The 144,179-nt window shown below is 37.5% G+C and overlaps 5 protein-coding genes across 6 annotated transcripts; 3 read left to right on the top strand and 2 right to left on the bottom strand.

Annotated features, from left to right (window-relative positions):
• Positions 1-23,568: 23,568 nt before the first annotated feature.
• On the top strand, positions 23,569-42,414 carry RPF1 (ribosome production factor 1 homolog). Its single transcript, XM_033431707.2, has 9 exons — positions 23,569-23,859; positions 24,676-24,732; positions 26,832-26,912; positions 34,825-34,920; positions 35,507-35,660; positions 40,504-40,586; positions 40,971-41,152; positions 41,326-41,452; positions 42,182-42,414. The coding sequence occupies exons 1-9, from the start codon at positions 23,632-23,634 to the stop codon at positions 42,221-42,223; spliced, it is 1,050 nt and encodes a 349-aa protein (XP_033287598.1). The 5' UTR covers positions 23,569-23,631; the 3' UTR covers positions 42,224-42,414.
• A 783-nt stretch (positions 42,415-43,197) lies between these two features.
• On the bottom strand, positions 43,198-50,845 carry GNG5 (G protein subunit gamma 5). Its single transcript, XM_033431733.2, has 3 exons — positions 50,624-50,845; positions 46,908-47,052; positions 43,198-43,436 (listed from the first exon to the last, which is right to left on the bottom strand). The coding sequence occupies exons 1-2, from the start codon at positions 50,702-50,704 to the stop codon at positions 46,927-46,929; spliced, it is 207 nt and encodes a 68-aa protein (XP_033287624.1). The 5' UTR covers positions 50,705-50,845; the 3' UTR covers positions 43,198-43,436; positions 46,908-46,926.
• On the top strand, positions 50,703-99,414 carry SPATA1 (spermatogenesis associated 1). Its single transcript, XM_033437016.2, is given in 14 exon segments — positions 50,703-50,752; positions 69,411-69,674; positions 72,044-72,128; positions 72,220-72,451; positions 74,410-74,524; positions 75,275-75,335; positions 80,239-80,354; positions 81,043-81,115; positions 81,117-81,165; positions 84,511-84,680; positions 84,682-84,690; positions 86,612-86,707; positions 94,707-94,765; positions 94,767-99,414. Coding segments are annotated over 14 exon segments (1,416 nt in total). The 3' UTR covers positions 94,804-99,414.
• On the top strand, positions 86,610-142,220 carry LOC117202101 (transmembrane protein 258-like). 2 transcript variants are annotated; one of them, XM_049708862.1, is made up of 4 exons: positions 86,610-86,707; positions 94,707-94,794; positions 139,219-139,317; positions 141,366-142,220. In XM_049708862.1, the coding sequence occupies exon 4, from the start codon at positions 141,489-141,491 to the stop codon at positions 141,726-141,728; it is 240 nt and encodes a 79-aa protein (XP_049564819.1). In that variant the 5' UTR covers positions 86,610-86,707; positions 94,707-94,794; positions 139,219-139,317; positions 141,366-141,488; the 3' UTR covers positions 141,729-142,220. The 2 variants fall into 2 exon arrangements, with proteins under 2 accessions (XP_049564819.1, XP_033287614.1); XM_033431723.2 differs by lacking the exon at positions 139,219-139,317.
• CTBS (chitobiase) lies at positions 96,418-112,075 on the bottom strand. The gene is made up of 7 exons (XM_049716033.1): positions 111,895-112,075; positions 108,784-108,886; positions 108,640-108,751; positions 102,419-102,590; positions 100,408-100,505; positions 99,870-100,016; positions 96,418-96,609 (listed from the first exon to the last, which is right to left on the bottom strand). Exons 1-7 carry the CDS (start codon positions 112,073-112,075, stop codon positions 96,418-96,420), a joined length of 1,005 nt encoding a protein of 334 aa, XP_049571990.1.
• Positions 142,221-144,179: the final 1,959 nt, after the last annotated feature.

Below are 144,179 nucleotides of genomic sequence, written 5' to 3'. Positions count from 1 at the left end.
GAGATCCTTGCTGGGTAGAGTAATCTTGGTTGTAGGTTCTTCCCTTTCATCAGTTTAAGTATATCATGCCACTCCCTTTTGGCTTGTAGAGATTCTGCTGAGAAATCAGCTGTTAACTTTATGGGAGTTCCCTTGTATGTTATTTGCCGATTTTCCCTTGCTGCTTTCAATATTTTTTCTTTGTCTTTAATTTTGGCTATTTTCATTACTATGTGTCTTGGCGTGTTTCTCCTTGGGTTTATCCTGTATGGGACTCTCTGCGCTTCCTGGACTTGGGTGGCTATTTCCTTTCTCATGTTAGGAAAGTTTTTGACTATAATCTCTTCAAATATTTTCTCGGGTCCTTGCTCTCTCTCTTCTCCTTCTGGGACCCCTATAATGCGAATATTTTTGCATTTAATGTTGTCCCAGAGATCTCTTAGGCTGTCTTCATTTCTTTTCATTCTTTTTTCTTTATTCTGTTCCATGACAGTGAATTCCACCATTCTGTCTCCCAGTCACTTATCCGTTCTTCTGCCTCAGCTATTCTGCTATTGATTCCTTCTAGTGTATTTTTCATTTCAGTTATTGTATTGTTCATCTCTGTTTGTTTGTTCTTTAATTCTTCTAGGTCTTTGTTGAACATTTCTTGCATCTTCATTTCTTGCCTCCATTCTTTTTCCGAGGTCCTGGTCATCTTCACTATCATTATTCTGAATTCTTTTTCTGGAAGGTTGCCTCTCTCCACTTTATTTAGTTGTTTTTCTGGAGTTTTATCTTGTTCCTTCAACTGGTACATAGCCCTCTGCCTTTTCATCTTGTCTGTCTTTCTGTGAATGTGGTTTTTGTTCCACAGGCTGCCGGACTGTAATTCTTCTTGCTTCTGCTGTCTGCCCTCTGGTGGATGAGGCTATCTATGAGGCTTGTGCAAGTTTCCTGATGGGAGGGACTGGTGGTGGGTAGAGCTGGCTGTTGCTCTGGTGGGCAGAGCTCAGTAAAACTTTAATCCACTTGACTGCTGATGGGTGGGGCTGCGTTCCCTCCCTGTTGGTTGTTTGGCCTGAGGCGACCCAACACTGGAGCCTACCTGGGTTCTTTGGTGGGGCTAATGGCTGACTCTGGGAGGGCTCACGCCAGGAGTACTTCCCAAAACTTCTGCTGCCAGTGTCCTTGTCCTCATGGTGAGCGAGAGCCACCCCCTGCATCTGCCAGAGACCTTCCAACACTAGCAGGTAAGTCTGGTTCAGTCTCCTATGGGGTCACCGCTCCTTCCCCTGGGTCCCGACGTGCACACTACTTTGTGTGTGCCCTCCAAGAGTAGAGTCTCTGTTTCCCCCAGTCCTGTCAATACCCTGCAATCAAATCCTGCTAGCCTTCAAAGTCTGATTCTCTTGGAATTCCTCCTCCCGTTGCCTGACCCCCAGGTTGGGAAGCCTGACATGTGGTTCAGAACCTTCACTCCAGTGGGTGAACTTCTGTGGTATAAGTGTTCTCCAGTTTGTGAGTCACCCACCCAACAGTTATGGGATTTGATTTTATTGTGATTGTGCCCCTCTTACCTTCTCATTGTGGTTTCTCCTTTGTCTTTGGATGTGGGGTATCTTTTTTGGTGAGTTCCAGTGTCTTCCTGTCGATGACTGTTCAGCAGTTAGTTGTGATTCTGGTGTTCTTGCAGGAGGGAGTGAGAGCACGTCTTTCTACTCCACTATCTTGAACCAATCTACAGTCGCGTACTCCTTGTTTTTCTTCTACTATTATTTCTCAGTCTCTTTTGCTAAACTTTCTTTTTTTTTTTTTTTGTCCTCCTCTATTCACCCTTTACTGTTGGTGTTCCTCAAAATCAATCTTAGACCTACCATTCTTCTTATGCTATAACCTCCCTACTTGTTTACATGCACATAATTGCTTTCAGTTATTATGTTTACACAAATGACTCCCAAATTTATACCTCCAGCTCAGACTTCTGAGGTCCAGGCCATATGTCTAACTGCCTACTTGAAAACTCCAGTTAGATGTTCAAAAGGCACCTCACACTTGAAATGTGCAAAATCAAACTCAGGGCCTGCCCTCTACCCTGACTACTTGGTCTTTTTTTTGCTTTAACCTTTCCCTGTCTTGCCATCCATCCATTTTGTAGGTCAGAAATGGGGAATCATCCTTGACTCTTTTCCCTCTCACTTCCCATATCCAATATTTCAGGCTGGTAAATTGTTCTCTCCCTGTGTTCTCAGAATTGCCACCAAAGCTCTAAAGCTAACAACAACAGGCTCCAAGGAACCCCTATCATCTAAACAGTGGGTTAATGAGAAGCAGAAGAACTAGCTTTGCAAATGCAAGCATCAGTCTCCCCCACCCTCCCTTTGCATTTTATACACACACACACACACACACACACACACACTAGAGTAACATAAAGAGAGTCCCTGGGGATAAATGATGTGTCTCTTTCCCTCCCCATATGCTGAGGTAATAAAATCAATCAAATTTCTTGTAAAGACAAGAAACGTGTGGAAGAAGGAAATACAAGCATCTCCTTGCTGGGTTGGACATCTACTTAGGCAGTGGACTTGTTAATTTGCTCTCAGCACCACCCTGAGCAGCAGAAAAACAGAACTTGAGAATAAAGGAAAGTGACATCAGTTCAAGTGGCACAGTGGTTGGATTTCCCAGAAGACACTGAGGAAGAAAGCCACACTTGAAGGGAATTGCTGGTAGGTGTCCAAGAGGGCCAGAGCCCAAGTGAGGGTGCCACAACACCAAGAGGCTGTGGTGTACATTGCTAAAGTAGGGTGTCAAAAGAGGTGGCCCCTCCCACATCAGAGAACTATGCAGAGGAACTTGCATGACCCTATGAAGAATGCCTCATCAGACAGAGGCAGCATTTGATGCCTACCAAACAGAGTATATCATCAGCAGTATATCATCACCAATTAAGTGGGAGACATTTGTAACCTTTCCCCAGCTCTACACTCAGGCCCCATAGGCCACGGAACAGAGAAAAAGGTAAGAAAACAGACCACATGGCAACCCAACTTCCAGAGACATCTTTCAGTCCTTGGGTTATAACTGGACTGAGTGGGGGTGGGTGGAGAAAGGTTTAAATTTGGTATAAGATTGGACTAGGCCAGACAGGACTTTTTAATAACAGTAAATGATCTGCAAACTATGATAATCTGCTAGAGATGTCATTAAGGAATTTGAAAGGAAATGGGATCAGCACATGTGAAGACAGTGGTTAGCAACAAAAGTAGAATCTTTTCATGTTTATAGCCCACTGAATTAAGTCCCTTCAACCACCTGGTACACAATCGATCATAGAGACTCCTCTCTGCTTCCAGCACTCTTGACCCTCTCCACACAGCAGCCACAGTGCTCTCATAAAACACAGATCTGGTCACATAACACTCCTGGTTAAACTCTTTAGTGGCTTATCATTAACACACCTGGGATAAAGATCTAACTCCTTAACACTGCCCACAAAGCCCTGATTCCAGTCTCACCTGCCCCGCCTCCCTGCTCTGTACTCCACCCACTCTGGTCTGTCCAGGCCTCAGGCACACCAAGATCAGCCTTCACATATGCTGTTCCTCTGGCCAAAACACCCTTCCCCACCCCTCCTTTCCCACTTCCCACTTGTCTAGAGTTCCATTCATACATCACTTCCTCAGGAAACTATTCCTTAAACTAGGCAAGTATTCCCTTGTTACACACTCTCAGAGCACAGTATACATCTTCATAACACTTATTATAATAATTACATATATTTATGTATTTGTTCAATGAAAAAAGAGCCTGAGTAGTTTTATTTACCTTTGTACTCCTGACACTTAGCACAGTAGCTAGCAATGAGAAGGCACACAAGAAATATTTGATGAATAAATGAATGAATGAGTGAATGAATGAATGAATTTCCATGGATTTACCAATGTCATTGAGTACATCTCCAACTAGGCATCACTGAACATATTTTATCCTCAGTAACAGCAACAAATGAGATACGGTTTACCCTCAACACAAACATTGAGCAAGTCCACCTTATCTCTTGTCCTTTCTGGGAAATCTTCTCTGATTACAATAATAGACTACTAGTAGTAATATGAGGTACTTAGTGAGAGCACACTGAGTGCCAGACAGATTGTGCTAAAGTTTCTTTATCAATCTTATCTAATCATCACAACAATACCACGGGCTAGGTGCTTTTATTATCCACTTTTTTGAAAAAAGAGAAGGTAACAGAGGCTTAGAGAAGTTAAGGGACTTGCCCAAAACCACACAGCAAATGTGCATTAAGATGGGACTGGAACCCAGATATGGCTGACTCTAAGACCTATGTTCCTCAATAGTCAAGATATGGAAACAATCCAAATGCCCACCAATAGATGAATGGATAAAAAAAAGATGCAGGAGGAGGTTCAAGATGGCAGAACAGCAAGGCTTGGAGATCACCTTCCACCCAACAAATATATCAGAAACACAACTACATGTGGAACAACTCCTACAGAACACCTACTGAACACTGGCAGAACACCTCACACCTCCCAAAAGGCAAGAAACTCCCCATGTACCTGGGTAGGGCAAAAGAAAAAGAAAAAACAGGGGCTTCCCTGGTGGCGCAGTGGTTGAGAGTCCTCCTGCCGATTCAGGGGACACAGGTTCGTGCCCCGGTCCGGGAGGATCCCACATGCCGTGGAGCGGCTGGGCCCGTGAGCCGTGGCCACTGAGCCTGCGAAGCAAAAACAGCGACAAAAGAATAGGGATGAGACCTGCACCAGTGGGAGGGAGCTGTGAAGGAGAAAAGTTGTCCACACACTAGGAAGCCCCTTCGCAGGCGGAGACTGCGGATGGTGGAGGGGGGAAGCTTTGGAGCCATGGAGGAGAGCGCAGCCACAGGGGTGCGGAGGGCAAAGCGGAGAGATTCCCGCACAGAGGATTGGTGCCGACCGGCACTCACTAACCCGAGGGGCTTGTCTGCTCACCCGCCGGGGCAGGCGGGGGCTAGGAGCTGAGGCTCCGGCTTCGGCTTTGGTAGGATTCCAGGGAGAGGACTGGGGTTGGCTGCGTGAACACAGCCTGAAGGGGGCTAGTGCGCCACAGCTAGCCGGGAGGGAGTCCGGGAGAAAGTCTGGAGGTGCCGAAGATGCAAGAGACTTTTTCTTGCCCCTTTGTTTTGCGGTGCGCGAGGAGGGGTGATTAAGAGCGCCACTTAAAGGAGCTCCAGAGACGGGCACGAGCCGCGGCTAACAGCGTGGACGCCAGAGACGGGCTTGAGACACTAAGGCTGCTGCTGCAGCCACCAAGAAGCCTGTGTGCAAGCACAGGTCACTCTCCACACCTCCCCTCCCGGGAGCCTGTGCAGCCCGGCACTGCCAGGGTCCCAGGATCCAGGGACAACTTCCCCGGGAGAACGCACGGCGCGCCTCAGGCTGCTGCAACGTCACACCGGCCTCTGACGCCGTAGGCTCGCCCCGCATTCCGTACCCCTCCCTCCCCCAGGCCTGAGTGAGCCAGAGCCCCTGAATCAGCTGCTCCTTTAACCCTGTCCTGTCTGAGCAAAGAACTGACACCCTCAGGCGACCTACATGCAGAGGCGGGGCCAAATCCAAAGCTGAACCCCAGGAGCTGTGCGAACAAAGAAGAGACAGGGAAATCTCTCCCAGCAGCCTCAGCAGCAGCGGATTAAATCTCCACAATCAACTTGATGTACCCTGCATCTGTGGAATACATGAATACAGAACAAATCATCCCAAATTGAGGAGGTGGACTTTGAGAGCAACGATATATATTTTTTCCCCTTTTTCTTTTTTTGTGATTGTGTATGTGTATGTTCCTGTGTGTGATTTTGTCTGTATAGCTTTGCTTTTGCCATTTGTCCTAGGGTTCGATCTGTCCATTTTTCTCTTTTTCTTTTTCTTTAGTATAGTTTCTAGCACTTGTTATCATTGGTGGATTTGTTTTTTGGTTTGGTTGCTCTCTTCCCTTCTCTTTTTTTATTACTTAAAAATTGTTTTAATAATTATTATTTATTTTAAATTATTTAATTTAATTTTATTTTCTTGTATCTCTTTCTTTCTTTCTTTTTCTCTCCCTTTTATTCTGAGCTGTGTGGATGACAGGCTCTTGGTGCTCTGGCCAGGCATCAGGGCAGTGCCTCTGAGGTGGGAGAGCCAAGTTCAGGAAATTGGTCCAACAGAGACCTCCCAGCTCCACGTAATATCAAACAGCAAAAATCTCCCAAAGATATCCATCTCAATGCCAAGACCCAGCTCCACTCAGTGACCAGCAAGCTACACCCTATGCCAAACAACTGGCAAGACAGGAACACAACCCCACCCATTAGCAGAGAGGCTGCCTAAAAGCATAATAAGGTCACAGACACCCCAAAACACACCACCAGACGTGGACCTGCCCACCAGAAAGACAAGATGCAGCCTCATCCACCAGAACACAGGCACAAGTCCCCTCCACCAGGAAGCCTACGCAAGCCACTGAATGAACCTTAGCCACTGGGGAGAGACACCACAAACAACGGGAACTACGAACCGGCAGCCTGCAAAAAGGAAACCCCAAACACAGTAAGTTAAGTAAAATGAGAAGACAGAGAAACACACAGCAGATAAAGGAGCAAGGTAAAAACCCACCAGACCTAACAAATGAAGAGGAAATAGGCAGTCTACCTGAAAAAGAATTCAAAATAATGATAGTAAAGATGATCCAAAATCTTGGAAATAGAATGGAGAACATACAAGTAATGTTTAACAAGGACTTAAAAGAACTAAAGAGCAAACAAACAATGATGAACAACACAATAAATGAAATTACAAATTCTCTAGAAGGGATCAATAGCAGAATAACTCAGGCAGAAAAATGGATAAGTGACCTGGAAGATAAAATAGTGGAAATAACTACTGCAGAGTAGAATAAAGAAAAAACAATGAAAAGAATTGAGGACAGTCTTGGAGACCTCTGGGACAACATTACACGGACCAACATTCGAATTATAGGGGTCCCAGAAGAAGAAGAGAAAAAAAACAAGGGACTGAGAAAATATTTGAAGAGATTATATTTGAAAACTTCCCTAATATGGGAAAGGAAACAGTTAATCAAGTCCAGGAAGCAAAGAGAGTCCCATACAGGATAAATCCAAGGAGAAACACGCCAAGACACATATTAAACAAACTATCAAAAATTAAATACAAAGAAAAAATATTAAAAGCAGCAAGGGAAAAACAACACATAACATACAAGGGAATCCCCATAAGGTTAACAACTGACCTTTCAGCAGAAACTCTGCAAGCCAGAAGGGAGTGGCAGGACATATTTAAAGTGATGAAAGGGAAAAACCTACAACCAAGATTACTCTACCCAGCAAGGATCTCATTCAGATTTGACAGAGAAATTAAAACCTTTACAGACAAGCAAACTCTAAGAGAATTCAGCACCACCAAACCACCTTTACAACAAATTCTAAAGGCACTTCTCTAGGCAGGAAACACAAGAGAAGGAAAAGACCTCTGATAACAAACCCAAAACAAGAAAATGGGAATAGGAACATACATATCGATAATTACCTTAAATGTAAATGCATTAAAGGCTCCAAACAAAAGACATAGACTGGCTGAATGGATACAAAAACAAGACCCATATATATGCTATCTACAAGAGACTCATTTCAGACGTAGGGACACATACAGACTGAAAGTGAGGGGATGGAAAAAGATATTCCGTGCAAACGGAAATCAAAAGAAAGCTGGGGTAGCAATTCTCATATCAGACAAAATAGACTTTAAAATAAAGAATGTTACAAAGGGACAAAGAAGGACACTACATAATGATCAAGGGATCAATCCAAGAAGAAGATATAACAATGGTAAATATTTATGCACCCAACATAGGAGCACCTACTGCGTAAGGCAAATACTAACAGGCATAAAAGGGGAAATCAACAGTAACACAATCATAGTAGGGGACTTTAACACCCCACTTTACCCAACGGACAGATCATCCAAGATGAAAATAATAAGGAAACACAAGCTTTAAATGATACATTAAACAGGATGGACTTAATTGATATTTATAGGACATTCCATCCAAAAACTACAGAATACACTTTCTTCTCAAGTGCTCATGGAACATTCTCCGGGATAGATCATATCTTGGGTCACAAATCAAGCCTTGGAAAATTTAAGAAAATTGAAATCGTTATCAAGTATCTTTTCTGGCCACAACGCTATGAGACTAGATATCAATTACAGGAAAAAATCTGTAAAAAATGCAAACACATGGATGCTAAACAATACAATACTTAATAACCAAGAGATCACTGAAAAATTCAAAGAGGAAATGAAAAAATACCTAGGAACAAATGATAATGAAAATACGATGACTCAAAACCTATGGGATGCAGCAAAAGCAGTTCTAAGATGGAAGTTTATAGCAATACAATCCTACCTTAAGAAACAAGAAACATCTCAAATAAACAACCTAACCTTACAGCTAAAGCAATTAGAGAAAGAAGAATAAAAAACGCCCAAAGTTAGCAGAAGGAAAGAAATCATAAAGATCAGATCAGAAATAAATGAAAAAGAAATGAAGGAAATGATAGCAAAGATCACTAAACTAAAAGCTGGTTCTTTGAGAAGATAAACAAAATTGATAAACCATTAGCCAGGCTCATCAAGAAAAAAGGGAGAAGACTCAAATCAATAGATTTAGAACTGAAAAACGAGAAGTAACAACTGACGCTGCAGAAATACAAAGGATCATGAGAGATTACTACAAGCAACTCTATGCCAATAAAATGGACAACCTGGAAGAGATGGACAAATTCTTAGAAATGCACAACCTTCTGAAACTGAACCAGGAAGAAATAGAAAATATGAACAGACCAATCACAAGCACTGAAATTGAAACTGTGATTAAAATCTTCCAACAGGGCTTCCCTGGTGGTGCAGTGGTTGAGAGTCTGCCTGCCGATGCAGGGGACACGGGTTCATGCCCTGGTCCGGGAGGATCCCACATGCTGCGGAGCGGCTGGGCCCGTGAGCCATGGCCACTGAGCCTGCGTGTCTGGAGCCTGTGCTCCACAACGGGAGAGCCCAGAACAGTGAGAGGCCTGCGTACCGCAAAAAAAAAAAATCTTCCAACAAACAAAAGCCCAGGACCAGATGGCTTCACAGGCGACTTCTATCAAACATTTAGAGAAGAGCTAACACCTACCCTTCTCAAACTCTTCCAAAATATAGCAGAGGGAGGAACACTCCCAAACTCATTCTATAAGGCCACCATCACCCTGGCTACCAAACAGACAAAAATGTCACAAAGAAAGAAAGCTACAGGACTACATCACTGATGAACATAGATGCAAAAATCCTCAACAAAATACTAGCAAGCAGAATCCAACAGCACATTAAAAGAATCATGCACCATGATCAAGTGGGGTTTATCCCAGGATTCCAAGGATTCTTCAATATACACAAATCAATCAACGTGATACACCATATTAACAAATTGAAGGAGATACACCATATGATCATCTCAACAGATGCAGAGAAAGCTTTTGACAAAATTCAACACCTATTTATGATAAAAACCCTCCAGAAAGTAGGCATAGAGGGAACTTACCTCAACATAATAAAGGCCATATATGACAAACCCACAGCTATCATTGTCCTCAGTGGTAAAAAACTGAAACAATTTCCACTAAGACCAGGAACAAGACAAGGTTGTCCACTCTCACCACTATTATTCAACATAGTTCTGGAAGTTTTAGCTACAGCAATCAGAGAAGAAAAAGAAATAAAAGGAATCCAAATCGGAAAAGAAGAAGTAAAGCTGTCACTGTTTGCAGATGACATGATACTATACATAGAGAACCCTAACGATGCTACTAGAAAACTAGTAGAGCTAATCAATGAATTTGGTAAAGTAGCAGGATACAAAATTAATGCACAGAAATCTCTTGCATTCCTACACACCAATGATGAAAAATCTGAAAGTGAAATTAAGGAAACACTACCATTTACCATTGCAAAAAAAAGAATAAAATACCTAGGAATAAACCTACCTAAGGAGACAAAATACCTGTATGCAGAAAATTATGAGACACTGATGAAAGAAATGATACAAATAGATGCAGAGATATACCATGTTCTTGGTTTGGAAGAATCGACATTGGGAAAATGACTCTACTACCCAAAGCAATCTACAGATTCAATGCAATCCCTATCAAACTACCACTGGCATTTTTCACAGAACTAGAACAAAAAATTTCACAATTTGTATGGAAACACAAATGACCCTGAATAGCCAAAGCAATCTTGAGAAAGAAAAAATGGAGCCGGAGGAATCAGGTTCCCTAACTTCAGACTATACTACAAAGCTACGGTAATCAAGACAGTATTGTACTGGCACAAAATCAGAAATATAGATCAATGGAACAGGATAGAAAGCGCAGAGATAAACCCACGCATATATGGTCACCTTATCTTTGATAAAGGAGGCAAGAATATACAGTGGACAAAAGACAGCCTCTTCAATAAGTGGTGCTGGGAAAACCAGAAGCTACATGTTAAAGAATGAAATTAGAACACTCCCTAACACCATACACAAAAATAAACTCAAATTGGATTAAAGACCTAAACGTAAGGCCAGACACTATCAAACTTTTAGAGGTAAATATAGGCAGAGCATTCTATGACATACATCACAGCAAGATCCTTTTTGACCCACCTCCTAGAGAAATGGAAATAAAAACAAAAATAAACAAATGGGATGTAATGAAACTTAAAAGCTTTTGCACAGCAAAGGAAACCACAAACAAGATGAAAAGACGACCCTCAGAATGGGAGAAAATATTTGTAAATGAAACAACTGACAAAAGATTAATCTCCAAAATTTATAAGCAGCTCATACAGCTCAATATCAGAAAAACAAACAACCCAATCCAAAATGGGCAGAGGAATAAATAGACATTTCTCCAAAGAAGATATACAGATTGCCAACAAACACATGAAAGAATGCTCAACATCATGAATCATTAGAGAAATGCAAATCAAAACTACAATGAGATATCATCTCACACCAGTCAGAATGGCCATCATCAAAAAATCTATAAACAATAAGTGCTGGAGAGGGTGTGGAGAAAAGGGAACCCTCTTGCACTGTTGGTGGGAATGTAAATTGATTCAGCCACTATGGAGAAGAGTATGGAGATTCATTAAAAAACTAAAAATAGAACTACCATACAACCCAGCAATCCCACTACTGGGCATAAACCCTGAGAAAACCATAATTCAAAAAGAGTCATGTACCACAATGTTCATTGCAGCTGTATTTATAATAGCCAGGACATGGAAGCAACTTAAGTGTCCATCAACAGGTGAATGGATAAAGAAGATGTGGTACATATATACAATGGAATATTACTCAGCCATAAAAAGAAACGAAATTGAGTTATGTGTAGTGAGGTGGATGGACCTAGAGTCTGTCATACAGAGTGAAGTAAGTCAGAAAGAGAAAAACAAATACCGTATGCTAACACATATATATGGAATCTAAAAAAGAAAAAAAAAGAAAAAATGGTCATGAAGAACCTAGGGGCAAGACGGGAATAAAGACACAGACATACTAGAGAATGAACTTGAGGATATGGGAAGGGGGAAGAGTAAGCTGGGAGAAAGTGAGAGAGTAGCATGTACATATATACATTGCCAAACATAAAATAGATAACTAGTGGAAAGCAGCCGCATAGCACAGGGAGATCAGCTCAGTGCTTTGTGACCACCTAGAGGGGTGGGATATGGAGGGTGGGAGGGAGGGAGATACAAGAGGGAAGAGATATGGGGATATATGTATATGTATAGCTGATTCACTTTGTTATAAAGCAGAAACTAACACACCATTGTAAAGCAATTATACTCCAATAAAGATGTTAAAAAAATGTGGTACATATACAGAATGGAATATTTTTCAGCCAGGAGAAAGGAGGATATCCTCCCATTTATGACAACATGGATAGACCTTGAGCACATTATGCTAAGGGAGATAAGTCAGAAAGAAAGACAAGTACTGTACGGTACCACTTGTTTGTGGAATCTAAAAAAGTTACACCTATTAAAAACAGAGAGTAAAATGGTGGTTACCAGGGCATGGGGGGATGAGGTGCTGTTAAGAGAGATGGTGTTCAAGGGTACAAACTTACAATGAGTAGTAAATAAGTCTCAGAGATATAAGCACAGTAGAATGATTTTAGGTAATAATGTTGTCCAAAAAAATTTTTTTAGAAACCTATGTTCCTAACCATTATAATACATTGTTTCCAAAACACAGGGCTTTCCCCTCATTTAATTTTTAAGATTGTATCTGGAGATATAATCTTCTAATCCTTACAGTACTGTTCTTTTCCAGTGCTATTTAACACCTGGATTAAGATATAAGACTTCATGTTTGTATGTTTTGATTTTTCATTAAATTTTAAGTTACTGGCAGAGAGGGGCCTTTTATTGTGTTTTGCTTCTCTGGCTTCCTCACATGGCCCATGCTTGGTTGTGAGGGCTGAGAAATATTTATATAGAATGAATGAATAAATGAGCACTGGAAGTACCTTACTTAATAGTTTATGTGGACTAAATGTGCTATGTTCATTAAACACAATTCCAAGTTTAGGGAGACATATTTTTAATAAAGATGCCTATTTATCAATGCCATGACTCCTATTTAAGTGTTTGATATGACAATATAATGTTCCTCTGGAAAAGTTAACACACCGTATTTTCTTATCTAGAACATCAAAACCTGACCACTTTGTTAGATGTTAGTTTCAAAACAATTGCCGAAATGTTTATGTTCATTTGAGATAAAATATTAAATAGAAAATACCTTTTATCAGCTATGTAAAGTATATTAGGTTCATCTTCATTTTGTATAAGGCTAGAAGGCACCATTCAGATAGTAAACCTCCATTTACCTGCTCAAATATTAAATCTCCCCATGAATGGTGTGAATGTAAAATCTTATTCAGGTATTTGAAAACTATTTTGTTACTGAGAAAGAAACCTGGAAGAGAAATCAATAATTCTCCTGGCTTCTGACCAACAGTTTTGTAATTGTGTCAACCAAATAATTTTCAATTTATTACCTCACGTCAGGAAATCATAAAAATAATTCTTTCCCACTTACTACAACTGGGAACCCCTGAGGTAAATCTCCCTAGTTAGTCATAGATATAGGAAACAATACATCAAATATATACATTTTTGCTTAAATTCATTTTGCCAAAATTGTATGAAGCTTTGTCATCTCCACAATAGAAAACATGGGTTGAAATAATTAAATGAAAAACAAATACTGCTCTCACATTCACTGCTTCCAACTTCATGCATCTGCCTCTTTAAAGGATCCACAGCTTACTTCATCAAGTGCTTTGCTCCTGAACATTCACTGCAGAGTCAAGAAAAGAAAATGAGTTATATGCAGCTATATGAGGTTGTGTTCACTTAATCATTTACTCTAAGTAATATGGACCTAAGGACATGACACATTGTAAGTTAAAACAGCAATGGCCTAAGAACTACAATTTGTAGTTTAATCTGGATGCTGTTTTAAATCTCTTTGAATTTCCGTTTTCCCACTGGAAAAATGGTGAAATTCCTGACTTGCATCTACTTATAGGAATTTTAGGAGGACCGAGATGATATATCAGAAACACTTTGAGAATATCTAAGGTTAGCTGTATCATAATTCTTGGTATTTTTAAGTAGCTTTGGCTTTATTTTACATAGATACTACTGAGGAAGACTGGAGAGATAAATGGTTCCTTCTATTACAAGCCTTTTTCAGAATTTCTCAACTCATATCAACAACCAGAGCAAAATAATATTTGTGTCCTTGATTACTTTAAAATACAATTTTTAAAAAGCACGAAAGAAGTAAGACTGGTAACTTTCTATTCAGCTCAAATTTATTTTAGAAATGTTAACTTCACCATGAACTATTCACCTTCAGTCTTAACTGTATTTCATAGGGATGATTTAAATTTCTGATATTCTGGTTTCCACTGATGAATTCTGCATTTTGACAAGTTTTGATGAAGTCTATTCACTCTAGACAATTAATACAAACCTAACTTGAATAGTTGATTTTGACTTTATCCCCTTGAGTTCCTAGAACTGCCTTGATTAAATTTTAAAATATAATTACAGGTAGCACATTGAGTCAGTCAGTTAGTCAGAGAAATCTGAGCTCTGAATGCCGACTTCCTGCAGCACACTGCATTAAGTGCTCTGGAGGAGGGTGGCGGTAGATGGGAACAGTCATCATGAAATGATTTAAGGATTATTATTAACACAACATATCACCAAGTACAAAGTATTCAAGTGGAAACTGTATACACAAAAGTTCAAGAAATGGAGAATAAAGGAAGCACCTTTCCTGCTTTAACTGCCTGTCCTATACATTTAGTAAATGTGTTTTGTGACTGCTAGTAGCTTTGCTGGCATCCCAAGAAAACAAATTAAACAATGTTGGTCGACTTACAAATGGGCAGCCTGGGTTGGTGCAGAGCAGTTCTTTAATTTGTTTTACCTGGTAATACTGCAACAGTTTTGTTAAGTGAAGGGTCAGGGAGAGATTTTTTTAAGAAACTTTTTGTTTTGGAATAATTTTAGATTTACAGAAATGTTGCAAAAATAATACAGGGTTCCTATATACCCTTACCCAGTTTCCCCTAATGTTAATATTTTGCATTGCCATAGTACATTTTTCAAAACTTAGAACCAACATTGGTATATTACTATTGATTAAACTTTGGAATTTATTCTAATTTCATTCATTTTCCACTAATGTCTTTTTCTGTTTCAGGATTCAATCCATATATCACATTGCATTTAGCAGGAGTGGCTAACGTCTTGCTGCTATTTAAAAAATCAGTCGTTTCTGGACAATGAGGCTAATCAGTCAAAATATTAATGTGAGCAGTAATAAAAATGAATTGAGTGTCCAAGGGCCACCTGGGCACACCATAGTATCGGATTCTTAACTAACTTTGGAAAAAGTTAAATACGGTTTTGTAGGCAGTCATTAATCTTTTATTTTTTTATTTTATTTTATTTTTTTGCGGTACACGGGCCTCTCACTGTTGTGGCCTCTCCCGTTGCGGAGCAACAGGCCCCGGATGCGCAGGCTCAGTGGCCATGGCTCACGGGTGCAGCCCCTCCGCTGCATGTGGGATCTTCCCGGACCGGGGCACAAACCTGTGTTCCCTGATCGGCAGGCGGACTCTCAACCACTGCGCCACCAGGGAAGCCCAATCTCTTTTATTTACCTAAAGGTGACGATTGTATCAATACAAGCTCTATCATCATTTCTAGAGGGGTTTTTTTGTTTGTTTTTTGATCTGGGGACTTTTTTTTTTTTTTTTTTAGTATATCCATGAGAACATTTTGATGTGATCATTCTTTTGGTATCACCTAGTGTAGGCACCTAGATTTTCCAAACGAAGACATGGGAAGAGGCTGATTTGGTTCCCAGTTAAGGAAGCTTACCTTAGACACTAGAGAAAAAAAAAAACCTTAGATGGTCGGCTTATATGTATCAGAAGATAATTATGGATCAAGACCAGTGGGTCTCCAGTTTGGGCATGCACCAGGATCACCTAGAGGGCTTATTAAAATACAGATTTCTGAGTTCCATCCCCAGAGCCTGACTCAGAGGGTCTTGGCTAGCCCAGGCATTTGCACTTCTAACAAGTTCCCAGGTGATGTGATGCTGCTGCTCCTGGTACTAAACTTTGGGAATCACTTTTGTTGATAGTTGCATGAAAGAAAAATAAAGCTATTTTGTTCTGACAAGGTATAATCATAGGTCCCTGGATTTATCTGTTGCCTACCAGTCAGATAAGGGGTCTGTTAAATCTCATTTCATGTCTGTGCAATGACTAAGTTAGAAAAATAAAACAAATATATTAGCTTTCTGCAGTAGTTCCACCAGTCTATCTTCCCTTCAAGCAATGTAATGATTTAAAAAATAATATTGTTTTTAACAATAATATTATAAACCAACAATAAATTTTTGGCCTGAAACAAGGCCTCTGACTGATCAGTGGAAATTAATATGGGTGGGGGATGTAACGCACATCTTCAGCAGTGTTTCTCAGACTTTAATGTGTTTACGGATCACCTGGGGATCTCTCGGTTGGCCTGGGTATGGACCCCGAGATTCTGCATTTCTGTCAAGCTTCCAGATGATGCCACTGCTGCTGGGCCATGGATCATACTTCAAGTTAGCTCTATTATGCCTTCTGAAGGTTTTAGCAAATACAAGATGTTCTAGCATCTAGTGCTCCCTGGAGAACCCTGGAACTTCCTAGCATGTCTCTGTCATAGGAATAGTGCCTTGGACTAAGGCAAATTTTGGAATATACTAATCTGCCTCTGAACTCTAGACTTTAGAATAAAGAAGGGATAATTGTAGGGAAACTAAATCAACAAAATCTTCCTGGAGGGTACTGGTACATGGTGGAAACTTTTGGAACCTGGTCACTTACTGAGGGGTCCTTTATCTCTAATCTCCACTTTTTTACCCTAGTTAATCTAGTAAGTAGGAGTGACCTAGAGAAAAAATAGAGAAGAGTATAATCCAGTTCTGCAGTTTCTGTCCACATCACTGCTGTGAATGCTGATCTCATGAACACGTCGTCTTCAGTTCCTCAGACTGTTCTTCCATCTCCTTACCTCTCTGTCCCAGAGGTCCTACTGGCTCGTATGATGGAAATTCCAGGAAAGCTACCGACTTTTGTTATTTCCCCTAAATGAAGCTTAGCTTTCTTTCAATTTTTGTGGAGCCAAAGGCCAACATTATGTAAGACTTTATCATCCCTATTAGAGTGTAAAGGGATAAAGGATAAGGAGTCTTTTATCTCTATTTTGACTGGTTGCTATAAGAAAAAAAAAGGAAACTTCAGAAAAATTGAAAAGGTTTGTTGATTGCCTCAAGAAGAAGAGTGGCTATGAGAATGCATTCTTTTCCATCGTGGGTTGGAAAAGAAGAAAAACCTTAGTCAGAAACAGCTAATAGTATAAACTTTGGCTCTCCCAAGATGCTGCCTAATGATCCATCATAGGGTGGGATGGTGATGTGTATCTTGCACAAATGAACAGGGTAGAAGGACCCCCACAAAGCACCCCTCAGACTATCTCTATCGGTAGACTCCCAAAATATTTTCAAGTTAATGATAAGGTGGCTCTAGCTAACTAATGGTGGCAATGGAAAAGTCAGGCAATTTTCAGGGGTCCATAGATGAAAAAGGTAACAGTGAGATGGCCTAGCCTGAGAAATAGCCATTGGAAGTATATATCAACAAGAGGCCGTCACCACTCACAAATCTCCTAATTCCCTGCTTCCATCCCCTGCATTGCATTATAGGTACTACCATCAGTGACCTGGAGCCAAAGGAAGCCCCTATTCAAGAAAATCAGAATTTCAGAAAACCTCTATCCCCCATTGTAAGCTTGGCAGCCTACTAGTACCTGAAGACTTTTCTGATGAGACTAGTAGTGATTTTAACAAACGTGATTTTTTGATATTGTAAAATATAGTGTGTCAACTTTTAGAAGAAATGCATAACTCAGTGAACCAATATTTTCCAGATGACCAGTGAATGCATGATATTACAAAATCATGCATGGGTAAAAGATCCATTAAAAATGAAAAATGGACTATTAGATTTTAATGTAACAGAGCATAAAGAGCTGATTAATATGATTTCAGATTGTACATTGCAACTAATCTTTAAAAAACTTACAACTAGTCAAATTTTAATGTAATATCAAAGACGAACCTCCATGGCTATCTGAAGAAGTTCTTAAATACTCCTCTTTTCCAACCACATACCTGTTTGAGGCCAGGTTTTTCTTTATATACTTCAACCAAAATGGTATGTCACAACAGGTTAAACACAGAAGTAGATATAAATCCAGCTACCTCCTATTAAGCCAGACATAAAAGAGATTTGCAAAGCATGTAAAATAATGGCACTCTACTCATTAGCTTTTTTGTTTGGAAAAATACAGTCATTTTCATAACGTGTGTATGTTATCACATAATGGGTTTATTGTTATTATTTTTAAGTAAAATATATTTTTTCTCAGTTTTAATTTCTACATGGTAAATATTGATAGATAGAAACCACATAAATGAAAGTTCTTTGGGGTCCCCAATAATTTTTAAGGACAAAAAGTTCTAAAACAAAAAGTTTGAAAACTGCTAGCCTAAGCTAAGGACTATGCTTCATTAGCTTTCATTTTTAATATTATGTCTCTGATAATTGTATAGAATGTTTGCTATATTTTATGTTCATGAAATGATACGGTAGAGAATATTTTATTTCACATAGTAATTCTTTCTATGATTATGGAAAATTAAGACAAATATGGGGAAAATAAACAGCATCGGTTGAAAACAAATAAATGAATGAGTATCTGTGTCTCTGGTCTGAGTGATCTAATCACTACATGCAGGTTAATATCGATGGGAAATACATCCTGAGCTACCAACAAGGGACTTACAAACACACCTAATCTGGCTCTTTGAAGAAGACATGAGAAGAAACTTGGCCTTCATTATAAAACAAGGTAGTGGTTATAGAACCTCTCATACTTTTGGGATTTGCTTTCTTACTTGGGCTCTCCCCACTGGAGTTCTTTGAAGGCAGGGAGATAGGTTTGTTTGTTTTATAATTCTATAGCCAGAGGATCCGGCATAAAGTATGACTTAATAAATATTTGTTTAATGAATGAATCAAAACAACACTAGATACTTAGATATACAAAAGCCATTCCAGGCTGATATTTAAATTATATTTATGGTTGCTCCATAGTCAGAAACACCACTCAGAGGCACAGTATACCTTACAAAGAAATAAATAAAAGTTTCTTTGATGAACTCAAACAGTAAGAAATCACTTTAAGAGATGATATTTTAGTGAAACTGCATTTTTTAAAAAATGTATTATTTATTTTTATTTGGTTGCACTGGGTCTTAGTTGCAGCAGGCGGGCTCCTTAGTTGTGGCCTGCAAACTCTTAGCTGTGGCATGCATGTGGGATCTAGTTACCTGACCAGGGATCGACCCTGGGACCCCTGCATTGGGAGCACAGAGTCTTATCCACTGCGCCACCACGCAAGTCCCTGAAACTGTATTTTAATTGTGGTGCTGCTTTCCCTGGTCAGGTAAGGATCAGAAATATGTATCACCATTTCTGATATGGTGGACCTCTACGTGCTCTGGAAATATTAACAGGCAGAAAAAAACCCTGTTTATTCAAACATCTCACCTTATTGCTAAGGATCAAGCTACTTGGAAAATAAAGAGCACTGTCCTTGCATCCTACACCATCATGGCCAAGTTTAGAGTCTACCGAAAAAAAGTTAAAGGTCTCAAGGAAATGATCCGAAATTGTTCCAAAGATACAATCTAAAGACTTATTTCTGGAGGAAAACTTTTGGTTTCCTAATATATTTTTGGTTTCTGGAAAGGCCAGGAAATGCATTGTCTATTTCACAGTGTGGAGTATATAGGGATGATAGTATTCACCACACAATTACTCTCCAGGTTTTCAGTATCTGAGAAGTCCCTGTATTTGAGTCATTCTAATTCAGTTTTAGATAGGAGAGGGTGTGGTTCTAATATCTCCTCACAAAATTGTATGCATTCTACTCGTGTGGACTTTAATTTCTTTCAAAGGAGAGCTGACATTGTGAGAGTCCTATCGACACTTGGAATCCTTGTAATAACTTCTCAACCAACTTCCTGTGTCAGTACAGTCTGGGAAACAAACCTCATTAGTCACTAAGGTAACTTAAGGTATAGAACACTGTAAACGAAAAAGAGAACTCTCAAACTTCCATTAGATAAGTAGTTTAAGTGCCCAAAACAGGTCTTGGGTACCAAGGAAACATTCACAGATGAGACGCTAGCTTTGTAATAGTTCTATTGTTCTGTCAAAAGAAAATTTGGAGAGCTTTACTTGATATAAACATTTTATCAAGCAAGAAACACTACTCACAAACAGGGCGATTTGAGCTGAAAGGTGGATAGAAGCTCAGCATTCAGCAGTTACAGCTGAATTTATAAAGCATGGATGAGGGAGTACATTTTCTTTTTTTTTGTGATTGGTTACTAGAAACTTAACGTCTTTTTATGGGAGTAGCACTGTGTACACTGACCAGAAGAAAGCTTTTGTGTTTTAGGTCAGAGGCAGTACTTTGGGGAAATCAGGATTGTTTTAGGTCAGAGTCAGTACTTTGGGGAAGTCAGGATAGTTTAAGTTTTGGTTATTTAACTATGAGTGTTTGGTCAAAAAGTATATTCAAAATGTGGCCTCTGTTTTGGTTTTTCTTTTAACAATTCTGAGCAACAAACTGAATGGCATAATTCAAGCTCAGAAAGCGTTAATTTATTTCTTTGTGTTTGTCCAAGGGTTATACCACATTGCAAATAAAAAATCTTCCATCCCTAAAACTGATATTCCTTTTTCGCATGCAATGGATTAATATTTTGAACTTTTGGAATGGTTTCTGTGATATAAAGAGCTTAAGTCATATGGTAAAATACAGATCAAATTTTCTCAACAGAATCTTAGGTCATATATTTATTTAGATCACTGAACTCATCTGGTGTCCAAGTGTTGTATTCCATGGTCTCCCAAATGTCAGAACTAAAACAAGTAAAAGATATTTATTAAATATCAAAAATAAGTGTTTTATTTTAAAATAATGTATACTCTATTAGAAGTGGGCCCTGAAAATAATGAACAATGAAGCGGTTACTGAGAAAAAACAAATGGAAGAAATGGACCTCATATTAAGCAGCACTCTACACTGACCACTACTGAATACTTACACTAGAATTGTGTTTTATCTTCTTCTGAACTGTAAGGTACTTGAGGGCAAACATGATGTCTTTCTTTCTCAACAATGTTTAGCTTAGTCTCTAGATCTAGACATAATAAAAATAGCTAGTTAGCATTTATTGGGTGTGTGTATTTCTTTAATGTACATTATCTCAACAACCTATGTGGTAATATAATTAGCTCAGTTTACAGATGAAGAAAATGAGGCTCACAGAGATTATGTGATTTAACTGAGATTTTATAGCATCTGAGTCAAAATCTGAACACAGATCTGAATATAGAGCCCACTGTTTCCATCATACTTACTCACCCTATTCATTTATTGAGTAGCATTAAATACACATTTGCTGAATTGATCAATGCTTTTATGATTTCTTCCGGATAAGAATTTTATTCTGATCATAGAAATCGTCTTATTCAATCCACACAACTATTATTATCAGTAAGTCATGAAGGCAGTCTCTATAAGCAGCCTTTTTTTTTTTTTTTTTCTTGCTGTACGCGGGCCTCTAACCGTTGTGGCCTCTCCTGTTGCCGAGCACAGGCTCCGGACGCGCAGGCTCAGCGGCCATGGCTCACGGGCCCAGCCGCTCCGCGGCACGTGTGATCTGACCGGGGCACGAACCCATGTCCTCTGCATTGGCAGGCAGACTCTCAACCACTGCACCACCAGGGAAGCCCATAAACAGCTTTTGGTCTCATTTGTAGGGCACCACTGAATAAATTAAAGACAGTTATCTAGTTCAGGATTATTTTGTATTCTTATAAGGAAAGAATGTATTATATGTAGGGAGATAAAATATTAAGGCTAGAAGAGACTTCCAAAATATTTTTTTCAGTCTATGTTTTTTATATAAAGGTTGGTTTGTCTCCTCCTGCTGCCCCTTCTCCTCCTCCTCCTCCTCCAACTCCTTGCTTTTGATCTGATTTTTCCTCTTTAAATAAACTGCATAATATTTTATAAATTATTGCAGCCAAACCTGTATGTCAGTGATTTTTTAGCTCAACACTATTTGTTCCTTTCTATTGTATTGTACAATTCAAATCCAGTTTTGGATCTAAACATGATAGGTTTGTCTTCTAATCACAATTTTGCAGTTGTGGCTTGGTAGTAAGTTTTGGTGGGACTCTTATTCTAAAAGACAGTTTTGATGTTTTTAATGTCCTGTTTAAAAGAACTTAAAAAGGTGAAAAACGCAGTATAGACACCAAAATGTTGGATTATCAAAACACCCAATGTCAATATTGAAATATATAACTTTAAATTAAGACAATTTCTGGAAAATCAAGTGCTGACTCTAAACCAAAAGGAATTCTGTTTGGAGGGCATTTTCATAAAAAATTAAAATGAGAAATACAGCAAAATTTAACCACTGGGGAAACACTTTCTTCACTTGGCTTTCATGACACTCTACTCTCTTGTTTTTCCCTTCTCATTCTCCTTTACTAGGTCCTCCTTTTCTCTACAGCTCTTCATATGGGACTGCTCCAGGATTCAGTCCTTCATCCTCTTCTGTTTTTCAGTTCTTTATCTACACTCATTATAATGGTTTGAAATGCTATCCGTTTGCTGATGACTCCCTAGTTCTGCTCTCTAGCCCACAGCTCTCTCTCCTGCTGCAGAATCACACATCCCAACTGACTACCTGACAACATGATGACGAGTAAGCATCTCAAGCTTAACATTCCGTTACTGAAGTCTTGATCTTACCCTTCAAACTTGCTCCACATGAAGTCTCTCCCATGTCAATTGATGGTAACTCCATCCTTCCAGTCACTCGGTTAAAAAATCTTGGAGTCATCCAAGATTCTTCTCTTTCTCTCATGCCTTTTATTCAATCGTAGGAAGAATCTGATCACTTCTTACCACCTCCACTAGAACCACCCTGGTTCATGACATTCATTTCGCCCCTCCTGTCACTTTCCCTCCCCTACAGTCCTTTCTCAAGAGAAGAGTCTGAGTGATGCTTTTAAAATGTGTCAGGTCACGCCATTCCTTTTCTCAAAATCCTCCAAGAAATCTTCACGTCACATAAAAGCCAAAGTCCTTACAAAACCCTACACAATCTGGCACCCTAACCCCCACCCCACTCCCGCCAGCACTTACTCTCCTCCTTTCTCATTTGACTCCTGGCTTCCACAGTGTTTCCTGAACAAGCTTGGCTTGCTACTGACTAGGAGCCTTGGAGCTGTAAGTTTCCTTTGCCTGGACAGCTTTTCTCAGATTATCAGATCTTCCCCCAGTTAACTGCATAGTATGCCCCATTACCTCCTTCAAATCTCTGCTCAATAATGAAGCCCACTCTGAGAATCCTATTTAAGAGTTGTAATCTGCCCCTCTATCCCCTCATCTTCTTTTATACTGTTCTATTCTTTCCACACCGTGCACTACTTAATATTAATAGCTTACCACACTAATTATTTGGGAGCTCATTTTTGTCTCTAGTAGAAATGTAAACTCTCTATACTTCAAAGATTGTTTTGTTCTTAGGTTTTAGGGGGTCGGCACACGGAAAACGCTCAATAACGGATTCCACCAACTCATCATTTCATTGTTCACACGGCTGGGCAAGCTCCCTAAACTCTCCTTAAGCCTAAATTTCAGCACCTTCTTAAACCGCTAGATCTCACAAAACTATACATTTTCCTTTAAGAACTTTCCGACCCCGGAAGTAATAGCTTAAAGACGGGGGTCTGAGGAGAAAGCTACTTCCGTTTCCGTACAGACCACAGGGAGCAAAAATACCATGGCGAAGGCCGGGGAAAAGAGCGGCGGCAGCGGAAACAAAGGCTTGAAACGCAAAGCTGCTACTGAAGAACCTCAGGAGGCTGCAGTCGCTGAGGATGGGACGACGGAAAGTGGGGTCCAACCCTCGAAGGCGGCTGCCTTTCCTCCAGGCTTCAGCGTTTCGGAGATTAAGAACAAACAGCGGCGACACTTAATGTTCACGCGGTGGAAACAGCAGCAGCGGAAGGTATGAGGCGCGGAGGCGCCAGAGCGCGTGCGCGATGTCCCTTTCGCTCCCCTGGGGTGGAAGTTGGGGAATGGAGGGGATGTAGAAGGGGCATCTAACCCATTCTGGTGTGCACGTATGGGGGAAGGGTGTCCTAGAAGACTTATTGGGACTGTAATTTCTAATCCGAGATCTGATGGATTGAGGGTCAACAGGCGCTGGGGGAAAAAAAAAAACCCTATTTTATATTGTGTGTCAGGCATTCTGTTCAGAAGTCGACAGAAGTTACAGATTTACGGTACATCTTGCCGGTTTTTGATCATTTTAAAAGCATGTTTTGTTTATAAAATATTTGAGTAACTAGTGATGGTTTTATTGGAAACAACCTGAAAACTCCTCTCTCATTACCGTTTATTTTTAGTACTTTTCAAGACAAGCAACCAGCATAGCCACGGTTTTCTTTAGGATGCAACTTGCAAAGGAATGCAAAACAAAACAACAAAAACTATTTAACTTGTTTAGATGTACATTTTGCACTTTCACTTAATTTGAGGTTTTATAGTAAAAGATAAAGCTAGTGAAATTTTAAACATTTAAACTTGTCAATTTAGATTAGTGTTTTGAAGGAGCAGAATCTTTGAGAAATCTTATTGATTGGCTAGCTCATTTGGTTTACAATACAGCTACGAAAATCTAAGTCAGGATGTTTCTTTTAATACAGTTATAAGATTGCTCAGTTTAAATATTCATAGCATTAGTAATTTGTAACTTCAGTATGTGTTTGTGATATAACTGGTGGTTTCTCAATATTGTTCTTTTCTTTTTCAAATCCTTTAGGAAAAGTTGGCAGCTAAGAAAAAACTTAAAAAAGAGAGAGAGGCTCTTGGTGATAAGGTAAATGAAACTTTTAGTCCTCTGCTTTCTGTCTGGTATTAAGGAGTGCTCCCTGATACTTACATTGAATCATTTTCTTTTAAAATTTATTATGAAATATTTTGGATATATAAAATGATATAAAAATAAGGCAGCATACCCCTTTCTATCCTTTACTCAGCATAAGAAATTATGCATTAGTAGATAGTGTTCAAGTTCTTGTGTACTTTTTTCTGATTGCTTTCCCCTCCAAAGAAACACTCATTGGGACTTCCCTGGTGGTCCAGTGGTTAAGAGGGTTAAGACACCGCGCTTCCACTGCAGGGGGCACCGGTTTCAAACTTAGATCCCTCTTGACATGTAGCATGGCCAAAAAAAAAAAAAAAGATAAGCGCTCATGAAATTGCTCTTTATTGTTCCCATGCACTTCCTTTATTACCTTTACTATGTTTGTGTCCCTAAACAGTAAACCCAGGAGTGGTGTTTTGCATGTTTTCAAAATTTCAAAATGGTGTGTCTACTTCAACTTGCTTACTTTACTTAACTTTATGTGTTTGAGAGGCAGAGACACATCTCCCTGACTGGGAATGGGGAAGATCCCCGTTTTAGGCCTGTAACTGGAGCTCTTCTGACTTGATGCACTTTGTTATGCAAGGCTGGGGAATGGCTGGGCACAGCCTCTTCTGTTGTAGGGTTGGGGCGTGTAAGAATGAGAGCTGACTCTGAGGTTAGGAACCTGTGAAGAGTGAGAATGGGGAGTGGGAGGAAGGTGAGATACCTGAGTGGATTATGGCAAAGAAGAGAGAAGAGATAATGCATCAAGAAAGGATTTGGCTATTTTTGTGATATTAACAAAAAGTGAAATCTTTCTATTGAAAAATTTTAAAAGAACTACTAAATACTTCTGCATTATTGCACAGCTATTTTCATTTTAGTTTCATTTTATTTATAGTTAGTTCAAGGTTACAATTTATACTTGCAAAATTTAAAAAATGTTCGACTTTTCCCCCCTCCCATCTCTTAAGATGAGGGACCAAGAAATGATAAGCATTTTTGAGAAAGTGAAAAATAATAGACTATATATATGTATATATATATACACACAAACTAAACGCTTCTTCTTCATGAATTCTATTTATAGTATTAGGTTAAATCACAGGAAGTTGCCAATGTTAGACTGTTTTGACCTGCGAAATCCTATCAAGCAATGTTAGTCTTTTTAAACTCTCAATAATCAGTCAGTTATAGCAAATTAATATGCTGATCACCATTTGAAAATATCACCTTTCTTGTTTTGGGATTGAAAGATGACTTCCTAGACCTGCCTCTTTTAAAAAAATTGCTTCAAATTTAATATTCATTTCATAGAATAATAAAAAAATCCTAGTTTGTCAGTTCATATTCATCTCTGTTAGTGTACATATATTTTGGATTAGTTTTAGTCAGTATATGGTTACAGTTCTGTGTTCTTGCTCCTTAAAATTTCATTTACACAATATTTTGGTCTAAGCAAACAATATTGTGCATGATTACTGATTCTCATGGTATTCCATTATGCTGGAAATGCTGTAGTCATTATCCTGTTGTTGGACATCTGCCCTATTTACTGTTCATTTCCACTAACCATAGTGATAATACATATTTCTTTGTATAAATTGCTCCCCCTTTTCATTCCTTACCATAAATCCCCCAAACTAGAATTACTAGTTCAGTAGATGGAAACAGATTTATAGCTTTTCTTATATATTTCTGAATAGCTTTCTGAAAGTATTGAAACAAAGCTATATATATATGTACCTTTGTAATTTTTTCCCATTTGATATTTTTCTTCTTCATGAATAATTATTTTGATTCCAGTTTCTTCTCTCTGCTACTTCTGCCTGGTTTTAAGCCATTTTATTTAGTGTCAGCAGTTCTTCCAGTATGTGCATGTGTCTGCTCAGAGAATTAAAAAGCCTCTTACTCAATATTGTTATTAGGATTGATGTAGCAGTGGGTTGAAATGAGGAACAGATTGAGTTTTTGTATTATTTGCAGATTTCTGTTATTCTTCCCCAATCATAATGCAAAATTATTAATGTAAAATGCTCCTAAGACTTAACCCTTTTTCTTTTATTTAGGCTCCACCAAAGCCTATACCGAAGACCATTGACAACCAGCGAGTGTATGATGAAACCACAGTAGACCCTAATGATGAAGAGGTAATGTTAGAAGTCTTAAATGAATTTGGATGACCACACTTGATAAATTGTCTGTTCGTATGTCAATGTTTAAATTAAAGTACTAACTGGTGAAGATGTGTAATGGACTGATTCAACTGTAATGTTGGCATATTATCATTATTTATTGTAGATTATTTCATAATTGAGTTTCCCAACAATGCTGTAGAAAAAGGGAGTAATTATTTTCTAGAAAGATATTGTATTTTATGCCTAGGTAAACTTATTTGTCATTTAATCTCTATAATAGTTCCAGTGTTTTTTAATGTCATTTGAAAAGCATTCCTCATACTATAGATTTTTGTAGTATTTGTTATACATTTTGACACCTAAGGATAACATTTGATGGTATTTTTGTGTCCTCATAAAACTCTTGGTTTCAAGATAACCTTCCACTTTTCACATTTTCCCTTTAAATAGTTTGCAACAGTACAGTGAGAGAATCAAGGTTTTAAAACTTTGTATATATATGTATTCTTTGATTTGTGTACGGGAAACTTGTTTTTGTTATATTTATTTGCTTTCAAACAATGCTGTTACCAACATTCTTTCACATATTTCCTGGTATAGCCATTCATTCATTCAGTTTGTCAGTCAGTTTTCCAGCAAATGCTTCTTGATTGCCTGCTATGTATGGAGATCTGTTTTAGGGACATGGGATTCATCAGTGCACAAAATACACATATACACACAAAATTTCTGCCCACCCAGAGCTTACTTTCTAGGAAGAGAGACAAACAATGAACATAATAAAATAAATTACCATAGGTTAGCAGATGGTAGGTTACTAAAATTAAATAGGGTAAAGGAGATTCAGGACAACTTGGTGTAGAGCGAGTTTGCAATTTTACAAAAAGGGGGGGTGCATGAGAGAGAGTATCTGTGTGTGTGTGTGTGCCTGCATTTTATTTATTGCGACATAATTTCAGACTTAATAGAAAAGTAAGAATTCATGTATACACTTCACCTGGATTTCCTAAATGTTAAATTGTATCACACTTCATTTTCATTTATGTTCTCTCTGAAATGCTTGAGAGTAAGTGGCAGATATAAGCCCCTTTACTCATACATGCTTAGTGTGTTTTACCTATAAACTTTTTTTAATAAGCACAGTGTACAGTTTCCATAATTAGATAATTAACATTGATATACATTATTATCTGATCTGTACAGCTTACTCAGATGTCACAATGATGTCATTTTTCATAAAAGAAAAATCCCAGTTCTTGCATTTCATCCCATTACAATGACTCTAACCTCCTTTAATTTGGAACAGTTCCGCAGAATTTGCTTTTAATGACATTGACATTTTTGAAGAGTACAGACCAGGTATACTTGTAGAATGCCACTTAATATGAGTTTGGTGTTTGCTCATGATTATATTCAGCTTATGTACTTTTGACAGGAGTACCACAGTTGTGACGTTATGTTCTTTTCAGTGCTCTTAGCAGGAGTCACATATTGTTGATTTTCCCATTACTGGTTATATCAACTTTCATCACATGATTAAAGTGGTGTCTGTCAGGTTTCTCCACTATAAGTACTATTTTCCCCTTTGAATTTAATAAATATTTTGGGAGGGAGATACTTTGAGATTATATAAATAAATATATGTTACTCTTTAAACTCTCACTCAAGATTTTGCAATTACGAATAATTTTTTCCAGTCTGATAGGTGAGAAATTGTATTTCCATGTAGTTTTAATTTGCTGTTCTTTTGTTATGAATGAGGTTGGACATCGTTTCACGTTTTCTTCCTTTCTTTCTAATCAATTGTTTGTTCATGTCTCTTGCCCATTTTTCTGTTGGTTAGGGTTGCAATTTTTATACAATGGTTAGGGTAGGCTTCATTGAGGAGATGACCTTTTAGCAAAGACTTGAAGGATGTGAAGAAATCAGCCATCTTTGGGCAGAAGATAATCCAGGATAAGGGGACATGGCCAGCGCAAAAGCTCTAAGGCAGGAACATGCTTAGTTTATTTTTGAGAATCAGTAAGGAAGCCAGTATGCTGAAATTAAGTGAGCAAGAGGGAGGGTGGTAGAAGAGGTGCCAGGAAAATACGGGGAAGGGAAGAGGCCAGATCAGTGACTTTGCTGGCCATTGTGAGGACTTTGGCTTTTATACTTAGTGAAATGAGGAGCCATTGGATGATTTTGAACAGGGGAATGATGTGATTGTATTTAATTTTTTTAAGTAATTGGTTGCTTTACTGAGATAGCAGTCAGAGAGGTAAACAGACTAGTTCGGAAGCTATTCCAGGAAAGAGATGATGATAATGATGGTGGTGGTGGTGATGATGATGATGATTGGGACCACAGTGGTTACAGTGAATGTTGAGAATCAGTCTGATTCTGAGGTTTGAGTTTTTGGCCTTGGTGTATTTTGATATTAGAGCCACTAAGAATTTCTTGATATGAGGTGTTAGAGAAAGAGGATTCAAAGATGGCATTGAGGTTTTTAGCCTGAGCAATTAGAAGGATAGAATGATGGAATTATCATTGACAAGGTATGGAACAGGCCTTGGCTGGAGATAAATTGGGGATCAAAAACATGTAATGTAAAAGTTTCCCTAAATATTTACATAGGGGAGAATTTGTTAGGTCATGGGGTGTATAAATGTTCAACTTTACATGAAAGTGCCAAAATGTTTTCCAAAGTAGTGGTTGTATCATTTTGCACTCCCATGGTGTAAGAGCAATATTCCTGGTCATCCACGTTCTGACCATTGCTTGGTATATTCAGGTTAGTGATAAAGGGCTATCTCATTGTGGCTTGAGTTTGCTCTTCCCTGATTCCTAACGTGGTTGAGCATCTTTTTGTGCATGTACTGTGGTTTTGGTAGAGATATGCCAGCTCATGTCTTTTGCCCTATTTTCTATCCTGTAGTGTATTTTACTGATTTGTAGAATTTCTCTAATTTCTACTAATCCTTTACATGTATTACAAGTATCTTCCAATTTGTGGATTCTCTTTTTACTTTCTTCTTTGGTGTCTTCTGATGAACAAAAGTCCTTAATATAGTTGGGTTTAATTTTTTTTGTTTTTGTGGTGAATGCTGTTTTGTCATGTTTAAGAAATCTGTCTCTATCCTGTAATCATATGATATCATATTTTTTTCCCTAAAAGAACTGGAGAGCTACTTTTCATATTTATGTACTTAATTATCAGGAATGAATTTCTCTGTTTGGTGTGAGAAAGGAAACCAGCTTCTCTCTTCCACTGCTCCCTCCTTCCCCCTCATATGTAACCAGTTTCCCCAGCACAATTTTTGGAGCAGTACAACCTTTTCCCATAGTAAATTGTAATGCTGTGTCATATATTAGGTATCCGTATATGCTTAGTCTTTTTCTGGGCTGTTTTTTTGGTAGTTTGTTGCTGGATCAGTTCTTTACTTTCTTAATTATTTAGCTTCATGATAAGTTTTGATACCTGTTAGGGCAAGATGCCCCTCCCCATTACCATCCTCAAATCCCTCTGTTCAGGAGTGTTCTCTTCCTGGACCTTTGGTCTTCCATATAAAATTATAAATTGTACTAAATCAGATCAGTTTGAGGATATATATATATATATTGCTTAATTAGGTCTTATTTAAATACTGAAAATGTATTTCAGTGAATTTCATTGTTTTCTTAATACAGGTTGTACACGTGAATCTTGTTAGAGCTATTCCTGGGTATCTTACATTTTTTCTTATTAGTGTAAAGCACATCTCTTTGAAAACTGTTTAAATTGCTGATTTACAAAAATGCAGTTGATTTTTTTAATACATTTTTTAAAACATCTATCTATCTATATTTGGCTCCGTTGGGTCTTCGTTGCTGCGTATGGGCTTTCTCTAGTTGCTGCGCATGGGCTTTCTCTAGTTGCTGCAAGCAGAGGCTACTCTTCGTTGTGGTGCACAGGCTTCTCATCGCGGTGGCTTCTCTTTCTGCGGAGCACAGGTTCTAGGCCTGCAGGCTTCAGTAGTTGTGGCACGCAGGCTCAGTAGTTGTGGCTTGCAGGCTCCAGAGTGCAGGCTCAGTAGTTGTGGTGCACGAGTTTAGTTGCTCCACGGCATGCGGGATCTTCCTGGACCAGGGATCGAACCTATGTCCCCTGCATTGGCAGGCGGATTCTTAACCACTGCGCCCAGGGAAGTCCCTGCAATTGATTTTTGGATCATGATCTTCTAACAAGTAGTTTACCTAAATTCATTTCTAATAATTTGTCTGAATGTTGTTTTCATTTCATGTTTAATCCTTTCTGCAAATAAGTTTTTGTTAATTACTTTCAATCCATTAACAGTTTCTTTCGTTCTTACTTAGAACCTCCAGCATGTCAAATAAATAGAAAAAGCAATATTAGCATCTGTGCCATGTTACTGATTTTAAAGAGAATACTTCGTGTATCATTATTAATGTTTGTGTCATTAATGGTAGATTCTCCTTATGAGTTATGGAAATTCCATTCTTTTTTTGCTGGATTTTTTTTTAATGAAGGAATGTAGAAAGTTAGATGCTTTTCCTGCAAATATTAAGACAATTTATGCACTTTTTCTGCAGATATTGAGATGAATGTGCAGTTTTCTCCTTTATTGCACTAATGTAGTAAACGAAATAGATTTTCTAATCTTAAACCTCTTGTATTCATGGGATAAATACAATTTAGTTAAGATGACACAGGCCTACTAGAGAATGGACTTGAGGATACGGGGAGGGGGAAGGGTAAGCTGGGACAAAGTGAGAGAGTGGCATGGACATGTATACACAACCAAACATAAAATAGATAGCTAGTGGGAAGCAGCCGCATAGCACAGGGAGATCAGCTCGGTGCTTTGTGACCACCTAGAGGAGTGGGATAGGGAGGGTGGGAGGGAGGGAGATGCAAGAGGGGAGAGATATGGGGACATATGTATATGTATAACTGATTCACTTTGTTATAAAGCAGAAACTAACACACCATTGTGAAGCAATTATACTCCAATAAAGATGTTTAAAAAAAAAAGATGTTTTATCTTAACCTATTGTTTTGGTTTTTTAATACTTTGTTTAGAACATGTACATGTGTGTTCATGAGTGAGACTACAGTAATGTCCTATTTTCATTCCTAATTTTATGTATTTGGGCTTTTCACCAGAGGTGTATCTGTTTTGTTTTTCTTTTCAAACTACTGTTTTCTTTAATCTTCTCTATTGAATCTTTGTTTTCTAATTCATTTATATCCCCTCATACCTTTATTTCTTTTACACTATGAGTTTATTGTTTTTATTTTTTTGATTAGCGTATTTTCATCTTTTTTATTATGAGCAACTAAGGTGATAAAATTCACTTTTGCTATAGCCCCCAAGTTTTAAGATGCATTTCTTTCATTATTGTTTAAATCTGAGTACCTCTTTTAATGAAAGATGATTTCTTCTTGTTTGCTATATTTTTTTATTTCATTAGTTTTCCCCGATCCTTGTTCTTTCTTTCCTTCTGCTTACCTGGAAGAGCAAATGAAAGCTCTTACATTTGCTCTTCTCTTTCTAGCTTCCTAAGATGGAAGCTTAGATTATTGATTTTATACTTTTTTCCTAGTATAAGCATATAAAGCTCTGGTTTTCCCCTAAGCACTGCTTTAGCCACATCCCATACATTTTGGTATGCTTGTTGTGTTTTCATTTTCATTCTGTTCAAGATATTTTCTAATTTCTCTTGTGATTTCTTCTTTGGCTTATGATTTTCAAAAAGTGTCCTGTTTAATTTCCAAATATTTGAGGATTTCCCAGATTCCTTTCTGCTGTTGATTTCTAATTCAATTTTATTGTGGTTTGGGACATATTTTGTTTGATTTCAGTCCTTTGCAATTAAAGAAATGTCCTAGCATTTATGTCCTAGCATAAATAAGATCTATTCTGAAGAATGATTTATCACAATCTACTTCAAATAAATACTGACACGATTCTGGTAAAATACAGCAAGTTTGCACCAGTATAGCTTCATGACCCTCCACTCTTACTCATGCTATTATTGTCAGCACACGTTGTTATATATTACATCTGTCTATGTTATAAACCCAGTGTTGTAATTACTGCTTTAAACATCCTGTTTTTTTTAAAGAAATTAAGAGCATACACACACAACACACCCACAGAGTCTTTTATGTTTACCTTCATCATTACCTATTTACAGTGCTCTTCTTTCCTGCTTGTGGATCAGAGTTACCATCTGGTATCATTCTCTTTCAGCTTCTAGGACTTTCTTAAGCCTTTGTTTTTATAGCAGGTCTGATAGCTAATTATCTCAGCTTTTGTTTATCTGAAAGTGTGCTTATTTTGCCTTCATTTTTGAAAGAATTTTGTGGGATATAGAATCCTTGGTTGACTTTTTTTTTCTTCTGGTACTTTGAACTTGTTCCATTGCATTTTGACCTTCATTATTTCTCTTGAGAAAGCAGCCATTAATAATCATTGTTCCCATGTATGTGATTTATTTTTTTCTTCTTTCAAAATTTTCATTTTTTGGCTTTTACCAGTTTGACACTGATGTGTTTAGGTGTTGTTCTTTCTTTTTATTCTACTTAAGGTTTTCTGAGTTTGGACCTTAAGTTAGAGTTTTTCATCCTTTATTTCTTTGAAAATTTTTTTCTGCCCTCATCTCTCCTTCGGGGACTTCCTTTTCACACACACTGTTGAAATGGTTATGAGTGTTCTAAAAGTTTCTGCAGCTTTGCTCCTTTTGCTATGATTGTGTTCTCCATTCTTCGGATTGGATACTTATTAATCTATTTTCAAGTTTATTGATTATTCTGTATCTTAGATCTGCTATTAAGCCTGTATTTTTCCTTAATTCCTTGAATATATCTGTTATAGCTGCTTTGAAATTTTCACTAAATTCAACATCTGGGCCCACTCAGTCAGTTTTTATTGACTTCTCTTTTCCTGATTATAAGTCATACTTTTCTGTTTCTTTGTATATCTGATATTTTGGTTGAAAATTGGACATTTTAGAAAACATTGCAATAACTGGATTGTTTTTGTTTTTTTAAGGGTTATTGATTCTTTTTGTTTTAGTAACTTGTCTGGACTTAAACTGGAATCTGTCTGACAGTAGCATTATGTTACTACTCAGTTTGTTATTTTTAACATGCCTCCCTAGGGACTGTCCCAGTGTTTGCGTGGATTAATGGTCAGCCAGTGATTTGGGTAGAGGTTGTGGTGCGACACCATGAACCCCTAAGATACATACCCTCTGCCAGCTGAGCTGTGTGTGGATTGAGGAATGCATTCAGAGTTGCAGCCATTTTTCAAGTCTCCCTTGCCTTTTAGGTGCACTGGATTCTCAGGTCTCTCTCATGTGTAGTTTAGCTGTCAGTCAGGGATTTTGGGAGAGATTATGCCAGTCCCTCTATGATTTTTACTTCCAGAGCTCTCATTAAATTTTTGGCTGGCCCACATCTACCCTGAACTGGGCCTGTAACCTTGGATTGGCAAAGCTAGCATCTTCACACCTGCCCCTCCTTGAATCTGGTCCACCACCTCTGGATTCAGGATTGCTGGTTGTCGCCTGCTATCAGTCCTGAAGTTGGTAAAGTTACTGTTTTCACCAACAAGGTTGATAGAGGAAATGGAATAGCTCTAGGCAAGATTCTTGATGTTCTTGCCCACAGATATATCCATTTTTCAAGAATAAACGCATCTCAGTGTGTGTCTTGAAATTGTTTTTGACAGTTTTTTTTCCAGTTTTATATTAGTATTCTTCAGATAGAAAATTACCCAACCTCTTCACGTTGCCATTAACCTAAGTCCCTCCTGGGCCCTCTTTAAATCACCAGTCAGCTAGGTAGTCAGTGTTATAGAATCCCTACTGTAACTACTTTTAAAATGCTGGCCCAGTAGAATGTTTGATGTAAAATTATCTCTCTTTCTGTTTTCAGGTTGCTTATGATGAAGCTACGGATGAATTTGCTTCTTACTTCAACAGACAAACTTCTCCCAAGATTCTCATCACTACATCAGATAGACCTCATGGGGTAAACATATCAATTAGTATAGCTCTTGAATTCTTAATTTTCTTGCATTACTTAGATTATTTAAGAGAACTCTGTTCAGAAGAGTTAAATTATTAGTAATTGCCTTAAATTATGCCTGTAAATAAGCTAAATAAAATGTAATGCTGATGTGATATAGGCTCACTAAGCATGATTCTTCAGGATAGGCTTTCTCAGCCTCAGCACTGTTAGTATTTTAGGCTGGATAATTTTTTTATTGTGCAGATTGTCCTGTTCATTATAGGATGTTTAGCAGCATCTCTGGCCTCTATGCACTAGATATCCGTAGCAGCCAAACCCCATACTACCACCAGTCATAACCACCAGAAATGCTTCCAGATGTTGCCAAACATCTCTTGATGGCAAAATTGTCCCTAGTTGAGAACCACTGCTTTAGGCTGATCAGCCTTTGATGGATGAAACATTGTTTAGGTTTCACTCTTTCCCTAGCCTTGCTCTCTTTTAATAACACTATCTTATAATAATTACTTCTTTGCTTATATATATGTGCTACACAGATTTGTATTCTTTTTTCACTTTTGAGGATTTTTGTTATTTTGTTTTATAGAGAACAGTACGACTCTGTGAACAGCTCTCCACAGTTATACCAAACTCACATGTTTATTACAGAAGAGGACTGGCTCTGAAAAAAATTATTCCACAGTGCATCTCAAGAGATTTCACAGACCTGATTGTTATTAATGAAGATCGTAAAATACCAAGTATCCTTTGTTTTTTTACGGAAGTTTTCCTGTCTAAACAAGAGACAGCTTCAGGGAATTCATAATCTAGTAGGAGAAAAGAAACATGTAAACAAACAAAAATATAGTGTGGATAGTACAGTTAAGAGAGAAATACAGGATACAGTGCAAACTCTGGTAAAAATCTGCCCTGGGGATATCAGGGAGGAAGTACTTGATAGAAAAAAGTGCTTAAACCCCATCTAGGTGGATATGGGTGAATGAGGTAAGGAAGAGGAAGAGTACCCACTGCAGAAATAACCATTTGGAAAGATAGAGGCGTGAAGGTGCTGACGCAGTTGGGGATCTGCAACTGTCATTTGATATGACTAGATTTTATGGTGCCAGAGGTGGTTTCACAGGATTGCATTTTTAAAGTAGGTATTTGGGCCCATATTATGTATTAACTAGTATATCAGATGCCAAGAATAATCTATCCTTTTACCATGAATCACAGATCTGAGGTGAATGTGTTCCCTAAACCCTAGGTGTTTCTTCCTGTTGTGAGGTAAGAGATCATATAAAGGATGCCTAGATTTTTTGTCATTGCTGCTGTTTTACTTACTCATCTCCTGGCGGCCTGTGAACTCAGTAACTTTAAAGATGGCCAGTTGAATGAGTCAAAATTAAGGAGTTAAACAATAGGGACAGTACTTCTCTGCTGCCAGGTTAATATTTTTTTTCTTAAATCAATGAACACTTTAAAAAATAATGGTTTACAAGCTGTTTTTTTTAATCTAAATAATTTTTATGGCTTTTATTGTTTTCAATGTAAGTTAAAGACTTTACCCACTTGTACAGGTTGCTTTTCAGAGACTTGTAAGACTAAAACTAGCTTTGTATTGTGGTATATTGTTGGTCATTTTATAATTTGGCCGGATCGGGAGTTACTGTAACAAAGTAACAAAAATCTCTTGAATACTTAACTATTCCAGAAGAGATTTGTTTTAAGGTAGTTGTTGCCTTTTTAAAACTACCCTCCCAACATAAGGTGGCAAGGTCTGTGTTCCTCTATTTTTGGCAGTTAAAAACCCATCATCATTTCATTACTAGCAAGCCTGCTAGTAACTCTTTGCTAAGAAGCAAGCATTTATCAATTCAATAAACATTCTATCCATCTCTTGCCTTTAGAAAGCTTATATTCTCTTTACTTTATAATACTGTGTTGTCTTTTTACCCAAAATGTATTAATATTTTCTGTTTACCATATTGGACACCCTAGAGGGTAAGTTAACCGTCAGGTAATAAAGGTACCATCAGTACACAGACCTGATTTAAGGAAATAATTAGGCTACTTAAGTAATCCAAATGTGAAACTGCTTACTCCTATTCATATAAACATATATATATATATATATATATATATATACACAGTCTGCCCTCCCTGTCCACGGGTTCTGCATCTGCGGATTCAACCAACTGTATTGAAAGTTGGAGGGCTTACTCTACTATGCCAATTTATATAAGGGACTTGAGCATCTTTGGATCTGCCCTCCATGGTGGGTCCCAGAACCAGTCCCCCACAGATACTGAGGGAAAATTACCCAAGACTTAATTTTTGGATACAGAATCATGCAGCAGTTTCTAAAAGTCCTCATGATTGGAAGTTTTATAAGTATAATCCTGCCTGGATGTTAATTTTTATAATTTCAAAGATGTTTCATTTTCTTTTCTGATTAACATCTAGTAATGCAGCTGATGTCAGAGTATCAGTGAAAGACACTAGGAAAACAAATCTCTTGATTTGCTTGATCACATAGAATGATCTTCAGACTAATGCACGTTGGTAAGCCGGACTGGAAGTCCATCTTGGATAAGAGATTGTAAGATAAGGCAAAGAATATCTGCAGAAACTTGTAAATGAGACTGTTGCTCTAAGGAAGATATGAGACAGGTAAATGGAGGAAGGACAGTGGCTAATCTTTGCCATGATCCCCCCCCCAAAATGTAGAATTAAAGGGAGAATAATTTGTAAGCACCTAATAGAAATGGTGATTCCTAGAGACTTGATGTGGGCTGACAAATAACAAATCATGACTCCTAATGATGGCACTTGGAGAAAAGTTGAAAGAATTGAAGATATCTAGCCTGGAAATAAGAAAGTGGGAACATGACAGCTGTCTAAAGATATATTGACAGTAGGAAGGGCTACTGTGTGCCATATGGTGGAAATTTATAGTGGTATACATTTTTGACTTATTCTAGAAAAGAACTTTGTTATCCTACCAGTAGCCTTGTGGCTTTGGGTCAGGCAGATGTGATATCAAATTCAGAGTTCACTACTTGCTATTTTTGTGAATTTAGTCAAGTTTCTTAGTTTCCTCATATTTTAAATGTAGGAAATAATACCTATCTTTGGGGTTCCCACAAGGATCACATTAAATGTATTATGTTTCAGAGGCATAGTGCCTGGCCTGTACTAGGCATTTTATTAATTGTGGTGCAGTGGGAAGCATGAAGGCTTTTTCTGGAGAGAGACAGACTTCCTCTATTCATTATTTCTAAATGGAAATTTGAGGTAGGATAAGTCTTTCTGCTTTTGGCAGCTTATAGGGTGTTTTACAATCCTAGCCTTTGTATCAATCGTAACAAAATGCCTCTATACATTTCTAAATGGAAATTACCAGTCAAGAGTTTGGGCTCAGGTGTAACCCCACCCCAGTTGTGATCTACTGCCATGTAGCACTGAAACTTGGGTCAAATCTACCTGACCCTTCTCAGACTCTTCCTCATTGCTAAAATCAGTATGACTCCTATTTTACATGGTTTGGGTTAGAGATTAGCAATAACATAAAGCCTTTTGTACAATGCAGGTACTTAGGAATTGATACGTCTGGATTCTGTAGTTTCTTTTGACACAAACCACAATTTAGTGGGAATGTTCTGGAAAGGATTCAAGCCTTGATTTAGGTTGAAACTAATGACTTCTACCTCTCTTTACCCCCTCAAGATTTTATGATTTTTTCAATGTGCAAATGATACAGAAATACTTTTGCCTGTACCTCATGAGGTTGAACTTTTGGTGAGTCCTTGAAGGGAAGGAAAGAATTCAAACATTTACTGATAATCTGCTATGTAGTAGGCACTAGTATCTGTCAGGAATTAGTTAATAGATTTGTTGGGAAGAAAGGCATTTTACATGACTGTAACTCAAATGACAAGTGCTGTAGTAAGTAACAGTGAGATCGAGACTATTTAGAGCTTAATTTTGACTGTAAAGAGGTGGCATTTGAAGTGGGTCTTAATGGATGAGTAAAATATTGTAGATATTTGAAATACAATGAGCAAAAATCACATGATAGGATTAATGTGTGTGGTGTGTGAGAGACTGTGTCAGTGTCTACCAGCTTGGAAGCAATATGGGGAGACAACAGGTTAGAAAGGTAGTTTGGAGCCACAGTATGACTGCTATGACGATGTCTTAAATCTATAGATGAGTCTGTGGTGAGAGTAGTTTGAAATTAGCTACAGCTGTCAAACTCTCACAGTATCCAGTTTTTCACATAGCACACGAGGAGCTATGGTACAGATACAGTGACAAAGCCGAGTCCCATAGCTTTAGTAACTGTAGAACCAAGGCCTGAATCCAACTTGATTTAGTCTATATTAGAAGATGTACTTGAAATGGTGAGAGAGGTCAAACCAAGCAAAATACTGTTTTCCTAATCTGGGTGGAAAATCTCAAGGACCTCAATTAAGACAGTAACAATTGGGGTAAAGAGGAAGCTATAGAAGTGAGGAATTTAGGAAGGTAAAAGCAGTAGATAGGATTTGATGGGAGGAGGAGGGTGATGATAATAACCACCATAGTTTTTCAGTAGATGAATGGGAGAATGTCGATGGCTTTTTTTTTTAATCTTGAATTTTTATTTTTTTATACAGCAGGTTCTTATTAGTCATCCATTTTATACACATCAGTGTATACATGTCAGTCCCAGTCTCCCAATTCATCATGTTGATGGCTTTTAAATACGGCAACATCTGTTTTATAAAACTCATATTGTGTGCAGAAAAACAGTTGAATTCTGACCTCCTTTTAAGGTTTAAGTATTTGAAAGAATCAAGTTGTGCTACAAAGACTTGGGGTATGTTGTGTAGTTTAGCCGCATTCCAAACTTTTAAAGCCCTTGGGCTGCTAATCCTGCTGATTGTAGGTAGTTGTCTTATACTTCATGTGTAGTTTAGAGTGTCTAGCCTAATTCTGTTTGTGGTAGGGTAAGTGTTTAATTAATAGGTTGATTTTAAATTGTGGTACAGTAATCCCAAGAATTAAGACCATGTCTCTTGAGAACACTAATAACCTTGATTTCCAGAAGAGAGTTTGTCTCTGGTCTTGTAGGATGATATTCAAAACTGCATATCCTGACCTTAACAAATGTGTAAGACATACATATATATGTATGAGAGTGTGCCTTTTAAGGGTTATAAAGCCTCTGAACATAGAGGTAAACTTATATTCCATTTGCAATGCTACAATTATGCTAGAATCTCATCCTTTTAGAGTATTATAGTAGTGGATTTTAGCTCTTTTCACCTACTTCAGTTGAATGCTGAACATACCCTATAGCTATTTACCATACTGTGAAGAGAAAAAGTAGGACTGCTATAGGTTAGTTTATTTTTCTGAAAGATTTAGGTTGACTTCTCTGTCTTGAGTTTTGGGTATGGTAAGAAAATCTGTTAAGCCAGAGGAATACATGCACCCACCTATTTACCTAGCTACAGATTTTAGGAGGCTTTGGGCATACAAAGGACTAGTTATTTAAACAATTTAAAACTTAGATTACAGAATGTAATCTAAATGTGTTCTTAGCTTTGTGAACAGATGGATTAATTCTGAGTCACTTGCCAAATGGCCCAACTGCTCATTTTAAAATGAGCAGTGTTCGTCTGCGTAAAGAAATTAAGGTAAGTTTTATGCATTCCTTGATTGGCATTGGTCTTCTCACAGTATTTGATCAGTAAATACTATAACCTATATAGATCTAACTGATTTTAATAATGGTATTTGCTCTTCTGGTTAAAGGGATACTTTTGTGTACTGACCGTTTTCTTGTGAGATTATAATTGAGTTATGGCAGACAAGCAATAGCCTTCGTTACTATGAAACATGTCACTTTTTAGTAGAACTTTCTTTTGGTGCATTCACTGCATATTAAATAATTTTAGATAAATCTTATTTCATGGGTTTGATTAAGCCATTAAGATAACTAAAATGTTTCAATGTCATGTAAATTCGAAAACCTGAAATTGCAGTGAGATCGTTATTGTGACTTTTCATCATTTTTCTAGAGAAGAGGCAAGGACCCCACAGAACACATACCTGAAATAATTTTAAACAATTTTACAACACGGCTGGGTCATTCTGTTGGACGTATGTTTGCATCTCTCTTTCCCCATAATCCTCAGTTCATTGGAAGGCAGGTTGCCACATTCCACAATCAACGGGATTATATCTTCTTCAGATTTCACAGGTGAGAAACTCCTTGGACTTCAATGATGAAATACATTTTACACACAAACCTGTTTTCTAATGTATTCTGACAAGTATTGTAGATGAGAGATTATCTTTCAAACTGTCATATTAAAGAAATAACAGTTTGGGTTCATTCACACTAATTTCCTTAACTCTATTTTATCTTTGAAGATACATATTCAAGAGTGAAAAGAAAGTGGGAATTCAGGAACTTGGACCACGTTTTACCTTAAAATTAAGATCTCTTCAGAAAGGAACCTTTGATTCTAAATATGGAGAATATGAATGGGTACATAAGGTATGTGCTTACTCTATGAAAAGCCATTTAGATAATTTTAAAAGGATGGAATGAGAATAAAACGACGTACTTTAAGCTTTGGGTGTTTATACCTTAAGTTAGGCTTCTGAATTTCTTCCCAGGAGCTAGCAATAATCAATCTCTGATACAGTGTTCTGGTCTAGAGATTAACTCTGGTTCATCTGAAATATCCCTAAAGATCAGTGGTTCCCAAAGTGGGACCAGTAGCATCACCTAAGAACCTGGTACGAAGGCAGACTGTTGGGCTACAGACCTGCTGAATCCGTAACTTAGGGAGTGGGCCAGCAGTCTGTTTATGAGCCTGTGTTATAATGATTCTGCAGCATGCTTGAAAATTATTTTATAAAAGTTATATAGAAGTTACATTAAAGTTAAAATTATTTTATAGAAGGTTTTATAGAGGTTACATTAAAGTTAAAATTATTTTATAGAAGGTTTTATAGAGGTTTGGAGATCATTTTAAATTATAAATGAAAACTTTAATACTTTAAAACACATAATTTTTCAACCTAATAAGAAATATTTCACCTAAGTATGACTAAAATTTTATATCTATTATACACACACATATTGGAGCAATAATTTCCAATACTTTTTATATTAGAGCTAAAGACTTAAACTGTCTCAGAGACAAACCTAGAGGTCCTTTTTTTATAGCACTGTTACAGATTGTTTACTTTTGTTGTTGTTGTTTTTTCTAATTTTCAGCCCCGGGAAATGGATACAAGTAGAAGAAAATTCCATTTATAAAGTACTGAGGGGATAGTATTGGATTGTGCTGAACAGGCCTATCTTGAATTTATGAAAGAAGAACCTTTTCAAAATGGCATTTACCGATTTCATAAGCCTTCTGTCATGTCTGGATAAAGTACCAAGTGCCATGAATTGCCACTCACTATTTATGTAGCAAATAAAAGGTCATTTTGGTAAGAGTTTATAAATTTAAGTTTCCTAAAGCTTAATTCTCTTATTTTTAGGTAATTGTTAATAGTTGAAATTGGGATCAGTAGTCAAACTAACATTCCTGTTTGTACTTTCATGGAACATGTGGGCTGGAGAGAAATACAGTGCTTGGTAAATACTGTGTAGCCCACTGTTTTCTATCAGACTGATCTTCATAGTTTTAATTCTGTTTCCCGAAAATACATATATTTGGGGGTGAGGTTTCTAGGCTGTTTTAACATTTCCTTAAGCCTTTCAAGAAGGGTAGAAATTTTTAAAGCAAAGTGTTTTGCCAAGGACTAAAAGCAAAAGTTGCAAATTATTGATGCTAATCTTTGGTTCCCTTTTCCTTGGTACTTCTTTACCTCATTACATTGTACTGTAGTGTACCTCGGGCTCTGAAATTTTTCTCTTCCATCTTGTAATGGAATTCTTATATATCTAGTCTTTACTATCCTTACTAGGAGAGCCATGTGTTATGAAGTAAATAACTTCTAGGTGTAATGGTAATACCCCACAAAGTAGTTCATTAGAAAACAAAGTTAACCCTGTAAATAACTCATCAATAGAAACTAGTATTATTAGCAGCCTCCTCCTGACCTTAAAAGAACAAATTTGCAACTTACCTTTAATTCTCTAACAGTCTTGCAAATGTATGGCATAAAGTTATGTGAGATGAGCTGCTGGAACAAACACTAAAAATTTTAACCCCTTAAGGTTGATGGGGAAATTGTCATTTTGTTCTTAGGTGTTCAAAACAAATTAATATTATACATAGTATATTTAATACCAGTAATTAATCCAAAAACTTTTATACTAAGTATTTTATTGTATGCTGCCACCAGTGTATATAAAATAATTACCCTTGTGAAACAGAAATTCATGAATATTCAGAGAGGTAGACTGACAAAAGTAGAAGTTTGTATAGTATGGCACATGTTATAGAGACAGGCTTTTGTACAGGCTTCAGATTTAGCTTTCCTTTGAATATTCACCGGTTTATGAAAAGTGGTTTAAAAACCTGAAATGAAAAAACAAAAAAACCCAGTGAATTAGGGTAAAGTATCATAAGAACAATAGCTTTTTTTCTGAATAGCAGTACATCTTACATTACATTTAAGGTATTCATCTGAATGTCAGCTTATAAAATGCTTTCAATTAAACTAAGCCTGTTTAAAAAAGAAAAAAAAAAACAAACAGACATCACAGGGTTTCTAGGGAAAAAAATGAGAAACAGGATAGAAAATGCCTGTGGTGTAAAATGTAACTTTCTCTTAACCACTCTCAAGTATATATATATAACTTATGACTTATAACCACTCTCAAGTATATGTAACTTAGGGTTTAGAAATAAACAGACTTAAAGTTTGACTTGCCAATATCATTGCCAAAATACACTCTGGATCCAAATTTTTAAAGAGGTTAATATAAAAATCTCTGAAGTTGAGAAATATCTGAACACCTCTAGGAAATGAGCAATAGTATCGAGGAGAGCAAGATGCAATCCCTTCTATTTACCCACATAAACCTGTATACAAAGAGAAATGTGTACATGGATATTGACTATAGTAATGGTTTAACAGCAGAGGACTGGAAGTAGCCTAAATGCAACTCAATAAGCCAATGGATAAATAAACTAAGGTTCATACACATGACAGAATACTATACAGCAATTAAAACGACAAAACAATCTATGGATTAACACAAATCTCAAAAGTAATGCAGTAATAGCTGTTCCTTAAAAATAATACCTATGTTTTAAAACTATAAAACAATAAATATATATAAAAAGTAAAAACAGGGGCATAACAACTTCAGGTTTAGTCATCTATATGGAAAGGTAGGAAAAGTATCTTTTATTTCTTGAAAGTTGGGAACCCTGGCAGTCCAGTGGTTAGGACTTGGGGCTTTCACTGCCAAGGGCCAGGGTTCAATCCCTGATCTGGGAACTGAGATCCCACAAGCCACACAAAGCAACCAAAAAAAAAAAAAAAGGTAAACCATTTAATTCAGGAGAGTAGACACCTGGTTTTTTATACTTAGTTAAAAATTTCTGTTACTTCATTACAAAAATGTTCAAGAAGCATAAACAAAATCAGTGTTGAAAAAAACAATGTGTAGCCTCAGTTAATCAATGCAAATTACAAAAATGAGATAGGCAGAAGAAAGTAGCAAAGAATCTGAGATCTGTTTGGCAAGGGCTCAGCAAAAAAGTACTCTTAAGCTCCAGGTGGAATAGCAAAGTTTAATTTGGCAGTTTTCAAGGTTATTACATTTTAAATGTCATTCCTTATTGTTACTTCTGGGAATTTATCTTAAAGAAATGGGTAAAGTATACAATGGGTACCAAGATCTTCACCTCAGTGTATCCTCAGATTTGGAAACCTCAATATTCGATGAAGTATAATTTAACTTATAGTACAACCACATTTACAAGGACTATTAAATGAGAGCACCAAATCCTAACCTCTAGACCACCAGGGAACTTACAAAGACTATTAAATGAAATAAGAAAATTCAAGTGTAGAAAAAAACTGTGCATACTATGATCACTATTTTTCAATGATTGTTTTTTTCTCTTAAAAGGAAGTATCTGTTAACAGTGGTTATTTCTAGGTATGTGGATCATGATAACTTCTATTTTAATACCTTGTACTATCTGTTGCTAAATTATCTATGCTTTTAAAAAAGTTATATAAATATATAGACTTAAATATAAGACTTAAATACAGACTCTTTGCATCCATGCCACTCAGTGTGCCTAGGACAACCAACATCAGCATAACATCCCAGACCTACTTTCAAGTTTGAGAAGAAATGCTTTTACATCCAAATATTCTTTTCCTAGCCAAAAGTGTTTCAAATCATAATATCCACAAAGCTAAGGGCTTATTATACTGCCAAAATTAACAGCCATTATTTTACTTTGAAATCTAGATTCTTATCCCAACCATATTTTAACCTTGAGCAACTCATTAAACACTTACCTGCAGACTCCTATGAAATGAAACTATTAACAGCCAATTAAGAAGCCAGGCTTAACAGTATTTTAAATGAAAATAAACACTTTGTGAAGAGAATACAAGAGGAACCGTAAAAATATGAAATTTCCCAAAACTGCCATGAAGAATTAATACTGCCAGGAGCAAACGACTTTTAACCTGTTAAATATGAAGGTGCTAGACTTAAAAAGAATTACTTCCCTTAAACTCAAAGGCGGGGGTTTTTTTTTTTTCCCTGTGTTTCGAAAATCTTAACCAATTCAACCAATCATTGTATTTACTGGAAACATGTACTTATACAAACTTCCTGGACACTCCCAAGTCTACAAAGTTTAATTAGGGAGGGCACAACTGTGTAACATGGTATTTTAGGAAGCAGCTTCCTGCACTTGGAGGAGTCAGAATGTCTGTAGATGGTGTGTGCCATACACAGTTTTTTTTTTTGAAGCACTATTTAAGTTTGCTTCTCGTAGGTCAATATGAGTAAATGGTCTGACAAAAGTCCTATGGATTTATGAAGGTAGTACCCTTGGATTACATTTTCAATTTCCACATCATGTTTTCTTGTCACATCTCTTTTGGATTGATATATGTTTTTGCATACACTGACATTTGTTCTGTAAGTTACATGTTAACATATAAAAGTATGCTTTAAACCAGCCCAAAATTTAGTTTCTTAATCCTCTGAAAACCAATCCACTGTCTGCCACCATGAACATATATACTTCATTTCTCTCATTTTATCTTTACCTAACAACAATAAAATTAAAACCTGTTGTTCCCCAGTCCAAATGCCAACACCATGTCAGCTTATTCGGCTATCTCTTCAGTTTCTCTTGCATTCACAACTCCCAATTATTTGCTATGCTGTTCTATTAGATAATCATTAATCCAAATCAGTTGATAGTACTTCAAAAGCCACCACCATGAACACTGCAGATTTTTTTTTAATGTCTAATTTTTTTTTTTTTAATAATGTGCTGTTATTTACTGATTTATCCTCTTTTTTTTTTTTGGCCGCACAGCATGTGGGATCTTAGTTTCCAGACCAGGGATCAAACCCGTGCATTGGAAGCACGGAGTCTTAACCACTGGACCAGCCAGGGTAGTCCAATGTCTAAATATTTGCTAGATACACAAAAATCAAACTAAACTAGTATTTGGGGGCACCAGAATACACCATTAGGCCAATGCTATAAAAGGTAACATGACTTGTCACAGCAGTGAAATTTTCTAGTAACTCCTATATCCTCTTTATGGTTATTAAATCCTCTACTTAATCCTTTATGGTAAAATAGAAACAATTAGTCTTTATGACTACTAAATCAGCAAATTTCATCAATCCTCACAAAACAAAGACTGGAAACTCTAAGTGCCAAACAAAAGTGTATGGGATGATTTTGCTCAACTTATAAGTGCTGCAAAGAAAGAGACCTGACTAGTTATCCCTACTGTGTGGGGCTTTGTTGTTTTAATTTAAGGAAACTTACCTTGCAAAGATTCATTTTACTACAAAAAGGAACAGACTTTCTGAGGTCTGAAGGGATTTGTACTTGAAGATACTCCAGTCAGCAGGGGGTCATGTTGAGCATTCTGCAGACAGAATTGTTTCAAATCTGCAGCTGCCTGCGAAACCTGTATATAACAAAGGGTGGGGGAAGTGGGTGGAAGGTGTTGACAATGTTTTAATGAAGTTTTTCTCAAATCTTCAAAAATACCTGCCAATAAACACTTCTCTTAACTCAAAAAAGAAATATACTAATTGAAGCTCAACAGTCATATACTGAGCTTTTATACTTAAAACACTGCATGTAAATAAGTACGAACAGTACAATTCTGTTTATTTGTAAAGCACAGCACATCCTGCTAGTTTATTAATAAATAGGTTGTTCTAGTGTAACCTTGAGGGTACTCAACATCTTGTCTTTTATTAAAAGCAGTACACAGGATATTATAGGTTAAAAAGTGTTAAAATGCTAGTAAACTATCACTCTGTCTTGAAAGCAGTATGGGAAATGGGAAAATGCTACTCTGAGTGAAGATCATGTTCAAAATCTGAACCATTCAGTTTATTGTTTTGGTATATGTACCATCAGCTGTTTAATGCTACAAAACTGGACAGTGACAGTTTCTGCTCAGGGTCATGTGACTGAAAGGCTGATTAGCAAACTTCAGTTTATTTTAACAACTTTACCAAGCAGCCTGCCTTTATGAAACTGTGTATGCCTTAAATGTGATTTAATAATTTTCATATATGTATGCAAAGCCATTTAAACAGGACTTAGGAACTTCTGTGGCTTCATAGTTAAAATAACTTTATATCATGTATCACTTAAACATCTACTATTTGTATATATTCTGGTAAGGTGTGATACAGGACACCAAAACAATAAACTGAATAGTTCAGATATATAACATGGACTAAAGGATGCCTCAAATACATAAAATATCCTAACTCTTGAATTGAGGTTTAAGAAGATGGAGAAGATAATCATTTATTTTATTGTTTTAACTTCCCTTAAGGAGGGTGAGAACAGGTGTCCAGTCTGGCTGGGTAATATTTAGCCTTTGAAAGGGAGCTTAGGGCATCACAAATGCTCTCTACAAAGAACTTCTGCACATGACAGCTGTACCCCAGACATTAACCTGATAAAAGGATCCATCATCATGAGATGAATCTAAACTCTTCTTGGAATCTAATTTATATGTTTGGCTTATATACCAATCCAGGGTAATGAGTTCCATGAATTTATTTAGCAACTGTGTGAGTAAACAGTTTATAAATTCCTGGTACCAAGTACTATAACAAATGGGTACCCTGCTCCCCTAAAAGGTGTAGCTACAGTGGGGGAATGGTGGTATAATTTTTCACTGTTGTATAACATGGTTTCATTCATTCACATTAACCAGCAGTAAAGAATGTGTTAATTATCTGCCTAAAGTGTAGGTAGGCGCCAGCTTAACTCCCTTTCACAAACTTCTCATCACCTCTATGTGCCAAATATAATTTTAGGGACTGAGAATATGTAAGAACAGCCAGATCCCTGCTGTTATGGAGCTAACAGTTCAGATGAAAAGAGACAAGGTGCTCTGCAGAAAAACAAGTGTTGTTTTAGATCAGGACCTAAGAGAAAGTGTCTTTGAGGAGGTGACATTTAAATTGAGATCTCAGTGACAAGAGATCAGCCAAGTGACCATCAGTGAGAAAATGATCAGTGACAATTCCAATCAGTGGGAAAATGGACACAAAGGCTTAAAACTCTAACAAGCTTCTAGCCCCTATGGCACTGTAATAATCACCATCCAGGAGGCTGAAACCCTATAATCCTGGCATAATAATCAGTGCCCTCTTTCAAAAGTGCCCTGGGTTAAGTGTATGGTTACCCAACAGTGGGAGAGTCTGTCAAGCATTTGTGATAGTTTCTATCAACTACTCAAACATAAAGGTTTAAAAAGTAAAGCTGTGGTAATTCGAAAGTAAAATATCACTACAAAAGCATCTAGCATAGAGTCATGGGTAAAACAGAAGCAAAAATGAAATTGAACTAACCACATTTTGCAACATGTCTAATGAAAAGCTCATTTAAAGTCCCATGGTGTAATGCCTCCTCTCCTTGCTACACACAGCCCTGGCATCAGACAAACAGATTTCTAAATAAAACCAAATCACTTGTGGTGCCTTTAATGATTCCGACGAAAAGCCTCCTAAGAATAGGAGGAAGGCATCATGCTGGGGAGTTATTGGAGGGGCTAGAGTTTTCATGGTAAAGCGTGAGCCTGAGGACTTCAACTCATTTTCTTTGGAGATTAGGGCTAAATACCCCTACTTAACACTTTCTGCTTTCAACCAGCATTTTTCCCCTCCCCCCATTTTTTTCTTTCCCGGGCCACTCCAATCTATGATAAAGACACGCCTGAAATAAGATAGTGATTTCAAAGTTAAATCCAGCCAAGACTAACCATAAATCACTGGAATGAGTTAAGTATCTGGAGATTAGAGAAATGGATTCGAGACAGCAATGGAGTTTACAACACTTAAAGGACAGGAAGAGAGGAGAATCCCACCCCAAGACTGATGGGAATTTCCCTTCCCTCCCGAGATGACCACAACTGAGTAAACTAGGTCCCTGACATTTCTACTTAAGGAAATGGGTAAATAGGAGACCATCTTACTCCACAAAACATTTCAGGGGGAAGTAAAAACTAGCCTAATGAGTACAGAATCAAATCATCTTGGAAACTGGCTTTTTCTTTCAACAGAGTGCATGCTTTATACTCTTCTGTTTCTTTTTTAATTACAAGTGTTTCACACGTAAACTGACCCGCACCAGAAAGAAGCCAATCCACGCAGGATTTAAAAAATCAGGAAACTCGAAATAGCACTTGAACATCAGGTTGTCATATCACCAGACACAAAAGGCTTTTTCCCCAAAGTAAATACCCCAGGACAAGATCAATGCTAAACAGATGCCAAAATAAATAAAACTGGTCCACCCTAATTACTTTTTCGGGTACGCGCGGACCAGTAGATATACCCAAAGTCACAACACAGCAAACGGTGCCAAACAGATACGAAATGCACGCTTTGTACGAGGCTGTACAGGGCACCAGTGGTAACCTTAGACATTGCGAACGTTTCGAAAACAGGCTTCTTTAAAGTTATGCAAGAATTCGTTTTCAAGTGTGTGTTCGGTGAATGAGAGGAGCTGGAAGTAAGACTCTACTACTAAAGGGAGTGGATTTGGGAAAGTTCTGAAATGCAAAGAAAAAATACTTCTAAATCAAAAGTCGGATAAAACCCCGTCGGGTGACAAAAAACAGAGGAGCTGGTCGAGAGGGCCGGGAAGGGTGCGGACTGCGCGCGGAGGAACAGCTGTTGGCGAGGACGGCCGCGGAGTCACTACGGAGGGAGGGAGACGGAGAGGAGGGCCGGAATGCGGAAAGCCGCTGTTCAAGCCAGGGCCAGCTCGCCTTGGAAAGTCTTGGGGCGGAAGGGCACACTAACCTGCCCCCCAAACCACAGCGCCGACCCGCGCCGCTACTTTTCTAAAGCTGGCCGCCGAGATCGCCGCCGCCGAGAGCGCGTCCTCCCTAGGGGTGGCGAGAGCCGGACGCGAGCCTCGCCCGCCGCGCCAGCTCGCCTGCCGGATTCCCCCCGCCACCTCCCCCGCCCTCCCCTCCCCCTCAGCCGCCCGCCCCCGCTCACCTTCACGCGGTTGAGCCCGGCCTCCAGCCGGAGTTGTTGAACCACTTTCTTCATAGCGGCGACGCTGGAGGAACCAGACATGGCGCACGCGATAGCTGGGCAGATCGGCAATCCGTCGGTGGATCGGTGGTAGGTCCGCAGGGCCAGGCGGCGGGACGGCGGGGCGGCGGGTCTGCTGAGCGGGGGGCGGGGCTCGGAACTTTGTCTCTAAGTTTCCGGTTCTTTGCCCCGTGGCTCCACCCGCGGCGCGCATGCGCGCCCTTCTGCGCCTTCTGTTTCGGCTCCTCACTCGGACGGGAACCCGAGCCTCAGGGGGGTGAGGGGAGAGCTGGGAGCGAGAAGGGGCGGAGCGGATGGTGGGCGCGGCAGCTGCGGGATGCTAACGCGACCAGACACCCATCCTCTCCGCTCTCCCTCTCTGGAGAGGATGATTTGGGAGAGGTAAGGAAAGAGCTTGTCGTTATCCTCCAAGACCCGAGGGGACCGGTGAGAGAAGTCAGATATTGAGGGACTTTGTAAAAGGCCTGGTGGCGGGACGACGAGGCGGTTCCTGTTTTCCTGACGGAGTTGGCGGCAGAGGTTGAGGGAAGGGAAGGGGAGAGCCTTACCGAGGCGTAAGAGCTAGAAATACGGGCTTGAGTCACTGGCACCCTGTCCCCTTAGAGACGCATCCCTGAGTGACCCAAGTTTGTCCAACGGGCGGCCCATCCGCAGCCCGCTTCCCCATCGTCGGACCCCAATAGGAGTAGATGCAAGGTTAGGGACCTCAACAGCAAAAAAAAAAATTGACTCTTCTCATTAGTGCTTAGCTATAAACATGAATTACCTATGTATCTCCTCAGCCGGCATCTCACTACTGGTTCAATCAGTCATTCTCTCTAGTCTTTATCTCTTTTTCTGTTGTGGTTTACAAATAATTACAGCTTTCTCATGACATGGGCTTGCTTCATGGATATGATACTGCTTCATGACTTCCCTTTATACATTCATTTTGCTTCAGTATCTACTAACTACATACTTGAATCTTGAGTTCTTCTCCCAATTTTAATTCCTAAGGGCTCATCTATACATGCCAGGCCACTTTGTCTCTGGCCAGCCAGGATTTGGTCTTTAGTATTGATACAGTCAGTAATAACAAAGGGAATTGTAGCTCAAAACACGGCTTGTTTGCTGTTCCTTTAGAAGGAATACTATAGGGGGGCAGTTTAATTTAGGATAATAGTAAAGCAGGTCTTGATTGCTCTATCTTGAGTTCACTTAATGAAAAATTTGTTCTGAGTTAGAATATCAAGTTTTTAATGCATCCAGAAAAATTGAAAGTTGCAGTCTCCCAGTTGGCATACTAGTTAATGAATGCCAGTATGCTGTATTTAATATAGATTATTACCATTAATTCTTATCTAATAAAGAAGTTGAGTTGTGCTTTGTTAGGTTCATAATTGAGACTAATAGTAGTACAATGTCAGAAAAAGCCTTTGGATAGATACAGAAATAGAAATATTTAATGTTTCCTTAAAGTACTAATGTATTTAAAATAGCGTTTGAGATGGTTAAAATGACAAATCACATTTTGTTTTAATTGTTGTAAAAAATTTATATAGGAAGTAATATGTGGAAATAATTTGATTTGAAAGATTGTGTGTCCCAGAATATAATCTTTTAATTTTGATACCATTAGAACAATTAGTGGAGTCTGATAGGATTTCATAGAGACGTAATCAGTACTAGATCACAGGAATTTTAAGTTCTGTCAGATTTAAATCACTATCTTAACATAAAGCAAAGCTTTGGAATTTTTTTTTTTTTTTTAAGAGAAAGAAGCACACTCCATAGACAGTGTGGGCCATCTCAGAAGGTGAAAGGCACCAGGGTATGGGGGTTGTCAGTTTTTATAGGGGTGGGTAATTTCGTAGGCTAATGAGTGGGAGGAGTATTCTAGCTGTTTTGGGGGAGGGGTGAGGATTTCCAGGAATTGAGCCATGGCCCACTTTTTTTTCTTTTTTTTTTTTTGCGGTACGCGGGCCTCTCACTGTTGTGGCCTCTCCCATTGTGGAGCACAGGCTCCGGATGCACAGGCTCAGTGGCCATGGCGCACGGGCCCAGCCACTCCGCGGCATGTGGGATCTTCCCGGACCGGGGCACGAACCCGTGTCCCCTGCATTGGCAGGTGGACTCTCAACCACTGCGCCACCAGGGAAGCCCGACCCAATCTTCTTGAAGAGGAAGCACTTTTGTAACAGCATCAGAGTACAAGGATAACTGTCTATAAATGACAAGACTTAAAAGGCATGGTTAAACATCTTATTACAGTGTAATCCATAAAGAAGTGACAGACAACATTTTAAGATGACAGCTAGAACTATAGCATTAGACCAGGACATATCCAAATTCCAGAAACTATATAATTTTTAGAATGTCTGTGTTAATATCATTCATCTATACAGTATATCTTAAGTAGGTTAATCGCTCGTGTGATAATGCTCTCTATGTAATTTAACATACCAAATAATACTGGTTAAATATTTCTCTCTGAGATGCCTCAGGGGCCCTCCAAAACATCCCAAAGTTAGCTGAAAGTCAAAAGAACTTTGATTAAAATTTGATATTTGGGAAGTTTCTCAAAAAGTTTCAACACTTGATCAAATAAGGTCATTGGTCACTGTGAGACAATACTTATTTGTTAACCAAAGTTACAAGAGATCTCAAAAGCAAATACAGATCACTTAAAGGCAAAGAAACTCACACAATATGTTATCAGAAACGGCATTCCAGGGACTTCCCTGGTGGCACAGTGGTTAAGAATCCGTCTGCCAATGCAGGGGACACGAATTTGAGCCCTGGTCCGGGAAGATCCCACATGCCGCGGAGCAACTAAGCTCATGCACCACAACTACTGAGCCTGTGCTCTAGAGCCCACGAGCCACAACTACTGAGTCCACACACCACAACTACTAAAGCCCACGTGCCCAGAGCCCGTGCTCCGCAACAAGAGAAGCCACCGCAATGAGAAGCCCGCGCACCGCAACAAAGACTAGACCCTGCTCGCTGCAACTAGAGAAAGCCCGCAGGCAGCAACGAAGACCCGATGCAGCCGAAAATAAGTACATAAAATAAATAAATTTATTAAAAGAAACAGTATTCCAAGAAAACCTTGTTCTTGGGACTTCCCTGGTGGCTCAGTGGTTGAGAATCCTCCTGCCAACGCAGGGGACATGGGTCTAATTCCCTGGTCTGGGAAGATCCCATGTGCCACGGAGCAACTAAGCCACAACTACTGAGCCTGTGTACCTAGAGCCCATGCTCTGCAGCAAGCGAAGCCCGTGCACCACAACAAAAAGTAGCCGCGGCTCAATGCAACTAGAGAAAGCCCACGTGCAGCAATGAAGACCCAATGCAACCCAAAATAAATAAATAAATAAATAAATAACTTTTTTTTTTTAAAAAAAAGGAAAACCTTGTTCTCTTAACGGAAAGAGAAACCAAATCCAAGACTTAGCTTACTCCCAACAAAATCCATTTACCCACCTAAATTCAATCCAATCTTAGAAAATCCTGATCATGCGTAACTCTTCAGTATTTTTTCATCCTCACGCCTTCTTTTTTTTTTTTAATTTATTTTATTTATTTTTGCTGTGTTGGGTCTTCGTTTCTGTGCGAGGGCTTTCTCTAGTTGTGGCAAGCGGGGGCCACTCTTCACCGCGGTGTGCGGGCCTCTCACTATCGCGGCCTCTCTTGTTGCGGAGCACAGGCTCCAGACGCGCAGGCTCATTAGTTGTGGCTCTCGGGCCTAGTTGCTCTGCGGCATGTGGGATCCTCCCAGACCAGGGCTCGAACCTGTGTCCCCTGCATTAGCAGGCAGATTCTCAACCACTGTGCCACCAGGGAAGCCCCCTCACGCCTTCTTTTACTGAAGACACATATCTAACTTTGCTTAAAAATCTTTCCACATTGGGTTACTTTTCTTACTGACAAATTTGCAATAGATATAATAAAGTCTAGTAAACCTAAGTACAACAGAAATATTGTACAATATTATACTTAACATTGATGACTCTAAAGACGTGTCTATATTAATGAAGCCAACAAGCTTAAGCCACCTTCAATACCAGATATCAGTTTAGTACTGAATATTTTCCAGTACTACTGGGGCTACTCTTTGTTGCAGTGCGTGGGCTTCTCATTGCGGTGGCTTTTCTTGTTGCAGAGCATGGGCTCTAGGCACGTGGGCTTCAGTAGTTGAGGCACGCGGGCTTCAGTAGTTGAGGCGCACTGGCTTAGTTGCTCCTCGGCATGTAGGATCTTCACAGACCAGGGCTCAAACTTGTGTTCCCTGCATTGGCTGACGGATTCATAACTACTGCGCCACCAGGTAAAATTCATTCTGGCCAGATTATTTTCTATTTCTGCACTAATTTCCTTTAAGTCAGTGAAATGGAGCTCTTTTACTAATTACTTTTTGGCAATACCATACATCTAAGACACACATAGATACGTACGAACACACAAACACAGAGACCTCATTGTTCCCATTCCAGAATTCAGCCATGAGCCAGGTACAGCAATGTAAAACCCATCAGTCTGCAAAAGAGGTTGGATTAAAATTGGGTTTCTGGCAGATGTAATAAATCAAGCTCACTTGTCTAGATGGCTAAACCCTTGTTAATAATATTTGTGGAAAAGATGCTTAAGATTTTTATTTGTCCTTGACAAGTTCCAATTTACCCCCTTTTTCAAAATCTGCATTTTAAAAAGATGGCAGAGATTAGGGTTCCTGGAGAAAACCAGGTCAGATATTTGCATCTCAAAGGCACAGGCAAGTTCCTCCTAGGATGACTGTTTCCCCTTTAATACTTACAAGTCTCTTAAGATAAATAGGGAAGCTTTTGGGAGTGATAAAAGGATTGGTGGGCTTTGGATTATTTTTGGAGCCATACCTCTGATTCTGTAGAGACCAGATTTGTAAAACAAGGATAGTTTTGGTTTTTTTTTTTCTTTTTTTAAATAATTGGGTGGCTACCTCAATGATACTGAAAGACCGATATACCTATTAACCTATGTTGGAATGTTTTACTTTCCTCATTTAGCTTAGGGGAGAACGCCTCCCCCCAAATTTCTGTGAGGTACGGTTAGCTTAGACCAGTGGCTTCCCATTTTGGTACGCTAGTTACAACACTTTTGGGAATCCTCCCTAGGTTTAAGAATTTTTTTAATTATAGCCCTCAGTCAGGCCTTTGATCGGAGGACGCTTGCCTACAGCCTCATGTGATCTCATATTTAAAGGTAGCCACACAATTTTCTTTTTTTTCTCCATTCCATTCCTATCCTGCAGCCACCCTCAGCTTGAATTTTAAGTTTTGTCAGATTTAAATCACTATCTTAATATAAAGCAAAGCTTTGGAATCTTGAAAAAACTTCTCTACTATTGGTATTATAGTATATCCCTAAGGATTGTCCCACTTTGATAATTCTTTTTTAGAATAATAATTCTGCTACCTTATTTTTTAACTTTTATTATATATTTATATACTTTAAATTTTGTTGTGTATTCTTGTAAACTGTCATACATTTTCTGAGGGAAAACACAAGAAATAATACACAAACATAGGTACACAAACCTGATATACTTAAAGACTGATATTTTCATCTGGAATAATTGTTCACATTTATTATTATTGAGGTATCCAAGGCCAGGAAGAAATGTAAAGGGTAAAACAATTTTCATCATTTTACAGCATTTGTATAAGTTTAATCTTTCTACTTCCAAAAGTATATTTCTACTTTGTGTAAAACACTATATGTATTTAACCTTAATTTTTGACCAAGAGAAAATGAATTGTTTAGAATAGTAAAAAATGTTCTAGTCACAAGTCTATTATAATTTACCACTTTACTTAGTTGTACGGGATATATGTTCATTTCATTGCAGTTACCAGCCCTACTTACTAGTAGTATATCTTTTTGAATTATTATAATAAGATTGTATACTTATCAAGTTTTCATTTTGAGTCTAAAGCCTTTTGTGTTTTTCTGTTTATTTTTTGAATGAATCAGAGACAGAAATGAGTGGAATGCTATCTTAAACAAGCCAAAAATCTGTTATAACCTTTATTAAATACTACTTCAATGAAGAAAGATTAAAAAAACCCTACAAAATTCCAACTGATAATTACCCCATTCAGACGTTGGTGAATATGTCCCTCAGTCCAAGTCGACCTTCCTCATCAGAGGTAAGAAAATCTTTTTTACACTAAAATATAAGAAAAACCTGCTTATCATTGGTTTTGAAAAGTTTTGATAAAGCAAAAATATGGATTATATAAAGTATTAGATACCAACACCACTGTGAACCCAACTTTGTGTATCCCAGTACTTGATTACAGTTCTTGTATCTCTAAGGACCCCAATTATACTGGGACCTCCAATGCATTGATCCTATCACCTTTTTTTGTTTGTTTGTTTATTCCTCTTCTCAGGATGCCTTCCATGGCTGGCTTAAATATCACGGAGCACTCTTTTGGGGTTTTTTTGGAATTTTTGAATTTTATTTTATTTTTTTATACAGCAGGTTCTTATTAGTTGTCTATTTTATACATATTAGTGTATACATGTCAATCCCAATCTCCCAGTTCATCCCACCCCCACCTCCACCCCCCGCCACTTTCCCCCTTTGGTGTCCATACGTTTGTTCTCTACATCTTTGTCTCTATTTCTGCCCTGCAAATTCATGGAGCATTCTTGATCACTCTCTTGCACATACTTTTGACTCCTTGCCCTCTCTCATTTCACTGTAGTCCTTGACAAAACAAAAACCCTGCTTAATCTTCTTCACCTATTCTTCATATATACCTACAGTGGAACATGGCTGGAGGAAAATATACCAGCATAGGACTATTCTCATTTTAAATTAATGACCATGAATCTCAAGTGGAACTTTTTGCTAGTAGGCAATAAGACTATCTCCCACTCACTCATTCACTCTTCCACTATTCTAGATAACTATTTCATACCTTCTCAAACCCCCAATACCTTCTTCTCATTTTCACTTTAAATCAACTCCAGTCAAGCTTTCACTCTACTATTCCACCAAAACTGCTGTTAAATTCACCTTTACATTACTAAATCTATTGCTTAATTCTTATTCCATATATGCTTGATCTGTGTGTGCACAGTAGTTGACACTGTTGATCACTCTGTCTTCCTTGACATAATTCCTTCACTTAGCTTTTAGCATACACATTATCTTGGTTTTTCTTCTACATTCCTTGTTATTCATTTTCAGTCTTCTTTTTTGTGTCTTTTTCTTCTTCCTGTTCTCTTGATATTGGGGAATTTCAGGGGTCAGCTCTTTGCTCTCTTCTCTGTTTGCACTCATTGTGATCTCATCCAGTCTAGTAGCTTTTTTTGGGGGGGGGATTATTTCACTTTATTGTACCTTTAGTTCTTTTTTTTTTTTCATTTTAACATCTTTATTGGAGTATAATTGCTTTACAATGGTATGTTAGTTTCAGCTTCACAACAAAATGAGTCAGTTATATATATACATATGTTCCCATATCTCTTCCCACTTGCGTCTCCCTCCCTCCCACCCTCCCTATCCCACCCCTCCGGGCGGTCACAAAGCACCGAGCTGATCTCCCTGTGCTATGCGGCTGCTTCCCACTAGCTATCTACCTTACGTTTGGTAGTGTATATATGTCCATGCCTCTCTCTCGCTTTGTCACAGTTTACCCTACCCCCTCCCCATATCCTCAAGTCCATTCTCTAGAAGGTCTGTGTCTTTATTCCTGTTTCACCCCTAGGTTCTTCATGACATTTTTTTTCTTAAATTCCATATATATGTGTTAGCATACGGTATTTGTCTCTCTCTTTCTGACTTACTTCACTCTGTATGACAGACTCAAGGTCTATCCACCTCATTACAAATAGCTCAATTTCGTTTCTTTTTATGGCTGAGTAATATTCCATTGTATATATGCGCCACATCTTCTTTATCTGTTCATCCGATGATGGACACTCAGGTTGTTTCCATCTCCGGGCTATTGTAAATAGAGCTGCAATGAACATTTTGGTACATGACTCTTTTTGAATTATGGTTTTCTCAGGGTATATGCCCAGTAGTGGGATTGCTGGGTCATATGGTAGTTCTATTTGTAGTTTTTTAAGGAACCTCCATACTCTTCTCCACAGTGGCTGTATCAATTTACATTCCCATCAACAGTGTAAGAGGGTTCCCTTTTCTCCACACCCTCTCCAGCATTTATTGTTTGTAGATTTTTTGATGATGGCCATTCTGACTGGTGTGAGATGATATCTCATTGTAGTTTTGATTTGCATTTCTCTAATGATTAGTGATGTTGAGCATTCTTTCATGTGTTTGTTGGCAGTCTGTATATCTTCTTTGGAGAAATGGCTATTTAGGTCTTCTGCCCATTTTTGGATTGGGTTGTTTGTTTTTTTGTTATTAAGCTGCATGAGCTGCTTATAAATTTTGGAGATTAATCCTTTGTCAGTTGCTTCATTTGCAAATATTTTCTCCCATTCTGAGGGTTGTCTTTTGGTCTTGTTTATGGTTTCCTTTGCTGCGCAAAAGCTTTGAAATTTCATTAGGTCCCATTTGTTTATTTTTGTTTTTATTTCCATTTCTCTAGGAGGTGGGTCAAAAAGGACTTTGCTGTGATTTATGTCATAGAGTGTCCTGCCTATGTTTTCCTCTAAGAGTTTGATAGTTTCTGGCCTTACATTTAGGTCTTTAATCCACCTTGAGCTTATCTTTGTGCATGGTGTTAGGGAGTGATCCAATCTCATACTTCTACATGTAGCTGTCCAGTTTTCCCAGCACCACTTATTGAAGAGGCTGTCCTTTCTCCACTGTACATTCCTGCCTCCTTTATCAAAGATAAGGGGACCATGTGTGTGTGGGTTTATCTCTGGGCTTTCTATCCTGTTCCATTGATCTATATTTCTGTTTTTGTGCCAGTACCATACTGTCTTGATTACTGTAGCTTTGTAGTATAGTCTGAAGTCAGGAAGCCTGATTCCTCCAGCTCTGTTTTTTGTTCTCAAGATTGCTTTGGCTATTCGGGGTCTTTTGTGTTTCCATACAAATGTGAAATTTTTTGTTCTAGTTCTGTGAAAAATGCCAGTGGTAGTTTGATAGGGATTGCATTGAATCTGTAGATTGCTTTGGGTAGTAGAGTCATTTTCACAATGTTGATCCTTCCAATCCAAGAACATGGTATATCTCTCCATCTATTTGTATCATCTTTAATTTCTTTCATCTGTGTCTTATAATTTTCTGCATACAGGTCTTTTGTCTCTTTAGGTAGGTTTATTCCTAGATATTTTTTTCTTTTTGTTGCAATGATAAATGGGACTGTTTTCTTGATTTCACTTTCAGATTTTTCATCCTTAATGTATCGGAATGCCAGATATTTCTGTGCATTAATTTTGTATCCTGCTACTTTACCAAATTCATTGATTAGCTCTAGTAGTTTTCTGGTAGCATCTTTAGGATTCTCTATGTATAGTATCATGTCATCTGCAAATAGTGACAGCTTTACTTCGTCTTTTCTGATTTGGATTCCTTTTATTTCCTTTTCTTCTCTGATTGCCGTGGCTAAAACTTCCAAAACTATGTTGAATAAGAGTGGTGAGAGTGGGCAACCTTGTCTTGTTCCTGATCTTAGAGGAAATGCTTTCAGTTTTTCACCATTGAGGACGATGTTGGCTGTGGGTTTGTCATATATGGCCTTTATTATGTTGAGGAAAGTTCCCTCTATGCCTACTTTCTGCAGGGTTTTTATCATAAATGGGTGTTGAATTTTGTCGAAAGCTTTCTCTGCATCTATTGAGATGATCATATGGTGTATCTCCTTCAATTTGTTAATATGGTGATTGATTTGCGTATATTGAAGAATCCTTGCATTCCTGGAATAAACCCCACTTGATCATGGTGTATGATCCGTTTAATGTGCTGTTGGATTCTGTTTGCTAGTATTTTGTTGAGGACTTTTGCATCTATGTTCATCAGTGATATTGGCCTGTAGTTTTCTTTCTTTGTGACATCCTTGTCTGGTTTTGGTATCAGGGTGATGGTGGCCTCGTAGAATGAGTTGGGGAGTGTTCCTCCCTCTGCTATATTTTGGAAGAGTTTGAGAAGGATAGGTCATAGCTCTTCTCTAAATGTTTGACAGAATTCGCCTGTGAAGCCATCTGGTCCTGGGCTTTTGTTTGTTGGAAGATTTTTAATCACAGTTTCAATTTCAGTGCTTGTGATTGGTCTGTTCATATTTTCTATTTCTTCCTGATTCAGTCTTGGCAGGTTGTGCCTTTCTAAGAATTTGTCCATTTCTTCCAGGTTGTCCATTTTATTGGCATAGAGTTGCTTGTAGTAATCTCTCATGATCTTTTGTATTTCTGCAGTGTCAGTTGTTACTTCTCCTTTTTCATTTCTAATTCTATTGATTTCAGTCATCTCCCTTTTTTTCTTGATGAGTCTGGCTAATGGTTTATCAATTTTGTTTATCCTTTCAAAAAACCAGCTTTTATTTTTATTGATCTTTGCTATCGTTTCCTTCACTTCTTTTTCATTTATTTCTGATCTGATTTTTATGATTTCTTTCCTTCTGCTCACTCTGGGGTTTTTTTGTTCTTCTTTCTCTAATTGCTTTAGGTGCAAGGTTAGGTTGCTTATTCGAGATGTTTCCTGTTTCTTAAGGTAGGATTGTATTGCTATAAACTTCCCTCTTAGAACTGCTTTTGCTGCATCCCATAGATTTTGAGTTGTCGTGTCTCCATTGTCATTTGTTTCTAGGTATTTTTTGATTTCCTCTTTGATTTCTTCAGTGATCACTTCGTTATTAAGTAGTGTATTGTTTAGCCTCCATGTGTTTGTATTTTTTACAGATGTTTTCCTGTAATTGATATCTAGTCTCATGGAGTTGTGGTCAGAAAAGATACTTGATACAATTTCAGTTTTCTTAAATTTACCAAGGCTTGATTTGTGACCCAAGATATGACCTATCCTGGAGAATGTTCCATGAGCACTTGAGAAAAATGTGTATTCTGTTGTTTTTGGATGGAATGTCCTATAAATATTAATTAAGTCCATCTTGTTTAATGTATCATTTAAAGCTTGTGTTTCCCTATTTATTTTCATTTTGGATGATCTGTCCATTGGTGAAAGTGGGGTGTTAAAGTACCCTACTATGAATGTGTTACTGTCGATTTCCCCTTTTATGGCTGTTAGTATTTGCCTTATGTATTGAGGTGCTCCTATGTGGGGTGCATAAATATTTACAATTGTTATATCTTCTTGGATCGATCCCTTGATCATTATGTAGTGTCCTTCTTTGTCTCTTCTAATAGTCTTTATTTTCAAGTCTATTTTGTCTGATACGAGAATTACTACTCCAGCTTTCTTTTGGTTTCCATTTGCATGAAATACCTTTTTCCATCCCCTTACTTTCAGTCTGTATGTGTCTCTAGGTCTGAAGTGGGTCTCTTGTAGACAGCAAATATATGGGTCTTGTTTTTGTATCCATTCAGGCCAATCTGTGTCTTATGGTGGGAGCATTTAGTCCATTTACATTTAAGGTAATTATCGATATGTATGTTCCCATTCCCATTTTCTTAATTGTTTTGGGTTCGTTATTGTAGGTCTTTTCCTTCTCTTGTGTTTCTTGCCTAGAGAAGTTCCTTTAGCATTTGTTGTAGAGCTGTTTTGGTGGTGCTGAACTCTCTCAGCTTTTGCTTGTCTGTAAAGGTTTTAATTTCTCCATCAAATCTGAATGAGATCCTTGCTGGGTAGAGTAATCTTGGTTGCAGGTTTTTCTCCTTCATCACTTTCAATATGTCCTGCCACTCCCTTCTGGCTTGCAGAGTTTCTGCTGAGAGATCAGCTGTTAACCTTATGGGGATTCCCTTGTGTGTTATTTGTTGTTTTTCCCTTGCTGCTTTTAATATGTTTTCTTTGTATTTAATTTTTGACAGTTTGATTAATATGTGTCTTGGCGTATTTCTCTTTGGATTTATCCTGTATGGCACTCTCTGTGCTTCCTGGACTTGATTAACTATTTCCTTTCCCATATTAGGGAAGTTTTCAACTATAATCTCTTCAAATATTTTCTCAGTCCCTTTCTTTTCTCTTCTTCTTCTGGAACCCCTATAATTCGAATGTTGGTGCATTTAATGTTGTCCCAGAGGTCTCTGAGACTGTCCTCAGTTCTTTTCATTCTTTTTTCTTTATTCTGCTCTGCAGTAGTTATTTCCACTATTTTATCTTCCAGGTCACTTATCTGTTCTTCTGCCTCAGTTATTCTGCTATTGATCCCATCTAGAGTATTTTTAATTTCATTTATTGTGTTGTTCATCATTGTTTGTTTCATCTTTAGTTCTTCTAGTTCCTTGTTAAATGTTTCTTGCATTTTGTCTATTCTATTTCCAAGATTTTGGATCATCTTTACTATCATTATTCTGAATTCTTTTTCAGGTAGACTGGGTATTTCCTCTTCATTTGTTAGGTCTGGTGGGTTTTTATCTTGCTCCTTCATCTGCTGTGTGTTTTTCTGTCTTTTCATTTTGCTTATCTTACTGTGTTTGGGGTCTCCTTTTTGCGGGCTGAAGGTTCGTAGTTCCTGTTGTTTTTGGTGTCTGTCCCCAGTGCCTCTGGTTGGTTCAGTGGGTTGTGCAGGCTTCCTGGTGGAGGGGACTAGTGCCTGTGTTCTGGTGGATGAGGCTGGATCTTGTCTTTCTGGTGGGCAGGTCCACGTCTGGTGGTGTGTTTTGGGGTGTCTGTAGACTTATTATGATTTTGGGCAGCCTCTCTGCTAATGGGTGGGGTTGTGTTCCTGTCTTGCTAGTTGTTTGGCATAGGATGTCCAGCACTGTAGCTTGCTGGTCATTGAGTGAAGCTGGGTGCTAGCGTTGAGATGGAGATCTCTGGGAGATTTTCGCCATTTGATATTATGTGCAGCTGGGAGGCCTCTTGTGGACCAGTGTCCTGAAGTTGGCTCTCCCACCTCAGAGGCACAGCACTAACTCCTGGCTGCAGCACCAAGAGCCTTTCATCCACACGGCTCAGAAGAAAAAGTAGAAAGAAAGAATTAGTAGAAGTAGAAAGAAAGAAAGAAAGGAGGGAGCAAGAAGGAAGGAGGGAAAGAAGGAAAACAAGAAAGAAGACAAAGTAAAATAAAATAAAGTAAGATAAAATATAACGAAGTTATTAAAATAAAAAAATAATTATTAAGAGGAAAAAAAACCAAAAACAACGGATGCATAGAACCCAGAACAAATGGTGGAAGCAAAGCTATACAGACAAAATCTCACACAGAAGCATAAACATACACACAAAAAAAGGAAAAGGGGAAAGAATAATAAATCTTGCTCTCAAAGACCACCTTCTTAATTTGGGATTATTCGTTGCCTATTCATGTATTCCACAGATGCAGGGTACATCAAGTTGATTGTGGAGCTTTAATCCGCTGTGGGGAGGGAGGGGCATGGAGTGTGGGGCGGGCCTGCGGCGGCAGAGGCCAGCATGACGTTGCGCCAGCCCGAAGTGCGCCTTGCGTTTTCCCGGGGGAGTTGTCCCTGGATTCCGGGACCCTGGCAGTGGCGGGCTGCACAGGCTCCCCGGAAGGGGCCGTGGATAGTGACCTGTGTTCGCACACAGGCTTCTTGGTGGTGGTAGCAGCGGCCTTAGCGTCTCATGTCTGTCTCTGGGGTCCACACTTTTAGGTGCGGCTCGCACCCGTCTCTGGAGCTCCTTCAAGCAGTGTTCTTAATCCCCTCTCGTCGCGCACCAGGAAATAAAGAGGGAAGAAAAAGTCTCTTGCCTCTTCGGCAGGTCCAGACTTTTCCCCAGACTCCTTCCCGGCTAGCCGCAGCGCACTAACGCCCTGCAGGCTGTGTTCAGGCTGCCAACCCCAGTCCTCCCCTGGTGCTCCGACTGAAGCCCGAGCCTCAGCTCCGCCCCGGCAGGTGAGCAGACAAGCCTCTCGGCTGGTGAGTGCTGGTCGGCCCTGATCCTCTGTGCTGGAATCTCTCCACTTTGCCTGCTGCACCCCTGTTGCTGTGCTCTCCTCCGCGGCCCCGAAGCTACCCCGCTCCGCCACCCGCAGTCTCCGCCCGCGAAGGGGCTTCCTAGTGTGTGGTAACGTTTCCTCCTTCACAGCTCCCTCCCACTGGTGCAGGACCCGTCCCTATCCTTCCGTCTCTGTTTATTCTTTTTTCTTTTGCCCTACCCAGTTACGTGGGGGGTTTCTTGCCTTTTGGGAGGTCTGAGGTCTTCTGCCAGCGTTCAGTAGGTGTTCTGTAGGAGTTGTTCCACGTGTAGATGTATTTCTGGTGTATCTGTGGGGAGGAAGGTGATCTCCGCGTCTTCGTACCTTTAGTTCTAGTTTCTCTCACTAGAATAGAGAACTACTCTTCTATTCCCCGAGTGTTATCCTCTCTAATCTCCAGTCTAGTAGCTTTAAATACCAACTTTATGCTAAGTATTCTCAAATTTATATCCCATCCCAGCCCTCTTTCCCAAACTCCAGATTGATATTTTCAGCTGCCTACTTGAAATCTGCGCTTGGATAACCAATAGACAGCTGAAACTCAGTATGTCTGAAACTGAACTACAGTTCTCCCCCCAGCCCAAGCCTGTACTAACCATGACCTTACCCATCTCAGTTGATGGCAAATCCATCCTTTCGATATCTGAGGCCAAACACCTTGGAGTCATACATCACACCTTACTCAAACTTCACTTCTTGGACTCTAGCTTCAAATTATATACAAAATCTGACCACTTCCCATCACCTATATTGCTAGCATGTTAGTCTGAGCCACTATCACCTCACACTTTAATTATTGAAATAACTCTATAACAGGTTCCATTTTCTTGTCCCTTATAGTCTGTTCTATTATCCCTTTAATAATTATTAAATATACAAATATTTGGGAGTAGAGCATTATGTATGCCCAAATGTGAAGTAATATGTAATACAGGGTATTATGAAGTGTTCTTACCCCAGTTGATTAACACGTGTCAATTGAGGGCTATAAAGTCAACTGTTTACAGGAGAGAGAAGGATTGGAGAAATAAGTTAAATGACACCTTAGGAGTTAATAAGGTAAATTCAGAATGCAGAACAGCCTGTTAAACAATTGGTCCAGTCTCTTTAAAAAGTGCCATGAAGAGAAAAAAAAAAAAAGCAGGTCTGGAAAACTCTTCCAAATTAAGCTTTTTAAAAGTTGTGACAAAGGGGAGAAGGAGAGAGGGAAGGACAAATTAGGAGTACGGGATTAATAGATACACACTAGTATACATAAGATAAATAAGCAACAAGGATTACTGTATAGCACAGGGAATTATATTCAATGTCTTATAATAAACTATAATGGAATATAATCTGAAAGAAAATAACTGAATCATTTTGCTGTATACCTGAAACTAACAAATTGTAAATCAACTATACTTCAATTAAAAAAAAGAAAAGACGTAACAACCAAATGCAATATGTTATCCTTGATTGAATTCTAGATTGAAAAAACATTCTGAGGACAGTTGGACAGTTGGCGAAATTTGTATATGGACTAGATATTAGTTGACATTAAGCAATTGTTAATTTTCTTAGATTTGTATCTGGACTATTCTATTTAAAACTGAAAACTACTCCCTCTTTTATCTTCCCAATTTCCTTGCCCTGCTCTACTTATTCTCTTTTCCCAGTACTGCCCACTTTCTGATTTGCTATATCACTTACCAGTGTTTTATTTAATGTTTATTGTCTATGTCCCTCACAGGACTGAGACTAGTCTGAGGAAAATGAGTCACTTGCCTTTGGTGCAAAACTTAAGCAGGCATCAAAAAATTAAGTAATTAAGATAAATATTTTAATAAAAGATTTTTAAAATGAAAAACTAATGCAAAAACCTGTGACAAACAAGATATCAACATTTTAAGTAGAAACAGGATCTAATAATGCTATGCCTAGCCATTTTGGAGCCTGAGGCAAAAGGCAAAATATGTGCCCGTCTGTATACCTTTTAATGTATTTTTATTATTTATTGTAAAATAGTTATTTTTACTTATTTAAAAAAATTTTTTTAATCAAAGCATAGTTAATTTAAAATATCATGTAAGTTTCAGGTATACAGCACAGCGATTCAGATATATATATATATGAATATATATATATATATTCTTTTTCAGATTCTTTTCTCTTATAGGTTATTGCATAATATTGACTATAGTTCCCTGTCCTATTTAATGTATTTTTAAAATAATAGTTTTAATAAGAATATTATTGATGGATTTACTTCCATTAAAGCCAGGATAAAGTTGGGTTTTGATATAAATAGAATGTTTAACCTTAAAATGATGTTGTGAGTTTTAATACAGGCTTTCAAAATTTTCAATATTTTTTCAACTATGTTGTTCTGGAAAAAGTTAACCATTAAGAAATGTATTTTTTAAAAAAACATGTATATAGCAATTCATATTTTTCCTTTCTACTCAGGCTCTAAGTACCATTCTGTCTTTAAATTTATGATATTTTATTCATCATGAATTTTTTGCATCGAATAGATTTATTTATTTATTTTATTTTTGGCTGTGTTGGGTCTTCGTTGCTGCGCATGGGCCCTCCCCAGTTGCGGTGAGCAGGAGCTACTCTGCTACTCTCCTTTGTGGTGTGCGGGCTTCTTATTGCACTGGCCCCTCCCTCTGTGGAGCACAGGCTCCAGGCATGCGGGCTTCAGCAGTCGCGGCACACGAGCTCAGTAGTTGTGGCTTGCGGGCTCCAGAGCGCAGACTTAGTAGTTGTGGCACGCGGGCCCATCTGCTCCATGGCATGTGGGATCTTCCCGGGCCAGGACTCGAACCCGTGTTCCCAGTGTTAGCAGGCAGATTCCCAGCTGCTGTGCCACCAGGGAAGTCCCTGAATAGATTTTTTAAAATATTATTTATCTTGATTACTGAGGTTTTGGTACCCCTTTAAATTTTGTACCTGAGGTGAGTGCTTCACTTCCCTCACCCTTCTTCTTGTCCTGATACCTCATTAGAATCTCAGCTTCATGCAGGCAAGGATCTTTGTTTTATTCACTACATATTTATAGTACCTAGAACAGTGCTGGCACATAGTAGGCATATTTGTTGAATGAATGAATAAATCCAAATTCCCAATAAATTAATTTACTTCACAAAATGTTTCAAAGGTCAGGAAATGTTTTGTCAACTATATTTTCTTTGTATTGCTTCCTCTTTCAATTATAGAATGAAAGTCTATATACTTTGAATTATAATTCATGAATTGTTATAAAATATATAGAAGTAATTACTTCATCTATGAAAGCAGAGTAAAACGTTTAGTTAAAGAAATATTTTTTTCTCCTGTAAAATATTAATACATTTATATAATGGGCAAGGCCATATTTACTTCAGATTTCTGAAGGTTTTACAAATATTTAATAGTATAGCTTTAATATTTAATATTATAGTATTAATATATAGTATAGCTTTAGCTGTTAATAGGATGGTATAGTTAGAGAATAATCTTTTAAATGCCCTGATATTCAAAATACAGCATATAGGAAACTTCACTATTCCATCTATCTATTCAAACATCTTAAACTGTTGGTTAATATTCTGACATCAGAACTGTACAAGTAATCTGCTTGGTCTATAAAAACAACTCGAGCAAAATACTCAGTTCAAGAGCCATTGTCGGGCTTCTCTGGTGGGGCAGTGGTTGAGAGTCCGCCTGCCGATGCAGTGGACATGGGTTCGTGCCCCAGTCTGGGAAGATCCCACGTGCCGCGGAGCGGCTGGGCTCGTGAGCCATGGCCGCTGAGCCTGCGCGTCCAAAGCCTGTGCTCCGCAACGGGAGAGACCACAACAGTGAGAGGTCCACGTACTGCAAAAAAATAAATAAATAAATAAAAAGATGTTAAGAGCCATTTTCATTTCCTATAAAAATTACTAATATTAATATAAGGTCATATTTACTTAAAATTTAAAAAATGTGTCTCACTTAATATCATAGAGTATAATCATTTCAATGCTTTGACTTTTAATATACATGAATAGCAAACTTTCATTAGACTAAAAGATAAGCCTTTATTTGCTGTAATTGTTCTGTTGTAGTAATCTAAATATTCTTCCCCATAGATAAATTCTAATTGAGGTAATAAAACACTAATAGGAAAAAAGATAGTACATATAAGCACAGACAAGCTAAGCTTACACACATGCCCTATGTGAAAACAACCATTCCTTTCCCCATCACTGGTCAGGAATATGTTCTTCCTTGAATTCTGGGAAACAGAGATATTCCCCAAGCCCTAGTATTCACACTTTAGCAGGTGCTGAGAACTAGCACTCATCACAGCTGTGTTAGGGAGACAATATGTAAAGGATAAGGATTCTACAAGGTAACACCAATGAAACTGTGTAGGTGGAGGTCAGGGAAGGTGGAAAGGTTGGTAATAAGAAAACTGATCTTGGCAATCTGGTATCCTTACTGCAAGCCACAAAACAAGCATTGTATGTCGGTATGTTAAGGAACTCTAGGACCACAGCTATGACATTGTTTCCAAGGGAAAATGTGCTCCAAGTGCCAAGTAGCCAACCTAACAAATTTTTGGCTCTTCATTTTGTTTTTTTGTGTTTGTTCAGAGGATACATGTATTCCATGTTTATTTCAATTATGTTTTTTAAACTTAAAATTCTAGAGGACATCAGTTGATTTTTTTCACTTTAAAAATATTTTAACTGATTTTATTCTCAATTTATTCACTTGGTGGAACTTCATGTTTTTTATGTCCCTGAAGGATCTTGGAACTATCAGTTAAATACCATTTCAATAGAAGTTGTTAACAAATTAATTTTAGCTGGATTTATAAGGCAAGTATTTTGTAGTCATGTTACAATGTGCCTGAAAAAGCAATCTTTTTTTTTTCTGCAGAGAAAAATGCTTTCTGGAAATTCAAAAATTCTAAGTGAAAAATATTTTATTCATGTGATGGATCCAGTCCCTGACTTAATGAATACTATCAATAGGTAGTGCTATATAACAGTTAAAAAGTACTATAGGAACAGATGTCACTTAGCCATAGTACTGCCACCTAGAAAACAGAGTATAACCTGTGTATTACTATGGCTATACCCAAAGAGAATTAAGAGAGAAATTATCTGAAATTAGAAACCTGTTGAAGAGCTGTGAATAGCGATTAAACCAGTATATCTACAATTACTTTTTAAAAATAGAAACTATTTAAAAATAGAAACAGAATACACACACACACACACACACACACGTGTATATATACACATATATGCTCACTTCTGGTTTCTCGTATTTATATAAGGTTTCTTTCTTTAATCAAGATTTTTCATATTTAAACCCTTTAAAATGCAGTATATTCCTATTCTATGCTAGTTAACGTATCATTATTATGTATTTGCTTATGTGATTATTTGTTTAACATAACTGCCATTAGACTGTAGCTCCCTGTGAGCAGGGACTTTATGTTATTCACTACTGTATTTACAACCAGTGCCTAACAAGGTGTTTAGCACTTAGAGGCATTTAAATGTTTATTGAAAAAATTAAATAATGAATGATAATGGGAAAAAAAAAATTTCCCCCAAAGTAAAACTATAAAGAAATTTTCTATGTGGAATTCTTGGGCTCAGTAGGTAGATTTAAAGTTTTTGTCATTAGAGTTCTGTTTAGTATAGCAGAATATTAATTTACTGATCATTAAGTTAGTTTTCCTTAATCAGGGAAGGAAAGGAACAACCCTCATAACTTTTTGTTCTTTTTCATGATAAGTAAAATTGCAAAATACCAATCACAGAATTCTAGATTGGAAGGAACCTAATGGCAATTTAAGCCAACTTCTAAAATGCTTCTAATATCAATATTTTATTATAATATTTTCAACAAATATTTATTGATGTTTTTCTGTATACAAAATGAGAAAAAAGAATTGACTATGGATCCTGCTCTTAAAGAATATTCAGTGTAGTGGTGAAGATAAAATACATAAATAATTAAAATAGCATATTCTGTATATTTAGAAGAAAAGGAGACTGCTTCCAGCAGGACAAGAGGGGAGATGGAGAACTTTAAGGAAAAAGTGATCATCAGTTTAGATTTTGACAGAAAAATATTTGATCTTGCAAAGATGTTGGGTGGGAGAAGCTTTCTGAGCAGAGAAAATAGAAAGAGCACAGAAGTGGCAAAGGAGGCAACTCTAGGGAAAAGTGAGTGGTTTGGTTTTTACTAGAGCATTGACTGTGTGAAAGGGAATAGTAGACAACAAGTTGTAAAAGTTGTTTATTGAAGGTCTTGAATGCCAGATTAATGAATTTGGATTTTTTTTTTTTCCTGAAGCTTTGGAGTTTTTGAGCAAAAGATGCCATGATGAGAGCCTTAAGAAACTAGAGACAGGAATTGTAACCAGGAGACTTTTGCAGTGGTTAGGCAAGAGATAAGGAGAGTCTCAGGAACAGGCTGCCTCTCAGATTTGATCTACTACTATTTTCTCCTTGGTTCTACACTTTAGCCACAAAAATCTTCCTTTGGTCCTCACATACAGCAAACTCATTTCTATTTTATCATCTTTGTACTTGCCTGGAAATCACTTCCCCCGATTTTCAAATAGCTTGCTTCTTGTTTTCATAATTCAGTTCTCAGCTCAATTATTATCTTTCAAAAATGGCCTTCTCTGACCACCTAGTTTTCAGATATTCTTTCTCTGAATTCCTCTCTATTACATCACTCTGTTTTATTTTCATAAATCACATATCACTATCTTAAATCACATTTATTTAACATCTGCTCTCCCAAGTAGAATATAAGCTACATGAGGGCAGGGACTTTGCATTGTTTACAGTTGTATCCCCACCACGTAGAACACTACCTAACACATAGTATACCTCAATATTTGTTGAGAGAATGAACGAATAACAAATTAACTCTATGGGATGAATATTTAGGAAATAAAGTTTACAAAGTTGGATTCTAGAACCAGATTACCTGGTTTTGAATCCCAACTTGAAAACTTCCTATTTATAAAATCTTGGGCAAGATGCTTAACCTCTCTTTGCCTCATTCTTGTCTGTGAACTACAGACAATATGTGTGCCTATCACATGGAATTGTGAGGATTAACTGAGCTTTATATGTAAAGCATTTAGAATAATGCCTGGCACATAGTAAGTCCATGCAAGTGATAGCCATAATTATTATTATTAAATGACATAGAATTTCTATCATGTTTAGTCCAGTGAATAGAAATAAGATTATATTCTACGTTTTCTAGAATATAGCCTTAGTTACTAGCTTTTTGATTTGATTTTTATGTCACAGAAATATGCCGTCTGCAAAAAAGTGAGGGTAAAAGTAATTGAAAAACGTTACAGAAGCTTTAATTATTTCCTCATTTATTTCCAGGTGAAGGCAAAGCAAGAATCAGAACTGAAACTCAAATCATTTGCTCCTCCATATGTATGTAATGTGACACTTTAAACTTATACTAATTTTTTAACTTATTTTTTAAAGTGTAAACTAATTTTTTTAAATTTCCTCTATGTTTTAGGCTCTTCAATCAGAATTATATTTGCTTCCTATAATGTATCATTTAGGAAATATTTATTCAGCATCATCAGCAGTTTCTTTAGATGTGCAGCAGACTAATAATGGTGTTGCTGAGGCTGACGGAATAATACACAGACCACTTAGTGTAACTTTGTCAAAGGAAGAACCTGGAACAGATCCCAGTTGTTTAGAAAACACTTTGAAAAAGCTTCTTAACAAGAATCAGGAAGAAGGTGATTTCAACTGGAATGGGAAAGACAAAGAGGTTGTTATAGTACATTTTAACAGTCAGGTCTGGGCAAATTCTGGGCAAATCTAGCCTTACGAATATAGGCAGTATAAAAGGAAAGCTACAATTCAATATGGGGATTTTAAAAACTAGTTTCACCAGTTGGGAGGAAAAAAAGACAATTTAAGTACTGTTCGAAAATAAAAATAAAATCAGGGCTTCCCTGGTTGCACAGTGGTTAAGAATCTGCTTGCCAATGCAGGGGACATGGGTTCAAGCCCTGTTCTGGGAAGATCCCACATGCCGCGGAGCAGCTAAGCCCATGTGCCACAACTACTGACCCTGTGCTCTAGAGCCTGCAAAAAAAAATAAATAAAATTTAAAAATCAAATAAAGTCAAAATACTTACAGCACTTACGTAAAGTCTACCACCTTTTATAATAGTTTCAGATAAAGTTAAGGCTAAAGGAGAAAAGAAGTTATTGTTTCATAAAATCTTGATATTATTATTATAGTTCAGAAATATCTTAGCCAGGAAAACAGTATCAAACCAAAGCAAAACAACTTTAATGTTGGGAGACATTTGTATTTCAAAGACTTTAAAATTTTTTATATGGTTACACCCACCAATTTACTGATAATTCAGTTCTTAAAAAGTGGTAGGTAATTAAAGAAATCAAAATTAAACTTATAAACATATAAATAAAGCTGGAACTACACTCTAAGAATCGATTGAAAAAAAGTCAGTTGAATTTTTTTACTTACTGCATACAGCAAATAAATTGTGATGGAAAAGCAAATATACTAAACATTTATGAATTAAATGAATTCTCCCCCAAAATAAGACACTCCTTTTTCTGTGAATCTATAACATTTTATATGTACATCTACTCTAGCTCTCAAAACACTATATTTTTTCAAAAGTAAATAGACCTGCTTTCTTATTAAGTTGCATAGGTATTGAATGGTGCATTGCATCATTCTCTAAACAGTTATTAGGAATAAGAGATACATGTCATATATTCCTATCAAAATGTCACTCAGAATCTACTGAGTTTTCCATTGTTGTTTGTTTTGGGGGGCAGGTGGGGGGAGTGGTATTTTACTATCAGTTTTAAACAGCTGATATATCTATTTTTTGTTCCTTTGCCTTGAATATATCTTTTTAGAAAATCCCTATTTGTTTTCTTTAAATGACTAAGTCCAGTGCCAGATAGGAAATAAGTGGTAGCAACCTGACTAAAACTAAACCAATATGGGCTTCAGGTTGCAAAATACTGTGGCAACTCTTGTAAAATGACTTTTCAAACACTAATATGACTCCAATTTTTTCTAAATTAAAAAAAATTGATTTCCCCAAGGGAAAAAAATCTGTATTAACACTACCAGGTTCACGGATCTCTTGTTCATGTAGATCATGTGGAACATTAGTGCTAATGTTTTAAAGACATTGTGTGGTTTTCTTATATGGAGAAATTCTGTTAAAATGAAGAGAGATTTTATAAATGAAAATATATGTGAAATAACAAATGGCATTATATGCTCTGTATTTATACCCAGCACTTTCCAGAGAAGGATCCTCAGAATACTCTTTTAAAAGATGCTTTTGGCAAAAGCTTTTTGAAGACAACAAAGTTTGAATAAAACCCAACTTACCCCCTCTTGCAGATTCATATTGTACATAAAAACAGAGAAATCCTGCCATAGGGGTGTGTGTGGGGGGGGTGGATTTGTGTTCTGTTAGGATTGCTTAATCCAATTTTTCCCAAACTGAATTTACCAAAGAATTCTCCTTTTGCATAAACTAAAGTTTCATGAAATTCAGTTTGGGAGAGTAAAGTTCATAGAGATTCTGAAACATGGGACAAGAGTATATAGTATGTACATAAAAAACCAAAATTTTATTTTAGTATTTTCTTAATATTATGAACTTTCTTTGCTATGAATGGGCATCATCATCAGCTGGGGGAAAAGCCACTCCAAATGAAAATCAGAATGGAAATAATCAAATTGGAAATTCTGAATTGCCAGGATCACAGGAAGATTCAGATAATGATTATTTTAGCGGCAAAAAGAGGTAATTAATATGGATGTTGATTCTATATGTCATAATCTAGACTATAAGAAAAAGAGTGAGATATCCAGGGTACTGGTATAAAGACTTCTAATTAGAACAAAGATATGAGTGAAGTTAGTGACATTTTTAATTAAAATTACCTTGATTCTGATGTTTACTGTTAGATACTAATATTCCCTTCCAACATAATGAGGGATAATTTATTGCTTAAATTTATTCTGTTGTAATCCTTTTGTCATCAGGGGCAACCTAATGACAGAAAAATTTCTGTCTTCATTTGCCTTTCTTAGAATTAATTTTTCTGCCTCTTTTATATTCCTGGTTTTGAGTAAACTAATCATGTTTGAGTTTCACATTGGTATCATTTCATTCAAAATTATAGTACTTAGACAACAGTTTTGCATATAGTCTTCTGAAATTAAGATAAGGAATTTTATAAACAATTATTCACAAAAGAACTATAAGCAAAGTATGTTTACAAAATTTCCAGTTATTTTACCTTGCTATAGACATTGGACTATGATTTGAATTTAGCTATAATATAATGAAATATTATTGTATAACTCATGCTAAATGTAGTTTATATTGATAATTAATGAGTTTGAAAGATAATATAATGGTTTCAAGCAGACTTTAAAAATTTTTAATGTTATATTTGTGTTTATAGAATATTAAATAAAAAACATGAAAAGTTAATATTCATGGAATCATTTTTTAATATGACTTACAAATCTGTCATTCCCCTTTAAGTCAGTTTCTTTGGAAAAATGAAGATGATAGAACTAATATCTTTAGAAGAGAGGACAATCAGGTATGATTTTTAAATTTAAAAAAAATTTATTTATTTTTTTATACAGCAGGTTCTTATTAGTTAGCTATTTTATACATATTAGTGTATATATGTCAATCCCAATCTCCCAATTCATCCCACCACCACCACTACCCCCCGCTGCTTTCCCCCCTTTGTGTCCATACATTTGTTCTCTACATCTGTGTCTCTATTTCTGCCTTACAAACCAGTTCATCTGTACTATTTTTCTAGATTCAACATATATGCATTAATATACGATATTTGTTTTTCTCTTTCTGACTTACTTCACTCTGTATGACAGTATCTAGCTCCATCCACATCTCTACAAATGACCCAATTTTCATTCCTTTTTATGGCTGAGTAATATTCCATTGTATACATGTACCACATCTTCTTTATCCATTCCTCTGTTGATGGGCATTTAGGTTGCTTCCATGACCTGGCTATTGTAAATAGTGCTGCATTTTTTTAGATGTGGTATTGCACCATAATATTTATACTGAAATTGAAATGGAACTGCAGATTAAAATGTCTTAAATTTTCTAACCTTAAATGTTAGAGAAGGGGAGATAAACCTCAAAATTCAGGAGCCTGCCAATTCAGTGAAATTTCTGGGAGTTTCATGATCTGGGACGTGTTGATGTATGCCCTTTAAAGTAAAAACCAGGTTTTTGTATCTTGCCCCAGCTACCATGAAGAATGAGTCACTTGATGGAGCTGTTTGGAATTTGGAGATATACTGCATTCGGATGCATGGCTCCAATCTTTTTCTTTTTTTTTTTTAATCAAGTAATCTAAAAGACTGCCAACTTTGAGTGGGCCCAGAGCAAGAGAAGGCTCACAAGGTGATCCAAGAGGCACAGCAAGCTGGGCTGCCAGTTGTGTGCTAATATCCATCTGGTCCAGTGATGCTTGATATGTTAGAATACATATGTTGGTTGTTGGTTGTTGGTTATATATGATTTGTTGGTTGGAATGCTAAATGGAGTCTGAGACAAGCCCTGAGAGGAGAATCACAGCTCAGAGCCTTTGAGTTTTGGAGCAGAGGCATGCCATATTCAGCAAATAATTGTTTTATTGTTGCTAGATATTAATAAAATATGCTGTCTTCACACTTTAAAATTTTTCCAGCTGGTGGGTGCTTAATGCTATTTCACTGTGGTTTGAATTTTCATTTCCCAAATTACCCATACAGTTGATCATATTTTTATATTTTATAGACTCCATTTTGATAACTTTTTTGGAGAACTACCTTTTCAAGTATTTCTATTGTGTTGTCTGCCATATATTTCTGATTAGTAGGAGTTTTTAATATACTTTGGAGGGTAGTCCTTTGATGCTTATGTGCATTGCAAATATCTTCCCCTACTCTGTGCCTTGTCTATAATCTACATTGTTTAATATGTTGTTTAAGTGTTCCATATCCTTTTTTTTTTTTCTACATTTTTCTTTCTATGTCTTGGACTGAGAATAGATATATTAGAATCTTCTGTTATTAGTATTTTACTGTTTATCCTTACATCTCCTGTGGTTTTTGATTTATTTAGATTTCTATGTATTATTTGGCACAAAGTTGTTCTCATGCAAGTAGTAATATCATCACTTTTGCATTACGAAGTGCCCTTCTTTGACTCATTAAATGCTTTTTTGACCTGAATTCTCCCTTACTGCATATCAAGATACTAACCTCTCCTTTCTTTTTGTTTACATTTATTTGGTATACCCCTATATTCCTCCCCTACTTTTTTCCCCAACTTTTCTGAATTGCTTTGTTTTAGGTATGTCTTTAACAGACACGCTAGAGTTGGGTTTCCCTTTGTAAGCCAGTCTGAAAGTCATTTTCATTTAGTAGATGAGTTATGTCCATTTATGTTTTTGATAGGACTGATATATTTGACCTCAGATTTCTCATTTTACTTTATGTTATAGTTACTATGTGTTACTATGTGGTTTATTTGCACTCCCCCCCACTCCTGGTATTTAGGAAATCTGAATCTCATTCTAGTGTTTACCTTTATACTGATACAAATTTGTGCTAGTATTCCTAACCCTCCTTTTTCCTTTTCTTAAAATTTATGCTTCTGATTTTGATTTGTTACCTCTAAAATTATCCTCTGACTCCTATCTTTAAATTCAAGGCAATTAAAAAGTCATCTTTCCCCCTCCTTTCTCCTCTCATGTACTTTTAGTTGTGTTATTTCTACTTTGTAAAAGAACAGAACATTTATGGGCTGTGCTTCTTGTCTTATCCTCCTCACCTTTGTTTTAGTCTTAGATCTATAATTAAATGTGTTCAACACTTACTGCCAGTTCTTTTACACAAGATTTTTCAATCATTTCTTCATTGGGTAAAGCTCTACTTATTAAAAAAAAAACTCCCAGGTACGATATTCCCTTACTTCTTACATATTTAAAATTTTGTCTAGAGCAGGAATAGGCAGACAAGGCCCACAGCTTGTTTTGTGAAGCATGGGACCTAAAAATGTTTTTTACATTTTTAAAAAGTTGAAAAAAATACGAATTATGACAAATACCATATGTGGCCCACAAAACCTAAATTATTTACTCTGAGGCCTTTTACAGAAGAAGTTTGCTCGTCCCTGCTTTAGAGCCTTGGTACTTGAAGGATAGCTTGATTGGCTGTAACATCCTTGGCTTACACAATTTTTCCTTGAGTTTATTAAAATGTTGCTCTACTGATGTTTTGTATGTTACTGTTAAGAAGTATGATGCCAAACTGATTTTCTTTTCTTTGTAAATTGGCTTGGTTATTTTTGTCTGGAAGGCCAGAGGATCCCTTTAATGTGTAGTAGTTTTATCAGGCTATATTTCAGTTGAGAGTTCTAGGTCTGGTTTTTATGGGTACTCAGTGGGCCCTTTCAGTATGAAAATCAGGACTTCTTTTATTTCAAGAAATTATAACTCTAGAAAACAATATAAATAGCAGATCCATTCCATGGTTTTTTGGGTTTTTTTTTTCAGAGACCTCAGTTGGTCTTATCCTAGTTCTTCTTTACCTTTTATCTCTACTACTTTCTCTATGATCTAGTTTACTATTTTCTTTATGTTTAATTTTCTTTATTCCTTTTATTTCTGTTCTCTATTATGCTTACTGTATTTTTGGTCATATCTGTTCCTTTTTGGATACCTGTTATTCATTTCTGAGACAGTTTTGTTTTTTCTTTAATTTCTTTCTTCAGTTTGGTCAATTTCCATTTTACATCTTCCTGTTATTTTTACATTTTTATTCTGAGTTTCTAAATATGTGATTTGTGGTGTTCATTAATACCTAAAATGATTTGATTTAATTTAATTTAATCTATGTTGGAAATATTGTTAATTTTTTCTCTGCTTCCTGGCTGCTGGTTTTGTTTTGTTTTACTTCTCAGTTTTGAGGGTTTTCAAAAAGTAACTTTGTATGGATGCTATATTATGTTGTAGATTTTGTCTATGTTTATTTGTGTTGGATTTTTCTGAATCAGTAACAGGTGTTCTTATAGAGAAACAGGTGTTCTGGTGGTTTATTTTAGCTTGTATCAATAGATTAGGAAAGCTCTCTCCTGTTGTTTTAGTGAAATGCAGTTATTTATTTATGTATTTTTAAATAAATGGGGCCTTAAGGAAAGTGGTCTTTTTTCTTTGTATTCTTTCCTGCTAATTCAATTCAGCAGAACTCTTAACTTGACCACCTTCTTTTCGCTTACCACCTAGCCCTGATGAACATCTCTTGCTTCCAAAGAATTTTCCTCTCACCCAGTAGCTGTGTTTTCCCATGATTACCACCTCTGGCCACCTACATTTTAAAAGCCCCTTTCTTTTAGATTCCTCATAGAAAGAGCTTTGATTTACCATTTGGTACCCTTACTCAGTATTCTTCCACCACATGCAGGACCTTCTCCTTTAAGACTAAATTGTTGTTGATGTTTACTGTGTTATCTGTGTATTGTGCTCTTTAATGCATAGTTCCCATCAGACTCTGCTCAGGTGTGAGCTCCTAAGCACACTCTGCTGGTCTAGGGTGTTTATTTCCCCATTTACATGTAAATTAAAGTATATGTAAATTAGAGGATTCTGTGTCCTAGTTATTCTACAGATATAAATTATGGGTGATTGTATTTGCTTTCTTTTTATAGTAGTTGAGAGCATGCGTGGAGAGATTTTAGTGGCTGCCATTATCCTGTGGGAACCTGACCTTGTAAGTTAAGGTCAATGCAATAAAATAGAAAAAGAATAATAAAACAAACAAAGTAGGGGTAAGGGATTAATGAAGATAAAAGTAGAAGCTAATAAGTTACAAAAGTTAAAAGCCTGGCAGAATTGAAAACAACTCAAGGTCTATAAAGTGGTAGTGGCAGAAACATTAACATTGGTAAGGCTTGAGGTAGTTTATCAAAAAAAGAGTAGAAACACAAAAATTAGGTGAGATGAAGGCAATATAACACAAATATAGAGGTGATAAAATTTATGAGAATAAAATGTATGCTAAAATTTGAAAATGTGCTAGGATCTCGAATTTTCTAAGCAAATATACATGATCAAAATTGGCTCAAAATGAAAAAAATGCAATAGCCATCTTAGAAACATTTAAAAGTTGCCATAACAAGTAATTGAAATCAGAACTCTTGGAAGGAAATCATGTTTAGAAAGGAATATGGATTCTTGTTTTTTCTTCTTTTTGAATTTTAAGTTTGAAGCTCCTGTGGTATAATGTCCAAGTAATGTCCAGTGGAATGGAGAAGCTAGAGCACAAGAGAGGGTCTATAGTTATAAAGACAGATTTGGGAGTTCATCACCATACAAGTAAAAAAATGCATTACTGTTGTGCATTACCAGATGTTTACAAATAGGTGAAAAACAATGTGTAACCCTACCAGATCTTACTGATTATCATGTTTGCTTACAGCTAGGTAAAAAAGAGTGCATCAGCCTACCAGACCTTATTGATTTTCCTTCAGTTCCTTGTCAACCTGCTCTTTCTCCAGGAATAACTGATATATCATTATTACAGATTGAGAGTAAGTATGATGATACCATAAGTACAGATGTAAGTACAGATGATTCTGTGAGGTAAAGTTAAATAATGTTAATGAGGAGTTAATTGTTTAATGCATACACAGTTTCAGTTTGGGAAGATAAAGTTTTGGCGATAAAGGGGTGGTGGTTGTTGTGGAACATTATGAATGCATGCAGTGCCATTGAACTGTACATTTAAATATGGTTAAAATGGTCAATTATATATGTTTTACTACAAGAAGTTAAAGCATTTTAAAGTCTGTGACTTATGTTGATTACTGCATATGTGTGTCACTAATATTATTTCTGCTTTTTAAATATGTACTTTAAAATATACATTTTTCCATGTAAGATTTAAGTACAATAACTTCGGTCCCAGGATAAATTTACTTAAAGAATTAAAACAAGAGGTATAACTACATGAGTTTTGCCTAGTTTCCATACATGTATATAAATGCAGAAGAGACATACTGTATTGTTTATATATATATAAATCCCCTATAGATACTGAAATGACTCCTCAGTGTTTTCCATCGTGGCACATGCTGTACTGCAGCCAGAAAACCAGAGTTTGGGGTAAAATTCATACTTGCTGTTGTAAGCATTTTTTAGTTTTATACCCTATATTTTAGGATATGAGCTGTCTTTTAGCTTTTGGACATTGATGAGTATGGGTTATAATCTTCTAGGAGAGAATATTATCGAAAAAAATGAAACAAGTAAAGGAAGAAAGAAGATATCTGGAAAGAATTAAAGAAGAACTAATAAAAAAAAGTTGAAAGGCTATTGGAACAAGGCCAATTAAAGCAATATCATGGTAAAGTTTATTACATATCTTTTATCACTATAAAGAAAACTCAAGTTTTACAGAATTTATGACTTTGGAATAAATGATAAAATGATAATATTTATTATTTTACTGTTGTAGTTTAAGTGGTACACTAATATAAATTCACTATAGGAAAGATGAAATCATTGTTCAACTCTATATAATAAATGCAACATGCCTTTTATTAAAATTCAATTATTTTTTAAAATGGACATTTGTTTATTCATTTCAACATTCATTTATTAAATAAGTATTTATTAAGGGCCTACTGAACTTAGTCACTGTTCCAGGGGCTGAGGTGATACTAACAGGCCAACATAATCTTGTCTCTGCCTTCAAAATGCTTATGGTGCAGTGGGGAAATGATGATCAAGTTAAGTAGTAGTGATACATACTGATGACTGCTATGATAAAGAAATTACAAATTCTATGCATAGGAGTACAGAGGAAGAACACCTAAATTAGATGGAAGAGGTCAAGAAAGGCTTGCAGGAAAAGTGGTAGATGTACTAGAATCTGAAGTGTGCCTCCTCTTGGCTGTAGGCCTTCAGGCATTCTTTCCCATCTGCCACCTAAATCTTCTTTTCCTATCTTCTCCTTCTACCCACTTCTTCCCAGTTCCTGGTTATTTCCTACCAGTCATTCAATCTCAGCTAAGATACCACTCTCGAAGCCTTCTTTGAGTCCCTTAGTGTCCCCTAGGTGCTCAATTTTGTTCGTATGTGTGTGTGTCTGCTTTGCTAAACTGACTGGATGAGTGAATAAATGAGAGAAATGAGGTAGGAAAAATAGACAGTTTCCTTGCAATAGAATTAGAAACAATGTTGTTAGAACTGCTAGAAATGGAAAAATGAGCCAGGGTGGAGAAAGTATAGGATAATGGTTTGAGAGATGTTAAATAATTTGAGAGGCCTGCATTTTGCATTGTATTTGAGGATAAAAAGGGTAAAAGGTATATATGGAATTAACTGCCTTTAGGATTCTCAATTTACAGCAAAATTATTGCTTCAGTACTAGATCTGACTAGAGGTTATAGACAATGTCAGGAGGTATTTCTTAATGTTCTACCTCATAATATTAAAGTGTGTCCCAGAAGTGGTGGCAGTGATTTGGCCTTGTTGTGCTGTTAAAAGAGCAATTTTATCAGACAGTATTGAGCAATGGATTAGAAATCACAGGACAGTGATTCTAATACTAGAATAATCTTATACTTAGGCAAGTTATTTCTCCTCTTTGTGCCGCACTCCTTCTATTTATAAAATGAGAATCATTGGTCACTTTCTATTTCAACAGGAATGTTTCAAGATAAAAGGTATGTATCAGCCATCAAATATTTATTGAGCCTACTATATACGTCAGTTCTCAGCATTGTTTTAAATGCTGAGGATACAGCAGTAAACAAGACAAACATAGCCCTGCCATTAAGGAGCTTGCCTCTAATGGGAGGAGACCGACAATAAATAAGTGAGACAATGTCAGCTACTGATTAGAGCTGAAAATTCAATTAAAAGAGTGCAGTAAAGAATGGTGAGGCAGGAGAGATGGTTTAGCTAGGGCTTTCAAGGAAGGCTTCTTTGAGCAGATATAACTAAGATTTGATTAATAAAATGGTAAGCATGTGAAGAGACAGGGTAAAAAGAGTCCAAACAGGAGGAACACTAAAAATCAAGGTACAGAGATAGAAATAAGCTTGCAGAATTAAGGACCTGAACTAAGACCAGTACAGCTGGAGTGTGATAAATAAGGAGGAATGTAGAGGGAGAAAATCAAAAGATCAGCAAGGAACAGATAGGCCAATTCAAGGAGTTTGGATTTTATTATCAATACAAGTAATATGGGAAGACATAAGAGGATTTTTAAACTAAGGATTTATGTGATTTTTAAAATATCTTAAAAAGATCAGGATGACTGCGGTATGGAATAGCCTGTAGAGGGGCAAGTATGGAAGCAGAGAGACTGTTAGGAAAATAATACAGCTTTCAAAAGATGATAGTGGATTGCCTAGGAATGTAGCATTGAAGAAGGGATAATGTGCCAGATGCTCGAAGTATTTTGGCAGTGGTACCAGTAAAACTTGCAGAGGGATTGGATATAGGGCTGAGGAAAATAGTTAAAATCTTGAGTTAAAAGTTCCATATAGTTATATATATATATATATATATATATATATATATATATTTATTTATTTATTTATTTATATTTGCGATACGAGGGCCTCTCACTGTTGTGGCCTCTCCCGTTGCGGAGCACAGGCTGCGGACGCGCAGGCTCAGCGGCCATGGCTCACGGGCCCAGCCGCTCCGCAGCATGTGGGATCTTCCCGGACCGGGGCACGAACCCGTGTCCCCTGCATCAGCAGGCAGACTCTCAACCACTGCGCCACCAGGGAAGCCCCATAGTTTTATATTTTTAATTAAATCAATTTATAATATAGAATTTTAAAATTTGGTGTTTTCGTTTCTTCGATAATATGAAAAAAAGAAACATAAGCATATTCTGGTATACTAGCATGCAGTTTGTGTTCCAATTAAGTTTATATTTAGAATCTCATTGGTGTCAAAGTGATTCCCTAAAATGGCAGAGTTTAATTTCTAATTTTCTAAACCAGAAGTCTCAGGTTTAAGAAATTCTGCCCTACAGAAGTTTGGGGATATACCTGGAATAATGTTGATAAATGATGAATCAGAATCAGCTGATTACACAAAACAAGTCATTTTGGGGCTGAAAAATAAGGAAAATCTGAAAAAATATATTTTGCCTTTTCTTTCATAGCTTTAATTATATAAATAGTGAATTCAAATCAGATTATGGATAAAAGTAATTGAAATAAAAAGTATACACTTCTTGCGCTTCCCTGGTGGCGCAGTGGTTGAGGGTCCGCCTGCCGATGCAGGGGACACGGGTTTGTGCCCCGGTCTGGGAAGATCCCACATGCCGCAGAGCGGCTGGGCCCGTGAGCCATGGCCACTGGGCCTGCGCGTCCGGAGCCTGTGTTCCGCAATGGGAGAGGCCGCAACAGTAAGAGTCCCGCATACCGCAAAAAAATAAAAATAAAAAAGTATACACTTCTTGCTATAGGTAGTATTTTGAAGAAAGATTTTCTAAACAAATTACAAGCTTAAAGAAGAACTTGATTTTGGTTCCTGGATTTATCAGTATTTTACTATATTTATAAGCAAGTCCTTTTATTATCCAATAAACATTTTACTCTTAACTCTAATTTCCTCAGAATATAAGAGAGGAAGGAGAGGAGAGAGGAATGGTTTAAATTAACTTTGCAGGTTGAAAAGTTTAAACAAACTATAGCCTTTGCTTTTTTTTTTTTTTATATAGCCTATGATGTTTGGAAGGAAAAGTACTTTGAAACAAAGAAAGTTACAGCATCATTGGAGGAGATTTTAACAAAACTTCGAGAAGATTTGGAACTTTACTATAAAAAATTGCTCATTCAGCTTGAAGCCAGGGTGATCAAGATGAGACCAAAGAATCTGGCAACCATCACAAGACTCTAAGGTACTACTAAATATGTTCACATTCTGTTAGAGAAGTTCTATTTAAAATACATGCTTTGTAATTGCTAGTATGATCATATCTAGGATGTTTTGGGCTACAGGTAACAAAACCTTGGCTTAAACTGGCTTAGACAATAAGTAAATTCATGATCTTGTGTAATGCGTGCTGAGGAGATAAAATCAGCTGCTTAATGATGTCTTTAAGGGCCTAGGTACTTCTGATATTTCCTCCCTATTATTTTCGGTGTTGGCTTCATTCTAAGACTGCTTTTCCTCAGGGTAGCAACAGAGTTACCAATGGCAAGTAGAGATATATGCCTCCAAAACAAGAGACAACCTCTTCTAGACGCATGGACTATATAAAACTTTCCCTTTGGCCTGATTGGGGATCAACCAAGCCTACCCTGGATTGATCATAGTTACCAGCGAATGCTATATCCTGACTTAGCCTAATTAGGATCTACCTCTGTACCAGGGGAAAGGGTCAAGATTCTATGGGTAAGAGAGAAATACCTAATGAAGTATGGCAAGGGAGTAATAGTGAGTTATACATTTCTTTTCTTTCAGTTGGGGGTGGGAAGCACAGTTTGATAACCACAGAATCTATAGGTAGTGATATTCTAAATAAATTATAAATTATATTAAATTTTGATCAATTCATTTTCTTGAGATAGTCTTCAGTCTTGACAGATAGAGACATGAAGTTTATTTTTTAGTTGAGTAATTCTACCATATAATTAAACAACAAATTCCAGAGGCCATTTATCAGTTTAATTTTTGTTTGTTGATACCACTTATCCAAAAAAGATTTTATAATATGTTAATTATGATTGAGTATAGATTTAACTTTAGACATGATGAAATATTAAGTTTACTTTTTTCCCAGTTTTATTGAGATATAATTGACATATAACATTGTATTAGTTTAAAGTAGAAACATAATGTTAAGACATATGTTTATGTTGTAAAATGGACACCACAATAAGTTTAGTTAACATCCATCACCTCACATAGTTATTTCTGTGTGTGATCAGAACTTTTAAGATCTACTCTCTTAGCAACTTTCAAATATACAGTACAGCATTGTTAACTATAATTGCCATGCTGTATATTACATCCCTAGAACTTACTTATCTTGTATCTACAAGTTTATGCATTTGACCACCATCACCCATTTCCCCTAATCCCCACCTCCTGCTTCTGCCAGAGCCACCAACCTCTTCTGTTTCTATGAGTAAAAGTTTACTATTTTAGATCTATTTAATATAAAATCCAAATAAGTTCAAGTAAAAGTTTCTTCTTATTAGCTGATACTTTTTTTAAGCATTATTGAAACTTTTTATCTTACTGTTTTCTCAAGTTCAATATATGATAATGTTTTTTTTCACAAAAGCAGCTTAAATAATTTCTTTGTTGACTATTACAGCTCATAAACTTTTCTGAACAAAAGTAACCAAAAGGCTTCTAGAATAGGTTTTCTCACATTAAACAGATTTTCTTATAAAATACAGTATTTCATTATTAAATATTTTTAAGTAATTCTAATATGATTCCACTGATAAACCATTATGCCAATTTCTAAAGCCTTGCTAAGTATCTTAATCTAATGTATTCCTCTTATAGTAATAGTTGTTGGTTTTCATGGTGCTAATTTAATGGTAACTTTTACAAATACGTATTTATTTTTATAATACATGAAAATGGTAGTAAAACAGAAAGGAAAGTGGTCCCTAAAACATAAGAAATCAACAGTTCAATAGTAATTTACTCCAAAGCAAAAAGTTTATTTTATGGAATGGGTTATTTTCATGATTTCCTTTTTTGATATTTGATAACACTTTGTAGTTTGTTAGGCAGGCAATTAAAATTAAAAATGACTAGATGTTATACTAAACAAAGATGTCTTTATATGTTTCATACAGAATTACCTTATCATTCAGATCACTGAAGTACAGCATGCTATTGACCAACTTAGAAAATTGGATACTGACAAAATGAAACGGATAACAGAAATTAAGGTATTTTGCATTTCCCCTAATCAGATTATAACATTTATCTTGAAATAAAATATTTTGGTGTTTTAACTTTGGCTGTCAGTAGCATAAGGGTAGTAAGGACTGACTGTCTTAAAATTGTTACCTTAACAAAAACAAGAGCATGAATGGAAGATGGGTTCAAGATGGTGGAGTAGAAGGACGTACTCTCACTCCCCTTTGCAAGAGCATGAGAATCACAACTAACTGCTGAACAGTCATTGACAGGAAGACACTGTAACTCACCAAAAAAGATACCCCACATCCAGAGACAAAGGAGAAGCCACGATGAGAAGGTAGGAGGGGCGCAATCACAATAAAATCAAATCCCATAACTGCTGGGTGCATGACTCACAAACTGGAGAACACTTATACCACAGAAGTTCACCCACTGGAGTGAAGGTTCTGAGCCCCAGGTCAGGCTTCCCAACTTGGGGTTCCGACAACAGGAGGAGGAATTCCTAGAGAAACAGACTTTGAAGGCTAGAGGGATTTCATTGCAGGATTTCAACAGGACTGGGGGAAACAGAAACTGCACTCTTGGAGGGCACACACAAAGAGATGTGCAAATCGGGACCCAGGGGAAGGAGTGGTGACCCCATAGGAGACTGAACCAGACCTATCTGCTAGTGGCTGTGTCTCACCATGAGGACAAGGACACTGGAAACAGAAGTTCTGGGAAGTACTCCTTGGCGTGAGCCCTTCCAGAGTCCGCCATTAACCCCGCCACAGAGCTTGGGTAAGCTCCAGTGTTGGGTCCCCTCAGGCCATACAACCAACCGGGAAGGAACCCAGCCCCACCCATCAGCAGACAAGTAGATTAAAGTTTTACTGAGCTCTGCCCACCAGAGCAACAGCAAGCTCTACCCACCACCAGTCCCTCCCATCAGGAAACTTGCACAAGCCTTTTAGATAACCTTATCCACCAGAGGGCAGACAGCGGAAGCAAGAAGAACTACAATCCTGCAGCCTGTGGAACAAAAACCACATCCGCAGAAAGATAGACAAGATGAAAAGACAGAGAGCTATGTACCAGATGAAGGAACAAGATAAAACCCCAGAAAAACAACTAAATGAAGTGGAGATAGGCAACCTTCCAGAAAAAGAATTCAGAATAATGATAGTGAAGATGATCCAGGACCTCAGAAAAAGAATGAAGGGAAAGATCAAGAGGATGCAAGAAATGTTTAACAGAAACGTAGAAGAATTAAAGAACAAACAAACAGAGATGAACAATACAATAACTGAAATGAAAAATACACTAGAAGGAATCAATAGCAGAATAACTGAGGCAGAAGAACGGATAAGTGACCTGGAAGATAGAATGGTGGAATTCACTGTCATAAAACAGAATAAAGAAAAAAGAATGAAAAGAAATGAAGACAGCCTAAGAGACCTCTGGGACAACATTAAACGTATTAACATTCGCATTACAGGGTTCCCGGAAGGAGAAGAGAGACAGCAAGGACCCAAGAAAATATTTGAGGAGATTATAGTTGAAAACTTCCCTAGCATGGGAAAGGAAATAGCCACCCAAGTCCAGAAAGCACAGAGAGTCCTATACAGGATAAATCCAAGGAGAAACATGCCGAGACACCTAGTAATCAAATTGGCAAAAATTAAAGACAAAGAAAAAATATTGAAAGCAGCAAGGGAAAAATGACAAATAACATACAAGGGAATTCCCATAAGGTTAACAGCTGATTTCTCAGCAGAAACTCTACAAGCCAGAAGCGAGTGGCATGACATATTTAAAGTGATGAAAGGGAATAAACTACAACCAAGATTACTCTATCCAGCAAGGATCTCATTCAGATTCGATGGAGAAATCAAAAGCTTTACAGACAAGCAAAAGCTAAGAGAATTCAGCACCACCGAACCAGCTCTACAACAAATGCTAAAGGAACTTCTCTAAGTGGGAAACACAAGAGAAGAAAAGGACCTACAAAAACAAACACAAAACAATTAAGAAAATGGTAATAGGAGCATACATATCGATAATTACCTTAAACGTGAATGGAATAAATGCTCCAACCAAAAGACACAGGCTTGCTGAATGGATACAAAAACAAGACCCATATATATGCTGTCTACAAGAGACCCACTTCAGACCTAGGGACACATACAGACTGAAAGTGAGGGGATGGATAAAGATATTCCATGCAACTGGAAATCAAAAGAAAGCTGGAGTAGCAATACTCATATCACACAAAATAGACTTCAAAATAAAGACTATTACAAGAGACAAAGAAGGACACTATATAATGATCAAAGGATCAATCCAAGAAGAAGATATAACAATTATAAATATGTATGCACCCAACATAGAAGCACATCAATACATAAGGCAACTGCTAACACCTGTAAAAGAGGAAATCGACAGTAACACAATAATAGTGGGGAATTTTAACACCTAACTTACACCAATAGACAGATCATCCAAAAAGAAAATTAATAAGGAAACACAAGCTTTAAATGACACAATAGACCAGATAGATTTAATTGATATTTATAGGACATTCCAACCAAAAACAGCAGATTATACTTTCTTCTCAAGTGCACACGGAACATTCTCCAGGATAGATCATATCTTGAGTCACAAATCAAGCCTCAGTAAATTTGAGAAAATTGAAATGATATCAAGCATTTTTTCTGACCACAACGCTATGAGATTAGAAATCAATTACAGGGAAAAGATTGTAAAAAACACAAACACATGGAGGCTAAACAATACATTATTAAATAACCAAGACATCACTGAAGAAAACAAAGAGGAAATCAGAAAATATCTAGAGACAAATGACAATGAAAACACGATGATCCAAAACCTATGGGAAGAAGCAAAAGCAGTTCTAAGAGGGAAGTTTATAGCTATACAAGTCTACCTCAGGAAACAAGAAAAATCTCAAATAAACAATCTAACCTTACACCTAAGGGAACTTAGAGAAAGAAGAACAAACAAAACCCAAAGTTAGTACAAGGAAAGAAATCATAAAGATCAGAGCAGAAATAAATGAAATAGAAACAAAGAAAACAATGGCAAAGACCAATAAAACTAAAAGCTGGTTGTTTGAGAGGACAAAGAAAATTGATAAACCATTAGCCAGACTCATCAAGGAAAAGAGGGAGAGGACTCAATTCAATAAAACTAGAAATGAAAAAGGAGAGGTTACAACAGACACCGCAGAAATACAAAGCATCCTAAGAGACTACTACAAGCAACTCTATGCCAACAAAATGGACAACCTGGAAGAAATGGACAAATTCCTAGAAAGGTATAACCTTCCAAGGCTGAGCCAGGAAGAAATAGAAAATATGAACAGACCAATCACAAGTAATGAACTTGAAACTGTGATTAAAAATCTTCCAACAAACAAAAGTCCAGGACCAGATGGCTTCACAGGTGAATTCTATCAAACAGTTGGAGACAAGCCAACACCCATCCTTCTCAAACTCTTCCAAAAAGTTGCAGAGGAAGGAACACTCCCGAACTCATTCTATGAGGCCCCCATCACCCTGATACCAAAACCACAAAGGTACTACAAAAAAAGAAAATTAGAGACCAATATCACTGATGAATATAGATGCAAAAATCCTCAACAAAATACTAGCAAACAGAATCCAACAGCACATTAAAAGGATCATACACCATGATCAAGTAGGATTTATCCCAGGGACGCAAGGATTCTTCAATATACGCAAATCAATCAATGTGATACACCATATTAACAAATTGAATAAGAAAAAACATATGATCCTCTCAATAGATGCAGAAAAAGCTTTTGACAAAATTCAGCACCCATATTTGATTAAAAAAACACGCCAGAAAGTGGGCACAGAGGGAACCTTCCTCAACATAATAAAGGCCATATATGACAAACACACAGCAAACATCATCCTCAATGGTGAAAAACTGAGAGCATTTCCTCTAAGATCAGGAAGAAGACAAGGATGTCCAGTCTGGCCACTATTATTCAACATAGTTTTGGAAGTCCTACCACGGCAATCAGAGAAGAAAAAGAAATAAAGGAATACAGACTGGAAGAGAAGAAGTAAAACTGTCACTGTTTGCAGATGACATGATACTATACATAGAGAATCCTAAAGATGCCACCAGAAAACTACTAGAGCTAATCAATGAATTTGGTAAATCTGCAGCATACAAAATTAATGCACAGAAATTTCTTGCATTCCTCTACACTAATGATGAAAAATCTGAAAGAGAAATTAAGGAAACACTCCCATTTACTATTGCAATGAAAAGAATAAAATACCTAGGAATAAACCTACCCAGGGAGACAAAAGACCTTTATGCAGAAAACTATAAGACAGTAATGAAAGAAATTAAAAATGATACAAACAGATGGAGAGATATACCATGTTCTTGGATTGGAAGAATCAATATTGTAAAAATGACTATACTACCCAAAGCAATCTACAGATTCAGTGCAATTCCAATCAAGTCACCAATGGCATTTTTTACAGAACTAGAACAAAAAAATCTTAAAATTTGTATGGAGACACAAAAGATCCCAAATAGCCAAAGCATTTTTGAGGGATAAAAAACGGAGCTGGAGGAATCAGACTCCCTGACTTCAGACTATACTACAAAGCTACAGTAATCAAGACAGTATGGTACTGGCACAAAAACAGAAATATAGATCAATGGAATAGGATAGAAAGCCCAGAGGGAAACCTACGCACCTGTGGTCACCTTATTTTTGACAAAGGAGGCAAGAATATACAATAGAGAAAAGGCAGCCTCTTCAATAAGTGGTGCTGGGATAACTGGACAGCTACATGTAAAAGAATGAAATTAGAATACTCCCCAACAGCATATAGAAAAATAAACTCAAAATGGATTAAAGGGCTTGATGTAATGCCAGACACTATAAAACTCTTAGAGGAAAAGATAAGTAGAACACTCTATGACATAAATCACAGCAAGATCCTGTTTGACCCACCTCCTAGGGAAATGGAAATAAAAATAAACAAATGGGACCTAATGAAACTTCAAAGTTTTGGTCAGCAAAGGAAACCATAAGCAAGACGAAAAGACAACCCTCAGAATGGGAGAAAATATTTGGAAATGAAGCAACTGACAAAGGATTAATCTCCAAAATTTACAAGCAGCTCAATATCGAAAAAACAAAGAACCCAATCCAGAAATGGGCAGAAGACCTAAATAGACATTTCTCCAAAGAAGACATACAGATGGCCAAGAAGCACATGAAAAGCAGCTCAACATCACTAATTATTAGAGAAATGCAAATCAAAACTACAATGAGATATCACCTCATGCCAGTTAGAATGGGCATCATCAGAAAATCTACAAACAGCAAATGCTGCAGAGGGTGTGGAGAAAAGGGAACCGTCTTGCACTGTTGGTGGGAATGTAAATTGATACAGCCACTATGGAGAACAGTATGGAGGTTCCTTAAAAAACTATAAATAGAATTACCATATGACCCAGCAATCCCACTACTGGACAAATACCCAGAGAAAACCATAATTCAGAAAGACACATGCACCCCAATGTTCATTGCAGCCCTATTTACAATCGTCAGGACACGGAAGCAACCTAAATGCCATCGAGAGACGAATGGATAAAGAAGATGTGGTACATGTATACAATTGAATATTACTCAGCCATGAAAAGGAATAAAATTGGGTCATTTGTAGAGACATTGGTGGATCTAGAGACTGTCTTACAGAATGAAGTAAGTCAGAAAGAGAAAAACAGATATCGTTTATGAACGCATATATGTGCAACCTAGAAAAATGGTACAGATGAACTGGTTTGCAGGGCAGAAATTGAGACACAGATGTAGAGAACAAACGTATGGACATCAAGGGGGAAGTGGTGGTGGGGGTTGGTGGGATGAATTGGGAGATTGGGATTGTCATATATACACTAATATGTATAAAATGGATAACTAATAAGAACCTGCTCTATAAAAATTTTTTTTAATAAAATTCAAAAAAAAATTAAAAAATAGAAAGCATGAATGAAAAAAATACAATAATAATGAAATTCTGTGAAAAGATTCCTAACAAGGCCAAAGTAAAAATTGAATAAAATTTCACTAAGAAATAAAATAAAAGAACCTTGTGAATCAGTATAGAGTCTCCGTAAAATATTTTGAAAGAATTAATATTCCTACATTAGAGTTGTTCATAAATAAGTCTGACAAACCACTGAGCTCTCTGAGCTCCCATTTAATTTTATTTTTTTGTCCTCTCTTGGGTAATTATCTCATTCTCTCTGGTTATTTTCATATATATATATATATATATATATATATATAATGTTATATGAATGCTCTCGATTCACCTCTTTATCAGAAGTAGCTTTATGACCCAGAATAATGACCCCTATGTAGAATTAGCACTGTCCAATACAACTCTCTGTGATGGTGGAAATGTTTCATACCTGCACTGTCTGATAAGGTAGCCACTAGCCACATAAGGATGTAGATTGTTGTGTGCCTGAGGAATTTAATTTTAGATTTAATTTTAGTTAATTTCAATTTAAATAGTTACATGTGGCAAGTTGATACTCTACTGGACAGTGCACTTCTAGATTATTTTCACTAGCCTCATACTCAAGGCTAAATCCTGGCTCAGCGCTGAGAAGCTTAAAACTTAAACTACAGAAAAGGAAAAAGGCAAAGGACAATTTTAAACCAAAAAAAGGAGTTATTTAAAATTCTTATACAGTCTGCACTCAAAAAAATAGTTCGTTCAGTGAATTAAAACTCCTGTGCATTCAAAAAAAAGGAGAGAAATCAAATGTGGAAACTTGTCCCCTTAAGGATAGTTGGATGGGTAGAAGGGAGTAATAAAAATACCTCCAGTGCCTTCATTTATGACTCTCTCAATGCTCTTTTCTTCTGGAAAGCATACAAATTAGTTCTTACCATTTTTGTATATTTTAATTTTATAAATATTACATATAAATGTTTTGAACCCAAATTAAAGTTATTAGTGAAAAAACAGGAAACACAAATGGAAAAAAAGAGATCCAAGTTTTCAGCTTATGCACTGGGGGAGAAAAATCCTACATTTAACCATAGTGCCTAATTGTCACATAGTAAACATTATAAGAATTTTTTATTGATTTCTGAATGATTTACCCCAAACTACCCGTAAGATACAGAACTAAGGGGCAGAAAACCTAGCTTGACTGTTGCAACCATGTTCAAGATAATATAGCACTATCAGTGCTTCTCAAAGTTCAATGTAATGTCACCTGGGGATCCTGTTAAAATTAGCAGGATCTGACTCAGTAGGTCTGAGGGGAGGCCTGAAAGTCTTCAGTAGTAACAAACTCCCAGGTGATGCTTATGCTGCTGGTCCACAGACAATACTTGGAATAGCAAGAGCTCTGTTACCAGATGGTTTAAGTTTGAATCCTGGCTGTGCCACTTACTAGTTTTATGCCTTGAGCAAGTTACTTAACTTCTAGGCATCTCAGTTTCCTCAATTGTAAAATGGGGAGAAATAACAGTATCTGCTTCAATTAAAAATTTGAAAGTATCATAGTACACTTAGAAGAGCACTTGCCACACTTATATTTCTTAAGTACTTATTCAGTTTCTAAGGGCTGGGAATTAAGGTCTTGGGGAATTTTTTTTAGGAGGCAGAGGTTTTTTGTTTTTACTACTTTCTTTGCACAATGAGAACAGATTTTGAAATAAGCAAAAGATAAAATTCTTTCTCACTCTAGTTTTTTAGAACCGTTTAATTTTATCATGCCTATATACTAATAAATGAAATTATTTGGTAGAATATCTAGCATGCGTATTCAAAGGGACTTATGAACTACACATTTACCATAGTAATCCAGTGCAAGTGAAGGCATTGAAGGCAAATGAGAGAAGACATGAAAGCTGTCATAAAAACCCTTATTTATATGACGATTATATAATTTTAGAAAGGTAAGATGAAGGTTCATTTTTGAAAGTCAATTGTTCTTTTATAGATGAGAAAACAAGCAGTTTCAGATTTACGCACACTGAAAGCTGAACTGGCACAGAAGAAATTTATTACATCTTTTCAATCTCAATAAGGTATGTTAACTTAAAATTTTTATTTGTTAAAAAACTTACTTGAACAGATTTGTTTAACCGTTGTTCTCCTTGTTTTCATATAAATTATAAGTTTTACATCTTTTCCCTTTTCATGTGTTTATTATACAGTGTTTCAGGAGATATTAGATGTAAAAAAGCAAAATGGTGTCTATTTGACTATTTTTGAAGGTTTCAGATGTGTAACATATTATTTTACAGTACTATATTTCATTATTTTCATTTTTTAATAGTCTTAAAATGTAATACCTAGAATGACTGTAATATGAAAAATCATATATTTTAATAAATATGAATCTAACTTGCATCTACAGCTATGTAGAGATTAGTACTAAGAATTTAAATTTTTAAAATTTATTTTAAAAATACAGAGACAGCAGTAATTCAGCAAGTACTGTGGAAAATGGTTGGTTTTACTTTGCCGTAAATAATTGTGCAAGTAGGAAATGAAATATTCTCATAACAGATGACCTAATTGTCATTTATTCAAATTTGGAGAGGGAAAAATGTACAGGGAAGGCAGGATTTATGTAAATCCAGAGTTTAAGGATGCAGATTTCTAATCTAAGTATTTATAGGAACTAATATAAGTTCTACACAATATTCTTCTTGCCTTGAGAAAGGAAACTGAGACCTCTGTACATTTCTTTGCACAAAATGTCTCTTTTAGAAAGAAAAAAACAGTTGAGAAACCAATGTCTTTAGATAATTAAAAGTAAAATGCAGATATAGAAAATGAAAAAAATTTAACCATGGAAACAAAACTAACCAAGAAATATATTATAGATGTCCATAAATGAAGGAATATTAATAATTGGAAGGGTAAATGCCAATGAATAGAATCGGGTTCAACACCAGGTTTTTCATAAACATTTCAGATATAACCTCAAAAAAATAATTTAGTTGGAAAATATTAGGTGGCTCTAACCTACTAATTCAAAATATTAGTACTAAGTTATCTTCTTGTATTTTCTAAGTATTTTGATCCTTTATATTCATTATTCCCCCCCCTCTGGAGGCATAAGTGAGTTTAATTCAGGTGACTCAGAGAACATGAGTGCTGTATGGAATCAGGAAGGAGAAAAATGATTTGCATCAAATGAACCTAAAGACACAAAATTGCAGGTTTTAAATTTAGATTTATTGAATAAAAAATATAGAGCAAACTGATTCCCAAAGACTAAATTTTTAAAAATATATTTCTAAGCAAAAAATTTCTACTTCAAATTATACATATTTTAGAAATTAGCATTGATTGGTAAGCATATATTTTAATATGGAGGAAATTTTAGCATAATAAAATTGTGAAAGCAGTTGTTCCCAACTATAATATTAAACATCATACAGAGGAATATTTGATATGGTAGGTTGACTTGTTTCTTACCTTTATGTTGTACACTGAAGATATAAATAGGTATGTATTTTTCAAATTCAAACAATCAAAGCATTTCTTTATTCTTTATCTGTTTTTGAGTACACTAATAACTAAAATATGTAGCAATCTGAAAAAAGGTATATATTTTTTAATCTCTTCAAGAAACTAGATCTGTTTAAACAGATCATTTTTCTAAACCTTAATAGTTTAACAAAAGATGTTCATCTCTGTCACAGCTTTGGTTTTAAAGCTTTCCACATTTCTTCAGTTTGCTGTTTGTCTATAGCATCTCCAGAGTAGTCAAGACAGTTTGCATGCCACATGCCAATGCCGAGTAAGCCACGGTTTTGTACATATGCTGCCTTTAGAGAAATGCTCTGAGGGTCATCATACCACACTTGATGAAAATGCCCAGCCTGATCCTATACAAATAAATTAAAATGTAACTTTAAAGTATTCAGTGCAATAAGAGGGAAAGGTGTTTCTTAAATCCAATGATTCAAGAAGGAGTCAATGAAATAATAAAAATTTTAGGGCATACATAATACTTTCCATGGTTCTATATGTAATACTTTCTAGATATCATTGCTTATGGCACTTTTACAACAATAGAGATTACACAAATGAGCCTCCCAGTATATCCTATTTAAAATCCTTCTTATGCCCTAAGATTCTTTCCTTGCTCTGATCTGATGATTATCAACCAAGATGTACTGTACACATTTGAATCACTTGTGAGGGCTTTTAAAAACAGATTCTTGGGACCCACACCACATGAAACCTATTGAATCAAAATCTTCCAGGGCTAGTGCTATAACATATATTTATTTGTTTCTTTATGTTATGTTTTAATGTTCCATTAGGTGATTCTGATATGTAGCCAAGGTTAAGGAGAATCACTGCTTTTGTCCTCTAAAACCAGCTTATATACTTTTTGGGATTTCCTTACAGTTCCTGGAAATGTGCCTAGTTAGGAGCTCAACAGGTGATTTTGTTTATGATGAATGTCAGTGGACAAAGAAAACATCTCCTTTTCTAGGTCTTACAGAATTGAGTCTAAGAGCCTGTTGGGTCTGGACCCCATGGGTGACTTAGGCACGCACCTAAGAACCACAAACTAGAAACTAGTCTTATGCTCACCTTCCACCCTGTAAAGTCCTTCTCCCCAGCATCACTTGCCTCTATCTAGTGCTAAACACAGTCTCTTTTAGAAGGTATGTAAGCTATGGATAAAGGATAAAAGAAAGAGGAAAGGAGCAGAATTAGGCAAAAGCGTAAAGGAAGAGAAAAAGATAGGAAGTAAAAATAGAATGATCTGTGATTTAAAATAATTTACTGATTTTTATATGTCTGGGGAACTCTTTAAAGACAGTTCTCAATGAATACCAGTAATATTTCTATTTATGGTAGCACCACGAGAATTAGAATCATCTCCTAAGATGACTGCTTTAAAGGACAATAGTCACTTGGTAAATGAATAAGCTATGGCATATTTAAGTATAGTAGATTCATTACATACAAGCATATCTCATACTATATCTTATATTCCGTTCTTTAAAATCTTTAGAACTCGAAAAAGCTATACATGCTCTAGTTCCAATTGTGATTCAATATTAAAAGGCAACTTGCAAAACCTGTACCTAAATATGGAAAGATTTATTTTTGTAGAGTCAGGGGCAAACCCAAAGACATGCACCTTTGAATTTTGCCATCATTCTAGCTAGTACTTTGAGCCTTTTTGATATGTTAAGAAATTTCAAATGCCTCAAATAGTGAAGGATCAAAGGATAAAAAACTGAGTATATGTAAGTTTGACAGATGTCTGGTTAAGGAATGTATGCCTCCAAGAATATTGAGTGCAAGATGAAGCTGTTATTGCTAAGACAGCATAAGAAAGCAGAATGATTCTCTTCAGTTAAAACAAAAACTTGATTTGGGTTGCTGTGGAATTTTACAATGAATGAAGAAGAACAAATTGGTTATAAATAGATGGTTGTCTGAAGTGCCATTAAATGAATGGTTTTCAAGGCTCATCAAAATGTTTTCTGAGTTCTAAAATCTTAAAGAATGTGTCTTCTTATGCATTAAGGAAAAAATAAGTCAGGAATTACAAAAAACAGTACATCATAGGGTAAAGTATTTATTCTAAATTACATATTTCCAAACTATGTATAATTGGTTAAACAAACCCTTTACCAAACTGATATCCATGAAACACTGTTGCCCTGCATGTTTCTAAGAGTGCTAGGAAACAGAGTTCTATGTTAAACAATTAAATGGCTTTATGTACTGTAGTACATCTTAAATCCTTGAATATAATGTTATATATTATAAATCTCCAAGAGAGACTTACAGTTTGTAGTGTTTTCCAAATATATTTGGCCATGGCACATGCATGTGTATTTGTGTGTGTTTGTGTTTTTTTAGTATATTCTTTTTATGTTTAATCTTTAAAATGAAAAAAATATATACAATTTTAAAGGTTACTTTCCATTTACAGTTATTACAAAATGCTGGCTATATTCCCTGTGTCGTACAATACATCCTTGAGCCTATCTTAAACCCAACAGTTTGTACCTCCCACTCCCCCACCCCTGTCTTGCCCATCGCCCCTACTCTTCCCACTGGTAACCACTAGTGTGTGTGGGTGTGTGTGTGTCTATGTGTTATTAACAGTTCCCAGAACAGAGTTCTATAAATACTTTTTGGTAAAGACAGGATCACAGTGTACCCTAGTTTAATGTTTATACTTAAGATTCTAAAGTTTATAAAGCTCTACACTAAAGCCTTCTACATAATTGATATACAGGCATGTACATGTATATCAATTATAATTTATTAAATTTGTATATTTGCAGTCATCCTTTTGTAAATGGGTACCAGACCATTAGAAAGAAATATAAGTTGTTGCTGGAATTAACGTTCATCATATCATTTTAGGGTTCCTTTTGTAGTAACATAATTCAAGGTAAATTAAAGATGGTTTGTACTTAGATTTTTGAGGTGTGAAAAAGTTTTTATTATGCTAAAGGTAAACTATGGAAAAGATAACTTTTCTTTGTCCCTTTGGTATGGCAATTCCTATTTATCAAACACTACCTGACAGAATTGCTAGTCATTTACTCTGTTTCTTCAAGTTTCTGTTTGTAATATTTTTCTGTCTCTAATTTTTAATTTTGTTGAATATCACATAGTTTGAATTGTGGAATAAATTTGAAATGATACCATTTTCCATTGTGAAGTCCCTGATGACACATCTCCTGTTCTCAGCCTCATTCCTCCCTATATAAGAGCCTCATCAGAATTTTGAGGCTACTTTGAAATAGAGGTTTTCAGAGCAAGTAACCCATTTTGGCCCAAAGCTCTTTCAAAAGCCACAGACATCATTTATAATTGACAACTCTTAAGGAAATCCTGTTTGTGACACACATGTTTTTATTATATCATCTAAAATGACAAGTGGCCCATGCAGAGCAGTTCCACTATTAGCATAACTTGAATTGCTCACAAGGGAAGTAAAGTTCCTGATTACACAGATTCAAAGACAAGTCTACTCATGTAAACAGCAGTCTGTATGTTGTACCCTATAAGAAAACTGATAGAAAATCTTACTTTCAAATATGTAATTATGAAAATACACAATTATGAAAACTAAAGATTGATAACTTGTGAAAAGTCTTACTTGATAGTGATAATAAGGAGACTGCTGAATTTTAGCCCACAGTCTTCCAGAAGTAGAACTATTTACTTGCTTCATGATCATTTGATAGGCCACCTGACGGTATACAGCATCTTTACAAGGGTATTTTGCAGTGGTACAAACATGATTCTAGAAATGCAAAAATGTTCATGTTATAGATTATCAATTAAGCAAATCTTAAGCAATTAAGCAAATCCAAAAATATAATAAAATTATTTATTAGACATAAAATATATACTATAGATAGATAACCTGACTATATGGAATAAAAGTTAAATTTCATTACTAAATAGAAATATAATATTCAGAAACTTGTATGGGATTTAATTATTTAAAATAAACTGTCTACATTTTAGTCTCAAACTATATTAAATAAATTCTCAATAAAGTATATATATTCTATATAGAGAGAAATGTCTAAATTATAAATAAAATGAAGTTTATATAGAAGAAACAAAACAGACTCTAAAAAATATAATAGAAAGAGAAAAAAATTACATAAGAAATGATCTGTTCTTACCACTGATAGATTTTGGCAGGTATAATCATAACCATACCAGGGAATACCCATTACAAGTTTCTTAGGGTTAATGCCTATCTTGATGTAGTCATCATATCCTAACCAAATAGGAACAGAAAAAGCATATTTTTTTTCTCTTCATATGTCTACTAATGTGTTCATACAAGCTATGCAACCACTCAGAATCCAAGTTTGTAACAACAGGTACATTTATGTAAAATATTAATATGGTGTTTCTCGAATATATTATAAAAGTCATCTCTTAAGAACTATAAATTTGGTATCACTTTCTAAACAATTTCTTTTTGAATAATAGAAAATATTCAGAACAATTTAGATCAAATTGAAGCAAAAAATTCACAAAATTTAATTTTAGGAACAATGACACATTTTAGTAACAATGACACATTTTAGAAAAGCATGCTAATTGTGTCTATTAACTGCTAAGGCATGGATTTGATATTCTAGATTCTAAAGCTTTAAAAAAAGTTCTATAAGTCTTAAACTTTCTGGCAGGTGTGGTCTCACAATTACTTACAGAACACACAAGTGTTCCACATTTTATCAATATCCTATAAGCATGGATTACAGCTTGGGATAAGGAATGAACCCATCTTACTCTGTAGCAGATAATCTGTAGTTATAGGAAACAAAGAGAAAAATGAACAAATTCCTGGTACTATCAATCCCTTTCTTGCCCATGCTGCAAATTATGTTTTCCCACCAAGATATGTTCCAAGATTAGCTAGAATGTTGAGGAAATTTGCTGTTTTTCAGAGGCTTTAAAGTTATTGTGTACTGTTAAATATCCAAGAGAGGGGTGGAGTATGCATCATTTCCCAAACATATTTGACAATGAACCTTTTGTTGATATACATAATTATCATCTCTTTCATAAACACAGTTGGCAAACATTGGGTTAAATAATTATTTTGTATTATAACACAAATTATTTTTCAAATTTTAAATAGTATATGCTTATGATCAGACTATTCTATCTAGACAATTAGGACGTGATAAAATGAGGCCAGGGTCTATGATTTTACCTCTATATGAAAAATAAAATAATTTTTATTTATTACTCAACACTTAAATCTATGCTAACTATCCCAGAAAATCTCACTTAAGTCCAAAAGATAGCAAGCAATCTTTAATTCAATTGGTTGATGGGATATAAACCAATCCAAACTTTGGAAAGGATAATGCAAAGGCCACATCATATGAATGACAGATCAGAGGTACTCTTTTTTTTTTTTCTTGCGGTACGCGGGCCTCTCACTGTTGTGGCCTCTCCCGTTGCGGAGCACAGACTCCGGACGCGCAGGCTCAGCGGCCATGGCCCACGGGCCCAGCCGCTCCGCGGTATGTGGGATCTTCCCAGACCGGGGCACGAACCCGTGTGCCCTGCATCGGCAGGTGGGCTCTCAACCACTGCACCACCAGGGAAGCCCCAGAAGTACTCTTAATTCTAATAGGAATATAATTTTTAATGTAGCATGGGTACTAATAGTAAATGCCAAATAAGATAAAGCCAGTCCTATCAATCATGTATAATAGGTACTCACATTATAGCTACCTTTGCTATTAAATTATTTAACATTGGTTATTTCAACAAAAATATTCTATCAAATTCTAAGTAAGCAAATATCTTCTTCATGTAACTTTCTGACAAGAGTGTTGACTTGAAGTTAGAACACCTGCTTGAGTTCCAACCATATAATACTTAATAGCTGTGCAATCATGAGAACTTAACACCCTTCATCTTATCTATAATAGAGGGTTAATATAATACACCTACCTCCCAAGACTTTTTAGAGGTAATTGAAAACTTCAGAACTTTAAAACTTTGTGTAAACTTTAAAGCTCTCAAATTAAGAGGTTTTTATATGTTTCAAGAAAGCATTACAAATGGAAAAGGTATACAAATGACTTAGAAATACTAAAATATATCTTAATGTTTGAGGTTATAGAATTAATATCGCTGATAAATGATTGTTTTGTGAATTCTTACCAGTTAATGTCTTAGTATAGGGAGAATTGGCTCCTGCAATACATTGTGACCAGACCAGACTTCGTTCACCATAAGACATCACAAAGAGAAAGTCACAAGCATCTGCAATTCCAGTATAATTATAGCACCTCCTACCTAAGCAGTTTGGAGACCAAGATACATCAAATGTTACCTGTGGGAAAACCATTTTATGTAACATGATCAAATATGCATATTATGGCAGATGTTTTGTTGATTATATATTCTCTTGCCTCATATTACTCCCCCCCTCAAAAAGAACCACTTATGTGTCTGACTTAAGGTTTGACATGTATGGAACTAGAACAATTCTAAGAAATATATTTTTTGCCTACACGGACTGACCCAGACATATATTTTGGACAATGTTTTGGACATCTATTTAGATAATGGACATATATTTGGACACAGGCATATTTGGACATATACAATGACCAGGAGCAGGCACTGTGCAGAAGAGGAGTTTAAAGTCACATGCCTCCAGAGGACAGACTAGCAACTCGACTGACTGAAGGAAACTGGTGTAATCACAGTAGGGTGTGGTAGGGCCCATAAGCAACTAGAGAGTAAAAGCACACTAAAAGAATTCAAATACGAAAGTTCTTAAAAATATCATGCAAGCTAAATAGGTCATCTCTTGGCACAAGCTTACTGGACTGTGTTGGCAGCTTGAGCCCTTGATTTACAATTACTTTACATGGTAAGTTTAGTCCAACATTATAGTTAAAGGGTAGTGGTGTTTTATGGCTACAAGTATAAATTAATCAACTCAAGATGTTGAACAAATCACTTAAATGGTCTTATTTTATGGAAATATTCAAATAAAACTTGAGTGTTAAATTATCTTTCATTTTTGAATAGTGAGCCAGTCCTCAATAAGGATGAATCTCTTTCAAAGATTTATTGCTGGGGTTCCCTGGTGGCGCAGTGGTTAAGAGTCCGCCTGCCGATGCAGGGGACATGGGTTCGTGCCCCGGTCCGGGAAGATCCCACGTGCCGCGGAGCGGCTGGGCCCGTGAGCCATGGCCGCTGGGCCTGCGCATCCGAAGCCTATGCTTCGCAATGGGAGAGGCCGCAACAGTGAGAGGCCTGCGTAACGCAAAAAAAAAAAAAAAAAAAAGATTTATTGCCTTAAGATGTTGGTCAAAGGGTCAAACTCTCAGTTATAAAATAAATAAGTTCCGAGACCTAATGTAAAATAAAAAAGATTTATTGCCTTAACTGAATATTAATTAGCTTTATTTTATTAATATAGGTCTGCAAACATTCTAAAGCTTCATTAAAAGTTTTCTTCTTAATTAGGCTCTCAATAAATGTATTGATTAATATTACAAAAAATTGAGGTATTTTAGTTAAAGTTTTACACTTTGGCTAATTTATTCTACTATAACTCTTTTTAGGACTTTCTCAAAATTCTCTCTGTAATTCTTTCATTATTAACACTAAAGGAAGCTCTGCTTTGTAAGTCTAGGCTTTCCCCAAAGCTCTCCAGCAAAATAGGTTATAAAGTGAAATTTTTACATATTGGACTTCATTTTATCACTGTCCCCTCTTACAAAATGGAAGTATAATAAGGTAATAGAGAAAGTGATTACCTCTAAGCAGGTAAATTTCAAATCCAAGAGAGGTAAGTCCTTACCTCTCTCCTGAGCAGTGAGAATATTTTCACCTGGGTTTCCTCCTGAGCAGTGAGAATATTTTCACCTGGGTTTCCTGTCATGGATAATCTCATATTTTTGAGAAGGCAGCATTATTAGAAAAGAAATTAGAAAAGAAATCAAAAGACTTTGGTTCTTTTCTTGGCTCTCTTATAACTAGGTTATTTCATTTTAAATATCTGATCTGTTTTCCCACATGTAACAATGAAGGTGTAGAAAGAATTCTTCAAGAGCACTTCTAGCTCTTTAATTCTGTGATCACAAATTCTATAATCCTAAATTATCATCTTTTCCCAAAAACTCATTTCTCCTTCCTGGGGCTCTATATTAGTCATTTTTTTCTGGTCACCAGTTTAAGAACCTTTGGGCCATTTTGTGACTCTTCTTCCCTCACACCCCATAACTAATCTCACATTTTCCTTTGAGTGGCCTCTCACAGTTTTTCTGCCCATTCCTTTCCATTAATTAATAAATCCAATGAATATTGAACACTTGCTGAGTTTTAGGGTTATGCCATCATCCCAGTTCAAACCATAAATTCCAAGTTATTGGATTACTGGGTTAGTCCTTACAGGTCTCTCTCCTCTAGACTTTTTTACGTACTACCATAAATAATCTTCCCCAAATACTTTCTATACACATTACCCATTACATACAGAATAAAATGCATACTCTTCAGTGTAACATCCTGGATCTTCCACAATCTGGTTCATCTTGGCAACTTTACTTCCCACTAACTTAACTAACATGAACTTGACATAGCAGCCCAAATTGCTCTACTTGCCCCTCAAACATGGAAATAGACATTCCTACTGCAAAATCTTTGCTCAGTCTCTTCCCCCTTGCTCTTTCACTATAGCTTAATCAGGACTAGCAAATAAGTTCCCATATATTAATTCTACCCTATTAACAACAGCAATCTAGAGAATGAGGGAAAAGTATCTGAGACCAAAATGTGTGAGGAGAGGAGTATGGTGGCTTGCATACCAAGTATTTGCTATTCTTGATCTAAATTGTACTCATCTGAAAAGCTGAATTCCACACTGACAAACCTTCCCTACTTGTATAAAGCCACAGAGTTGTTGATCGTTCCATCATTTATTATTTTTCCAGTGACTCTCAAATTCATGTTGACCAACTACACCAGAATCACCTATCACACTTGGTAAAAATACAGTTCCTAGAATCTATGCCAGAATCAACTTCTGGGCATATTTTCAACAAGCACTCCCAGGTGATTCTGAGATAGATTTAGAGTTATTAGTTTATACTATATATATCCTACTTAACTAGACTTAAAATTTTGAAAGGCAGGTATCATTCATATATTCAATAAGTATTTTTTAAACATTGTGTTAGACATCAAGGAACTGGTCCCTGCCTTCAAAAAACTCACTGTCTAGCCTAGCAGTTTTTTCTCAGCTTTACTAAGGTATAATAGACAAGTAAAATTGTAATATATTTTAAGTGTACAATATGATGATATGCATATATATGCAAAAGTATTCCCATCAAGTTAATTAACATAGCCATCACTTTATTTATTTTGGTGATAACACTAAAATTCTACTCTCAGCAAATTTCAAATTATACAATACAGTACGATCAACTATAGTCATCATGTTATGCACTAAATCCTCAGACCTTATTCATCTTACAACAAAGTTTATACCTTTTACCAGCCTAACTGTATCTAACTACAGTTTCCTTATTGACGTTTCCCTATTGATTATCTGCCTGAATAAGCTGTCCATTGCTGAAAGTGGAGTACTAAAGTCCTCTACTATTATATTGCTGTCTGTTTCTCCCTTCAGATATCTTAGTGTTTATTTAATACATTTGGGTGCTCTGATGTGGAGCACCCACAATAAATATTTGAAATTGTTATATCTTCTTGATGAACTGACCCTTTTATAATTATATAATGAACTTTGTCTCTTGTTACCATTTTTGGCTTAAAGTCTATTTTGTCTGATATAAATATAGCTACCCCTGCTCACTTTTGGTTTCCATTTGCCTGGAACTAGTTTTTCAATCCTTTCATTTTTAGTCTATGTGTGTCCTTAAAGCTGAAGTGAGTCTCTTATAGGCGGCATATAGTTGGATCTTGTTGTTTTTAATCCATTCAGCCACTCTGTGTCTTTTGATTCAAGAATTTAGTCCATTTCCATTTAAAGTAATTACTGATAGGTTTCTACGTAATATTGCCATTTTGTTAATTGTTTTCTGGCTATTTTCTAATTCCTTTTTTCCTTTCTTCTTTTCTTGCTCTCTTTCTTTGTGATTTGTGATTCCCTGTAGTGGCATGCTTGATTCCTTTCTGATTTTCTTTTGTATATCTAATGTAGGTTTTTGCTTTGTGGTTATCATGTGGCTTATATTAAAAAAAATTTTGTAACTATGTATGGTGATGGAAGTTAACTAGACTTATTGTGGTGATCATTTTGCAATATATACAAATATCAAATCATTATGTTGTACACCTGAAAAAATAATTTTTTAAAACATCTTATAGTTACAACAGTCTATTTTAAGCTGTTAACAACTTAGAACACATACAAAAGCTCTACATTTTTATACTCCACCACCCGACATTTTATGTTTTGGATGTCAAAATTTACATCATTTTTTATGTGTCCGCTAACAAATTAATGTATAGTTTTTTTTAAGAAGGAAACATCCTAATGTGTTCCTTTATAATTTCTGTAATATACTTTTTTATTGACGTATAGTTAATTTAAAGTGTTGTGTTAGTTTCAGGTGTACAGCGAAGTAATTCAGTAGTACATATATATATACCTATTCTTTTTCAGATTCTTTTCCATTATAGGTTATTACAAGATATTGAATATAGTTCCCTGTGCTATACAGTAGGTCCTTTTTGTTTATCTGTTTTGTATATAGTAGTGTGTATATGCTAATCCCAAACTACTAATTTATCTCCCCCCTACTGCCCCCCCACCACTATCCCCTTTGGTAATCATAAGTTTGTTTTCTTTGTCTGTGAGTCTATTTCTGTTTTATAAATAAGTTTATTTGTATCACTTTTTAGATTCCACATATAAGTGATAACATACGATATTTGTCTCTGTCTGACTTCATTTAATATGATTATCTCTAGGTCCATCCATGTTGCTGCAAATGGCACTATTTCATTCTTTTTTATGGCTGAGTAATATTCCATTGTGTATATATACCACATCTTCTTTATCCAGTCACCTGTCAGCAGACATTTAGGTTGCTTCCATGTGTTGGCTATTGTAAATAGTGCTGCTGTGAACACTGAGGTGAATATATCTTTTCGAATTATAGTTTTGTCTGGGTATATGCCCAGGAGTGGGACTGCAGGATCATATGGCAACTCTATTTTTAGTTTTTTAAGGAATCTCCATAGTGGCTGCACCAATTTACATTCCCATCAACAGTGTAGGAGGTTCCTTTTTCTCCACTCCCTCTCCAGCATTTATTATTTGTAGACTTTTTTTTTTTTAAAGAAGATGTTGGGGGTAGGAGTTTATTAATTATTTATTTATTTTTGCTGTGTTGGGTCTTCGTTTCTGTGCGAGGGCTTTCTCTGGTTGTGGCAAGCGGGGGCCACTCTTCATCGCGGTGCGCAGGCCTCTCACTATCACGGCCTCTCTTATTGCGGAGCACAGGCTTCAGACGCACAGGCTCAGTAGTTGTGGCTCACGGGCCTAGTTGCTCTGCGGCGTGTGGGATCCTCCAAGACCCGGGCTCGAACCCGTGTCCCCTGCATTAGCAGGCAGATTCTCAACCACTGCGCCACCAGGGAAGCCCTGTAGAGTTTTTAATGATGGCCATTCTGACTGGTGTGAGGTGACACCTCATTGTAGTTTTGGTTTGCATTTCACTGAATAAGAATCTCTGGGAGTTGGACCCAGTGTACGTGTGTGTGTTTAATTTTTTTAAGATTCCTGGTTATCTTGGTGTATGACCAGTTTTGAGAATCACTGATCTGGGGCCACACTGTCCTTCTGTTCTCACACATTGCCTGGCAAGATGCCTTATGTTGTGATCTTCTCTCTGATCATGCTCATTATGGTAGTAGGGAAATACTGCCTTTTGTCACAGCACTGACAAGCTCTATGGAATTAGGCTTTGAGCCTTACTGGGCCTTGGGTGCTTTGCAAAGTAATTCAGAGTTTATGGAGCAAGTGAGACACTTCCCCAGAACTACCTCTACTCTTAGGCAAGAGCTGTTTCTGTCCTGCACTGATGAAAGCAGAGCCTGGGCAGCTAAATCCTTCCTGATTCCCATTGCCTATCTAATATTTCTAACTCTGCTGCAAGGCAGGTAGGTGGGGCAATTCCAGTATTGTATCCTGATGTGAATAAAGAACAGATTTGGCACCTTAAAATTTTATAAAACTTCTCTAGTTAAGAACTCAAAAGTTCCAGAAAATTTTTTAGGATGTACTGAAACTTCCTACTCAATAAAACTGAGATTCTATTTGCCATACCTTCATGAACACATTTTGATAGGAAAGATAAGGGGTTTCCAAAAAACACCAAATGAATTTTTACCTGTGATCCCTCAATTTCACGATGGAAAGAGTCTGCAGTTTCTTTGACTAAAGCAGTTAACGCATAATATTCATGTGATGAATGAGCAACTTCTTGTCCATTAATTAATCTTGTCCAATAATCTTGTCCATCTATGGATGGAATAGATTAATTCCATCCATATATTGTGTTTTGGCCAGCTTAACTTGTTGAGCTAACCAGGATGCTCTTAAAGTAGCATTAATGATATCCCTTATGGATACATCTCCTATGGAAGAAATATACATCTTTTGTACATATATGCTTTTCACAGCTTAATAAAATTTACTTCACAAACTCATTCCAAAGAGATCCAAATGTCTTTAAAACACCTCATAATTTTGGAATACTAAGCGCCAAATTTAAGTTTTCCAAACGAAGAAATAATATATCAAGATCACAGAAAATCATTAGTCATTAATCTTCGAAATAACCATTATGAATAAATAGTAATATTATCAAATTAAAAGAAGAAATCATGGACTATGGCTAGCTAAGGGTCATCATGCACCCAAAGTAACAATTAAACATTGATCATATGCCAGGCACTGAGAGTACAACAGTGAATAAGACATAGGGGTCCCAATTAATTGGTGGCAGAGGAAATTAGTGGGGCCTGGAAAGTAGGAGACGGTAGGCTAGGAAGAAATAGGGGCAAGTGTCAAGGCCTGGAGGCAGAGCATGGAGGTTTGCTGACGCCTAAAATTTGGAGGGAGACAACAGTGAAGAACCTGAGGGTGGTAGGCAGGGTTAAATCATGAAAGACCTTGAAGCCCTCTTGAGAAATTATCCCAAGGGAAAGGGTTTTAAAAAGAGAATATACATATTTTAGGTATGCATTTTAGAAAAATCCCTTCAGCTGAAGTGGAAAATGGTTTAAAGAGGCAAAACTGGAGGCAGAATATCTAATAGGAAAGCTTTGGAAGAATGCAGGCCAGAGATGATGGTGACCTCAACTAAAGTTGTGGAGCAGTGGAGACTATGAGATAAATGAATAAATCTGGAAGATCCTAAGAAGGCAAAATTAACAGGACTCTGATCCACTGAATGAGTAAGGTAAGAGAATGGGAGGAGGTTGAAAATACTCAAGTTTCTGGCCGCTGCAGATGGACTCATAGATACTGCATTTACTATGAATGATTTCTGGTGAACCTTACTTCTTAGACTAGTACTCAAGTTAAATACTAAGATGGTTGATGTTATGTTTCTCCTGTATTTTTTTCTCCACAGATAATATTAGAAGCACTGATCATTTTTACTTTATCCCAAATAATGTATTAATTCATTGATTTAGCAAATATTTATTGAATTCCCAGTAAGGTATAGGCAGGGTATATTGTTAGGCATTAGTGACACAGACCAGGTCCATTGGTTATTTAATGCAGTAGTTTTAAGGGCTACATGGAAATGCAGGGTGCCATGACAGCATATAAAGGGGACCTGCGACCCTGGTAGGGCAGGAAAACTTCCCTGAGGACTACACTCTTTAGGGGAGGCCAGAAATCTGGGCAATGACCTAGACAGGGGACAGAGGAGGGGTACCAATGCACAAAAAAGAGCATTCTCAGAAGAGTGAACAAAAAAGGGCAAAGGTCTCAATACCTCAGGAGAATTCTGAATTTCTGGAGCCAAAAGAAGGTCAGTGAGGCTGGAGCATAGAACTCCTGAAAGTACATGGAAACAGATGAAACTGATGAAACTACTGAGGTAGGTGGTAGCAGGATCAAGTAGGGCTTTGTAGACCACTGAGGAGTTGCTATTTTCTCCTGAGATGAACAGGAAGCATTAAAGTATTTTAAGCAGAGGATCATAAGATTTGCATTAAAAAATGAGAGAGACAGACAGACACACAGGGAGAGGGGGAGAGAGAAAGGGAGAGCGATATCTATGATCACTGGGCCACTGTGAGGAGAATGGATGGGTGAGGGTGGGGAGAGCTAGCTATAAAAATTAAACCAGGCTTTTCCTAATTTTCTGTCTCCTTTTTGGTTTTTTGTTTATTTTTCAGAATTAACTGTGCATAACCCATTTTTCTACTAGGCAGTTACCCACTGAAATAATAAAAATTACAAAATGTGAAACTGAACAGCCCATTGTTTTTAGACTTCTTAGAATCATATTTATGTCACAAACCTTACCCCTATTTCAATTCTGATAACTAAGATTGAACGTTAAAAATATACAGAGAGCTTGTGATATAATAGAAATACTAAAAAATAGCTTGATGAACCAATTGAATATGTAAGGGAAAAAGTAATGCAGTCTAGTCTTTGTCTTTGAAAAATATAGGTCAGTAGAGAGAAAAGACCATTAACCACCAGCATACAAATGAACAAAATTTGGCTTCTTTGCATAATTGGTTTTCTAAATGCCCACAGATGCCGCCTAACCGACTAAGAGGTATTGGGTGCTACAGAAAGTCTTTCAGATGTTAGGCTTACACACTAGGCAGGTTCTCCATAAACACTTCCACCGTTTTTACTTCTTTTAAGCAATTATATTACTTTTTTTAACTGACATTTAAATGTCCCTGCCTCAAATGTAATCTGCTAGATTAAGAACTGGCAATTGTCACTATGTTTACACAAGAATTGCTCTTTTAGACTGAACTTTTCCACCTGCCTGATGTGTCCAGTTCCTGGTGCAGTGATCAAACTCTAGGCAGACAAGTGGCCTTCACATTACCTCTGAAAGGGTGTTCGCTTAAAGCTGCCCAAGGCCTTATAAATTCTTAGGTGGGTAGATGGAATTTTTACTTAAAGACCTATTTCTATCCCCCTTCTTGTGTGGCAGGTATAGAAAAGCAAAGTAAGCAGAACTTTCATTCTTCCACTGGACCGTGGGAGTGCTGAGATTCTTTCAAACTCATCCTCAATTCTCTTGGAAACCAATGGGTGTTGCTACTTAGGGAGTATCTCCTTACCAGCCTCCTTGCTTATCTGGCCAGACTGCCTGGGGAGAGGCACAGCAGGGCAATGCAAGGAACTTGCACTTAGAGTCAGATCTGGGTTGGAATACTTACTGTGAGACCTGGGAGGAGTTACTCAACCTCTCTGAGCCAAAATTTCCTAATCTTTAAGGCTGAAGGAAATCTGTGGACAGAAAGGCCCCTCCGCGAGCGGTCAAAGCTGGTTTTGCGCCCCCAACACCTCTTTCTCGGGCTCGGTTATTCTACTGTAACTCCTCTTATGGCCTTAAGGACCAGATCTGGAGCGTCAGGGGAGAGAGGCCACTGACCTCGAAGTCGGGGCGATGAGCGATGGGTGATGGTTCGGCACAGCGCTGGGGCCTGGCACTGGCAGTCGGCCCCGAGCCCGACGCGCAGCGCCAGGAGCAGCGGCAGCAGCAGAGGAGCCAGCCCCAGGGCCCCGTGCAGCGAGGGAACGAGGCGGCAGCACCGGAGCTGCGGCCAGGCCATGCCAGTGGCTCACCAGTCAGCAGAGCTGTCCCGGATTCCCTGGCGGCGCCTGCTTTATGGATGGGAGGGGAGGGGCCGGGCCGAGCTCCCGAGCTGGGCAGGGGAGGAGCTGGGCGGTGGCCAAGTCCGGGGGATCTGGGGCTGCGGGAGAGAGGGACAGAGGCCGAGGCTGCGGTGCCCCTAGCACGTCGAGCCCAGGGACCCGGGGCCTCGGTGCCCGGCAGACAGTTGACTCAAGTGTATATTGCCTACCATCTATGTGCCTCTCTTTGGCTCTGTGTCATAGTTGTTTGTGTCTTCCTTGTGGAGTCTGAAACTGGAGGGAGTCCTCAAAATGGAGAAGTAGGATGCCTTGGAAGGGATGACTGTGCTACATGGTTGGAATGGCCCAAAGATTTTGAAGTTACAGGTATCTGTTGAATTAAGACAGCAGTTCGAATACGGCCTCTAATTTCGCCTCCTCCCATGCTTAAACTCCAGTGAAAACCTCAACCCACAAGGGAAGGGAGATGACAGCAACATTTTGGAAGCTTGAAAGCACAAGTATGAGGGGTAAGTGTCCCAGGCCCCAACAGTGCGGAAACTTGAGAAACAACGCAATTTAAACCAGAATCTTCAAAAGGTTCCGGAACTACAAGAGATGCCTCAGGAATTAGGGGTGAAGGGGAGATGGAGGTTAGAATGTCCGAAAATAAAGGGGAATAGGTGAAAGCTGCTTGAGGAGCAGTGAAATCTCTAGATCCTTTCTCCAACCTTATGTCTCTGGGCAGCTGCCCCTCTCCCACCCAGGCTGAAGTTTGGAGGTTTAATGCTCTGAGGAGGGTGAATTCTCTGGTACTTGCTCGGGTACCATACCTAAAATAGGATATAACTGACTTTGTGCCTGACCACAGATATTGACAACATGCCCGCAGATCATCCTGTAGCAAAATTTAAAGTCAGAAACACCAGGCACCCACTCAGAGCTCCCTCTTTACTTTTTATCTCTTACTTTTAATCATGGACAACAAACAAGGCAATTGAATAATATAAAAGGAACAACAGAAAAAGGAATATGGAGGAAACAAACATTGTAGGGAGGACATTAAAAAAAAAAAAAAAACTCTCAGTAATATCCCCAGAAAGGCAAGAGAAGATGAAGCCACAACAGGATGAAATTTTTTTTAAAAAGCAGGGTGGGACTAGAAAGAGTTCTTGGAAATTAGAAAGAAGATCACAGAAATGAGGGAAAAATCACAGAAGATTTGAGCAAAGTAACACAAAAATACTCTTCAAAAAGAAAGAAAATTGGAAGAGCAGTCCAGATGGGAAGAAATCATCAATTAAGTAATTCAAGAAAAATTCCAGGAATGAAGGACAGGAGTTTTCAGAAGGAAAGAGCAAAGAATAGATCCTAAGAGCTTCCAGAGAGAAAAAAAATCACAAAGTATCAAGAATCAGAATGTCATCAGGTTTCTCAACAGCAATATCTAAAGCTCAAAGACAATGAAACAATGTGTTTGAAATTCTGAAAGAATATGCTTTCCACATAAAATTCTGCAGAATTATCAATCAAATGGGAAAGTCATGTAAAATTTCAAAATATTGACCTATCATATACTCCAAATGGAGTGTCTTGGCCCTGCCCCCAGAGATTCTGGTTCACTGAGTCTGGATGGGGGCTGTGAATGTGAATTTGAAACAAGAGCCCCCAGTGACTGTGATGCAGGTGGTTGTGGTATATAATCTGAGAGTCACTGCCATAATTAGTGATTTTATAATCTCTCCAAAGTACAGCTTTTCAATTTTACATCTCACCACTATTTCAGAAGCCTTCCCCATTTAGTAGGGCAGTATTTCTTATTATGGGAGCTCACAGTTTTGTTTTTGAGGACCTGTGAATAGCTATGAACTCTCCAGAAAACAGCATATACATATTCATACAAATTTTGTGAACCAGTTTTTAGTTTATCTGTGGACCACTAGGGTGCTCTTAGGTATAAGGCTAAGAAGTGATGTTTTACATTTACATTCCCGGAGTGGCATTCACATTTCTTTTACTGCCACAATTCACTCATGCCCCATTTTTCAAAACCTCCTCAGTTCAGCTCCTTCCCATTCTCCTTACCTACTGCTATCTTATCACTCCTGCTGCTAACTCTGCATATAAAAGTATCGAATTTTCCTGAACCAAATCAGGATGACACTTGATACGAATGACAGAAAACTCGAGCAAAGAATAGTGGGAATTTATTACCTTAAGGAACTGAACTTTCATGGGTAGATCTTCAGGACCCGGAGACGTTAATCATATCACTAGTTCTCAGTCTCATTCTCCATTTCTTGGCTCTGCTTTTGTCTGAGTTGGCTCTGTTATCGGGTAGATTTTCTCCTTATGGTGCAAAGATGGTTTCCAACATCACAGGCTTCCTGACATCTCCAGAGCCTCCCCTAACATTTGCAGGCCCCAGGGCAAGGGCACAAATGGAAGTCCACACACCTGAAGTTAAATTTTTTTTTTTTCCTAGAGATTTTATTTTTCAACAGGAAGCCAAAGTGAAATGAGTGCAAAACTGAGACTATAAGTCTCGATATAGTTTTCCACTGATTAGTATCTCATTTTCTGCCTACAAATCGGTTTAAGGACACTAAGTTTTAACTCACGAAGTTGCTGGGAGGATACAGTCTGACAGTTAATATCAACATCTTTTCGTAGTGTTTGTAAATGCTTGGCATTCTCGTTATTAGTAATGCAATGTTTTTGCATTCTTATCAGTAACATGTTTGTCATAGAATATTGTAGAGTTAACATTCTGAGAAGATCAAACAATATTCAAATTTTTATTATGTGCTGGTGAAAAATTAAAGAACACATTGCTTAGTGTTACACATAATTTTTGAGAGGGGGCCTATGCTTTCAACTAATTAACAACTTCCATATCACGTCAGGTTATTTGGGTACACAGAAGTGATTTTTTTTTTTAACCCACAGCAATTGCGGTAAATTGGCTCCCAAACTGATCACGAGAGACTTCATTTATTCTTGTGTTGTCATGAGGTGAAGACGTATTAGGCCCCAAGTTTGTATGTTAGGATTATTGCAGTTTTGAATTGTATGAAATGACTAAATTTCTCAGTTATTTAGCTTGAAAAAATACAATTCAAATATTGTAAAAATGAGACTCCACAGTGAATCCCCACAGTAAGGAGAATGGTCCACTTATTTCTACATGGAAATCCCCAGCTGTCACACTACATCAATGATCTGACATATAATCTGACTTCCACTGAGCTGGAATGTGCTTTAAAGATCAGGTCTCTGGACAAAGAATTTTAGCTTAAGTGGGTTATGCAACAAATATGCCCAAACCCAGAGCACTGTTTTAGTGTTGACAGAAATAGCTTCTCTTGAAATAGCAGACAGGAAGAAGAAAAATGGAAGATTTTAAGCCCAAAGTCTTTTGCCTAAGCACATTTTCTAATGTTTCTGCCCGCATTTCATTTAAAGCTGGATAAAGGAATAGGGGTGGGGATAGAACCACATCATCTACTTTCATAGAAGGTGCATACTGGAGTCCCACAGGCAAATTTATTTGGCCTACACTTTAGAAATTTGGGAAATGCTGTATTATAAAAAAAATCCAGATTTCTGGCTTCTCTCAAGAAATGGAACCTTTGGCCACAGTGGGCCTGTATTCATACGGGGGAAAAGCAGGCTGGACTTGAGAATCAGCTACTCTCTACACACGCTCTATGATTTTCCGTTCCTTACCACCCTGAACGTCTTACACGACATTTACTCTACCTGCCTCAACCCTCAGGCATTGCGATTCCTGCAGTTTATGAAATGGATGAACGGGTCTTTTCCTTTTTCCTTTAATGATGGGCACATCTCTTTGTTAAAGGAAGAGGGTCGGGGAATGGGGAACTAGTGGCCGGTTTTACTTCCGAACAGTCCCAAATCTGCCATTTTCAGCAATCTTACCCTAACCTACTTTTTCCGAATGGACCAAAGTATAAAACTAAGTATCAAAGGATGGCCCTTGTAGTTGCAGCTCTATCACAAGTCAGCCATGTGACCTTGGGCAAGTCCATTAAGCCCTCTTGGCCAAAGGTGATGGAAGGTCTCTAAACAGACTTAATACCTGTTCTGAATACTTCACAGGGCTGTTGCACAGCACACACGAGATTTTGAAAGCACTCGTAAGTCATTTATAAACCACCGAACACTCCCTAGTACAAGCGTCTGCGACACCAGGGCTTTAGAAGCTGGGTTACTGGAACCCGCTTTGGTTCCACTGGGCTCCCACCTCCCACGCGAGCAGAAGAAGATCCTCAGGGGAGAAGCTCTAGAAAAGCAGCTTAGAAATACAGTGAGAAGTCCCTTAGCAGGGGTAAAGTTGTTGGTGGCATTTTCAAGCCCCCAGAGTGGCATACCAACTCCTAGCCTAGTCCCTGGGCCACCTTCCTTCTGGAAAACCCAGACCCCAGAAACCAGGCCTGAACGCTCCTAACCAGGACCCTAGACCAGGGATCCCGGACTTCACCCTCCTCCAAGTCTAAATATTTCAGTTATAGCCAAGCCAACAAACTCTTCTCTATCTTGAAAAATATACTTCATAGTGACTAAATAGATAAATTTATCTGTGTGTGTGTGTGTGTGTGTGTGTGTGTGTAAGGCTATAGTTTTGAGTTTTTTTAATTTACTTATTTATTTATTTTGGCTGCGTTGGGTCTTCATTGCTGAGTGTGGCTTTCTCCCGTTGCAGCGAGAGGGGTCTACTCTTTGTTGCAGTGCTCCAGGTTCTCATTGCAGTGGCTTCTCTTGTTGCAGAGCACGGGCTCTAGGCGCACAGGCTCAGCAGTTGCGGCACACAGGCCCAGCTGCTCTGCAGCGAGATCTTCCCAGACCAGGTCCCCTACATTGGCAACCAGGGAAGTCCGAGGCTATACTTTTTATAACTGAATATCAATGAACTATTAAGATGATTACACTTATTATTACAAAGATGTTAATTATTTGGATTTTTTGTGTTTTTTATTATTCCATTAAATTTGTTTATCTTGTCTCTATTTCAGCAAAGTCATGCTGTTATAATCAAGATTTTCACATAACTTCTGGTCTGTTGAGAGTAATGATCTTAAAGATTCAACATAAGTGTAGTAAGTTGTATTCAGAACACATGAAATTTTAATATATATATTTAAAAAGTAGATTAAAGTCAATGTTAAACAAAAATTTAAATTATTTTATGCTTCTAAAAAGTTATTTTTGTTCTAAAATAGTCAATATTTTATATTAAAATATAAAAGCAAAATACAAAATACTTAATGAACATAACATTTTTAGACTACTTTTATGTTTGCAGAAAAATTGAGCAGAAAATGCAGAGTTCCATATACCACCTGTCCCTACACAAAACTACTAGAGCTAATCAACGAATCTGAGAAAGTTTCAGGATACAAAATTAATGCACAGGAATCTCTTGCATTCCTATACACTAATGATGAAAAATCTGAAAGAGAAATTAAGGAAACACTCCCATTTACCATTGCAACAAAAAGAATAAAATATCTAGGAATAAACCTACCTAAGGAGACAAAAGACCTGTATGCAGAAAATTATAAGACACTGATGAAAGAAATTAAAGATGATACAAATAGATGGAAAGATATACCATGTTCTTGGATTGGAAGAATCAATATTGTGAAAATGACTCTACTACCCAAAGCAATCTACAGATTCAATGCAATCCCTATCAAACTACCACTGGCATTTTTCACAGAACTAGAACAAAAAATTTCACAATTTGTATGGAAACACAAGAGACCCCGAATAGCCAAAGCAATCTTGAGGAAGAAAAATGGAGCTGGAGGAATCAGGCTTCCTGACTTCAGACTATACTACAAAGCTACAGTAATCAAGACAGTATGGTACTGGCACAAAAACAGAAATATAGATCAATGGAACAGGATAGAAAGCCCAGAGATAAACCCACGCACATATGGTCCCCTTATCTTTGATAAAGGAGGCAGGAATGTACAGTGGAGAAAGGACAGCCTCTTCAATAAGTGGTGCTGGGAAAACTGGACAGGTACATGTAAAAGTATGAGATTAGATCACTTCCTAACACCATACACAAAAATAAGCTCAAAATGGATTAAAGACCTAAATGTAAGGCCAGACACTATAAAACTTTTAGAGGAAAACATAGACAGAACACTCTATGACATACATCACAGCAAGATCCTTTTTGACCCACCTAGAGAAATGAAAATAAAAATAAACAAATGAGACCTAATGAAACTTAAAATCTTTTGCACAGCAAAGGAAACCATAAAAAAGTTGAAAAGACAACCCTCAGAATGGAAGAAAATATTTGCAAATGAAGCAACTGACAAAGGATTAATCTCCAAAATTTATAAGCAGCTCATGCAGCTCAATAACAAAAGAACAAGTAACCCAATCCAAAAATGGGCAGAAGACCTAAATAGACATTTTTCCAAAGAAGATATACAGACTGCCAACAAACACATGAAAGAATGCTCAACATCATGAATCATTAGAGAAATGCAAATCAAAACTACAATGAGATATCATCTCATACCAGTCAGAATGGCCATCATCAAAAAATCTACAAACAATAAATGCTGGAGAGGGTGTGGAGAAAAGGGAACCCTCTTGCACTGTTGGTGGGAATGTAAATTGATACAGCCACTGTGAAGAACAGTATGGAGGTTCCTTAAAAAACTAAAGATAGAATTACCATATGACCCAGCAATCCCACTACTGGACATATACCCTGAGAAAACCATAATTCAAAAAGAGTCATGTACCAAAATGTTCATTGCAGCTCTATTTACAATAGCCCAGAGATGGAAACAACCTAAGTGTCCATCATCGGATGAATGGATAAAGAAGATGTGGTACATATATACAATGGAATATTACTCAGCCATAAAGAGAAACGAAATTGAGCTATTTGTGATGAGGTGGATAGACCTAGAATCTGTCATACAGAGTGAAGTAAGTCAGGAAGAGAAAGACAAATACTGTATGCTAACACATATATATGGAATTTAAGGAAAAAAATATCATGAAGAACCTAGAGGTAAGACAGGAATAAAGACACAGACCTTCTAGAGAATGGACTTGAGGATATGGGGAGGGGGAAGGGTAAGCTGTGACAAAGCATGAGAGAGGCATGGACATATATACACTATCAAACGTAAGGTAGATAGCTAGTGGGAAGCAGCCGCATAGCACAGGGAGATCAGCTCGGTGCTTTGTGATCGCCTGGAGGGGTGAGATAGGGAGGGTGGGAAGGAGGGAGACACAAGAGGGAAGAGATATGGGAACATATGTATATGTATAACTGATTCACTTTGCTATAAAGCAGAAACTAACACACCATTGTAAAGCAATTATACTCCAATAAAGATGTAAAAAAAAAAAAAAAGAAAAAGAAAATCTACAAACAACAGATGCTGGAGAGGGTGTGGAGATAGGGGAACCCTCTTGCACTGTTTGTGGGAATGTAAATTGATACAGCCACTATAGAGAACAGTATGGAAGTTCCTTAAAAAACTAAAAATAGAATTACCATATGATCCAGCAATCTCACTACTGGGCATATACCCAGAGAAAACCATAATTCAAAAAGACACATGCACCCCAATGTTCATTGCAGCACCGTTTACAGTAGCCAGGACGTGGAAGCACCTAAATGCCCATCGACAGAAGAATGGATAAAGAAGGTGTGGTACATTTATACAATGGAATGTTACTCAGCCATAAAAGGGAACGAACTTGGGTCTTTTGTTGAGATGTGGATGGATCTAGAGACTGTCATACAGAGTGAAGTAAGTCAGAAAGAGAAAAACAAATATATTAACGCATGTATATGCAACCTAGAAAAATGGTACAGATGAACTGCAGAAATTGAGACACAGATGTAGAGAACATATGTATGGATACCAAGTGGTGCGGGGTGAGAGTGGGGGTGTGATGAATTGAGAGATTGGGATTGACATGTATACAGTGATGTGTATAAAATTGATGACTAATAATAAAAAAAAGAAATCTGTTTTAAAGGTCATATAGACTATAATCATGGTGACGTTAATGGTGATGGTGACCATGGTGGGGATGGTAGTGGTGGTGACAATTTTGCTAAGAACAATTGCATTTCAGTACTGTGCATGAAATAGTATAATGGTGGCCCCGAAATCTGTCATGCTTCAACATGCTCCACATGTTTCTTCAGTGGAAACATGTATTCCCATAAGTCAGGGCCAGATAAACAATGCTTCGTTTTGTAGGGAGCTAATGTGTCCTTCTGACTACAATTCTGGTCCTTAGCATATTGAACCTGATCATCACTATGATGCCATTGGTGTCAGTGCTGGCCATCTTTACCAGTTATGTAGCCCTAGAGGCTTCACTTATCTTCACTGGTTAGTGGAAGGTGGACAAAGAGAAAGAAAGTGGCATTTTAGATTATGCCTCAGTCATCCCTGGATTTGGTTTGCAGGGGTCAATCCCTTTGAAGCTGTTAACTTGGGGTAACTGAGGAAGCCAAGCTGAGGCATCAGCAAGGCCAAGGCCAGGTCTGGGGCAGTAGCCACTCGCCTGCCCCCTCTGCCTCTGCCTCTGCCCGAGAAGAAGCAGGACGTCCTTGCTGATACTGACCCCAAGTCTCCAGGGAGATTTTTAAAGATCACAAGACTTGAGGCAGCCTACTGTACCCATCTCACCACAAGGATGTTTACTCTCTCGGTGTGTGTTTTCTGTAAACTGGTGGTGCCCCTTTTTCAACTGAATTATGCTGGAGACATCCTATCAGCATGTGAGACAAGTTGCATGAGTTCATAGTGATAAACTAGTAAAGGACCCTGTTATATTAGCTAAACTAATGTTACTCAAGAAAGTTAATTTGCTCTTAGTATAAAAGTAGATTTGGGGAATATTGGCAACTCAAGGGTGAGGAAAGAGGTACATTTCCCTTCGTACCTGAATTACAGAACTACTTGCTAACATTCATGACTGAGCAGAGCTCCCTGCATCCTTAGCTATTGGCCTTTTGGAATGTGATTTTCTTTTCAGAATCAGAGTTTCCACAAACCATGGATTTTTTTCCAGTAATCCAAAAAGAAAGTTGGATCTTTGTTTTTAATAAAGGACAACAGGAAAGAATATGATTCTGTATTTTTAATAAGCAATTGCAATAATGATAAGATTTAATCATAATGGTAACGGTAATAGACTTGGCATGTTTTTCCACAATGAAAAAGCTCAATGACATAATCATGGGCTTTTAGTGTGAGACCATTTTTCACAGGCTCAACCAGTACATTAGGCTCTATAATGAAGAAGAAAAATAGTTCAAGTAGAAAATTTGGATTGTAATATTCCCTATTATGTCTTTATTATGTTAAGAAATATTAGATAGTAAAAAATGCTTTCAGTGCTTTTGAAGTCTGTAGGGCAACTGGGCATCCTGTTAACATTGACAAACCACCTTTTACTTTTAAAGTACATTTGACATGTTACATTTTATAAATTTAATGTGTGATCATGTTATTTTGATACATATATATTATAATATGATTGCCATTGAAGCAGTATTTATATTACATCGTAACAGTACAATATTGTTGTCTGTATTCATTATCCTCTCCATTAGATCTCTATGACTTATTTACTACTTGTTACAAGTTTGTACCCTTATGTTGGTGGGAATGTAAATTTGACAAACCACCTTTTTAACTCTTGGTTTTGTTCGGTGGTCTTTTACTCAAATGCTACCTCCCTACCTTTGTTGGACAAAGTTACAGCCTGAGCTCCCCACTACTTTGCTGCCCCTGAAGAATTAACTTTCACTGTTGCTGAGGCTTGGCTGCTACTGTGGTGGGCTCCTGTGTCTGACTGCAGGAGAGGGATGTTGATGGCATGGCCACTGCTGCTCCTGTCAGAGCTTGAGGCATCCCTGTGGCTACTGATGCTTTAGCTCCTTTTGCAACTACTGCTTTTGCCACTCTCCTTGCTTTCCAGAGCTTTAATTTTTGAATACTGAAGCAACCAGAATAAATTTCAAGAAGAAAATAGGACACAAAATCTTTTCATAGAATTTACAGAAGTGCCTCTAATGATCTGCAAATATGTCTCTGATGCAGTTTATGTGTACATGTGGGGGAGGTGGTTGCTTTTAAAGTTTTGAGTGTGTTTTCCCTTATTTTGAATGAAGGCACACTCCTTGAAAATAATTGGGCTTTTACCTGATGTAAGATCCAACCTTAAGAAAACACCTTATAATTTATGGTTGGCCTTTACTAGGTGATAAAAATATTTTATAATGTTATATCATACTGATTTTGCTAAAGTTATTTTTAGTACTTGAAAATTGGGAATAAAGTAATTTACCCAGGGGAAGACTTCAAGAAGGCAGAAGAGTAAGACATGGAGATCACCTTCCTCCCCACAAATACATCAGAAACACATCTACATGTGGAACAGCTCCTACAGAACACCTACTGAACGCTAACAGAAGACCTCAGACCTCCCAAAAGGCAAGAAACTCCCCACGTACCTGGGTAGGGCAAAAGAAAAAAGTAAAAACAGAGACAAAAGAATAGGGACCGGACCTGCACCAGTGAGAGGGAGCTGTGAAGGAGGAAAGGTTTCCACACACTAGGAAGCCCCTTCACAGGTGGAGACTGTGGGTGGCGGAGAAGGGGAGTTTTGAAGCCACGGAGGAGAGCGCAGCAACAGGGGTGCAGAGGGCAAAGCAGAGAGATTCCCGCACAGAGGATCGGTGCCGACCAGCACTCACCAGCCCTAGAGGCTTGTCTGCTCCCCTGCTGGGGCGGGTGGGGGCTGGGAGCTGAGGCTCGGGCTTCGGGGGTCGGATCCCAGGGAGAGGACAGGCGGCATGAACAAGGCTGAAGGGGGCTAGTGCGCCACAGCTAGCCAGAAGGGAGTCCGGGAGAAAGTCTGGAGCTGCCGAAGAGGCAAGAGACTTTTCCTTGTCTCTTTGTTTCCTGGTGCGTGAGGAGAGGGGATTAAGAGCGCCGCTTAAAGGAGCTCCAGATACAGGTGTGAGCCACGGCTATGAGCGTAGACCCCAGAGACGGGCATGAGATGCTAAGGCTGCTGCTGCAGCCACCAAGAAGCCTGTGTGCAAGCACAGGTCACTCTCCACACCTCCCCTCCCGGAAGCCTGTGCAGCTCGGCACGGCCAGGGTCCCGTGATCCAGGGACAACTTCCCCGGGAGAATGCACGGCACACCTCAGGCTGTTGCAACGTCACGCCGGCCTCTGCTGCCTCAGGCTCGCCCTGCATCCATGCCCCTCCCTCCCCCGGGCCTGAGTGAGCCAGAGCCCCCGAATCAGCTGCTCCTTTAACCCTGCCCTGTCTGAGCGAAGAACAGATGCCCTCAGGTGACCTACCCGCAGAGGCAGGGCCAAATCCAAAGCTAAACCCCAGGAGCTGTGCGAACAAAGAAGAGAAAGGGAAATTTCTCCCAGCAACTTCAGGAGCAGTGGACTAAACCTCCACAATCAACTTGATGTACCCTGCATCTGTGGAATACATGAATAGACAACGAGTCATCCCAAATTGAAGAGGTGGACTTTGGGAGCAATGATATATATACATTTTTCCCTTTTTCTCTTTCTGTGAGTGTGTATGTGTATGCTTCCGTGTGTGATTTTGCCTGTATAGCTTTGCTTTTATCATTTGCCTCAGGGTTCTGTCTGTCCGTTTATTTTTGTTTGTTTGTTTGTTTTTAGTATAGTTTTTAGCACTTGTTAACATTGGTGGATTTGTTTTTTGGTGTGGTTGCTCTCTTCTTTCTTCTTAAAAAAATTTAATTTTTTTAATAATTATTTTTATTTTAATAACTTTATTTCATTTTATTTTATCTTTTTCTTTCTTTCTTTCTTTCTCCCTTTTATTCTGAGCCGTGTGGATGACAGGCTCTTGGTACTCCAGCCAGGGGTCAGGCATGTGCCTCTGAGGTGGGAGAGCCAAGTTCAACACATTGGTCCACCAGAGACCTCCCAGCTCCACATAATATCAAGCAGTGAAAATCTCCCAGAGATCTCCATCTCAACACCAAGACCCAGCTCCACTCAACAACCAGCACGCTACAGTGCTGGACACCCTATGCCAAACAACTAGCAACACAGGAACACAACCCCACCCTTTAGCAGACAGGTTGCCTAAAATTATAATAAGGTCACAGACACCCTAAAACACACCAACAGACGTGGACCTGCCCACCAGAAAGACAAGATCCAGCCTCATGCACCAGAACACAAGCACTAGTCCCCTCCACCAGGAAGCCTACACAACCCACGGAACCAACCTTAGCCACTGGGGTCTGACACCAAAAACAACGGGAACTATGAACCTGCAGCCTCTGAAAAGGAGACCCCCAAACACAGTAAGTTAAGCAAAATGAGAAGACAGAGAAACACACAGCAGATGAAGGAGCAAGGTAAAAACCCACCAGACCTAACAAATGAAGAGGAAATAGGCAGTCTACCTGAAAAAGAATTCAAAATAATGATAGTAAGCATGATGCAAAATCTTGGAACTAGAATGGAGAAAATACAAGAAACGTTTAACAAGGACCTAGGACTAAAGAGCAAACAAACAATGATGAAAAACACAATAAATGAAATTAAAAATTCTCTAGAAGGGATCAATAGCAGAATAACTGAGGCAGAAGAACGGATAAGTAACCTGGAAGATAAAATAGTGGAAATAACTACTGCAGAGCAGAATAAAGAAAAAAGAATGAAAAGAATTTAGGACAGTCTCGGAGACCTCTGGGACAACATTAAATGCACCAAAATTCGAATTATAGGGGTCCCAGAAGAAGAAGAGAAAGAGAAAGGAACTGAGAAAATATTTGAAGAGATTATAGTTGAAAACTTCCCTAATATGGGAAAGGAAATAGTTAATCAAGTCCAGGAAGCACAGAGAGTCCCATACAGGATAAATCCAAGGAGAAACACACCAAGACATATATTAAACTATCAAAAATTAAATACAAAGAAAAAATATTAAAAGCAGCAAGGGAAAAACAACACATAACATACAAGGGAATCCCCATAAGGTTAACAGCTGATCTTTCAGCAGAAACTCTGCAAGCCAGAAGGGAGTGGCAGGACATATTTAAAGTGATGAAAGGGAAAAACCTACAACCAAGATTACTTTACCCAGCAAGGATCTCATTCAGATTTGATGGAGAAATTAAAACCTTTGCAGACAAGCAAAAGCTGAGAATTCAGCACCACCAAACCACCTTTACAACAAATGCTAAAGGAACTTCTGTCAGCAGGAAACACAAGAGAAGGAAAAGACCTACAATAACAAACCGAAAACAATTAAGAAAATGGTATTAGGAACAAACATATCGATAATTACCTTAAATGTAACTGGATTAAATGCTCCAACCAAAAGACATAGACTAGCTGAATGGATACAAAAACAAGATCCGTACATATGCTGTATATAAGAGACCCACTTCAGACCTAGGGACACATACAGACTAAAAGTGAGGGGATGGAAAAACATATTCCATTCAAATGGAAATCAAAAGAAAGCTGGAGTAGCAATTCTCATATCAGACAAAATAGACTTTAAAACAAAGACTATTACAAGAGAAAAAGAAGGACACTACATAATGATCAAGGGCTCAATCCAACAAGAAGATGTAACAATTGTAAATATTTATGCACCCAACACAGGAGCACCTCAATACATAAGGCAAATACTAACAGCCATAAAAGGGGAAATCAACAGTAACACAATCATAATAGGAGACTTTAATACCCCACTTTCACCAATGGAGAGATCATCCAAAATGAAAATAAATAAGGAAACACAAGCTTTAAATGATATATTAAACAAGATGGACTTAATTGATATTTATAGGACATTCCATCCAAAAACAACAGAATACACTTTCTTCTCAAGTACTCATGGAATATTCCCCAGGATAGATCATATCTTGGGTCACAAATCAAGGCTTGGTAAATTTAAGACAATTGAAATTGTATCAAATATCTTTTCTGACCACAATGCTATGAGACTAGATATCAAATACAGGAAAAAATCTGTAAAAACTACAAACACATGGAGGCTAAACAATATACACTACTTAATAACTAAGAGAATACTGAAGAAATCAAAGAGGAAATAAAAAGTTACCTAGAAACAAATGACAATGAAAACATGAAAACCCAAAACCTGTGGGATGAATCAAAAGCAGTTCTAAGAGGGAAATTTATCGCAATACAATCCTACCTTAAGAAACAAGAAACATCTCAAATAAACAACCTAACCTTACACCTAAAGTAATTAGAGAAAGAACAAAAAAACCCCAAAGTTAGCAGAAGGAAAGAAATCATAAAGATCAGATCAGAAATAAATGAAAACGAAATGAAGGAAACGCTAGCAAAGATCAATAAAACTAAAAGCTTGTTCTTTGAGAAGATAAACAAAATTGATTAGCCAGACTCATCAAGAAAAAAAGGGGGGAAGACTCAAATCAATAGAATTAGAAATGAAAAAGGAGAAGTAACAACTGACACTGCAGAAATACAAAGAATCATGAGAGATTACTACAAGCAACTCTATGCCAATAAAATGGACAACCTGGAAGAAATGGACAAATTCTTACAAATGCCCAACCTTCCGAGACTGAGCCAGAAAGAAATAGAAAATATGAACAGACCAATCACAAGTAATGAAATTGAAACTGTGATTTAAAATCTTCCAATAAACAAAAGCCCAGGACCAGATGGCTTCACAGGCGAATTAAACATTTAGAGAAGAGCTAACACCTATCCTTTTCAAACTCTTCCAGTATATAGCACAGGGAGGAACACTCCCAAACTCATTCTATGAGGCCACCATCACCCTGTTACCAAAACCAGACGAAGCTGTTACAAAGAAAGAAAACTACAGGCCAATATCACTGATGAAAATAGATGCAAAAATCCTGAACAAAATACTAGCATACAGAATCTAACAACACATTAAAAGGATCATACACCATGATCAACTGCAGTTTATCCCAGGATTGCAAGGATTCCTCAGTATACGCAAATCAATCAATCTGATACACCATATTAACAAATTGAATGAGAGAAACCATATGATCATCTCAATAGATGCAGAGAAACCTTTTGCTAAAATTCAACACCGATTTATGATAAAAACACTCCAGAAACTAGGCATAGATGGAACTTACCTCAACATAATAAAGGCCATATATGACAAACCCACAGCCAACATCATCCTCAATGGTGAAAAACTGAAACATTTTCCACTAAGACCAGGAACAAGACAAAGTTGCCCAGTCTCACCACTATTATTCAACATAGTTTTGGAAGTTTTAGCTACAGCAATCAGAGAAAAAAAAGAAATAAAAGGAATCCAAATCAGAAAAGAAGAAGTAAAGCTGTCATTGTTTGCAGATGACATGATACTATACATAGAGAATGCTAAAGAAGCTACCAGAAAACTACTAGAGCTAATCAATGAATTTGGTAAAGTTTCAGGATACAAAATTAATGCCCAGAAATCTCTGGCATTCCTATACACTAATGAAAAATCCAAAAGTGAAATTAATTATATTCCCATTTACCATTGCAACAAAAAGAATAAAATGCCTAGGAATAAACCTACCTAAGGAGACAAAAGACCTGTATGCAGAAAATTATAAGACACAGATGAAAGAAATTAAAGATGATACAAATAGATGGAGAGATATACCATGTTCTTGGATGGGAAGAATCAACATTGTGAAAATGACTATTTTACCCAAAGCAATCTATGGATTTAGTGCAATCCCTATTAAACTACCACTGGCATTTTTCAGAGAACTAGAACAAAAAATTTCACAATTGGTATGGAAACACAAAAGACCCCAAATAGCCAAAGCAATCTTGAAGAAAAACAGAGCTGGAGGAATCACAGTCCCTGACTTCAGACTATACTACAAAGCTACAGTAATCAAGACAATATGGTACTGGCACAGAAACAGAAATATAGATCAATGGAACAGGATAGAAAGCCCAGAGGTAAACCCACACACATATGGTAAACTTATCTTTGATAAAGGGAGTAAGAATATACAATGGAGAAAAGACAGCCTCTTCAATAAGTGGTGCTGGGAAAACTGGACAGCTACATGTAAAACAATGAAATTAGAACACTCCTTAACACCATACAAAAAAATAAACTCAAAATGGATTAAAGACCTAAATGTAAGGCCAGACACTATAAAACTCTTAAAGGAAAACATAGGCAGAACACTCTCTGACATACATCACAGCAAGGTCCTTTTTGACCCACCTCCTAGAGAAATGAAAATAAAAATAAACAAATGGGACCTAATGAAACTTAAAAGCTTTTGCACAGCAAAGGAAACCATAAAAAAGATGAAAAGACAATCCTCAGAATGGGAGAAAATATTTGCAAATGAAGCAACTGACAAAGGGCTAATCTCCAAAATTTACAAGCAACTCATGCAGCTCAATATCAGAAAAACAAACAACCCAATCCAAAAATGGGCAGAAGACCTAAATAGACATTTCTCCAAAGAAGATATACAGATTGCCAATAAACACATGAAAGAATACTCAACATTGTTAATCATCAGAGAAATGCAAATCAAAACTACAATGAGATATCATCTCACACCAGTCAGAATGGCCATCATCAAAAAATCTACAAACAATAAATGCTGGAGAGGGTGTTGGTGGGAATGTAAATTGGTACAGCCACTTTGGAGAACAGTATGGAGTTTCCTTAAAAAAGTAAAAATAGAACTACCATATGACCCAGCAATCCCACTACTCGGCATATACCCTGAGAAAACCACAATTCAAAAAGAGTCATGTACCACACTGTTCATTGCAGCTGTATTTACAATAGCCAGGACATGGAAGCAACCCAAGTGTCCATCAACAGAGGAATGGATAAAGAAGATGTGGCATATATATACAATGAAGTATTACTCAGCCATAAAAAGCAATGATTTTGAGTTATTTGTAGTGAGGTGGATGGACCTAGAGTCTGTCAGAGTGAAGCAAGTCAGAAAGAGAAAAACAAATACTGTATGCTAACACATATATATGGAATCTAAAAAAAAAAAATGGTCATGAAGAACCTAGGGGCAACATGGGAATAAAGATGCAGACCTACTAGAGAATGGACTTGAGGACATGGGGAGGGGGAAGGGTAAGCTGGGACAAAATGAGAGTGGCATGGACACATATACACTACCAAATGTAAAATAGATAGCTAGTGGGAAGCAGCCGCATAGCACAGGGAGATCAGCTTGGTGCTTTGTGACCACCTAGAGGGGTGGGATATGGAGGGTGGGAGGGAGGGAGCCGCAGGAGGGAAGAGATGTGGAGATATATGTATATGTGTAACTGATTCACTTTGTTATAAAGCAGAAAGTAACACACCATTGGAAAGCAATTATACTCCAATAAAGATGTTAAAAATTTAAAAAATGTAATTTATCCAATCCTGGCTTATAGCTTGGTTTTTTTCTCCCTCATGTTCCTTTCCAGTGCAAGAAAAAAATTACCATAAGTTGTTCTGGCATGAACAAGAACTAGACAGCAATAGCATTAGTTTACTTTCCTTAAATCCCATTTCTATTGCCTAGGTGATCCTAGCCAGAGCTTGCTTTCTTCATCAATGAAAGATGTGTTCCTTTCAGAATTAGAATTTACTGGAGGAATAAGACCTGTCTTATATTTGGGGGACAATATGAATTTAAATTGGTAGGTTTCTGGTAGAATCTTTAAACTGAGACAAATAAACTAATAAGTATGATACCTTTGCATAAAATAGAACTCTACACTGCTGTAATTTTAAGTGGGGAAGCAGAGCCCAAGACATCACAAATCAAGTAAAATTTTAAAATAGTCTCCAGTTGATAAGTGAAGCTTCATTAAATGCCATCTAACGAAAACTAAAATAGGATGTAAAGGGAAGCAATTAAAATGATCATTTGAAGAATTCTGAAAGCAGGCAGACTCAATTTGAAAAGCATTGGAATGGGGGAAAAAAAGCAATGGAATCATATACAGAATGGTTAGCCTAATTTAGCCCAGATTTATTTGATAAAGTTCCATTGGTCATCTTCATAAGGTTTACCTTACCAAATGGTGATTATTAACAAAAGTATAGGGTAGGAAACAGGTCCCATTTAAATTACCTAGAAAGTGAATAATAGCCAAATGACCAAAAGGCTCTTAGTATGGATTTTTTTAAATGACACTTTTAATTATTAATAACATTATTTGTGATCATGTTGATATTAATGATATAATCATTAATAGCAACAATATAAAAAATTATTTTTAATTGCATGTTCCTGTTTACAAAACACTTTAATATAAATAGATTATATGTACTATATTTATAATATATTTGTATATTATCTCATTAAAACATGTCCAGTGAATAATTACAGAATCAGATCATAGTATCTATCTAGTATATTCCAAATAGATTTTGGAAGCCCAGTCCTTAAACCTGGTGGCATGATTACTACCAACTGTAATCCCTTTCCTTTGCAACGATGCCAAAGAATTCCCTTTTTCCCCCTCACTCTCACTGCTGCCAAGGATGGTTTTGCTTAATTGGCTCTGTGCTTAGTGCTGCTGAGGCTGTATTTGCCCCCTTGAGTGCATCGCTGCTGTTGCTGCTCTTACTTCCACCTACCGCTCATTTTGCCCAAAATAATTTCTTCGTTGGGCTTTGCTTTCTTTCTGTTTAATTCCAAGAGTGTTTTTCGTCTTGCTGCAGCCGAGGAGATGCTGAGGCTGCCACGGCTGTGACTTTGCTACTGAGGGTCTTCTTGTGGGAAAGCTGAACCCTGGTCCTCACTGGGGCACTGCCTATGCTGCCCCTGTGCTGTGTTTGCTCTTTGTTTGGAGGTCCATGTCCCAGTTTTTGTCTTGCTCTTTCCAGAATATGTCACAGAAAATGTTAACATTTTCGATAGAGACTTGGATGGGATTTTCCTCCAACCTCAGTTGAATTTCAGTCATTGTCATGTTTTCCTTTGGAGATGCATGCTTATGTCGGCCAAGCTTGGTTTTAGTTTTATGCTGTAAGTAAAACTGAAATTTATGATGATGATGATGTTGATTAATAAACAGGCCGCAGAGCAGAGTAAGAGCTCAAGTTCTGTAATAATAGACAGCTGAGTTCAAATCTCAGTTCTGCCCAGTTCTAATCATTTGACCATGAGATTCTTAATTAACTCTCTGAATTTTTTTTTCTCCTCTATGAAACAGACAACAGTAACATTATTCTCCTAGGGCGCTATGAGAATCCCATGAAAGAAAGGAAGTGCATGTAAAACACTTTGTTTACTACTTGATGCATAGCAATAGTAATTTTCATTACTGGAGTATTATATTCTACACACAACTAATAGTGTGTTTTTGTACATACAAATATTACATAAGTTTTGGTTTCATAATTAAATGAATAAATTAATATTATTAACATATGGTACCTCTAAAATCTTGTTGAATGAAATTGTAAAATTTAAAATTTGCATATCCTTTTTTTAAAGAACAAAATATTATTAGTTGATAAAACTCTGGAAGATTGATGCCATCAGAGCTAATAGGAAAGATTTCTGGCCTAGAAAAAATTTCCTCTGATAGATCTTAAAATGAAGCAAATGCAATTGTCCCTCTGGGTGGAAAAATCAAACACAAATAATGATTTGTACGTAAGAACTTAAAGAGGAATAAAAATAAAATTCATCAATATTCATTTATTGATTCACTTGTATATACTATTTAGTAAATATATATTGAATATTACAATTGTCCTAAGCTTATTCTATAGTAATCTAATTAATCTAATTATTTTCTGGTATTGAAATGGCTGCATTGGGCTGAGGCCTGGAAAAGGGCTGTGGGACTTGGGGATCAGAAGAAGCCCATCCTAGGGCTTCCCTGGTGGCGCAGTGGTTGAGAATCTGCCTGCCAATGCAGGGGGCACGGGTTCGAGCCCTGGTCTGGGAAGATCCCACATGCCGTGGAGCAACTAGGCCCGTGAGCCACAGCTACTGAGCCTGCGCGTCTGGAGCCTGTGCTCCGCAACAAGAGAGGCCGCGATAGTGAGAGGCCCGCGCACCGCGATGAAGAGTGGCCCCCGCTTGCCGCAACTAGAGAAAGCCCTCGCACAGAAACAAAGACCCAACACAGCCATAAATTAATTAATTAATTAATTTTTTTTAAAAAAAAAGCCCATCCTAGGGCTCAGCATCTGCTCATAGGATGCCTGGGATTGCAGTCAAATGCAGAAGTGGCTACTTGTTTTGGGCCTTCTTTGCTGGACCCCCTCATCTTCCTGACCTCTAGATGCTGCAGTGTCCCAGGGCTCAATCTTTGACTTCTTTTCCTCTCAATCCACACTTGCTTTTTGAGTGATTTTATCCAGTCCCATGACATTGAATACAATCTATATGCTTATGATTCCTAACTTTATATCTTCACCCTCATAACTCACCTGAGCATATTTAATTTGCACATTTAATGGCCTACTCCGTATTTCCATCTGGGGGTTCAAGAGGTATCTCAAGCTCACCCTGTTGAAATAGAGCCCCTGATTTACATCCCATACCCGGTCCTGTTCCAGTGTTCCCCATCTTAGTAAGTAATCCCTTATCCAATCACCAAATTACTCAGGCCAAAGACCTCTCTGTCTCTCCCTGTCTCTCTCTCTCTCTCTCTCTCTCTCTCTCTCTCTCTCATACCATATCTAACCCATCATCTATAAACTCTCCTCCCAATCATTTCTCACCTCCTCCACCAATACCTTAGTCCAAATAACTATCATCTTTTTGTGTGTCCACTATAGTAGCCCCCATTTGAATATCTACTTCTAGAGGCCCTAGGTCTCTGCCTTCTGCCTGTCACTGAGCTTCAGTCTTCGCTTGCTAATTCAGTGGCCTTCTTTCTAGTCTTTATCTCAACCTTGTTCTTGCTTCAGGGTCCCTGCATTTGCTATTCCCTCTTCTTGGAACACTCTTATGCAAGCTTCTTGTGGCTTTTTCCATCACTTGTTTCAGGTCTCTGCTCATCTGTCACCTCCTTATCTATCCATTCCATAGTTGTGGAATGGATAAATGACTGTCTCTACTTCCCTCCCACCTGGGGAACATGGTATCATGGACAGGTTGAAGATCGGATCCTTGACTTTTTGACAATATTTACTGAGCTCTTACATTCAAGGCACAAAGCTGGAAGGTTTTTTTCTTTATGTTCTTTATCATATTTAATCTATAAACCCTACAAAGTAGGTATTCTTATTGTCATTATTATTATCTCCTATTTTACAGATGAGGAAACTGAACTCAGCAAGGTTTAATAATTCAACCGATACAGCTAGCAAGAGATAGATAGTGTTGGGAAGGGTACTTATGCAGTTTGTTGATGCTTGCACAGCTGCCAAAGTGTGCCTTGGGCCTAGAACATTTCCTTACATGGAGATGAGGAGCCCTCACAGCCTATGTTGGGTGTATCACCTTGTTTGGGAATATAATGTTCCTGTTCTGAGTTTAAAGTGTACTTCTTTGTTCTGCTTCAAGTGTATGCGTCACACGGGACCTGGCTAAACACATTGCTCTATCTGTTTGGTCTTGGTGAGGAGGAAACAGGGTCCTTCACTGGCAACACAGAGGGGTGCTGGCAGACCATCTTCCAGCATCAGCTACACAGCAAGACCCACTGGCCTTGGGGAACTGACACTATTGAAGCAAAGTATTGCTCCATCCAGTGTCTGTGTGAGTCATGTCTTTCGTGGTGACCCCAACACCTGCAAACGGTGCAGTGGGTTGACATCTTGGGACAGCTGCTCCTGGTGGGAGGCATTGTCATCTCTTTGCTATCTTCCATGCAGGGTCCTCCTCCCTGGTGGTGGTAACAGGTGTTAGTTGCTCTACTCTCAGTAACTCTAAGCTAATTATCTCCAATTTCAAAGTGCTACTCTTTTTTTTAAAATTTATTTTATTCAAGTATAGTTGATTTACAATGTTGTGTTAATTTCTGCTGTACAGCAAAGTGGCTCAGTTACATATACACACATATATGTATTATTTTTCATATTTTTCTCCATTATGGTTTATCACAGGATACTGAATACAGTTCCCTGTGCTCTACAGTAGCACCTTGTTGTTTTATCCATTCTCTATATAATAGCTTGCATCTGCTAATCCCAAACTCCCAATACATCCATCCCCCAACCCCTTCTTCCCCTTGGCAACCACAAGTCTGTTCTGATGTCTGGGTGTCTGTTTCATAGATAAGTTCATTTGTGTCATATTTTAGATTCCACATATAGGTGATATCATATGGTATTTGTCTTTCTCCTTCTGACTTACTTCACTAAGTATGATAATCTCTAGTTGCATCCATGTCACTGCAAACGACATTATTTCATTCTTTTTTTATGGCTGAGTAATATCATTGTTTATATGTACCTCAAAGTGCTACTCTTAAGCATTATTCCATGTTCTCTCCCCACCCTTCTTCTAAGTGCAGTTGCTTCTCCTTATTTGTGGTAGTTGTTTTATAAAGTCACCACAAACACTGAATTAGCAAATAGTAAATCATTGCTCTTAGAGGAAATATAGGGTTAAGTTCCTGCAAGCCTCTGGTCACAACATTTTCTTCCATAAATCAATATATAACCTTGTTTTATGTGTGTTTCTGTTTAGACTCCTTTTTTAATATACAGTTGATTTGTTAACATTAAAATAATAGCCAATATCATTATACCTCAGGCCAGAATGAAGTTTATCTACACACATATTTTCTCTGTAAGGCAGTTCACAGCCTTCTTGTGTTCAGGAACATTAGATGACACTTCATCACTATGATTTGGTCCATTTTGAATTGCAAAATCAACAACATACAGCACAAAAGTGCAAAAAAAGTGGTACTAAATAGACCATGGAAAGGATACAGTGTGAGAAATGATACACGATAGGAGAGCATCACCTTGTTTGACCTCAGCTGGGAATGTGCACATCAGGCAACTCAAATTTTTCACACGTGTTTGTGAATGACTGTGAAAGCACTGGGTGTGCTGATTTTGGTGTAACAAACACATTTTAGTGTGTATGTGAATTCACAAATACAGAATTCGCAAGTAGTAAGGATCAAGTGACTGTAAATCTTCTTAACCACTTCAGGTTTACAGATTTCTTTAAGAATTTGATAAAAGTTTCTAACCAGAAAAATGCACTGTTCACATATACACACAAATCTTACATGAAATTCACTTGTGAATTCCAAAGAACCCCAGGTTAAAACTCCTGTCCTCATGCATTTTGTCTGATTCATCTTCATGGAATTTCTTTGAAGTTGGTAGGGACAGAACATAGAGTGATGAGCTCATTTGCCCCGGTTACATCATTGACAGCAATTACATAATTGCCCAGGATTACATAAATAACATCCCCAGGCAGCCAGAGAGACTGTTAATGAAACAAATTGGTCTGCTCACCCAACACACAGCAAAGCCAATCTACTGACATCAGGTTGTGGTGAAGGAAAATACAGTGTTTATTACAGGGCACCAAGTGAAGAATACAGGTAGCTAATGCCCAAAAGACCCGAACTCCCTGATGACTTTTAGGAATAGGTTTTTAAAGACAAAGTGAGGGGAGTGACATTTGTGGGGAACGTAATCAGCTCATGCACAATTTTCTGATTATTGGGTGGTGAGGTAACCAGGTGAGACCACAGGGGTTAACATTATCAATCTTCAGGCTCCAGGTCATCTGGGGGGGTATATGTTCTCAGGGTCACGATTCTTCATCTGGTTAGGATATGGTTTCTGCAAAACAACTGAGGAATGTGTATTAGACTTTACCTTTACCTGAGACAGAACTGGGAGTGCTTGGGGGATGACTTGTTTAAGCTACGGTTATTTCCCTGCCTGACTGTGCTATCTTTGTCTCTGTACTACTTACCTGCACCAGGAAGGCCTCCACATAGGTCTCCTCTGTTTCAAGACCACTCCTGGAAATTGAAGTGCTATTTTCAGGGAACTTGCCTTTATTATGAGGTGGTCTCTTAAACATCTCTACTTTGGGACTCATCATCATCATTCTTGTGTGCAGTTGTCCCACCCTTGCAAGTGGACAACTGCATAAGTTTTAAAGTGGCCTGATATCCAACTTTTATGTGAGATTCAGTCATTTCAATTTTGTAATCTGTAAGAACTGCACACCCAACACAGGCTTTAGCAAATAATCACTCTCTGAACTTTCTTATGTTTCTGCTGATGGAGGGTGGGGTGATGCAGAGGAGACTAACAAAAAAAAAATTTACTCTATTTTTGAGGTCCACTTTATCTTTTTTATTTTTTGTGGGTTTTTTTTTGTTTGCAGTCCATTTTAAAAGCTGGTTTCCTTTCCTAATTTTTTCTTGCCCATGTGAATAGTTTGATGGATTTCTATTCCTTGGAAATAAACCATGCCAGTGGAACCAAGTCATCTCATCCCTAAACTCTAAGTTTAGGGTTTCCAGTGTCTCTTTTGTTCTAACATCCCATGGTTGTCTGATTCTATCTCAGAAGGATTCTGGAAGGCAGAAAGAGGCCAACCAACCAGGATTAAACATGTTCTTCAGAATGTTTGCACTTTAGCAATTAAATATGAAAACATTCTCAATCTCTTACCAAGTTTCACAAGAACAGTGAGAGAATTAATTTCCAAAAATGTAGAAAAGTAGAGATTTAAGAAATGAAATACTAAGCTTTTATATAATGATGCATATTTCATGCAAAAAATGAAATATTTTGAAACAAAATATCCATGTGAATGACTTTCTAAGAGCAAAATAAAAAATAACCTCTTTGCCAGAATCAGAACCTTTGGGGGGCATCACTACAGCAGACACACATTGCTGCATTGAATATATTTTGGAGATGACAATGTTATAAGCATCTTGAGAGATAACAAGTGTGACTTTTTAAAAACAGTAGCAATATCAATGAGTACAATATACGATCAAGCTTCTTTTCTCTAGAAGTTAATTCTACTGATTAGAAAGGATCATACAGAATATAATTTTGAATGCTGTCAGGAACAATAGAAGTTTTCTATAAATCCAATTTCTGAAAAGAGCATATACTGTACAACTGCGTATTCAGGGATGAGGGAGAGAATCTCATTCACTCACATAGTACCAGATATTTTTGTTAATTCTATGTTCTACGACTTGATTCTATGTCACTTTGTAGCAGTAAACAAATCATACTTAAGAATGGTAAAATCTTAAAAATGGGATAATGAAGTCAGCTGGAGCCTTGGCTGAACAGCTTGCAAGATTTCACTAGAGCTGTTTTAGAGATAACCTCCCTCAACCGGCACCATCCCTCTCCTACCAGTGTAAGATGAGGATCTTGAAAAAATAGGGAGAAGAGTTTGAGAAGGATAGGTGTTAGCTCTTTGGAAGACCTAAATAGACATTTCTCCAAAGAAGATATACAGATTGCCAACAAACACATGAAAGGATGCTCAACATTACTAATCATTAGAGAAATGCAAATCAGAACTACAATGAGGTATCACCTCACACCGGTCAGAATGGCCATCACCAAAAACTCTACAAACAATAAATGCTGGAGAGGGTGTGGAGAAAAGGGAACCCTCTTGCACTGTTGGTGGGAATGTAAATTGATACAGCCACTATGGAGAACAGTATGGAGGTTCCTTAAAAAAGTAAAAATAGAACTACCATACTACCCAGCAATCCCACTACTGGGCATATACCCTGAGAAAACCATAATTCAAAGAGTCATGTACCGCATGTTCATTGCAGCTCTATTTACAATAGCCAGAACATGGAAGCAACCCAAGTGTCCATCGACAGATGAATGGATAAAGATGTGGCACATATATACAATGGAATATTACTCAGCCATAAAAAGAAATGAAATTAAGTTATTTGTAGTGAGGTGGATGGACCTAGAGTCTGTCATACAGAGTGAAGTAAATCAGAAAGAGAAAAACAAATACCGTATGCTAACACATATATATGGAATCTTAAAAAGTTCTGATGAACCTAGGGGCAGGACAGGAATAAAGACTCAGACATAAACAGTGGACTTGAGGACATGGGGAGAGGGGGAAGTGTAAGCTGGGACGAAGTGAGAGAGTAGCATTGACATACATACACTACCAAATGTAAAATAGATAGCTAGTGGGAAGCAGCTGCATAGCACAGGGAGATCAGCTTGGTGCTTTGTGACCACCTAGAGGGGTGGGGTAGGGAGGGTGGGAGGGAGGCACAAGAGGGAGGGTATATGGGGATATATGTATATGTATAGCTGATTCACTTTGTTACACAGCAGAAACTAACACACCCTTGTAAAGCAATTATACTCCAATAAAGATGTTAAAAATAGTAATAATAAATAAAATAAAATAAAAATAGGGAGAGAGCCCCTGAGATTACAAGGTTCTTGTAATGCTGGAGAAAGTCACCAGTTGGCACAGTGTAGAAGTCCCCACACCCACATGATAATGGGATTGTCTATGGAAACATCGGAAGACCCTAACTGAAACTTTCTCCACTTTGGTTAGTCCAAACAAAGAACACCCTTTCTGTCAGTGCAAATAAGAGTCTAGACATCCTCAGAAAATATAGTTTCTTTAGCTATCACCAAATCTTCCCCTCTACCTGTTTCTTATAACCATTTGTTGACATCCACATGGACCTTCTTAATTCCTCATTCAAGTTGGTAGTACATAACAGATTCAATGATCTATCAGGTTATTATTTAACAAATATATATTGAGTGTCTTCTACTTTCCAGGCACTCTGCTAGGCAGGGATGTAACAGTAAACAAAGCCAGTCCATCTATTACGGAGGTTGATCCAACAAGGGCTGGAAAGGGAGCCAGTACAACAGAGTCAGGGAGACACCACAGGAGAAGCACAGCAGGCTGGGCACACAGAAGAACACCTAATTCAGTCTTAGGTGGTCAGTGAAGGAAAAGAATATTAATAAACATCTCTTAAATAGTGTTCACTGTATGCCAGACATCATTCCAAGTGCTTTATACCACTGTTTAATTCATTTAAGGATTTCAATGATGCTAAGTGAAGTGCCAACTTGCAAAGTGAGGAGAGAGGTCACTGGAGCATTCCAGGCAAAAAGAACAGCAGGTGCAAAGGCCCAGAGGTAAGAGAGCATGAAAGAGAAATAGATACAGTGGTGCCCCGGAAGCAGCTCATGCCAGCTCACCAGATCTAACTGTTAAGTATTCAGGAATTTTGTAAGCTAGTAACTGTTGGTAGCTCAAAATTGGCCACAACAGAAGTATTTATATTATGGAAGATCGCAAATCAATCAGCATTGTTTTCGTGTTTTGTTTTATGTATTTTTTGAGAACCATTTATCAGTGCATCACTGATCCTGAGGTACAGGAAATAATAACCTGAAATTCTTTGTTTGCATGTTTATCTTGGCATCAAATTCTATGCGCAAAGTTATTTGCATTTTTTAATGGAGTTCAAGATCATTTTGTTGACAGACATGATTACAATGGTGTGCCAACGTCATCTTCAAAAGAGAAAAAAGATGGCATGTTAAAATATCATATGAACATCATTTACATTTCACTGGCATTTTGACCCAATTTAAACTGAACGAGATCCCTACATTGTATCTCAAATATACATAACATCTTCTATCTCAGTAGCTTAAGCTAATCTAGCCCTCTCAAATTATAAAACCCCTCTTGTTGTCATGATGCATAGATAATAGCAATTTTTACATCCAGATGAGATGTAGAGTCTATGCATAAAGCACAATGATCTTAAAACTCTTAGGAAATCATTTAGGGCAAGGAGGAAAATGCCCCCAATTCTCCTCACCATGAAGTAACATTAAAATGCACATCCAAGGCAGATGGAAGCAGCCCTGAGAGGAAGAAGCTTTTGCTGATCAAGAGCAATGTTTTAAGTTTAACTGAGGAAAAAAAACACTGTCTAAAAGTGGCAACATTCAGTAGCAAAGAAATGCTGTGTTTCTCGTGAATATCTCTGTTCACGCGTTGCTGAGACCTAGAATATGACGAGGGGGTGTAAGCTTTGCTGCAGGGGAAACCCTGAAACGTAGAAATCATATCGTCAAGCATGAAGAATGGCTGGGTCCAGAGCAAGCAGAAGCTTCTACCGAGAAGGGAGATCACTTTTTTCTGCTTTTCTGTGGCTTCCATGCTTTTCCCTGGGTCTGCAGCGAGTTCATACACCAGGTTATTTATGTGTTCATATATTTATTCAGACTTTTAAAAATTGCTGTGCAAATCCTCCACTCAAAGTTCCCAGAAATACATTTATAGATTTTAAAAACAACTCACTAAAAGACAACATTTTTTGGTGGTATAGTTGATTTACAACATTATGTTAGTTTTAGGTATACAACATAGTAATTCAGCATTTTTATAGATTATACTTCATTTATAATTATTATAAAATATTGACTGTATTTCCTGTGCTATACATTATCCTTGTAGTTTATTTATTTTATACATATTAGCTGTACCTCTTAACCCTCTACCCCTATCTTGCCCCTCCCCCTTGCCTCTTCTCACTAGTAACCACTAGTGAGTTACTAGTTATAAGTCTGTCTGACTTATTTCACTTAGCATAATACCCTCCAGGTCCATCCATGTTGTTACAAATGGCAAAATTTCATTCTTTTATATGGCTGAGTAATATTCCATTGTGTGTGTGTGTGTGTATACCATGTCTTCTTTATCCATTCATCTGTTGATGGACACTTGGGTTGCTTCCCTATCTTGGCTATTGTAAATAGAGCTGCTGTGAACATTGGGGTGCCTATACCTTTTGGAATTAGTGTTTTTGTTTTCTCCAGATATATAACCAAGAGTGGAATTGCTGGATCATATGGTAGGTCTATATTTAGTTGTTTGAGGAACCTCCATACTGTTTTCCATAGTGGCTGTACCAATTTACATTCCCTTCAACAATGTACAAGGGTTCCCTTTTCTTTACCTCCTTGCCAACATTTGTTATTTGTGGTCTTTTTGATGATGGCCATTCTGACATGTGTGAGGTGATATCATCATTTTGATTTGCATTTCTCTGATGATTAGTGATGTTCAGTATCTTTTCACGTGCCTGTTGGCCATCTGTATGCTGAAAGACAACTTTTATCTTGTCTACCATCTTTCCCATTCAGAGCTCACTGTTTTTTTTTAACAGGATCATTCTGGGCAGTCTTCCTGATGCCATCACAGCCTCTGCCTGAACCCCAACAGGAAGGTCCAAAGCAGCAGGTGCAAACCCAGACGGGGAAAACTGGTGGATTACTCTGTGTCCAGAAAAATGGAGCTCAAGGCCACGAACAGATACACCATCCCAGGGAACCTTGCTGTCTTCCCCTATCTGACCACGGGGCTGCTAGCTATTGGCTGGTTCTTCACTCGCTGGTACTTTGTTTATGAAGCCACCTCCACCAAGCACGCTCATAATATGTACAAAAAGCTTCTCATCTCCTTGGTGGCCTTGCTATTCATTGACTTTGGAGTTCTCTTCCTGTTACTCTGGGTTGGCATCTACATATGAGCTCCTAAGGGATCCAACCAGGTAGATTCATTGAATCTTGGTTTTTGTAAATTATTTTTTTTTTAACTGTTGCTGGAAGTGTCCCACCTGCTGCTCACAGTAAAGGCAGATGTGGAAAGAGAAAGAAAGTAGAAAGAAAGAAAGAAGAAAGGAAGAAGAAGAAGAAGAGAAAGAAAGAGAGAGAAAGAAAGAAGAAAGAAAGAGGAGGAAGGGATGGAGGGAAGGAGGAAAGAAGGAAGGAAGGAATTAGGAAGGAAAGAAAGAAATCCTGAATAGGAACTTCAGAATAAGTTTGATGCTGGTAAGCTGCCCAGCATTGCCCCTGACCTTCAGAACTAGGACCACGTCATCCTCATAGCATTTACTCAGGGCCACAGCTGCAAAGTCATGGAAACCTGCAAAGCAAGCCCATCATCAAATAAAAATCATAATAGCACTTATGATGTGCCAGGCACTGTTGATTTAGTCATTAAAAAAAAACAAAAAAGCAAAACTACCTTTTGTGGTAATGCTATTATTATCCCCAATTAGAATTCTCTAAAAAGGCCCCCCAAATACCCATAAGTAATACATGGATCAGAGTTTATCCAAAATAAATGTCATAAGCTTCCGGCTAGCCCTAATCTGCACTCCATTAAATATGGCTTTGCCTGTGCTGATGACACTAGTTGTTAGTTAATTCTAAGGGAAGGAAACCAAGTCAGTGTTTAGGGTGTGAACTGACAGATGGGTTAGCAATTCAAATCTTTCTCAAGTCAGGGGTTTTTATTTTATCTCCACAGCTACAGCCTATGTACAGCACCCCACCTCTCAGTCCCTCATTTCTAGAGCTCTTCTGTGGCTTAATTTTTTTTTTTTTCCCACCTGGGACCCTGAATACTTTCTACGGACTTAACTCATAAAACTCAGTCTTTTTTTTTTTTTAATTATTTATTTATTTATTTTATTTTTGGCCGTGTTGGGTCTTCGTTTCTGTGTGAGGGCTTTCTCTAGTTGTGGCAAGCAGGAGCCACTCTTCATCGCGGTGCGCGGGCCTCTCACTATCGCGGCCTCTCTTGTTGCGGAGCACAGGCTCCAGACGCGCAGGCTCAGTAGTTGTGGCTCACGGGCCTAGTTGCTCCGCGGCATGTGGGATCTTCCCAGACCAGGGCTTCAACCCGTGTCCCCTGCATTAGCAGGCAGATTCTCAACCACTGCGCCACCAGGGAAGCCCTGTGGCTTAATTTTGAATGACTTGTCTTGGGTCATCTGTCTTGAGTAGTATTTGTATAGTATCAGCATCTACCAGCAGGTGTCTCTAGGTCACTGAAGGAGCTTCATTAGATTTTGGAGAAGGAAAGAATAAAAAAGGTATTTGGGACACAACGAGGCATGAAGCAAATACCAAGTGATGCCCTACTCCAGGACCAACCCCAAACCTCCAGGTAGCAATTATAAGTGAGTGAGTGAGTGAGTGAGTGTGTGTGTGTGTGTGTGTGTTTGTGTGTGTGTGTGTATGTACACACACACATCCACCCTTCCCCTTCAATGCACATATAAGGAAAAAATATAACTTGGAACATTAGGAAACATTTAGAGCAGCCATAGAACAAAGTGCAGAAATATGGATAGATGCAATACAAGTCATCTTAAAGCCTTCAAATGCCCTGCTTTTGTCTGATGTCTGTAGAAATTTGCATTTATAAACAAGAGAGTCTTTGAATGAGTATGTTAGGCTAAACCCTGCTTTCTCTGATCTTCTTGGCATGGACAGCTAAAGATAGACTCCAAAATTAGTTAGACATCAGGGACTGTGCCTTGGCTACACTGGGTGAGCACTGTACAGATTTGGTAGGACAGAGATCATTCTGTGAGCTTCCAGTTTCTGGAAACTCAGAGTAAAGACCCTGGAGATGAAGCAAGTTCTGGACTCTACATCTGGATTTCCAAAGACTCACAACCACTTTTAAAAATCTATGATTGCTATCTCAATGATACCAATCACCCAAAGAACAGTGTTAGGACAGGATGAAGTCACCTTACAATACTTGAACATAGAGGATCCGTATCCTACAAGAGCCAGTGTGTGAAATGGAGTCTTTCCAAATGAGTGGGGTAGTCACCAGTTCCCACCAAAGACAGAGTGGGGTGGTTGAAAGAAGGGCCTTGAGTGGCTCACTCATGGTCACTCTTAACTAGATAACACAGATAATATGATTGAAACACTAGCTTTTCCGACCAATACTTAACAATGATGGCTATGAACTGATACTATTTTATTGTTGCATGGTAGTTAGCAATGTACAGTCAGAACCAGAAGAACTCGGTTGAATTGCAGATGGCTCATTTGGTAAAGCACGAATGACAAGAAGGTGGGTCTTAGAAGACAACTGAATGGACGTGTTTCTAAGGAAATTCACTGGTACATCCATCAGGAAGGCTTCACACCGAACTTCAGGTGGAGGGAAAGAA

The sequence above is a fragment of the Orcinus orca genome, chromosome 1 (assembly GCF_937001465.1).
Source record: "Orcinus orca chromosome 1, mOrcOrc1.1, whole genome shotgun sequence".
Lineage (NCBI taxonomy): Eukaryota > Metazoa > Chordata > Mammalia > Artiodactyla > Delphinidae > Orcinus > Orcinus orca.
The sequence above is the reverse complement of the archived record's forward strand: the minus strand, read 5'-3'. Positions and strand labels throughout refer to the sequence as shown.

Excerpts from the sequence above, each read along its gene's own strand:
- RPF1 (XM_033431707.2), top strand. The coding sequence starts at position 23,632 with ATGGCGAAGGCCGGGGAAAAGAGCGGCGGCAGCGGAAACAAAGGCTTG. Across the intron at positions 24,733-26,831 it reads GAGAGGCTCTTGGTGATAAG|GCTCCACCAAAGCCTATACC; the intron begins GTAAATGAAACT and ends TCTTTTATTTAG. Across the intron at positions 41,153-41,325 it reads ATCTTCTTCAGATTTCACAG|ATACATATTCAAGAGTGAAA; the intron begins GTGAGAAACTCC and ends TTATCTTTGAAG.
- GNG5 (XM_033431733.2), bottom strand. The coding sequence starts at position 50,704 with ATGTCTGGTTCCTCCAGCGTCGCCGCTATGAAGAAAGTGGTTCAACAA. Across the intron at positions 47,053-50,623 it reads CCGGGCTCAACCGCGTGAAG|GTTTCGCAGGCAGCTGCAGA; the intron begins GTGAGCGGGGGC and ends TGTTATATACAG.
- CTBS (XM_049716033.1), bottom strand. The coding sequence starts at position 112,075 with ATGGCCTGGCCGCAGCTCCGGTGCTGCCGCCTCGTTCCCTCGCTGCAC. Across the intron at positions 108,887-111,894 it reads CTCATCGCCCCGACTTCGAG|GAGATGTATCCATAAGGGAT; the intron begins GTCAGTGGCCTC and ends TTTCTTCCATAG. Across the intron at positions 108,752-108,783 it reads TATATGGATGGAATTAATCT|AAGATTAATTAATGGACAAG; the intron begins ATTCCATCCATA and ends AGATTATTGGAC.
- LOC117202101 (XM_033431723.2), top strand. The coding sequence starts at position 141,489 with ATGGAGCTCAAGGCCACGAACAGATACACCATCCCAGGGAACCTTGCT.